This window comes from Conger conger, chromosome 8 (genome assembly GCF_963514075.1).
Source record: "Conger conger chromosome 8, fConCon1.1, whole genome shotgun sequence".
NCBI classification, from domain to species: domain Eukaryota; kingdom Metazoa; phylum Chordata; class Actinopteri; order Anguilliformes; family Congridae; genus Conger; species Conger conger.
The window spans coordinates 26,139,816-26,261,711 of NC_083767.1; the positions used below are offsets into that span (position 1 = coordinate 26,139,816).

The 121,896-nt window shown below is 40.8% G+C and overlaps 1 protein-coding gene across 3 annotated transcripts; it reads left to right on the top strand.

The window, feature by feature from the left end:
• The first annotated feature begins 19,894 nt into the window (after positions 1-19,894).
• Positions 19,895-121,542, top strand: slc38a4 (solute carrier family 38 member 4). 3 transcript variants are annotated; one of them, XM_061251194.1, is made up of 16 exons: positions 19,895-19,976; positions 56,570-56,758; positions 58,500-58,593; positions 68,945-69,060; positions 83,871-83,944; positions 91,871-91,963; positions 92,553-92,634; positions 94,463-94,545; positions 94,635-94,693; positions 107,104-107,346; positions 107,441-107,520; positions 107,612-107,712; positions 107,935-108,059; positions 118,401-118,545; positions 118,755-118,852; positions 119,305-121,542. In XM_061251194.1, exons 2-16 carry the CDS (start codon positions 56,646-56,648, stop codon positions 119,404-119,406), a joined length of 1,608 nt encoding a protein of 535 aa, XP_061107178.1. In that variant the 5' UTR covers positions 19,895-19,976; positions 56,570-56,645; the 3' UTR covers positions 119,407-121,542. The 3 variants fall into 3 exon arrangements, with proteins under 3 accessions (XP_061107178.1, XP_061107176.1, XP_061107177.1); XM_061251192.1 differs by lacking the exon at positions 19,895-19,976 and adding an exon at positions 20,517-20,604; XM_061251193.1 differs by lacking the exon at positions 19,895-19,976 and adding an exon at positions 48,095-48,226.
• The last annotated feature ends 354 nt before the right edge of the window (positions 121,543-121,896 follow it).

Consider the following 121,896-nt stretch of genomic DNA (forward strand, 5'->3'; position numbering starts at 1 on the left):
TTATCTCTGCTCATGGCATCTCCTATCATTGTTATGCCGATGACACCCAACTCTTTCTCTCCTTCCCCCCATCAGACACACAGGTCTCTACCCGTATCTCCGCCTGCCAGAGAGACATCCAGAGCTGGATGGGCAACCACCATCTAAAGCTCAACCCAGATAAGATGGAGGTGATCTTCATCCCTGCTTTAACCTCTCCCTTCTCTGATTTCTCCATCTCACTAGGGGATACCACAGTGACCTCATCCCCTAGTGCAAGAAACCTTGGAGTGGTGATGGACAACAGGCTATCCTTCTCCAAGAACATCGCTACGGTGACCCGGGCGTGCAGGTTCTTCCTGTACAACATCCGGAGATCCGACCCTTTCTCACCACCTACTCCACTCAGCTCCTTGTTCAAGCAATGGTCCTGTCCCGCCTGGACTATTGCAATTCTCTGCTGGCTGGCATTCCAGCATCTGCCATCAGACCCCTACAACTCATCCAGAATGCTGCAGCCCGTCTGGTATTCAATGTTCCCAGACATTCACATGTCACCCCCCTGCTCAGCAACCTCCACTGGCTGCCTGTTATGGCTTGCATCAAATTTAAAACTTTGGTGCTCGCATACCAGGCAGTTAAAGGATCAGCCCCTGTGTATATTCAATCCCTTATCAAGACCTATACACCAGCAAGACCCTTCGTTCTGCCACTTTGTGCCGTCTGGCGCCTCCCCCTCGCCACACCTGCTCTTCACGCTCATGGCTGCTGTCTGTCCTGGTCCCACGGTGGTGGAATGACCTCCCGGTGAATGTCAGAACAGCAGAGTCTCTGACCTCCTTCAAGCGCAGACTGAAGACCCATCTCTTCAGGCTACACCTTTCCCTCCCCAACTCACAATCACTGTGATTGGCCTTAAACCGTAATGGCACTTATGTATAGATATTGTTTCTTGTATAGGTATTGTTGTTTTTATTGGCTGTTGTTGTATTCTAGCTGCCAACAGTGGTATGCTAGTTTGAATGTTGATTGTACTCTTCAAGGGTTCTGAATTTCTGTATGTTTACACTAGGACTCGGAACTGTACTGTCCTCTCAGGTCTACTTTTGCACTTGTTCTTGTGATTGATTTGCACTTTGTTGTACGTCGCTCTGGATAAGAGCGTCTGCTAAATACCACGTAATGTAATGTAATGTAATGTAAATGGCTGTACACCTCAGCTGTTATGGTTATGCACTTTGTTGTGCATCGCTCTGAATAAGAACGTCTGCCAAATGCCTGTAATGTAATGCTGAATCATGGCAATGCCAGTCAATAAATTGTTTTCATTAATTATTGTGCCTCAGAGTTGTACTTAATTTGATAAATGGTCCAGCAGATGTAAATGACAAATATTCACTTTCTATGCTGTTTATTTTGCTTGTAATTAAGAAAATAAACATCAGTTAAGTATTTTTACATAAGTTGTTATGGCTGTATTGTTTAAAAAACCCAATATTGTGGGATAACAAAAACATGAACAGCACATGTACAAATGAATTACACTTCGCTGGTGGAAAGCACACAACCAGGTAGGCTACCACTCAGTGAGAAAAATGTAGATGCCTAGAGGGCTGGAAATCTGGGACTGAGTGACGTTTTGAAACAGATTAATTTATCCCCAGTTTAGCCCATGTTTCACCTGAATATAGCCTGGGTATGTCCTATTTGGTTAGAAACCCCACACTTCTCAATGAAATTCACGAGCCTATATGTAAAAGCCGCTCACCTATAATTTCAATTCTCACAAACTGTGATTAATTCAATTATGAGACTAATAAGTATTTCTGAATGAAAGTTTAAATCCAGTTTAAATAGATTATACACCATATACATGACCCATGGGGTCGAGATTTAGGGAATGTATTCTCACAACCGACAAGCCATCAACCACTTTCGACAGTTTTTACATTTGGCAGTTAATGTTAGCTCACAAGCCAAATGCTTATTATCTGAAGTTGCTATCATACTGAACTAGTAAATAAGCTCTTGCTAACGTTAAGCTACTGACGATTGATTGTTGTATGCATGTTGCTACCTAATTATTTGGACAGTAAGTAAAGAAATCAACCGAAAAACCACAGAGAAGGATTATTGTACAGTTGTAAGCAGCGCATACCATAATTAATTTAACACAAATAACATGTTAGCAATGCGAAAATTGGACATCTGCATTCGCTGATTTCACATGAACCGGAACCCACCATACACAGCAGAAAAAAATAGGACTGATCTGCTCCAAGAATACAATGGCCAGGAAGTATTTTCGTATTTTCACCGCAATTGTACCATTGACTTTGCATTGAAAACGGGTCAGAATGACCTATACTGGAGCACAATCTCTCGTGACCAGGAAATGCACCAGGAAATGAGCTTCAAAAAAAGAAGCCTGGTTTTTTGGTCACGTGTGTAACAGACCAACCTTGTTCATGTCATGTTGGCCAGTCAAACAAAAAACTGTGGGCCATGGCAAAAGTTCAGTTTTTCTGTGGCCGTTTCCTTTCCACTTATATTACAGTTCAATTACTTAAACAGTAGCCTATTGCCTTTAGGGCAATAAAAACTCAGGCAAAGGGATGTCTTCAGGAATCTAAATAAATCAGGCTTACTAGGTGTTGCACGGGAGTGAGGAGGGCTAAACGAGTAAACAACAGGTGAGGAACATGAATGGGTAGGAATACAATAACAAGGGGGAAAACAAAAATGCGGACTGGATACACACAGACCGACATATACTACAAACGGCTCCAGATTAGGGAGTAGACAATTGCACAGAGTTAAGAGTAGTGATAGCAGGAGGCAGGTGCGAACACTTCGCTGAATTAAAGCAAGTAATTAGTGATACAACAGAGGCGGAGTTACAGAGCAGAATTGAAACTGAAGATATCGTTAGTATGTTAGTTTACGGGATTAAATCTAATTTACCCAAAACTAGTGACTGTTAGTTAATTAGTTAAACAGACGGTGTGTTAATATAATTAGCACTGTACAATATCTATGTTAGTTGTTAGTAGTAAATTAGTGCTATCTTCAACATGAACTAGCGAAAAAGCAGGAAGTAAGAAAAAGCAAGGCTGAGAAGGAATCGTTGAAACCCGGAAAATTCCGATTTACAGAGCCCTAGTTCCCCAGTGACTAGGGTGACTCAGGCTCAGAAACATACAGACACAGACATAACAGGGGAAAACAAATGCAATGAAGTGTAATGGATGAGAGATAGCCAGATATGCATAATAATAAATAACAAGAAGCGCAAATAAACTATCAGAAACATTACACCATCGCTCATGATAATAAGTACGAGTCTGTGAAAAAAGAGTCTGAAGAGGGTGTAAGGTAAGTAGCCTACTAGAGAGTCTTTCACAGTTTATTGGCGATTATCTAATCAGCCAATTGTGTGGCAGCAGTGCAATGCATACAGTCGTGCTGATACGGGTCAGGAGCTTCAGTTCACATTAACCATCAGAATGGGGAAGAAATGTGATCTAAGTGGCTTTCACTGTGGAATGATTGTTGGTGCCAAACAGGTGGTTTTCACACACTCACTAGTCTCTAGAGTTAGCAAAGAATGGTACAGTACAGCAGTAGAAGTCTAAAAAATAAGTCTAATAAATACCTGATAAAGTGCTCACTGAGTGTATAAGGCCCTTATCATGAAACTTACCCCTTACCTCTCGACTTTAATCACGCTGAAGGCCAATAACTATCCCACAAGATCGGATGATTTGATTTTAGACACACCATGTGTGAAAAACCTGTTTTAAATTCTTATAATTATTTTCAAGATGCACAAGCGCATAAACTAAGATCCCTTGTCCGATTAAAATCATTTCAAGGATTTTTAAACAGATTTTTTACATTCTGTATTGTGGCGCCCCGCCGGACACGTGAGCCTAATAAAGCGCCGTCATACTTACCCTATCCCTTTGTGCTTCCCCCCAGCCCTGACGCGGCCCAAGAGGGAAGGAGGAAGGAGGCCCTGGAGCATACCCCGGCCTGGGAAGAACCTTAGTTTATTTTTGCCTGAAAGGCCCCTTTTATTTCTCCCGTTTTTCCCTACCCTTGCCCTGAGGGGGGGCGCTATGACCAATACCCCGGAGAGAGAAAAAAAAAAAAAAACTCTGAAAACTGCTGACTCCTGTGTCTGGTTTCCAGCTGGGCCCACCCACTGCACCTCAGGATCCCCCCTGAGTTTCTAAAAGCTATTTGCATGTGAACAACTACTCAATCTGGAAAGCAGACTAAAGGGACAGGAAAGCAAAAGGAATAAGAAGAGGAATAACCTGTAAATTGAAAGCTACCCAAACTGCCAAAATTACTTCTCCCAAGGTAGGTATCAAGAGGGCAAACTTAAATCTATACAAAACGGGTGGAAAGACAACCTGTCCTAGCAAATAAACTGAACCCCAATGCACTGATACTGGATCAAAGAAACAGGTGAAAATGAACAAATAAACTAAAAAAGGGTGAGTTCAATTCCAACACTTCTCTCAGAGAACCAGAGATACTGCTTGAGCATAACGAGAATTACGCAGAAGCACCCGAGTGCTGTGAGAGGAGAGTTTGCAGAGAAATGATTGCACCTGTGAGAAAATAGGCTGAAAAGGCTCCACCCTCCATACCACCCTCCAATGTTCCAAACAGGTACTGCATTATGACAATACCCTTAAATTATAGCTGACAGTCTGCACTTAAACCTCATATTCAATGTCTCATTTCAAATTCAATGTGCTGGAGTACAGGGCCAAACCAACAGAAATTGTTTCACTGTCCCCAAACGTGTGCGTGCATGCGTGCGTGCGTGCGTAAATTAATCATTGCATTATTATGTAGCACTTTTCTGGACACTTTTCAAAAGGCTTTACAGTGATGAGGGAGAACCTCGACCCATGGGTGATGCAGTGGCAGCCATTTTACACCAGAATGCTCACCACACATCACAATTTTTTGCCGCTTAAATCAGAGGACCATTGGGTCTCATTTTCCTACTACACACTTTTAATTTCTTATTGAGAATTGTAGCTGGTCCAAATAAAATGGATTTATTAAAATGGAAATTTAAATATTTGATCTCTGTGAGCCAGACATTACATTACATTACATTATTGCCATTTGACAGACGCTCTTATCCAAAGCGATGTACAACAGTGCAAAGTGCATACCAATCACCAGGAACCAGTGGACTGATGGAGGGAAGTACAATTTCAAGGGCTGCGAGTACAACAAAGGGATTTGGGCCTATTTGATTGAAGCGTTATTACATTATACTATTAATGACAATATTTAATCTGACTACAAATTCTCTACAAGAACTTTTGTTTTGTTTCATAATGTTTAGGTCAGCAATCCTGGTGTCATTAATTCCTATCTTCAGGTTTATGCAGCTGCTGACCATGGTTGTAGTTCACTTAGAATTAAAAGTAATACTTAAGAATAAAATATGGGTTTAAGAATACATACATAATAAGTGACAGGTACTCAATTTTTGCAGATATTTTCTATGGATGATACTTGGAATACTATAGGAAAAAAACGCTTATTACTCCATTCCATTATATATACTGTATATCAAGTTCTGTTTTCTTACAGTACATCATCTAGCTCTGGTCCATACATTATGTATCTTTCAGTTTTAGCTTGGATGGATGTACTGTCTGAATTTTACTTGACTTGTGTAGCAACAAAGGAAGTCTGCTGCTGACCAATCCGTAGAAATTAGGACACTGTATAACTTATTTTGTTGGGTAATCTTTTTAACCCTGATATTTGAGAGTATTTTCTTTTTTACATTAATCAGTTGTGCAATACTGTTTTTCCAGCTTTTTATTTAAAAAAAGTTTTATGTAGCCCCTTTGAACACTGTCCTACTCCAATGTTATTTATATAGCAAATATTTTATTCTGCTGTTAACCCATTACGGACTAATGCACCCTATAGAAAACCCATAGGAAGGCCTAGGAATCACAATGCATTTAATGGTCATGTGTCTTGAAAAATGGTGAAATACAACGCTGGCGTTGCATCAATTTGTTAAGGGAGATGTAATGCTCATGTCGCATCCATCTGTTAAGGGAGATGTAACATGCCCGTGTAAAGGATTCCGAGTACAATTTGTATTTGTCACATAAGTACTACATTTTTGTACTTACTCAAGTAATTTTAAGAAGGCTACTTTTTCTTCTACTTGAGTACATTTTCTGAAATTAACAATATTTATACTCAAAGTTTCTTAATATACAGCTGAATACTCTTCCATGTACCCACCTCTGCATGTACCTCTAAATCAAGGTAAGTCATTAATCAGAGTTAAATTTGCTGAAACTCAACAATAAAGTGGCATATGTAGGCTATTTATATTGCTCAGTTTCCTTCCAATTCTTAGACAAGAGTTTAAAAGTTGGGTTCAACATCATCATCATCATCATCAGTTATTCTGTTTAAAGTAGGCTATTGTTCAAAAGTGAAGAGACAAGCATTTATCTCATAGCGTAGTTTACAGAGGCTAAGTATTTTCAATAATATACTAGGGCAGGGGTTCCCAAACATTTTTCTGATGTGACTGCAAATTAATGTCCACAAATTTACGTGACCCCAACATCCCACCCACACACATGCCTCTTGCCAAACAACACCCTTTACCCTTGACTGTATCATTGCTGCTTGCTCTGCATGTAATGTGGCTTGAAAGAATCTTGCCAGCTCAAAGGAGTGTATGAAATGGCAATATGACTGTAAGGCTGTGTGTGGGGGATTAGGAGCTGCAAAATTAGGTACTCGGTTCAGGGGTCCATACCCCATCTTTAAGAAGGTAGAAGGGTTCTGTTTTTTCAGTGTACCACTACAGCAATACACATACACTCGGGTGCCACAAGGATATTGTGAAAGTCTCTCAGTGTTCAATAGAGTGCTGGCACAGGATTTGCAACATTTAGACCTATCTAGCACTCTGATTCAGTCTGCGGATGATTTGCTAATTTGCAGCTACAGGAAGGAACAGTGTGAAGACTCAGTCGCTGTATTGACAGCTCTGGCGAAGGGAGGTAATAAAGTTAGCAGAGACAAATTACAGTTCTGCCAACAAACAGTTGAGTACCTTTGTAGGCAAGAGACATATTGCACCATCACATGTTGAAGCTATCACTAAGGCACCCAAGCCATAGACAGTTGAACAGATGCTTTCCTTTTTGGGAATGGCAGGGTACAGTAGACCGTGGATTTGTGATTATGCTGTTATTACATAACCGTTACAAGCACTGATTAGAGCGACAGGGCAAAGCCATAGTGCAGCCCAATTAATTTGCAATGAAGAGACAGAAGGGGCTTTCCAAGCCCTAAAACATCATGACATGCATTGTTAACCAGCCCACGTTTTGTCCTAACACAAGCTAGAAAAACAATGTAAGAACAAATTTTATCAACACCACAAATCAACATTCAATGATGCATGACTGTTAACCCGGCAACTAGAATTGTTCTATCGACAAATGGTACCCATCATGACTGTATTAAAAAAAAAAAACACAGATGTTTTTCTCAAAGCTCATGAAGACCTATATAACCTTATAGAACTTTGTTGATTTCAGAAATGACCTAGGTAATCATGCCGGCTTTAGTGTAGTGCAGTTAAATGATGACAATACAACTTTCTCTCTCTGAAGTGCAGGCTGTAGAAGTAACACAACCATGTCCGGCTCAGTTAGTAGAAATTAAGGCCCTAACAGCAGCATGCCAATTGGAAGCTGTGACAACATTTATACAGATTCAGCTTATGCTCATGGTGTTTGTCATGTGTATGGTACTATTTGGAAGCAACGTGGTTTTCATAGGGCAGATGGCACACCTATTACCCACTGAGAGGCAATCTCTGACTTATTAGAGGCCATGAAGTTACCTGCAGCACTGGCCGTTATAAAATGGCCAGCCCACCAGAAGACAAACACGTTGGTTGCCAAGGGCAACAATTTAGCGGACAGAGCAGCGCGCTGTACTGCACTTGGCACAAAAGAAAGCAAGCGTGTATGAATGGAGCATTTGGCTAGAAAGGGGGGCAGTGAAAACAGAGGAGGCTCCCCCCAGAGGGTTGTGGAGAGGACCAAAAGGACACTTTGTAGCACCTATATTGGTACTTCACACTCTAATTAAGGATGTGCATGGTCAGAACCATTAGACCAGGGGGGGTAAGTGATAAAACGCATTCAGAATGCATGGTGGTTACTCTATTTGACAGCTATCTGGGATCAGGCACTGAAGGAATTTGAAGTCTGTGTGACATATGACAACAGAAAGGCAATTTCAGTGCCAATAGGCCACATTCCACCACCTGATGGGCCATTTAGACACCTCATGATAGATTATGTGGACATGATCAAGTGGATTCAGAGGAAAAGGTACATGCTAGTACCCACAATTAGTCCAGATGCCAAATCAGTGAAAAAATTTTGTGCAAAGAAGTGTTTCTCAGGCACTCAGAACAGGGGATCCAGAAGCGAGACGACGACAGGAATTTCTTTGTAAATAAAGTTTTTATTTTCTGGTAGCAGGTGAAACATGCGAGGGTCAAAAGCCAGCAAAGGATCAAGCAGTTTGTTATCAAAAGTTCAAGCAGTAGGTTGGAATTACAGCGAACGGATGTATCAGAGGTAATTGAGTCAAAGTCACAGGCGGAGGGTCGAAAGCAAATAGGCTAATCAGACAAATACAAAATCCAGAAACAAAAGTCGAGGTACAGAAAAGGGTTGAAAAGCTACGGTTCAAAATAAGATAAGCGGGATAAACAAAACTCGGAGGTCGGGGGCAAAACAGGTCGTAACAGATATCAAGCCAAAAACGCTGGAAGGTATAGAATAAACACATAACAACCTGGCAATGGGACATACAAACTGAGGGGTTTAAATAATACAGTAAACGAGAGGGAATAGCAATCAGGTGAAACACATGTGAAACAAATGAATGGATTATGAACTGACAGGGTGGCTATGGTGTGCGCGGAGGTAACAAAAACATGGAAACGCTAATGACATAGACAGAATGCAATACATGAACACACAAATTACACAAAACCTAACAGGTTTTGATCAACAGATAAGATCAGCTCTGATAATGGACCACATTTTGTTGCTGAAATGAACATTTTGTAACAAAACACTGCAGTGTAGTGCTTTTTCTTGTTGAAAATATTTGACATTTTATGTGACATTTTAACTTGGCACATTTAAAGTGGGGACACCAGCTTCTGGAATAAAGGTTTAGAAACAAAACTGTCTCATCATTTATACTGGGGGGAAAAAAGTGGGTAATGTTAAGAATGATCAAGAAGAAGTTAATTGAAAAGTATTAGACAAGAAAATAATTAATTGCCGGCATTTTTATTTTTATTTCTCGTATTTAGATACAAATAAATTATCAATTATAAATTAATTGTTTACTATTATGAAAACATGTAATTGACATGGGAATTTTAAAATAACAAATATTGCTAGAGGTAAGTGATTAAATATTGTTGGGCTGAAGTGATTGAACTGTGTTAAGCTGGTTGGCTGATTCGTTGAATTTAAATACTCTAAATAGCCTGTTAGTACTGTTTAGTAGTTTGGTAGTCCACATCCATAACAAAAACAAAGACACGTGGGATTGTGTTATGATATTTATGTTTTAAGACCCTGTTGCATGTTACAAAAGAAGGGATGTTATATATTACATGGAATTAAATTCTCCTATATATACAGTGCATCCGGAAAGTATTCACAGCGCTTCACTTTTCCCACATTTTGTTATGTTACAGCCTTATTCCAAAATGGAATAAATTCATTTTTTTCCTCATAATTCTACACACAACACCCCATAACGACAACATGAAAGAAGTTTTTTATTTTTATTTTTGCAAATGTATTAAAATTAAAAAAACTAAGAAATCACATGTACATAAGTATTCACAGCCTTTGCTCAATACTTTGTTGATGCACCTTTGGCAGCAATTACAGCCTCAAGTCTTTTTGAATATGATGCCACAAGCTTGGCACACCTATCTTTGGGCAGTTTCGCCCATTCTTTGCAGCACCTCCCAAGCTTCATCAGGTTGGATGGGGAGCGTCGGTGCACAGCCATTTTCAGATCTCTCCAGAGACGTTCAAACGGATTCAAGTCTGGGCTCTGGCTGGGCCACTCAAGGACATTCACAGAGTTGCCCTGAAGCCACTCCTTTGATATCTTGGCTGTGTGCTTAGGGTCATTTTCCTGCTGAAAGATGAACCGTCGCCCCAGTCTGAGGTCAAGAGCGCTCTGGAGCAGGTTTTCATCCAGGATGTCTCTGTACATTGCTGCATTCATCTTTCCCTCAATCCTGACTAGTCTCCCAGTTCCTGCCGCTGAAAAACATCCCCACAGCATGATGCTGCCACCACCATGCTTCACTGTAGGGATGGTATTGGCCAGGTGATGGTACCTGGTTTCCTCCAAACATGACGCCTGGCATTCACACCAAAGAGTTCAATCTTTGTCTCATCAGACCAGAGAATTTTGTTTCTCATGGTCCTTCAGGTGCCTTTTGGCAAACTCCAGGCGGGCTGCCATGTGCCTTTTACTAAGGAGTGGCTTCCGTCTGGCCACTCTACCATAGAGGCCTGATTGGTGGATTGCTGCAGAGATGGTTGTCCTTCTGGAAGGTTCTCCTCTCTCCACAGAGGAATGCTGGAGCTCTGACAGAGTGACCATCAGGTTCTTGGTCACCTCCCTGACTAAGGCCCTTCTCCCCCGATTGCTCAGTTTAGACAGGCGGCCAGCTCTAGGAAGAGTCCTGGTGGTTCCGATCTTCGTCCATTTACGGATGATGGAGGCCACTGTGCTCATTGGGACCTTCAAAGCAGCAGAAATTTTTCTGTACCCTTCCCCAGATTTGTGCCTCGAGACAATCCTGTCTCGGAGGTCTACAGACAATTCCTTTGACTTCATGCTTGGTTTGTGCTCCGACATGCACTGTCAACTGTAGGACCTTATATAGACAGGTGTGTGCCTTTCCAAATCATGTCCAATCAACTGAATTTACCACAGGTGGACTCCAATTAAACTGTAGAAACATCTCAAGGTTGATCAGTGGAAACAGGATGCACCTGAGCTCAATTTTGAGCTTCATGGCAAAGGCTGTGAATACTTATGTACATGTGATTTCTTAGTTTTTTATTTTTAATAAATTTGCTAAAATTTCATGTTGTCATTATGGGGTGTTGTGTGTAGAATTTTGAGGAAAAATATTAATTTATTCCATTTTGGAATAAGGCTGTAACATAACAAAATGTGGGAAAAGTGAATGTGAATATTTTCCGGATGCACTGTACTATCATTTTAGGGGGAATGTAGCAAAGTTATCAAATTATCTTGACTTGGCCAGGGAGTGGTTGTTGTGTTTTATCTTTTATTTATTTATTTTGCGAAAATATTTTTTTGGGGAAAAAACGGACATACACCAGAAATCCGGCACCGTGCCTGAGAACTTTAAGCCCTGTGTGTTGGAGTTAAATTATCAATTCAATTAAATTTCATTAACTTTGTATCAATAACACAACTTGTGTTGATTGAACATAAATAGTTGCTAAAAAGTTACTAAAAGGTTACTGGCAAGAAAAATTTTTCCACAGCATTACACCACCGCCATCAGCCTGGACTGTTGGGTTGGGTCCATGGATTCATGCTGTTGGCGCCAAATCCTACCCTATCCTACCGTCTGTAAAATAATACTTTTTCTACTATATATGGCATTGGGGATATGAACGCCGATATCTCGAACAGGAACTCATTATTTACCAATTACATGGCCCCGGTTCCGTCAAGATAATAATTTTATTCTGTCAAGTAAAATGTTTTTGCCTGCAGATAGTTATACATACATTAGTGAGGCCAGGCACACTACGTCATGGTTGGACCATTGTATTAGTACAGCTGATGCACATGCTTCATTGGGGTGCATGAGTATTTTGTATCGGGCAGCATTGACTGATCATATTCCTTTTGCTTTGTCAATAAATGTTGAACATCGACCTGTACTATCTAGAAATGGAAATCGTGTCAGCACAGAAAACTGGACTGGCCAACCCTTACAAAGTAAGTAATATTCATTGACCTAGAGATGCAATTATGTGTAGTGTGAGAATGTGGAGCATAGGAGAGATCTCTGCTCCATGTATAATAATATAGTCAGTGCTTTGTATGAAGGCAGTAAGCCCTACTACAAGCACAAAAATAAGATGCATAACATCAGACCTGGTTGGAATGAGTATGTAGATAAGTACATGCTGAAACCTGTGAAGCCTTTAAATCATGGGCTATGGCAGGCAGACCCAGACAAGGGCATGTGCTTGAGTACAAGAAGCTCACTAATGCAAGGTATAAGTGTGCCATTCGCTTCCTTTGTAAAATTGAACAAGCCATGAGGACTGATTCCATGGCTAAGAAGCTGCTAAGTAACAATGTTGTTATTTTTTGGAAAGAAGTGAGAGTTCTTAACAACTGTAAAGCATCTTTACCAGGGCTCAGTCCTGGGCCCACTTCTTTTCTCCCTTTACACTAGATCCCTTGGCCGCCCTGTTATTACTGCTCATGGTCTGTCCTACCACTGCTACCAAACTTTTCGTCTCTTTCCCACCATCTGACACACAGGTTTGAAGCCTGCATCTCTGCTTGCCTGAGTGATATCCAGAGCTGGTTGGACAACTACCATGTAAAGCTCAACCCAGGTAAGACTGAAATTATCTTAACCTCTCCCCATCTGGATCTCTCCCATTTCCCTGGGGGATTCCTCAGTGAGACGACAGCATCACCCTGTGCAAGGAACCTCAGCATGATGATGGATGAGAACATTGCGGCGGTGACCCGGTCATGCAGATTCCTCCTATACAACATCCGGAGAATCCGCCCCTTTCACACCCCCTACTCAACCCAGCTCCTGGTCCAAGCAATGGTTTTGACCCGCCTGGACTACTGCAACTCTCTCCTGGCTGGCCTTCCAGAATCCGGCATCAGACCCCTCCAACTCATCCAGAATGCAACAGCTTGTCTGGTCTTCAACCTTCCATCACCCCTCTGATTACTTCTGTCCACTGGCTGCCTGTCATGGCTCACATCAAATTCAAAACATTGGTGCTAGCCTTCCAAGCAATATAGTACCTTATTTAACTGTGTCAAAATTGATTTGTATAAGGCAGACAATATTAAGAGTTATGATTCAATGGTGAGTATGCCACATGAGGTGTACCAAGCTATGAACAAGATATCTGATAACAAAACAAGTGGATTAGATCAGATTACACCGTAAACATGCCAGTCTGCAGAATACCTCCTCTTCTTGCTATTTGTTTTACTGGCTTTATGATTCATGGTTTGTTTCCAGATTCAATGCTGTCTGTTTTATTAGTGCCAGTCATTAAGGAAAAAGCTGGTAAAGTACATAGCCTAGACAACTACAGGTCCATAGCTTTAGCCCATTTATTAACTCCACAGATAACCAGTTTGGGTTTAAAGCTAAACATGGCACTGACTTGCGTATATATGCCTTAAAGGAAATTCTAAATAAATATAGAGGTCAAAACTCATCAGTTCTTATGTGTTTTATTGATGCTTCCAAAACTTTTGACCGTGTTAGTCATAGAAAGTTGTTTGTTAAATTGAGTCAAAGAGGGGTGCCCAATTACATTGTGAGAATTCTGGCTTATTAGTATGCACACCAGACTATGCAAGTAAACTGGGGCAATAGTGTCTCAGCCCCATTTGGGGTTAGCAATGGTGTCAGGGAAGAGGGAATTTTGTCCCCAGTTCTTTTTAATCTATATATGGATGATCTGTCTAAGCAATTGAAAGCCTGTAATACTGGGTGCATGATTGGTAATACTTTAGTTAACCATATTATGTATGCAGATGATCTTGAGGTCTTTAGTCCACGCAGCGCTGGTTTTCAGCAGCTCCTTACTATATTACATTACATTTTATCCATGTAAAATTTTATCACATTTTACAGTTCATTTAGAATAAGCAGTAGACAATCCTCCCCTGGAGCAATGCAGGGTTCAGGGCCTTGCTCAAGGGCCCAATGACTGTGTAGATCTTATTGTGGCTACACTGGTGATGGAACTGCAGTCATGTACCCCATATGTTTTGTGTATTGGGTTCAGTAGGACAATTATTCACAGCAAACAACCCTTGAAGTGATCCATCCATATCTACTCCATATCTGCCGGCAGCATGAGGGTTTGAGGCTCATTTGATACCTTGGACTCTTGATGACTTAAAGCCATTTAGCTAACAAATGTGTTCTATATTGTATCAGCAAAATTTACAGCTGAATCTAGTCCCACCCCACAATTCCCATAGAGATCCATTCAAATGCGAGTTTTAGTATCACTTGTAGAACAACCTGAAAACAAGATATCCAGACTCTGATAATGTTCATAGGTCACGGACATAAGGACGTCATGGCATGCAAAGGAAATGCAGCCAAGTATAAAGAAATATAATTGTAATATATGATAAGGTTAATTTGCCCAATTATTTTTGAGCCCCTAAAATTGGGGAGACTATGTATAAAGAGGGCTGTAATTCCTACACTGTTAGATGTAAATGCCCTCAAATGAAAGCTGAAAGTCTGCAAGTCATATTCATTATTTACTTCCAACTCCAGAATTCTGTGGTAAAATAACAATGACTTTGTCAATGTTCAAATATTTATGGAGCTGAATGTATGTATATAGCTATCTGCCAAAATGGTAGATCTATGGCTGTATGGTTTTGTTTACATAGTTTGCTTTTAAATGCACAATTTGCATTTGACTTTGTTGTCATTCAATTTCTCTAAGAAATTTCACATGGAATTTTTATGTTGGTATATCATCCATCCTGCACCTACCAATTCTATTTCACTCTCATAATGTAGTGTAGGTCATTTATATAGGCACCAGATGGCAGTGTTATACCATATACACATTATACAAAAAAAGACACAATATTAAAATGTTTCAGATGTGCATGACAGATGTGCACAACGTCATTGTGGCAAATTGCCAACTCTGCCAACTCTGTACAAAGTTCAGGGCGTTCTGCCAACTACGAACAAAGTTCAGCACTCGCCCTGTCCTTACTTCACCCCACACCTGCTCTTGGCAAACTACCAGACCTCATAAAGTTCTGGATGCGCCCCCTCTAACACACACGTCATCCATACACGTCACTCTGTATCTTTCGCTTTTATAAGACGAACTAAGCAGCAGTAATCATTGCAAATATACAGACATACTAAACATTTAATTAATTATTCTCTTCTAAGGGAGTAAATGTACGTTGCATTCTTTGCTCTCATTTCAACAGTTTCACTGTGGTTTCTTGAATTTTCATAAGCTCAGCTATAATTAATGTTCTAGGTCAAATAGACCTTCTGGCATAAAACATCGAGAGTCCCAGAGAAATCAGCGGTAAAGTCATATCTCGCTCTGCCCGTGTCCTTGACAGTTCGAGACGCCTCCCCCCCAGCTGGCTGGCTCACTGTGTAATTCTAGCACAATTTAGCAGTTAATCAGTTTGAAACTATACAGTGTACATATCATACTTTAATATGGATATATTGATACACTTTTAGCATACATCGTCGAGAGTTTTGGAGGAACCAGCCTGCTCACTAAGGTGGAGTCTGATTTTGACTGGTTTGGTTATCATGCTTTTAGGAGGGAGATCTTTTGTTCTGTGAATTTTCCCCTACACTACAATTACACACCCCCCCCCCTGATATTCTCACTGCCTTCACTTCCCCAATCTGTGATTTTATAAATTTCAATTTCAAAGTCCATTCATCAGCAATCCAAACTGCTCGAAAAACCATACAAATAAGTTGAAAAGCAAACCTCTCGTCCTGCCTCGTTCCTCTTTCCTTCATTCCAAGCTCCAACTTGTGGCCATCCCGCTGCCATGGTCCGCCATTAAAAAAAAATAATAATAATCAGCGAACGTTGAGGACCACCACATTGCATTATGGGATGCATTATCCAACTAGGAGGAGGTTGTACAATTTATATTTATTTATTTTATTTATTTTAAAACATGGGTAATAGAAGAGTTTGTGGATAGATTTGTGTTAAGAGTACTACAGTGTTTTCTTTTCCCTCCATGAACTGAGGAATGCAATTCAATCGGGACAGAACTCAGCTCCAGGAGGGGATGGAGTAGGATATGAGATGCTGACGCATATTAATGTCATATCACTGGAAGAGATATTGGCACTGACTAGGCGACTCCGCTGAGGCTGGGACAAATTAAGTTGGCTCTGAACGACTGGGCTAAGCTAAAAGGAATATGCCCTGCTCTTTCTACAAACATGCTGTTAGAAGATCACTGGGAGTTTTTGAGGGTGGGGGAAAGGGCTGGGGGGGTGGGGGTAGAGCAGGCGGCTGACAGACGTCAGTCAGTCAGTCAGTCAGCTGGTGGCCCTGCTTTGGGCACTAGAGTGGTTTGGGGAGGGGAGGGAAATTGAGGCTGTTGTCTACTCAGACTCAGCTGCTGTTCTGTCAGCACTAAGGGGGGGGGGGTTGAGGGCTAATGGGGGAAATTATGATCCAACTAAATAGAGTAGTGAAGCAGGGAGGACGGGTGGGGTTCCTTTGGGTACCAGCTCATGTGGGGGTGAAAAGAGGCTGCAGATAGGGCTGCCAAGGCAGCTTTAGGGAGGGAGTCTGTAGATGTCTCTGTGCCCTATAGCCACTCTGAGTGCGGGAGTTTAATCAGAGAGGGGTTGAATAATAAATGGCAGAAGGAATGGAAGGAGGAGAATAGGGGTAGGCATTATTTTGGAATTCAGCCTAGTGTCAGAAGGACGAGGAAAGTAAACCTGAGCAGAAGGAATGAGGTTAAGATGACTACGTTGCAGCTGGGACATTGTAGATTTGGGAGTAGTATGGCTCTCATTAAAAAACAGAGGATGGTAAAATGTGAGGGATGTGGAGAGGTAGAGACAGTGCCACATGTATTGCTGCACAGTAAGACATGCCCCCTTCCTGATTTCTTATTTTTTTGCATGTTTGTCACACTTAAATTTTTCAGATCAAACAAATTTAAATATTAGTCAAAGACAACACAAGTAAACACAAAATGCAGTTCTTAAATGAAGGTTTTTATTATTAAGGGAGAAAAATCCAAACCTACATGGCCCTGTGTGAAAAAGTGATTGCCCCCTAAACCTAATAACTGGTTGGGCCACCCTTAGCAGCAACAACTGCAATCAAGCGTTTGCGATAACTTGCAATGAGTCTCTTACAGCACTGTGGAGGAATTTTGGCCCACTCATCTTTGCAGAATTGTTGTAATTCAGCCACATTGGAGGGTTTTCGAGCATGAACCGCCTTTTTAAGGTCATGCCACAGCATCTCAATAGGATTCAGGTCAGGACTTTGACTAGGCCACTCCAAAGTCAAAGTCCAAAGTTTTTCTTCAGCCATTCAGAGGTGGACTTGCTGGTGTGTTTTGGATCATTGTTCTGCTGCAGAACCCAAGTTTGTTTCAGCTTGAGGTCACGAACAGATGGCCGGACATTCTCCTTCAGGATTTTTTGGTAGACAGCAGAATTCATGGTTCCATTTATCATAGCCTTAGCCATAGCCTATCAAAGTCTTCCAGGTCCTGAAGCAGCAAAACAGCCCCAGACCATCACACTACCACCACCATATTTTACTGTTGGTATGATGTTCTTTTTCTGAAATGCGGTGTTACTTTTACGGCAGATGTAATGGGGGACACACCTTCCAAAAAGTTCAACTTTTGTCTCGTCAGACCACAGAGTATTTTCCCAAAAGTCTTGGGGAACATCAAGATGTTTTCTGGCAAAATTGAGATGAGCCTTAATGTTCTTTTTGCTCAGCAGTGGTTTTCGTCTTGGAACTCTGCCATGCAGGCCATTTTTGCCCAGTCTCTTTCTTATGGTGGAGTCATGAACACTGACCTTAACTGAGGCAAGTGAGTGTCGTGTCTAGGAAACGACAGAGTCCAAATCTTCAATTTGTCGAAAAACATCTTCGCGAGGGAAAAGACGACACCAGGCAGCAAGATCTTCAGGAAAATCAGACTTTATTAGCACACGTGCATAAAGCCGGATCAGCTCTCCAGAACTGAACCCCGACTGGCATTTGTACACCCATTTTATACACAGTTACTCCACCTACAACTCCTCCTAAAACCTCATTCTGGCAAATCACCCACACTTTTCTTATCGTAACTCCTCCCAACGCTCCTCCCACAACGTCATTGTGGCAAATTGCCAACGGTCCTTATGCTCTGCCAACTCTGTACAAAGTTCAGGGCATTCTGCCAACTACGTGTCCTCACTTCACCCCGCACCTGCTCTTGGCAAACTACCAGACCTCAGAAAGTTCTGGATGCCCTCCCTCTAACACGTCATCCATACACGTCACTCTGTATCTTTCGCTTTTATAAGACGAACTAAGCAGCAGGAATCATTGAAAATATACAGACAAACTAAACATTTCATTAATATTCACTTCTAATATACTTTTCTAATCTACAGATATACTAAACATTTCATTAATTATTCTCTTCTAAGGGAGTAAATGTACGTAGCATTCTTTGCTCTCATTTCGACAGTTTTCACTGTGGTTTCTTGCGTTTTCATAAGCTCAGCTATAATTAATGTTCTAGGTCAAATAGATACACTCCTGGCATAAAACATCGAGAGTCCTGGAGAAATCAGCTGTACAGTCATATCTCGCTCTGCCCGTGTCCTTGACAGTTTGGTCTACACAGTTCAAGACGGGGCCCCCCCCTGCCAGCTGGCTGGGCTCACTGTGTAATCCTAGCACAATTTAGCAGTTAATCAGTTTGAAACTATACAGGGTACATATCATACTTTAATACAGATATATTGATAAACTTTTAGCACACATCGTCGAGAGTTTTGGAGGAACCAGCCTGCTCACTAAGGTGGAGTCTGATTTTGACTTGTGATTGGTTATCATGCTTTTAGGAGGGAGATCTTTCGTTCTGTGAATTTTCCCCTACATGAGGCCTGCAGTTCTTTGGATGTTGTTGTGGGGTCTTTTGTGACCTCTTGGATGAGTCGTTGCTGCGCTCTTGGGGTAATTTTGGTCGGTTGGCCGGCCACTCCTGGGAAGGTTCACCACTGTTCCATGTTTTCGCCATTTGCGGATAATGGCTCTCACTGTGGTTCGCTGGAGTCCCAAAGCTTTAGAAATGGCTTTATAACCTTTTCCAGACAGATAGATCTCAATTGCTTTCTTTCTCATTTGTTCCTGAATTTCTTTAGATCTCGGCATGATGTCTAGCTTTTTGAGGATCATTTTGTCTACTTCACTTTGTCAGGCAGGTCCTATTTAAGTGATTTCTTGATTGAGAACAGGTGTGGGAGTAATCAGGCCTGGGTGTGGCTAGAGAAATTGAACTCAGGTTTGATAAACCACAGTTAAGATATGTTTTAACAGGGGGGGGCAATCACTTTTTCACACAGGGCCATGTAGGTTTGGATTTTTTTTCTCCCTTAATAATAAAAACCTTCATTTAAGAACTGCATTTTTTGTTTACTTGTGTTGTCTTTGACTAATATTTAAATTTGTTTGACGATCTGAAACCTTTAACTGTGACAAACATGCAAAAAAATAAGAAATCAGGAAGGAGGCAAACACTTTTTCAAACCACTGTATGAAGAGGAGAGGAAGACCTTATTTAAGGAGCCAGCTGATGTGGAGGTTGATAAATTCAGTATAAGGACCGTACTGGGAGAAGGGGACCAACAGAGTGTGATGGAAGGAAAAGTTATCCAGTTCCTGACTACAACGGGTTTATACCCCAGGGTATAAAACTGGATGGCCCTAAGGAGGAGCAGGGCTCCTCCACACCGGGTGGAGGCAGCAATGCGCTGACCACACCTAGTCTCCCCAACTCAAAGAAGAAGAAAGATTATCAAAGTAAGTGTGCTCTGGCCGCATCCTGGGAATTTTGGTGGATATACTATGTTGTCCGGGTATCTTTGGCCTACTGACAACACAAATACTATGCACACTACACATGATTTTCTTTTAAATTTAGCAAATGGTATTTTGCTAGTATGCAGTTTCAATACTGCCATCGAGTTTAGTGCCTTCTCCCAGCTTCACAACTTCACTCACATGATATTTTCGGAACTAAATAAACGCCATATCCGACCATCTCCAGTTCCTATACATGTTCAGGTTCATACCCCATGTGTCAAGAAAATTAGATAGCTAGATGAAAAATCTTTTGGGCAGTTAAATACTCTTGGTTTGTGTTCAGATTAATTATTAAGTCAAACTGCTCACCATTTTCAAGTGAAATACAGTTAGCTAGTGTCACACTTAATTTTGCCGTCTCAAATGCCATATTGAATGGATTTGCATCCTAATTGGTTGAGTAGGGTAACGATTGGATGAAACGTGATGCGCTGCGAAGGTCGCCGTCACATGGTGGAAAATTCCACTGCTGTTAAATGGGAAGCGTCTATTTATCGCTGCTATTCAGAGCCCCGTCTGCACTCCTTGCTGCTTTCTTTGCGCCCTGTCGAATTGAAGTAATAAGGTGGGTCACCATGTAAGCGTCTTCTGTGAACTCCACTTTGTGCTTTCATGATGTGATAGCGAACACTAGTTCAAATCTCTCTGAATAAGTTGCAGAAAACTCGCGTTCTACTGATACAGTTAAAGGTGACCTCCCACGGCGAGTTCATAAGGTCCATAGCGAAACGGCATTTGTGCTTGGAGTAACCTAGGTTGTTCGTGAGCATGTTTGTTTAAAATAATGACTTTGTTCCATATTTCAGATGGTATTTCGACATTTAATTAATATACTTCGTATATAGGAAGCTAAAGTAGAAAAACTAGTTATCGCATGAGATTATACAATACGGTTTCCTGTAGTTTGCGTACATCTTTGAACATAGTTTTTTCAACCTAGTAAAACTTAAACAGATGTAGATTTGAATACTGAAACAGAATGTCGACTTTTTGGAAACTTGGAAAACCACAGACCACAGTGAAACTTGGAAAGGAGTAGCCTGTTTCTATTTAGCCTACACATTTCAGTGACAATGCAACGAAAAGTATTTTGCTATTGATTCTGATCAAAAATAGATACCACTAGCCTACTCTTTAAAAAAATGTGTTAAAAGAAAACATAGCCACTCAATAAATCGTGGTGATCGTTGCATACCTACGTGTTTCCTATCCATTTTCTCAGCAGAAGCTGGCAAGGCGCCATGTTCTGGGCATCTGCTTTGGGGGGGGGGGGAAGAGAGAATCTTCGAGGTTTAAAATAGTTTATATTGATCAGGAGAGACGGGAGTCATTTCGCAGGGTTTATTTGGTAAAACAAATTTGTCAGTCGAGAATTCCAAGTGCAATTAATTACATTTTGCCATATCCAAGCAAGTGGTCGTTTGGCAACTTTGACAGTGATAATTTCATGCGGTGAAAACATTGTTTTCCTAAAACCGGGGCCAACTCTGTCCTACCGCATGGTTTGCTGTTTTTTTAAATAGACAAGAAGAATTTCAGACATAAGAAACTTGCTGTTGTGAGAACCATGTAATCAACCGCTTTCGTTGATAAATTAAGTGCTGCGAGTTATGCGAAGGATAAGCCTGCGTATATCAATATTTCTATCACTTATAGTGTAGTGTCGTGGTTACGAATTACCACGAATAATCGGAGTTAAGAGTCGTAACAGGCAAATACGAAAATTGCAAAGAATGTCCTTGGATATAAAAATAGGGCTAACCTGAGTCATTGCCTACATGTGTTGTAGGCTACGGGCGTTTTTGTGTGTTTGAACAGCCGCGGTGCATAATAAAAACGAAATCAACAAGCAATGGGAATAATTCATTTGTGACGTGTATTATTTGTAGTTCCACGCAGAGCTAGAATCGTTTTAATTCAGACCAGCACGAAGGGGGCATTTCAGAAACCTCGAAAACGATTAATGACGACCTTTCGACCAGGAAAGATAGTGTATTTACAAGTCAGAAACTATCGTTTCTCCTCTCCCTGTTGTAGAGTAGGAGGAAAACGAAGTCCTTCAGAACGACTGAAATGTCCAAATGCATAAGAACATGTTACAACAGTTTTATGGTTATGGATGTGACATTTGGATGCAAAATGACGAAATCCCTCAGAAAAATGATTTAAAAAATGTAAATGCATATTATCATAGCACCCACGTGGCTGAGGGGAAGGGCCCAAAAAACATTTAATAAACGTTAAGCCAGAAAGACTGTGACATAACTTTTGTTATGGATGTGATGCAAAAAGACAGGTATTTTGGGGAGACTATACACTTTCTAAAAACTAGGAATTTTAAAGTCTAATGCAGAAAGTTTGCTATCCATGCAATATAGGAGGCTTGGTTGAACATAATAGCAATTTTGAAAATATGTATATCTTCGTCTTTATTTTTATGAGGTGATTAAGATGAATGGCAAGGCGAGTATTGCTTGGCTGAATGGCCTGTTCTTGCCATTACCTTTTGTCATGTTATGGATGTAACCCCATTGCGTTATGGATGTGTCACGTCTGAAATGCACATTGTTTGGCAATTTACTTCCTAATCTAATTTTGTCATCTGAAATGGTTTTGACATTGAACTAAAATGGTTTTGAAATTAATCTTACTGTTCCCAATGAAACTAAACTATTAAATCGGAGTCATGGACTACTTACTTGTCACTGAAAAGGTAGGCTAACTACCTTGTGAATTAAGTGAACCACGCATCCAGCTTGTAGGATGCAGCACAGCAAGCCGCACCATATTTGACATATTGGTGCGTAGTGGTGCTCAATAATGAAACTGAAAGACCAGGTATTCCAACTCAATGGTTTTATTGCTCAGGAAACACGTGATCAAGCAGTAGTTTCAACACCGAACAGTATTTTAATGGCGGCTGGGCTGATAGCCCCCAGCCTCCCTCAAACCCCACACAGGGTAACATACACTTTTAACATGCATGCACATGTTTTATTAAACACTAACATTGTTTGTTAGTGAAAAGACACATTGTCAGTGAGTTTTAGTAGAGATGTTCCAATACCATTTTTTCTTTCCCAGTACCGATTATGATACCCGTACGTGCATATCGGCTGATACAGGGTACCGATCCGATACCTGTGAGTTAAATAAATACATGAATTTATTTAATTTTTAAAAAAATCTATATTTATAGCCTAATTGCCGTGTAACGTCATAATTGCAGAAATCTGTACACCCAGGTATACTGTTCGATTGTGTGTCATATAAAAAAAAAAATGCATTTAAAATGATAATTCTTAATGTTTTCATCCTCTTCCCTATGGCTTTTAAATGATGGACTTGATTGACAAGAAATCAGTAAATATGCTGCTGTTAAGAACTTTGTTACAGATGGGGTCGTGCACTCAATTTTGTGGTCACGCAATATTTGCCTGATCTATTACCGGTTCTATTACCATAGGTGACTGGTCTAATGATTTTATGCCAATACAGGTCTCTGTACAATTTGATATATTTTTTTGCAACGGTAAACTTTGGCAATGTATTTTATATGGCGTGGGAAAATCGTGGTGGTGAGATTATCGTGGTCCAGTTTTCGCTGAAGCCAGGGAATATTCGCTTTCAATATCCAATGGATAAATAGCCTTATGATCATGTGTTGCTTTATTTATTTTTATGTAGATGCTACATAGTGGAAAGCAACGTTCAGTTTGCCGGTAGTTAGAATTTGCGTGTCAACGAATAAACACGGCTCTTCTGTGAACCTTAAGAAACGACATAACGTTAAAATAAGCCATAAGTAAACCAACACCTACAGGAATTCTTTGATAACTGTAATACCGTAGCATTCAATTCCCTGTTCTAGAATGCAAACCTCAATAATACACCTAGTGGTGAACGCGCATTTATTTTGATCTGAGCTTACCGTTTCAGCTTCAGAAAAAAATGATTGGTTTTCGGTTAGCATCTGTTTGTAAACGTTTTCAACTCAGTTCCCCTTTGCCTTGATGAACCCATTGTGCTCTTTCGCATGATGCGATGCTTTCATTTTTCTAGCTCTGACTAACATTACACTCTCTGCTAGCACCGCACATTGTTGTTGTTTGCCCGAGTAGCGTAAATGAGCCATCACAATAAATGATGTGGTATTGGGTCAGTGCATAGACTTGCGTACTCGCCGATACCCAATCCAGCGTTTTGGGCTGTATCGGAGGCATTTTCGATGCTGGCATCGGTATCGGAACAACTCAACTAAATTTTAGGCAACGGCGCTTGAATAATTTAACTTATTTCACCAACCCGGCCGGAAGTGGCTGATTTCGTTTGCTTCTTGCTATTGTTCAGCTTTTAATCTCTCTACCAACCTTATCCCTCTCCAAGTCTCCCTCCTCCTCCAATACATTTTACTTTTGGGAGCAGTTGAGGAGTGAGGTGGGCTGGTGAGGCAGTCCAGACCACACCCATACAAAACTTCTAGCCTATCTATACAGTTTCGGTCTTATATTTTCTAAATCAACCAGCTCCTCAGCAAAGATAAGACAGAAACGGTACATTTTCTTGTTTATTCTCTACCAGCTAAAAAGATAAAGCTTATTTTAAGCTGCTTAAATAATGGTTGGATCTGGGGAACACACACACACACACAGTCATATAATCATAAACAGTCATTTTTATGTTTAAATCATGGTGTAAATACCATTTATTTTGGCTACTTGCGGTTGCTGCGCAGGTGTACCGCAATGTGCTGAATGTTGTTAACTTGGGCTAAGAACAAAAAGCAGCAGCCCATGTGGTTCTCCAGTACTGGGGATGCAGACCCCCAGGATATAACCTAGCATGACCGCAGTTGAGCAGGGAATTGCAGGTATATCTGTCTTATTACTGACAGTAACCTGCTGTAGTTAGCAAATAGTCACACAGAAACTTTGCCATTTTGACTTTGAAAACTTGGCTACCTTTTCTGCATGTCTTTTCTCTGGGGATCGATCTTTGTGAAAATGAGCTTAAAAGTAGAAGATGGCTTAATTGGTGTTTGCAATATCTAGCCTACATTCTCTGCACATGTTTCACATGTTTGGAAGCTATTGTTAAAATAACTATTGTAAATTAGCAAAAAGCTAATACATTCCCTGAAATGTGGGGGTGATTTATTTTACCCGGTCCTGAGTAATGAGTCATTAAAGCATTTCATTTTCTGTTCCATTGTCTAGTGGCATAGTAACTGTTTCTGACCACTAGATGCTGTTGGTTCTGCTAGCCGGTGAATAGTTAACACAGAATTTTAATGCCGCTTCTTCTAATAATGATTAATCGCATGGTAAGGGGTTTGCAACATTTATTTCTCAACCCTTAATTCAGTCATTAAATTAACCCTTAATTCCATAATATTTGTATTTTGTGCATTTTTCCATCAGGGTAGATCCAGATCGGGTTTTCTCATTTGAGAGCCTGTTGCTTTTAAGAGCAGCTTTATGGCAATCTCCAATAAGTTTGTCCGTGAGTTTTTAAAGTGGCTGGGTCAGAACCGTATTTTGGCTTTTAACCTTGTATCAGTCCTTAAACTTCCGAAACTCGGACAATATTTCGGTGGATTCCGCTTTTGTAAATTTTTTGGGAATGCACCTGATTGATTAACTTTTGAGCCTTTTGGCCATCAAAGCTTTCCATGATGATGGAAGTCTTTTTAAACTTTTTTAAATTTACCCGGCCGGTTTTTGTTTTTGGAAAATGAGCTATGGCAATTCTGTTCTAAAATTCGTCGTCTTTCCAAGAAAAACAGGAAGGCAGAATTAATTTCAAAGGCGAGAGGAAGACTTTGTATATTTGGTTGTATCTTATTTGGATTTAAAGAATTTTTCAGAATTATTAAAATACATTAACGAATATGAGAATCGGTCTCAAAAAGAATACCGACACAAACAATAATTTCTATGGCAGAAATTAGCATAAACAAATGACCACTTTGGGCCGATTTGGGGGTGGAAGATGGCTAATAATAAAATGCCTAAATAAACGTAACTGCACTTAACAAAACAAATGCAGCACAAATGCGGCAAACAAACAAGACTAGTTTGGCGGGATTTGGTGGGGTGGAAAATGACGATGGGATGGATAAATCCTTTTCTATAAAGAATGACCAACTTCTTGGGTTCATTGCTCATTCCTGATATATCCATCTATTATATGGACAAATTATTTCCCTCACAAAGGAATGCGATTCAAATTGTTAGCCATAGATACCATATCATGGGTATGTATGTGTATATGTACTGTCCCTTTCAAAAGTATTGGAACCGCAAGGTCAATTACTTTGTTGTTGATATACAGTACTGTGCAAATGTTTTAGGCAGGTGTGAAAAAAAGCTGTAAAATAAGAATGCCTTCAAAAATAGGAATGTTAATAGTTAATAGTTTTATCAATTAACAAAATGCATGAACAGAAAAAGTGAATGAACAGAAAGTAAAATCTAAATCAAATCAATATTTGGTGTGACTTGCCTACCACTGTCAGAACAGCAGAATACCTCCCCCTATTTCGACGCAGACTCAAAACCAACCTTTTCAAACTCTACCTTAGTCCTCCCTCCTGATTTCCCCCGCCCCTCTTTTCTGATATCCCTATCCTTGTCTAGTATTTTCCTAGTTCTGGATGTGATGCTTTGACTTATGGTAGAACCTATGCACTTGTAAGTTGCTTTGGATTAAAAGCGTCTGCCAAATGACAAAAATATAAAAATGTAATGTAAAATGGTGTGACCACCCAAACCAGCATCAAGTCTTCTAGGTATGCTTGCACACAGTTTTTGAAGGAACTCGGCAGGTAGGTTGTTCCAAACATGTTGGAGAACTAGCCACAGTTCTTCTGTGTATTTAGGCTTCTGTCTCTTCGTGTAATCCCAGACAGACTCGATGATGTTGAGATCAGGGCTCTATGGGGGCAAGGCACGGGTCGTAAACATAATGACCGCTCACCTCTGTCAACGTTTTTTGTGCCTCTGATTCACGTCTTCATGTCACTCCGCAAGTAGTCCATTAATTTGTCACGACGGAACTTCAGTCTGTGAAAGCAGAGCTCCACCAAAGATTGTACGTTTTGCTCCACCTACGTAGCCTGCAATCAATGGTTATCTGATGTGTTCTTTGAATTTTGGACGTGTGGGGCGAACAATTTTTTGGCTGAAGCCGACAACGGGACAAAATAAATGTAAAGGCAGACATAGTGGAGTTCCTATTTTCGTTTTGACAAGTATAATTGCAGTTGAAATTGTACTTCCCTCTAGGGTCTTTCAGCGAACTTATCCCTGGTTATGGGTATGCACTTTGTTGTAAGTCGCTCTGTTTAGTTTAGTCTAACTGTTTTTGTGAATCTGTGTTTCCATATTTGCCGCCTTATCATTGGAATGTATTTTGTTAGCTATATATGTACGTGAATTGCGCATATATAGAGTAAACTACGCACAGCTAACAATAACTAACACACCCACTTTACTTTCCTTTGTTCAAGTGACGCGCGCTTGCGCGCGCCCACACACGCGCACGCTCACATACCCAACTAAATTTCCTTACTAACTTGCCGTTAGTTTATCTGTTCTGTGTTTTACGTTTGTTTAATAAATATATTTTATTAAACCCGGGTGTCCGTTTTGGAATCGCATAGACATGAGAGCCGAGTTAAAGCAGTCTTTCGAAGAACTTCCAACCTTCAGGTTATCGGTATGTTTAATTATTAATTAAAATACTAAATTTGTGGTTAGATATTTCTGATAACAGTAATTTTATGAGACTGATTACTTTTTGCAGTTATACTGCGACATAACATTAACTGGCGCCCCGGTTTCGTAGAGAGTAAAATCCCTACGTTATTTGGTGGCCCGTGCGAGGACCCTACATAATCTGGAGCCCCGTGCGAGGACCCCTACAGCATACTATGCATTTATTTTGTTCATTGCTAGCTAATTGGTGAGATTGTATATTTTGGCTCAATCTCAATCTCACAATAATTCCAGTTATGTGCTAGCCAGTTGTCTAGTTACTGAGTTAGCTTGGCAAAATCGGGTGTGTCGAACTGGTCACGTCAGATAACGAACTGCCATTGTTAGACACATATATTAAAATTGCAAGCAAGATACCTAGTACTAAGGTCTTATTTAAGCGCCCTAGCCATCTGAGCAAAGGGACCATGGAGAAGACGTGGTGAATTGTGACCGATACACAGCTTGCCACATTTGTGCATCAATGACTATTTGTGCGTGGAGTGCACAGGAACTGTGGAAAGAATGTCTCAAAATAAAAATGTGTATGAAAGAAACCTACAACTCACATCATTGATTGCACGTGTGTCGTTTGATTTGCAAATGCCGATTTTTATATTTGTCACTGGGGTATTGGGGGGGAAAAAAAAATTTTAATAAATATTTTTGCTCTTCATATTCAGAAGACCCAAATTGAGAGATTTGTGTGCGGATGTCCTATATAAAACACATTTGTGAATGTGTTTTATGTAGAAAAGATTAGGAGCAGAACCTCCACGGTAGTCTTCTCTGGAATTCTACCTGTACCACTTGCAAGCAGAGGGAAGCAGCACTTTATCTGGAGGTTTAACACGTGGCTATGAAATTTGTCAGAGAGAGGCGGTACAGGTTTATGGGGCTTTGGGACTCTTTTTGGGACAGGGGTGAGCTGTAGAAGCATGACAGGCTTCACCTGAACCGGAGGGGAACCTTTGCATTGGGTCAGCGTATACTTAGGGTAGCGCAGGATTATTTAAACTTGGGGGGACAGGGAGGATGGAGAGTGAAATGGGCAGGGAGGTACAGATTGCCCAGACTGAAACGGCAAAGGCGACATGTAATGGTTTTTCAGGGCAAAAATCAAGTAATGGTGGCTAGAGACCGCAGGGAGTGAGGGAACAGGAAATGATGTGTAGAAGCAACAAACTGAAATGTCTTTGTTTAAATGCTAGAAGCATAAAAATATGTTTTTGGAACTTGAGGCCGTTATTAGTGGGGGCTATGGCATTGTAGGGATTACAGAGACATTGCTTGAGGATGAATATAATATAGAGGGGTATAAACTTATTAGGAAGGACAGAATCTAGTAAGGGAGGTGGGGGTGTTGCTATTTATGTAACAGAAAATCTTAGTGTGCAAGAGATTCCAGGAATTGATCAACACATGCCTAGTGAGGATATTTGGATTAAGCTTATTGGGGAGGAAGATGCAGGTCTTAACATTGGACCGACCACCAGCTTCCGATAGTAGTGTAAATACAATGCTCTTTAAAAATATAAAAGAAGCTTTCCAGGGAGGCGAGACTATTATGGGAGACTTCAATTACCCAAATATTAACTGGAATTTAGTGACTGGAATCTATAATTCGGGACAAACTGGAATTATTTCTTGAAAAGAATAACATTCTAAGGGATAGCCAGCATGGTTTCCGAAAGGGTAGGTCATGCCTTTTGGCATTCTTTGAGGAAGCTACCAAGTGTTTTGATGATAGCAGGGCTTATGATATTGTATACCTAGATTTCCAAAAAGCATTCAGTAAGGCACCACATGACAAACTCATTATCAAAATGAGGACGGTAATTTTGAAGTTGGTTCGGAATTGGCTATGGGAAAGGACACAAAGTGTAGTAGTAGGAGGGGCCTTATCCGAGCAGGGTATTGTGTGGAGTCCCACAGGGATCAGTCCTGGGGCAACTGCTCTTCATTTACATAAATGTCCGGCATTAAAAGTAATTTGGTTAAATTTGCAGATCATACAAAACTTGGAGGTTAGTATAGACTATTTACTAAAGTAATCCAGGAAGACTTGAACAGAATCCAGATGTGGGCGGAAACCTGGCAAATGAAATTCAATACAACTAAATGTAAAGTTCTGCATGTGGGAAATAAAAATATAAAGCAGGACTACTTCTTGGGGGGGACAAAATTGGATAGTGCTCAAGTGGAAAAAGACTTGGGGGTCATAGTTGACCAAAGCCTTTTGTGTTCTAGTCAATGTGCAGTAGCAGTAAAGAAGGCCAATAGGATGTTATAAACAATACTCCTGGCTATGTATCCTAAGTCCAAGGAAGTTATGCTCACTTTATACAATACTGTTGTTAGACCACACTAAGTACTGTGTGCAGTTCTTGGGACCACACCATAAGGAGGACATAGAAGCACTAGAAATGGTTTAGAGAAGGGCAACCTGATTGATTCCAGCTATAAAAGATAAGAGTTACGAGGATAGACTTAAGATGCTTAATCTCTTCAAGCTTAGTAAACAGAGGCTAAAGGGGGATTTGATTGAGGCTTTTAAGTTCGTTAAAGGGATTAACAAAGTGAAGTATAGGGGATTCTTCAGGTTGAGTTCGGTTAGCAGAACGAGAGGACACAAATGGAAATTGGCAAAGGAGAAATTCCGTACAGATATTCTGAAGTATTTTTTCCCACAGCGAGTGGTCAATGTGTGAAATAGCTTGCCATCGCATGTAGTGGAGGCAGAAACACTGGGGGTTTTAAAGACCAGGCTTGATGCGGTGTTAGATTTTATTTAGCTTTTAGGCAATTTAGGTAGTAGGTACACTTAGGGATAGGAAATGGCAAGCATTGCTGGGCTGAATGGCCTGTTCTCGCCGTTACCTTATGTTATGTTATGAATAGTCTCTTATTTGTGGATCATGTTGAGAATGATCTCTCTCCATACTGACAGGCTCATCAAAGACCCTTGCAATGTAGGCCTACCAATACAAACTTTTGGTTTTCCCTCCTCTGTCACATTCTCACTTATCAACACCTATTGTCAAAGTAATGTTTTCAACATCTTGTGGAATCCATGCCATGAAGAATTGAGGCCGTTTTGAGAGCAAAGGGAAGCCCTACCCAGTATTAGTATAGTGTTCCTAATACAGTGCTCAGTGAGTGTGTCTGTTGTATCTGTTGTCATGGTCAATATCTGTTCAATGGAAAATATTTTGGAAATGCTGTCGTGTCTAGGAAACGACAGAATTCTAGGTCCAATCTCTAATTTGTCGAAAAACAACTTCACAAGGGAAAAGACTGACTATTAGCACAAGTGCACAAAGCCGGATCGATTCTGCAGAATTGAACCTCGATTGTTGATTTCACACACATTCATCATTCATCATTGTGGCAATCGCCCAAATTATCATTTCGCTTTGTATGCTATTTGTATGCTATTAAACGTGACGTTTGTTCTGTCAGCTGTTCTTAAATGTTCTCTTGTCCAAAATAATTGACATTTTGAATCATAAATAAATAAATGTTCTTATTTATTATGGATTCCCCCAACTGGCACCTGGCTCCTGCGTTATTCACCTTATATGACACCAAGTGGATACCTATAGCACTGTTGAGAGAAGATCTGAAGAGCGCGAGAATACAAGATAGCACCACTAGTACCACTATCAGTGTTATCCCTACTACAAGTCCTATCTTTGCCAGCCAACTTCCCCATCGTCCAATCGCCTGCTCCAGCCAGTCGCCCACACCATGGCCGTATCCGGCGTTCTCAGTCACTTCATGTCTCAGGGCCTTCAGCCTGTCCATTGCGTGTGTAAAAGTTCCTTCTGGGGAGGTGTTATTTGGGATAAACGTACAGCAGTACTTTCCAAACATTACACAGACACCCCCCCCCCCTTTTCGGCCAACATCCAGTCCACAACATCTAGCCATTTTACTAGTTGCCGCTAACTGTTCTCCTAGGGCTGACAATGCCTCGTCTGTGTGGTTGATAAACCTTTGCTGATTATAGTGTATATATAGTTTATCCATTCCACGTTTTTGTTCACGGTTATCCATGGAATGATGGATTCAAAGCTAATATCTCATTTCTGGCTTTATATTGATTAGGGATCCCCCTTGGTTGGCCAATTACATCTATAGTTACCTCGGAGTCAGAATCATAGCTTCTCCTCTGACACTGAGTTATCAGCCTCCACCTGAGCAACTGCGTGTGGATATATGTTGCCGGTGGTTCATCACCAGGTCGTGATGTCTGGTTGTGCAGGATACAGGGCTCGCAGAGCAGTCCAAATGGCCCCACACACGTTATCAAATGGCCCACCGTCCACTGCTGGAGTTTGTGCCTGGTTTCTGACAAAGCCAGCCTGCTCGAATATGTCCAGCATTGTTTCCATCCCCACAACCTTTCCCAGGAGAGCCTTCAGGTCCCCCACAGCCAAGATCCGGCCTGTCGTCTCTTCCTCCAGCAGCCTGATCCAGTGGCTCGTACTACTGCCCCGCAGTTTCGCGTTTTTCACATGTTTCCCCTTCCCTTTTTGACCCCACCTGTTCGAGCTGCATCCTTTATTTCATTCACCTTTTTTACTAACTTACTATGGTAGTTATCATATTGTTCATATTTTTCCTTTATCAACCTTTCCAACCCCTCCACCTTTCCATATTCTTCCCTTAGCCCAGTTATCCTCCATTCCATCTCCTCTTTTTTTCCCTCGAGACGCTCTTTTTCTATCCCCACCTGTTCTTCCTCTCCCTTATGTTCTACCCACCCACTTATTTCAACCTGCCCTTTTACTACTGGACATACCGTCGTTGCAAGGGGCGCTTCGGATTTTACTGGGTATATTGGATACAAACCCCCCTCCTTTTCCTCCACACGTCCTGACGACTGCAGGGCATACAGAGGAGGAGTCATTATTTCACTGTGGTCTCTACCCACCCCCATTCCCTTTCCTAGGGAAAAGGACCTGAACCACCCTAGGATCGCTTTTTCCTGTTGCCGTTTTTGCTTTCTTAATTGTGTTTTATCTCCTAATTTGCGTTACCCCTCCCATCTGGTCGCATATTTCTCTATCAAATGTACCACCTTTTGGCCATTTTGTGGCCATTTTCTTAGTCCATTTTGTCCATTTATCTGAGAGTTTCTATCTCCTGTTCACATTTAGGACATACTTCTGCGATTTATATCAACCGGCGTTTTCTCTCCCCTTTCCATTATTTTATGCTTCCCTTAATATATTTATTATTTCGTTTTTATTTCATTATCTATAATTATATATTTTAACTTTACATTTTCCTATTTTCTATATTATTATATCTTTAACCTTTAGGTTTCTTATCTATATTATTATATCTTTAACCTTTAGGTTTCTTATCTATATTATTATATCTTTTAACCTTTATTTTTCCTATTCTCTATTTTCTCCCGTTAATACTTTATTCTCCCTTTACGTTTCTTAACTTAATTTAGTTTATTGTTTTTCACCCTTCTCTTTTATGGTTGTACACATGCATAAATAACGATTCTTACGATTTTTACCTCCGTTGCCTCAATACAACCTTATATCCATTCAAGCACAAGCATCTGAGCATAAGCACAGCATTAACAGCATTTTTCTTACCAACAATTTTTCTCTTAATTCACACCTTAGAGAGGACAGTGTTTTACCCAACAGGTTTCTACCAGAGTTCTTGCAAGCGGCCCTTCTTGGGTATCTCTCCTTCCAAGTCTCTGGCACCTCTACAACATCAACAACTTAAAGCATCAGCAGCCATGATAGAATATAAGCTCCGCAACAACTTAAAGCGTTGTTGTGACGTCACGCCACACTCAATTATTTTCTGGAGAGCTTGCTGCTTTCTTCCCCTCAATTTGTAGCGTTATTTGCCGGGTTAGTTATATGAGAGGATGTCGCCTCTGGCGTCAGGGAGAGGAGGTCAGAGGGAACAGTGCCCTAATCCAAATCAATTTTTGATAGGCTGCGCACCCTCTGCCCTCGTCCCCAGGAGCTTCAACAATCCCTCTATCGTATCCCGGACGAGCCCCCAAATGTCGTGTCTAGGAAACGACAGAAGTCCAATCTCTAATTTGTCGAAAAACAACTTCACGAGGGAAAAGACACCACGGCAGCAAGCTCTTCAGGAAAATCTGACTTTTAGCACAAGTGCACAAAGCCGGATTAATTGAACCGGCTTTGTGCACTTGTGCTAATAAGTCTGCTATTTTTGCTCTAAGTGTGTTTGCCAGTCTCGCATTGAAAAGCAAGGACGGTGACATATACTAATCTGGCATCCGCCTTTTCTCTGTCTAGCTAATGTATACATTCAAGTTGCTTCATTCACAATTCATTCCTACCAAAAAATCTTCCCAGCGCATATACTGCAATAGGCTAGTAAGCTTGTGTGTAATTCAATTCAAAGGCATACTTTGCTATCGTGATAGGCTACAGCCACGCTAGACCTGGTCCGTACTGCAGTGTACTTGGAACTAGCCTTATAGTGACGTGCATATTATTAGTTAAAATTATCTTATCAGTACAAACATTAGCGTAACATTAAAGTAAACAAATATTTGTTATACGACTAGCTGATTAGCTGTTCCTGGTGTAAAATCCAATCCGTTACAAAACATAATTTGAGCAGGTCAAACCATGTTGCATATGGAGCTGGTCAAACTGGTGATCCAGCTGTCAAAACCTAGCTAGGGGTTGATATTCGTTTGCAAAGCTGGACAGGGATGTAACATTACAAGCGACCAGAAAATAATGATATTGTTAGTTTTTGGCTCTGGGTTTATTGTCTTGGGAACTTGAGGGATAAAGTGAAGTTTCAGATGAGTTTTCTTTATTGTACCACCCCTGCGAGACTCAGAGAATGTGCTAATGTGTGTAGCTATGGCCTGCTATTCATCTGAATGACTAGAATTCAATGCTTTTGTTAAAGGTACAATAGGAATTGCAGCAACAAGCACACTCAAACCATAACACTGTCCATCCATCCCCCGCTTCTCTGTGAATGCGCTGATGTTGAAACACCATTGGCTGTGGAACCTATTTTCAACCAATGAGTTTGAATTATTGTACAGCTACACAATGTTTTGGTACAAAGTGGTGGCCCATCAACTGCATATTTTTAAACTAGAATTTAAGGACTATTAACACAGGCAGATGGTGAGTCAAAATGTAAGTGAGCCTTTTTCGATGATAGGAAGGGATTTACAATGGTCTTGTAACAATGTTTTAACAATAATCTTACTTGCTGTACCTTGACATGTCCCTTGTTCAAGAAAAAGACCATACCCTGACTTCTTCTAAGATGAAGAAAAAAAGAACATTGCAGATGCAGTTAACAAGCTACATGCTGGTTAGCCAAGGGATGTGTCAAAAAGGCCGCCATTTACACCAATCAAAGGTATTCTTTTTACTATATTGAAATTCAGCCTCACTCTACTACATAAATGTGAACTACGAATCTGGCATTGAATCATCGTGGATAACTGCACAATTTTTTTAACTTTGGGGGTTCGATACGAAATAATGTATTTGAAAATCATAATGTAACCCATGTTATCATTTACTCACAAATCAAATATAGCCTGATTGGCCAAATGAGAGAGGCAGGTATTTACAGATAAATTATATTCATAATATTACTTTGATCTAGTTACTTTCTAATAATGGCAGCACAATTAATGAAATTCAATTCTATACTTTTTCATGACTTTCCCTTCAATGTTTCCGTGTGGTGGCATTATATAAAAGTGAGTGCTAAATCGGACGGAATGAATACATGGTCTACTTGGCATATACAATGTTACATTAAAAGTTATTGTGGCTGATGCATTTCTGACAGGCGGGGGGCTTGTTGGAATATTTTTATACAGTCTATGCTTAGAACACAGCGTTCTAATGTGCCCCAATGGGCTCACAGTTTCTGCTTGCTCGTGACGTGTTGAACCTATACGGTCTTATAACCCACAAGACATTTATTTAAATGACTGCGGCAGTCATATATCATCAGTTATTCTAATACTTTGAAAAAATTGTCATGGTGCTAAAACACAGATTTGTTATTAACTTCTTCAAATTGTCCAGCCACTCTCACACAGGCCAACACCAGTGAATACAAACCCATAATTCTTGCGCAAATGCAACTTTGCAAAACCCCCATGTTTCAACATGCACCGTGTGCCCAGGTCTCCCCTAAATCAAAGTATACTTATGAATAAAATTGTGAATTCATAACTAATTGCTTGTACACCGTAAAGTGCAAGTGGTTACCCTCACAGTACATGGCAATGCGATGCTAAGATTTGTTTGTGATTATGCATTGTAGCCTATGTTGCATTTATGTATGAAACGAGAGGACAAATAAAGTTTATTGTATTAATCGCTGGAGGTAACCGATTCCCTTGCCACTAAATTGGAAGCACTCAGGATGACATTAAAAGGTCTTGTCATTCAGAAAAAAACACATTCCCTTCTAAATGCTCTTTTTACAAAAATGGCTCATTCGTCAGCTGAGCTAATTTCTGCTGTCTGAGTGTGATTTCTCCAAGTGGTTTAAACCTAGATTCTTGCAGGCTTGTGCTTTTCCACCAGGGTTGACTGCATTCTGTGAGAGAGAAATTGCACCCCTTACAAAAACATCCATGTTTAAAACTTTTTTTTTATTGGAGTATATAAATAGAAATTAAACCTAACCATCATTAAAATTTTGGTTTTCCTTTGGCAAATATTTTGGTACTGTTGGTTACTTCGTCACAGCAAGGAGGTCCTGGATTCTAGGCTGATTGGAGAGTCTAAATTGCCCATAGGTGTGAGTGTGGTGTAGTGAATGGTGTGTGTGTGTGCCCTGCGATGGACTGGCAACCTGTCCAGGGTGTATTCCTGCCTTTCACCCAATGTATGCTGGGATAGGCTCCAGCCCCCCTGCAACCCTGTTCAGGATAAGCGGGTTAGGATAATGAATGAATGAATGAATGAATGAATGAATGAATGAATGGTTACTTCCAGAAACACTTCAGATCTTTCATGATAATGAATGCTTCTTGTGATGAAAGGCCCTGCTGCCCTCCTGCTGTCAGAACCTGCAAGGATGTCAGACTGCTTTGGATTAACATATGCCGACTGGTGGTGGTTGTGCAAACAATAAGTAATTACTGTGGTGGGAAAATAACAAAATATCTCACAATGCTCGGCAGATCTGAGGCAGAAGCACCTAATGAAACACGAAACCACTATTATTTCTAGGGATGGGCATTTTCAGTATTTTCATGGTTTGGTTAAATGCTGAAATTGAATACATTTTTATTGAAGCCAATCTATTTTTAGAACCCTGCTCCAGGAGACTGGATCACAGCCAAAACAATACAATTTTATATAAGCATGTTAATTAGATATATTAATGCTCAACGGGCATCATTTCAGGAAAAAATAGATTTATGTCTATAGCGGTGTATCACTGTTAATATTTCCAAACTCCCAACAGCACAGTTCCAAGGCAGCACACTGACAATGGGTGACAAATTTTCAGCAATGTTCATACTCTGAACAACCGATTGACTGTAGAACACTACCTTGAGCTCGGAAAAGGCTCCCAGTAGACAGCGGTGCCTGCTAATAGAGCTCTGGATGTCATGTGACTAGATTTATTTACATCAGGCAAAATTGAAAACTAATGGCGCCAATATCACTTTCAAACCCTATGAGTTCCCAATACACTTTGATTGAAAAAAATATATTTTTCCATTAAAGAATTATATCGCAACTTGAGAAAGTTATTGCGACAATGTTTAGAGTAGATTCTAATTTGATTTTGTGCAATGGAAAGAAGTTATGATATAAGGGCGGTGGTGGAAATTGTGAAGCTTTCCAAAAGCATTGAAACTAGGGATGTGACAAATCATCAGATTTAGTAATCGGTTACCCGATACTGCTTATGACCGCTAGGGTTTATTTATTTATTTTTATTTATGTATTTATTTATTTTGTCTCTCTCCCCTGTAGTTTATGTACAATCATTGCTGGTCGATCGTGTGTAATTTTTAAAAATGCATCGGTTAATTGTAGTTCTTCATGTTTTTATCCCTCTTCTATTGCTTCTGCCTGAGACTTGATTGGCATGAAATCTGTGAATATGCTGCTGTTCACAACTTTGTTACAGATGGGGTTGTGCACTCAAAGTTCCGTGGTCACGCAATATTTTCCTGATATGTTATTAACACTGGGTCTGTTTCACCATAGACGGCTGGTCTAATGATTTTACTTTCACTGTCGCTGTAAGATTTGATATATTCTTATGTAACAGTAAACTTATTTATTTTTATGTAGCCTCGATAGCGAATAGTGGAAAGCAAAGTTCTGTTTGCCGGTCGTGTCAATTTGCGTGTCAACGAATATTCACGGATGAAGAAACACCATAGAATAAGCCATAAGTGAACTAACAGCTACGGAATTAAAGCACAAATTATTTGACAACTAATAGTACTGCTGCAATTCCATGCGGTGTTTGTATTCTTAACCCTCTGAAATGGCCGCAGATTGCTTGCTTGTATGACTGTAGCTTGTGGATTGAATGTGTATTGTATTATTTTGTGCAACATTTGTGCAATGATGTATTGCTTTGTTTATTTTTATGTAGATACAGCATAGTGGAAAGCTACGTTCAGTTTGTTGGTAGTTTGAATTGACATGCCAACAAATAAACAAGGATCTTCTGTGAACCTTAAGAAACGACACAACGTTACAATAAGCCATAAGTACAGAAATTACAAATACAGTCGGGTCCCCACCCTTACCTGTTTTATTACATTAATGGCATTTGGCAGACGCTCTTATCCAGAACGACATACAACAAAGTGCGAAGTGCAAACCCATAACCAAGGATAAGTGCGCTGAAAGACCCTAGAGGGAAGTCCAATTTCAACTGCTACCTGCACAACAAAGATAAGGACCAGGGGCCTTTTATGCTCATTAGTTTTTTATGCTCCATGGTCCTGGAATCAGCTCCAGAAAGATAATAAACTCACCATCTTTAAAAAAGGTCTGCAGCTGATTTACTTGAGATTGTATAGATGTCTAATTTGTTGGGCTTTTGTATTGTATTGAATTTTATGTTGTAATCTCTGCTTGCTCCTCCCTTGGCCAGGGCTCCCTTGTAAAACATCCCAATGGGACTCACCTGGTTAAATAAAGAAGAAATACATAAAATTATCTGCACTGAATAATGCTGCCTGTAGATTCAATTCATCTTTGCTAGGTTACCATTAAGAAAAGGTTGACTCCCACATCAACTCTGAACATTTGACTCTGAAAGTTGGACTATTTGCTGTGTACTGTACTGATTTTCTTTCATAGTGCTATTGGTTTTTGATGTAGGAACTTTTGCTTTTCATGTCAATCTGCCTTATGGTTCATGAGAAGATTTGTTTTTTTCTATGAAAAAAGGAGAAGATTTTTGTGATTAATGGCAAATGGTTCAAATGTTATGGCCTCTCAAAGTTTTTAATTGACTGCTTGTAATCATGGCCCCTTCACGATTTAAGAGTTTTTGCACAGTGCCCAAGCCAAATTAATGTACAAAAAAATGTTTTTTTTTAGCTTGAGCGCTACATAGTAACAATCTACCTCATAAAAGCTGTATCTGTTCTAGTGTTTGACAGTCTGTCAATGTGCAGCCTTCTAGGCAGTAGATGGCTACTGTGTAACAGTGTTTCCTTACCAGGCACAAACTTCGTATCCCTGAAGCAGCAAGTCTAAATTGCGTCCTAGGCTCAATTGTCTCGAGTTGAGCCAGAGTGCCATTTTTCTAAAATCAACTCCTAGTTAACATAGCGTGTAAATAATATCTGCTGAGTTTCTCATCACAAATTATGTAATGAAATACAGTACTGTGCAAAAGTCTTCGGCACCTGTATAACATTGTGTCAAAAATGATTCAATGAAAGGTTCTAAATAAACGTACTATACTTCTTACATTACATTTTAGTAATTTGGCTGAATAGTTAAAAACTGAATCAAATCCTTTTTTTTTTCTGACCACCCTTCGGCGTTAAAACTGCATCACTTCTCTGAGATAGCCAACGCTGTCCTGCAGTTCTATAAGACAATCAGCAGGGAGGTTGTTCCAAGCAGAACTTGCCACAGTTCTTATGCAGACTTTGGTTGGCTCCTTGCTTCTGATCCAGGCAGCCTTGATCAAGTTATGTAAAAAGTAGTCAATTGCTTACAGTAATATGTTACTTTTTCAAATTAAATACAAAAATGTCTCTGTTAAAATAAATCTTTTGGAAATTTGGAAATCTCAAATGTGTTCTTTTATGCTAACACACGAAATAAAAAACATATGTATGGTAAGACTTATGCCCAGTAGTTTATGCCTGGCTCAACGCACCCTTACAACGAGTTTGGTAGCGCACTCTCTGTTAGCATTTAGCTTAGTTAGCCAAATTACATTGATTTAACAGGGGCTAAAAAAACACCCATCTGCCAGCTATCCTTAAACGAAACTCAAATAAACCTGTTGCAATATGTTTGTTTGCTTGAATGAACACATATCCTGTAATCAGAATGTGCCAATATAGCCAAAAACTTTATTCTGAGTTGGTTTTGGACCACTTGCCTTACCAGCAGAAAAAATGCATTGCTTAGCTACTCTTGCTGAACACACTTACGGCAATCAATCTGGGAGGTTTTACAGGGCCAACAGAAATGGGAGGGTCAGTTGCTCAAAAGAAGCCTGCGACATCTACCAATAAGCTGTTCATGTTATAGGCTACTTGCATTTCATTAAATAAATCATATTGCTATCAAAGTCTGTCCTTTTGCCATAAATATGGTAATGATAATGGTCCAAAATGATGTGAAAAATGCATAATTTTACAAGTAACGTACATTATTTGATAAATAAGCAAACCCCCCTCCCTCCCCCATTTCCCAGATCCACATCACCTAAGTGCTCTAAAATGTCAGGGAAAAAAACCCTGTGTTAGCAATTGGAGTATTGAAGCACATGTACACATGTAACAGTTGCTGCCAGAAACTAGCATATTTGAAAATTAAACTTTTAACAGTTAAACAAATGGCATTTACGTTCCAATGCCAAGTCAATGGACTACCATTGAACTGACCAAACATCCACCATACTGCAGTATTCTAAGAGGACAGAATGGTCTCTTCTCATTTCATTGGCTGATTGCTCAGCACCTCTTATGTCAAACACAGCTGCAAACATCACCCTGCCCCCATCCCACGCCAGCAAGCCCCACATCTGGCCCTTGTTCCCCTCCAACCCACTTTCACTGTCAAGGCCAAAGTCTTTATTTTCCTTGACTGTCCTCATCAGATATGATTCCATGTAACCCTCTCCACTTCCATCAGCTAAGTGTGGGAACAACAAGCTCACAGATCAATACCTGCTGATAAGCCCAGGGGAGCAAGGGGCCCAGGGGATCAGGTTTGGCCAGCTCACACATGGCCACAGCAACCCTTGTCCCCTTACTGTCCTGCTGTTGCAAGGAATTTTAAAGACTAAAGAAAAAAAACTTTGAAGTAATACATTTGTTTCTTCTAACAACGTTCTGTTGAAAGCAAAACGGCATGCTCTTTCCTTTTGTGATGGACTGAATTAGGCCATTAAATGCAGCATTACTCTTATCAATGTATTTTTCTCGTATGCTTTTTGTTCCCAGCAGCTGGTTACTGCCTGGTGATTTAAAAAAAACAAAAAAAAAACAAAAAACATTTTACTTGCAAACTTCCAAGCACTTGTTACTGTTGCTACAGTTGCACATGTCATTCCAGTCCTTTCCCAGATCTATTACTTTTTCTGGTTGTCTGTGATTCTCAACAACTTTGACATGACTGCCCGGTGACTTGAGTCAATATTTTCTGTGACAAATACCCAGCCTTAATGATAAGTTATGTAGTGAGCTGGCAAGAAGCCATCTGACTTACCCAGTTATTTTTAGCTGTTTTGGATTTAGTGTTCATGTTTGTTTTGTGGAAAGTTGCTAGTTAGACTTTATGGAAAGGTGCTGTTTTCTACTGTAAGGATATCTACACTGAGTGATCACTTTATTAGGTTAACCTATACACCAGCTTGTTAATGCCAATATTTAGTCAGCCAGTTGTGTGGCAGCAACTCGATGCATGTAGACGTGGTCAAGTGGTTCAGCTGTTCCTGGGGCCAAATGTCTGGATGGGGAAGAAATGTGACCTAAGTGACTTTGACTGTGGAACGATTGTTGGTGCCACACAGGGTGGTTTGTGGATCTCAGAAACTGCTGATCTCCTGGGGTTTTCATGCACAAGTTTAGGGAGTTCACAAGTCCAGAGTTTGCAGCAGTTCTGCAGGTAAAAACATGTTGTTAATGAGAGAGGGCCAGACTGGTTGAAGCTGACCGAAATGTAACCGTAACGCAAGTAAATGTGCATTACAGTGGTATGCAGTAGTGCATCTCTGAACACACAATGCATCAAACTTCTAAGTGGATAGGCTATGTCAGCAGAAGACCAATAAGTCTAATAAATAAGTCTCATAAATACCTAAAAGTGCTCACTGAGTGTATTCTATCTGTAGTTAGGAGTTAATGCACAACGGCAACCAAAATAACAATTTTGTTTTTGCATTTGATTGAATATCACCTGGATGGAACATGGATGGAATATCACCTTTGGATGGAGGGGATATCCTCCTAAGGATATTTGGTGTTTTGATGATTTTGTTGGAGAGCGCTGTCTAATTAAAATCTCACATAGGTGTTCAGTTGGGTTCATATCTGGTAATTGAAGGCCAAAGCATGTGATTCACATAATTACTCCTCAAACCATTCATTGAGACCCCTCATGCCCTATGGATGCAGGCATTGTCATTCTGGAAGTGACCACTCCCATCAGGTGATCACTCAAAAACTTTGTATTGATTTGCTGTGACCCTTCCCTCTGAGGGGACAAGTGGACCCTAACCATGCCAGAAAAATGCCCCCACAGCATAAGAGCCACCAGACCCCCTTGCTGTTGGGGTCAAGCATTCAGGCCTGTACCATTTTCTTGGTGTAAGCCAGACATGCACTTGCCCTCTTGGAATATAGTGAAGGATGACATTTCTGACCATATCACTCTTTTCTACATCTCTGTAGACCAGTGCCTATGGCTTTTGCACCACTGAGCTCTCATGTGGGTTCATCTCTGTAATGAGGATCTTATGACTGCACTGTATGTTTCTGTACTCTTTTATTAAAATTTTTACTTTAATTTGTCACCCATCTGTATTTTTTGCGAGATGGGAGCTGGACAGTTGAATCATGTGGATTAACCAGGGTCCACAGGTGGAAATTAGTTGTGTGTATATATATATATATATATAGGACTGTGGAAAAGTTTTAGGCAGATGTGAAAAAAATGCTGTAAAATAACAATGCGTTAAAAAATAGAAATGTTAATAGTTTATTTGTATCAATTAACAAAATGCATGAACAGAAGAAGTGAATGAACAGAAGAAAAGTCTAAATCAAATCAATATTTGGGGTGACCACCCTTTGCCTTCAAAACAGTATCAATTCTTCTACGCATACTTGCACACAGTTTTTGAAGGAACTCAGCAGGGAGGTTGTTCCAAACATGTTGGAGAGTTGGAGAACTAGCCACAGTTCTTCTGTGGATTAGGCAGCTTCAAATACTTCTGTGTCTTCATGTAATCCCAGACAGACTCGATGATATTGAGACCAGGGCTCTGGGGGCCATACATCAATTCCAGGACTCCTTGTTCTTCTTTACACTGAAGATAGTTGTTAACGACTGGCTGTAAGTTTGATGTCGTTGTCCTGCTACAGATTAGATTTGGGGCCAATCAGATGCCTTCAGCAACCTGACCTTGGAAGCAGAGTTTTGCTGTTCCTCACCCAGTTTTAACGCTGCTACACGTCTGTTTCTGTTTCAGTTAATGATTGCGTTTCAACCTACTTATTAAATTGATCATTAGCTCCTGTTTGGTATAATTGGTTAATCACACACCTATGCCTACAAATTCCCTGACTGCAAGTGTACCTCGTATAATTGATGCTGGTTTAAAGGCAAAGGGTGGTCACACCAAATATTGATTTGATTTAGATTTTTCTTCTGTTCACTCACGTTGCATTTTGTTCATTGATAAAAATAAACTGTTAACATTTCTATTTTTGAAAGCATTCATTCTTACTTTACAGCATTTTTTCACACCTGCCTAAAACTTTTGCACAGCACTGTATATACGTGTGTGTGTATGTATATGTATATATATATATATATATATATATATATATATACACTTTATATGTATCACTTTTTAAATAAATATTTTGCCCAGAAGTATAATAACATGTGGTTGATTAATATGGTTAGAGTGGTTAAGGTACATGACTGGGACCTGCAAGGTTGGTGGTTCGATCGCCGGTGTAACCACAATAAGATCCTAGTCCTAGAACATAGTCATGGTTCTACCGGAGCAGCTAAACTAACAGGGGAGGTCTGCATGTGGAGGATGATTACACTAGTATCATTTAGTAGAAATGTTTGCTCATTGAGGATCCAGGAGTGAGATCACAAGCAGAGACCGAAGGGAATGTGCTTCTCAGGACTCACCTTCCTGCTATATTCACCCCAGACTCGGTTGGACCATCTATGCTGATGCCACAGCCTCACTGACCAAACATGGCTTGCCACATTTGTACCTAACATATCATGGATGCAGCAGATCTATGGGAAATGGGTGTGAGAGCAGAGGTATGTGGAATGTCTCACTTCTGTGGGATGTCGTTGCAAAGCAATCCATTTTCTGGGACATTCCCTCTCCTGTGTACCCAAGTGGACCTCATAATTCTTTCTCACAGGTTTGGCTATCCAGGCAAGTTTTTATTTAACAGGCTGGCTTAAACATCACAGCTAGTCTCGCAATCCAAGCCACAGTTGGCATGTGTCAGCTAGTTGTTGTTAGTTTCCTCTACTACAACAAAGAATGGTCATCTATGTTTTCCAACCATGTCCACACACCTGGCCTTGCCTTCCAAGGCTGTAAGGCTTCCATAAAAGGATGATTAAACAAATGTGTTTTTTGTGGCACTGGAATGAAAATGTGTATATGGGCTACTAATCAATCCATGGCTCAGATTTAGGGAGTTCTATTAAATTCCACCCTTTGAGTTGAAGAGTAATTTTACTGAATTAACTTTTCAGTGGTTTGTTCATTTATATTGTACTGCTGTTTGTAGAAATAATGGTTTTAAACAGAAAACTAGATTAATAAAAGTACATAAATGTCCAATTATAAAGTTGAAGCAGAGGTGAGGTTGAGCGATGGCAGGAACACCAATGGGTGGCACTGTCAGGTAAGGGGCCGGCTTGGTGCTACAGCTGAATCGGCAGTGGCAGGAGGGAGTTGTACGGCTGGTCTTGGGCTGGAGCTCCGGGCCAGGAGGGGGTGTGCAGGAAAAGTTGGGCTAGCGCTTCGGGCAGGTGCCCAGAGCAGGGAGAAGAGGAAAGTGCACATTGTCAGGTTGTAATTAAGGGCATTTTAATATATTTTGGTTTCACCGTGTATAAATGACAGAAGTGTTCATACATTCACCATGTCAGGGCACCATAATGTTTGGTACAAAGCAATTTTATGTAAATGAAAGTAGTCATGTTGCATATCCTTTGCATGCAATGACTGCTTGAAGTCTGTGATTTATGGCCGTCACCATTTTTTTCGTGTCTTCTCTGGTGATGCTCTGCCAAGCCTATATTGCAGCCATCTTTAGCTCATGCTTGTTTTGGGGGCTAGTCCCCTTAAGTTCTCTTCATCATATGAAAGGCATGCTCCGTTGGGTTCAGATCGGGTGATTGACCACTTGGCTAAAAATGGTGAATTGACTAGCCTTAAAAAACTCCTTTGTTGCTTAAGCAGTATGTTTGGGATCATTGTCTTGCTGTAGAATGAGCCTCTGGCCAATTCGTTTTGAGCCATTCTCCTTGAACTTGAGCAGCTGGGATGTGTCTATACACTTCAGAATTCATTTTTCTACTACCATCAGTAGTTATATCATCAATGAAGATGAATTATGGTATAACTGCTCCCCCAAAATCCAAATTTACTCCAAATTCCAATAGGATTTCATTCACAGCCGTCAGCAGTGAGAGCTGAGTAGAGAGATAGTAGCACATCATTAATACATTTTGATATTAAAAATAGGAAGATCAACTGTTAAGTCACGGAATAAAGAAGGGACATGCAAATTTGTTTTCCTGTGCATTGTTCACCATTTATTATTGGCAATGACACTATTATGATAACAAAAACAAATGAGCACAGATAGCATACTAATATACTAAAAGCCTATTCCAGTGTGGGATGACTGATATGCTCTGAAATTAACGTCTACATTCCAGTTGGTCCACTGTGCAAATCCACAACTCGGCCAGAGGCTCGGTATGAAGCAATGTATTTCAACTCTCATAGTGTAACCCATGTTGTCTTTTACTCGCAAATCAAACATGGCCTGAGTGGCCAATGTTTGATTTGCAGATAAATAAAATTCATAATAATACTTGCGTTCTAATAATGCCAGCACAATGAAACATTAAATTATGTATTTTTTCATGACTGCTCATTTAATTCAATATTTAATTGTGGTGGCATTATAGAAAAAGCAAGTAAAGTATACTTATGAATAAAATCCTAAATTCTGTAACAGGCAGGTGCTTAACCTCTTTGTGTGAAAGGAGAGGACAAATTCATTGTATTAATCCCTGGAGGTGACTGACTTTCTCACAACTAAATCAGAGGCACTCATAAAGATAACAGAGAAAAGATCCTGACATTCTGAAAAAAAAAAACACATTCCCTTCTAAATGCTCTTCTTACAAAGATGGCCTGTTTGTCGACAAGAAGCTGGCTTACTGAGCTATTTTGTCAATTAACCTTAAATCTATGAGGTTTGTGCTTAAGCCGCACTCATGTCCCAGCAACAAGCCTGTCTATCTTTCACCAGGATTGTCCGCATTCTGTGAGACAGAAATCGCACCCCTTACAAAAAAAAAAATCCATGTTTAAAAGTTATTATCTTGATTTGTATTCATAGAAACAAAACATAACCATGATTCAAATGTCTGTTTCCCTTTTCCCGTATTTTGATACTGTGGGTTACTTCCGGAAGCAGATTTTTCAGGTCTTTTATGATAATGAATGCTTCTCGTGAAGTTAGACCACTGTGAATCATATGCCAGTCAGAGCACAGATAGCATACGATCTGAATGCAGTCAGATCCTTTTGAAATCATTAAAAATCTCCTGGCCTTCTTGATACGGTATTTAGTGGCACAGATGAGCGTTCTGGTGTATGAGGGTTGGCTTGCTTTCTCTGTCCATTGCGGATTTTTGACCTGGTCCTGGGTGCCCTTGGGAATGGTTTGTGATTGGTTCAATGACACAGACACATTTGTGTGTTGTTTTTCCATGTATGCTCAGAACAAGATGATTTTCAGCCTTAAGGAGACCCCTGAAATCTTATTTTACAGGAAATAACTGAAAATAACTCATGTCTGATATTGTAATATCTTTATGTAAAGAAAATGATCAGCTTGGTCATTTGTAGTCAAGGATTTACTTTCATATTTATAGATACTTTCCAGGGATTAACTTTTTATTTAAATGCACTGTATGGTTTGCTACATGCCATGTAGTTTTGAGGATCCAGATTTGTGTTTTCTTGCTCTGTGGTTGTCTTGCCTCAGTTTCTATTTGAACAATACCATTTTCGCTTGCTGCTGTTCATCTTGTTGTTTTGGTGAAGGGAATTAGATTTACCTTCTGTGTGTTTTTTGTGAGGCTTTGCACTGAGATGAGGTGATGAATGCATGTCCCTACCACCCTTCTTTTTAAAGCAGGGGTATGCTGTCACTGGTATCCTGGTCTCGTTTGGTGAAAAACAGTCCAGTGGAAGAACATCATTGAGAGAGGCGATTGGCCCCTACCATCTCAGCCCTCACTGAAATGGGCCAGTTGTAATTGGCAGAACGCGGTGTACACAAGAACATTTATAAGGGCCAGGCTGAGTCACCCTGGGCTGAGCCAGCCAATGGCATTGACGTTGTTGGCTGTGACCCCAGGTCAGAACAAACAGGTCATGATGCAATGGCATTTTGTGTGTGTGTGTGTGTGTGTGTGTGTGTGTGTGTGTGTGTGTGTGTGTTGGCAGGATTTCAGAACTCGTCATGCTCCTTTCTTCTTGCATAATGCAATAGGATATGGTAGGTTGCAGGCAACACTGCAATTGGCTGAGAGGGTGCCCTCTGACCCCTCCCCCTCAACCTTAAATCCATCCCCCCTTCAGTGTCAGAGGAAAAGAAGCAGCCATCCCTCCCTCTCAATCACTTCCACTTCTGTCTCCATTTAGCAGCCTTCACCACCACAGGAGGTAATATAATTTCTCACTTGTTTTAAACAATTGGTTAACTAGAAGAATTTGCAAGAGCATTGTGTACCAGATTAGGAAGTTGGGGGCTGTTGTTTGAGACTATCATGTGTGGAATTCAAAAATTACTTTAGCTGATTCTTTTTTTTATGCAATGTGATTGCTTGGGCCGTCAGTTTGCAGAAGTAATTGTTTCCTGACAAACAAATGTGCTCTTCAAATCTGTTGCAGGAAATCAGTGTTGCACAGCTTTTGAGTGTCATGAGTATTTTACATTCAAAACTATTTGCTTTACATTTCTTGGAAATATGATTGATATACAATGGTCCTGATTGATATACCTTGATAAATAATGAAGAAAAAATATTTAGTAAACAACACCAATAATAATCTATATGCTATGTATAGGAAAACTATATACATTCAATTTTGTGTTGTATGTTTTTTCTTCTCTGAAACCCATAAGTGCCAAAATGATTGATACCCCTGCTTTAATACTTTGTGAAACACATCTGGCAATGATGACATTTTTCTATAATGTGAACTGGTGGGATTTTTGACCATTCTCCCATTTCACAATCATTGATATTCATGGGGTTGTGTTTATGGACCACCCCTCTTAAATTCAGACCATAGGTTTTTAGACTGAGGTGGCCATTGCAGAACATAGTTGTTGTTTTTACTTAACCATTTCTGTGTGGATTTTTATGTATGTTTTGAGTCATTGTCCTTCTGAACAATCTACCTATGTCCAAGTCTCCAAGCTTTCTAGCAGAAACAACCAGTTTTTCTGCCAAAATGTCCTGGTACTTCATTGTGCCATTGATCTTCAATGGTGCCCTTGGAACACTTGGTAGCTATACCTTTCCAAAACATTGACCCACCTCCATATTTGACCATAGTATGAGGTGCTTCTCCATGTATGCATTCCATTTTGCTGCCAAACATGTCAATAGTGTGTATGGTCAAATGTAAAATTTTGGTCTCAATACTCACTTCCAATCATAATTCCAATGAGGTTTAGCAAACACCAGATGATTGGTTTTGTTACTTGTACTCAGGCTGTCTTTATATGCCACCCTTCAAAAGAGTTTGTTGGTATGGAGGTGCCATTTTATGGTTCTTTTTGAGACTATGTGGCCGGGGCCAGAAACCCACTGATTAAGTGCAGGTACTCACTCACTCGCACCTGTTATGGATTCAGCATGTCCATGGGGATGGGCGAGGGTCACGGAATTACAACATGGTAGAATAACCAAAAACTGATTTGTACGTATTCATGATGTATAAGCATATAGTGTCCATATGCATGTCGCACTGCATGTCAGGACAAACACCAAGCCATGAAATCTGTAGACGTCCACGATAAAATTGTGGTGAGGCATTGATCAGGGCAAAGGTATACAATAGTTTCTAAAGCTTTGAGTGTTCCAAGGGGGACACAGTGACCTCAATAATTGTGAAACGGAAGACATTTGGAACCACCAGGACTCTTTCTAGAGTTGGCTGTGGTCAGGGAGGTGACGAAGAACATTACAGTCACTCGAGTAACAGCTTTGGAAATCCTCTGCAGAAATGGGGGAATCCACTGGAAGGACCATCTTAGAAGCACTCCATCAGTCAGGCCTTTGTGGTTTTGTGGCCAGACAGCCTGCTTGGATTTTGCCAAAAAGAGGAAAAAGATCCTTAGGCCTGAAAATGGGAGTCTTTTGGCTGAACTTCAACCACTATGTCTGGCATACACCAGGCACTGCTCATCAACTGGCGAAAACCATCCCGACGGTGAAGCATGGTGGTGGCAGCATCATGCTATAGGGGTGCTTCTCTGTGGCAGGGATAGGGAGACTGGTCAGAATTGAGGGTAGGATTAATGCAGCCAAATACCGAGGGGTCCTTGAAGAAAACCAGCTCCTGAGACTGAGGCAACAGTTGACCTTTCTGCATGAAATTGACATGAAGCATACAGCCATGGCAATGCTTGGAGTGTCTTTGGGACAAGTCTCTGACTGGCCCAGCCAAAGCCCAGATCCCATAGAACATCTGTGGAGAGACCTGAAGATGGTAGCTCAGAGGCTTCCCATTCAATCTGCTTGAAAGGATCTGCCTAGAAGAATTGTATGAACTGCCCAAATCCAGGTGTGCAAAGCTTGTAGAGACTTGCCCAAAAAGACTGGAAGCTGTAATTGCTGCCAAGAGGACTACTACAATGTACTGAATTGGGTCTGAATAGTTATATAAATGAGATTTCAGTGATTGAATAAATTGGAAAAAATGTTTTCACTTCATCATTATGGATTGAGTGATGGGAAAAAATGCTTTTTATCAATTTAAAATTAAATCTACAAGACAAAGTGTGCAAAAAGTGAATGGCTCTGAATAGTTTCTGAAGCCACTGTACATCTAGTCTATGACATTTTTGTGACATTACATGACAAATTGAGTTCAACTAGATTAAATGTTTTTCTTGCTCATTGAGGAGATCAGCTAATGAAAGGTATGAACGCTTATTTGGAGTCTTAACATACTTTAACAGAATGACTAGGGGACTGGGGATCTGCAATCATGTTTTCCAGGATGCAGTAGACTATACAATATTACAGACGTGTTATTTCTGACTGAAGAAAAGCCAGGTTAGGAAGAATAATTTCAGTTTAACCCTTTAAGGTTTTTTTTGCATTCATTCATTTATTCAGGGTGCAATTTTCATTCACTATGGTAACGGTATATACTATTTGAAAGTGTTAAAATGCGCAGTTATATCTGTATAACCTATTTTAAGATGCCATTGCTTTAGCGACAACTGTTATTTTGTAATGTGGGTGGTAGAACAAGTGTGGGGGAACCTCCCCTTCTCTGCATTTTGGAAATCCACATACTACAAGAAATAAGATAATGTCTGTGTCCTTTTCACGCTGTCCAAGTGTCCAGCGGACCAAATGCAAAATAGTTTCTCAGTCTAAAAATGTGCTAACTCAGAGAAACATTGATAGAATGTCCATTGTTACAAAGGTACAATAGGTAAAATTTTGGTGTTAAAACATTGTTACAAGACCATTGTATCCCTTCCTATCATTGAAAAAGGCTCGCTGACATGTTGACTCACTCTCTGCCTGTGTTTATAGTCCATAAATTTGGGTTTCAAAGTGTACATTTGTATCGGGCTGTCACTCTGTATCAAAAGATTGTACAGCTATACAACATTCAAGCTCATTGGTTGAAAATTGGTTCTAACTGCCACAGCCAATGGCATAGGGGCTTATGATTGTTCGTGTAGCCGCCCAAATTGCTCTCCAGACAAGCAATCACTGAAACTCTATACCATTGCTTATTATCCGAGCGAAAACTACATATCTAATTCTAAAACCATACCAGTTTGTAATTGGTAGCAACAAGCAAACTAGCTGTAGTTAGACAAATTGACAAATATCCACTTACGATGGAATATAGGCAATACAAACGTAGTAGCGATTGCACAAGCGTTGTGCTTCAGGTGGATATTTGTAAATTTGGGAAGCTAACTAGTAATAGCTAATTTGCTTGTTACTGATAGCGAACTGGTATTGTTTTCGAACTAGATAAGCAATAGTATACAGAGTTTGTGATCGCTTGTCTGGAATGCAATTTGGGCAGCTGCACGTTCCTTTTATCTCTTTACGTGTTCAATCATCCATGTTTAGCTAAACCTTTATTTCTCTGAAACTGTAAGTTACAGTTGCATCATTTGTGGTGGACTATCATATCTTAGTTATATTGCCAGCTAGTTACATAGCCAAATAACTTGCTTGCTCACAATATAGTTGGTTAGCTAAAGTGAAAACTTCAAAAAGACAAAAAATATAGATAGTGTTGTGTAGTAAAAATTTCAGAAAGTCACCTGTTCGGCCAACATTTTCTATGAAACACTATGAAAAGACGGCAGGCTCTGTTGCATTTGTCATTTGTCCAAAACCGTGAAGGTGAGCACTGAACTGTATAATAACGCTTTATATTACGTGTTGTATTCATAGACTGTGGGAAGCTTAAACAGTGTTGTGGTCTGAGGTTGTTTTTGTTGCAATTCCACTCTTGACTGTTAGGCGTCCAAAATGACTTATTGTACCTTTAAGAGTCACTGGCCCTATGGACTACTGATATGTGGCAGGGTTTTCTTATACAAGGAAGATTTAAGTGGTCGGGGAGATGTCTGGAAAGGTGGTGTTAATAAGCAGATAGCATGGTGTAAGACTCATAGAGACCCTAAGAGAGGAGAGTGTGTATTAATGGCTTTGATCTGGTTCTATTGCCCTGAGAGTAGGTAGCAGTGAAATCAGGCAGAAAGCAGAGTAAAGGAACAGAGAGAGGAATACAATTGGTATTCCAGTAATTGATAACTGTTTTATAACATACCTGGTGTGTTTGATATGATTGTATTATATTACACACAAACATAATGGTAAACGCATTGACCATATACACTCAAACACCAACAGTTCAGTTAGTCTATGAAAGGTATAATAGCAGTACTATCCTGTATGGAAGTCAAAGTATTAAAACTTGTCTAACATTACATTATTTCAATTGCCCAGAACATTTTAGATTTAATATTAGTGACCACTCCGGCAGAATTAATGTTCATTCATGTTCAGCAATTCAGGTAGATATGTGCATAAAATTGTAAAACCATAAAAAACATACACAAAACCTTCATTAGAATATTTAGTTCTAAAACTGTTTTCAGCCAATCTAATTTATACATTTTAATTTGGAATCATATGATGACAAATCATGTGTCAAATGTCATACTGGATAAGAGATTACATTTCAAAATATGTATTTATTACCAGCCAATGCCTACTAAATATTCAAGGTGAGATCTCAGCAAGTATGTAGTGTTCTGGAAATGAAACATTTATTAGTGATACTATTTATTTTATAAATATTGCACTTGCTGAAGGTTATGGGTCAATGTGTTCATGTCTTTTACCCACAACTTGTGCTGAGAGAATGCGGAGAAGTGATCTGGAAATCTCTGAAAATGCTTTCAAGTCCATGAGACCACACTGATGCCGTGTTCTCAATTCAAGCAATTTAACTTCAACTATTAAATAAACAAATTTGCATGAAAATATCCAGTATGACTGATTTAACAGTGTACCATTGAGTAAAAATGGTAAATTTTAGTTTTTTATCAGCGACTTACTAACCTTTCACCTCAGCTTGGGGGTCCTTCAGAAGCTTCTCTATGATGCCACTTCCTGTTTAATTACTTAAAATAAATAATTGACTTCAAAATAAAATGTTTTACAAATTTGCTCCAGATTGCCTGTTATCCAGGATTACATTGGTTGACATTCCAGAGCTGGGACAAAGTGCTTTGAAGCTGATCATTTCTGTAATATTTTAATATGTTGATAGAAAGACCCATATCATTATGCTGAAGAGAGATGTTTTTTACATTACATTATTGGCATTTGGCAGACGCTCTTATCCAGAGCGACGTACAACAAAGTGCATACCCATAACCAGGGATAAGTTCGCTGAAAGACCCTAGAGGTAAGTACAATTTCAACTGCTACCTGTACAACAAAGATAAGGACAAGGGCCAATGTTTTTTTTTTTTTTTTTTTTTTTTTTTTAAACAAACAAACAGAGCAAAAGTCACCAAAGTTAACTATCCAAACACTGCTTACCTAGCCAACTAAAAATACCGATACACAAAGCAAGTCACAGAGACAACAATTAAGGTTCACAGGGAGGTAGGGAGGGATGGGGAGAGGTGCTGCTTGAAGAGGTGTGTCTTCAGCTTGCGCTTGAAGGTGGGGAGAGATTCTATAGTTCTGACCTCAATGGGGAGTTCGTTCCACCACCGTGGAGCCAGAACAGACAGTAGTCGTGAGCGTGAGGTGGAGGTTCTGAGAGGGGGAGGTGCCAAGCGGCCTGTGGAGGCTGAACGAAGAGGTCTGGCAGGGGTGTAGGGTCTGATGATTTTTTGCAGATAAGCTGGGGAACACCCTTTAACTGCTTGGAAGGCTAGCACCAATGTTTTGAATTTGATGCGAGCCATGACAGGCAGCCAGTGGAGGGAAGTAAGCAGGGGGGTGACGTGAGTATTTGGGAAGGTTGAAGACCAGACGAGCTGCTGCATTCTGGATGAGTTGGAGGGGTCTGATGGCGGACGCTGGGAGGCCAGCCAAGAGGGAATTGCAGTAGTCCAGGCGGGACAGAACCATCGCTTGGACCGGGAGCTGGGTCGAGTAGGGGGTGAGAAAGGGGCGGATTCTCCGTATGTTGTATAGGAAGAACCTGCAAGACCGGGTCACCGCCGCAATGTTCTCGGAAAGGGACAGTCTGCTGTCCATCACCACGCCGAGGTTCCTTGCACTGCGTGACGGCGTGAGTGTGGTATCCCCGAGGGAAATGGAGAGATCCAGATGGGGAGAGGTATTAGCAGGGATGAATATCATTTCAGTTTTACCTGGGTTGAGCTTTAGATGGTGGTTGTCCATCCAGCTCTGGATGTCCCTCAGGCAAGCAGAGATACGGGCTGAAACCTGCGTATCAGACGGCGGGAACGAGACGAAGAGTTGGGTATCGTCCGCATAGCAGTGGTAGGATAGCCCATGTGCAGTGATCACAGGGCCAAGGGAGCGAGTGTAGAGAGAAAAAAGGAGTGGGCCAAGGACTGAGCCCTGGGGAACTCCTGTGGCGAGGGGCCGAGGTGTCGATACCGAACCAGCCCGGGCAACCTGGAAGGAGCGACCAGAGAGGTAGGACTCAATCCAGTCCAGGGCTGTGCTACAGATGCCCGTTGCTGACAGGGCAGACGGGAGGATGGAGTGATCCACAGTGTCGAAGGCAGCAGAGAGATCTAGAAGAATGAGGACAGAGGAGAGGGAGGCTGCTCGTGCGGCATGAAGTGACTCACTGACGGAGAGGAGCGCAGTCTCTGTCGAGTGGCCCGATCTGAAGCCAGACTGATGGGGGTCTAGCAGGTTGTTGTTAGAAAAGAAGGAAGAAAGTTGAGTAGAAGCGGCTCGTTCTATAGTTTTAGAAAGGAAAGGAAGAAGAGATATCGGGCGGTAGTTCTGGATGATGGAGGGATCCAGGGTAGGCTTTTTTAGCAGCGGAGTGATGTGGGCCCTCTTGGAGGATGCCGGAAAACAGCCGGAAGACAGGGAGGAGTTGACAAGGGAGGTGACAAATGGGAGAATGTCAGGTGTGATAGTTTGGAGAAGAGAAGAGGGGATAGGGTCAAGGGCACAGGTTGTAGGGCGGTGGCAGAGCAGGAGTTGAGAAACATCAGAGTCTGTAAGGGGGGAGAAAGTGGAAAAGGAAGGGATGGGCCTAGAGGGTTGGGGAAGGGCACAGTGAGGGGGGCGGTGGTTGTAAAGGATCTGCGGATGACTGTGACCTTCTCATCGAAGAAATCAGCAAAGTCATCAGCAGCGAAGGAGGACTGAGGAGGAGGAGGCGGTGCGTTGGAGAGAGGAGAAAATGGAGAAAAGTTTCCGGGGGTTAGAAGCAGAGTTCTGAATTTTTTCTGAGTTCTGAGTTTTGATTTGGTTATTTTATTTTTAACCTTTCATGTAGCATTTTTGCATTGCATTCTGTATGACATTTTGGCAATTTTAACTGTAATCATTCTTTATGTAATAGTTCTTTAAAATATTTTAAAAATTATTCAAATAATTTTTCTAATATTTTAACTCATGAACGATAGTATTGTGCAGTAAGTTCCACAAGTTTTGTGGGAGCAAAATGTGTGGCAACTAGCCGCCCAACACAACTCAACATCAGCACATTCACAGAGAAGGGGGAGGGATAAACAGTGTTGTGGTTTGAGGGTGTTTGTTGCAGCTATTCCTCTCTTGAAATCACTTATTGTACCTTTAATGTACGTGTAGACTTTACCAAAAATATTTGTGTCAAATAGTGATTTCACGTCAATAGGCTAATTAACACACACATCACTAAATCCACAATACCTAAATGGCCCCAGGGATTTGTGTTGATAACATTTAGAATTAAAATACATTAATAATGAATGAATAAACAACAATTGGTCAAATGAAAACAACATGGCTTAAAACCTGCCAAACCTTACAAACCTTACAAATGATAGAAAAAGCACTGAATATTTATAATGTTTTTGGACACCGGTCAGAATTTTATGGAGGTGACAAAAAAATTTGATGCAGGTGGCCGCCTCAGAATTGTCTATGTAGGAAAAATCTTTTTGTGGAGCATCCCAGAGGGCTTAATCACCTGTTTCCACTATCAGCCATCTACCCAGATAATGATGATAAATAATAAAACGATAGTAGAGCGTAGTCTATTAACCAAGTATTTACTGTGCTCTGTTTACAGAACTGTCTTCCCCTGAGGAAGAATACAGGTAGAAGGAGACTGCCATTGTCCCCGGGACTAACCCACACACACAGAAATGAATCGCATGGAGCTCCAGAGGGTCAGCACTCAGGCAGATGATGACAGTACAGACAGCCTGGATGAACAGTTCGCTGAGCACCTTGACTTGGAGAAAGTGACAATCAACAGGTGAGGACCAGGAATGGCTTGTTGGCCTGGGTTATGTTCCACCAACCTTGGCCTCTATTCGAATGCAATTGTGACTTCATTTTCCTGCTGCTGAACATGCATAAAGGCCTGGATTTACTCAGCATTTGTCCATACATTTGATTGGTATTTAAATGACCGTGATCTGTTTCTTCATAAACACATTTATATATATATATATAGTATAGCTGCACAGCAGTGATACTTGGCTGTATGCATCGCTGAGATTAAGTATAATTTTTTCCAGGCTAACCATGCTAAATTATTAATTTGTTAATAGTGGCCATGTTTTTCAAGCTATTGACTAAGTTTTGTCTTGTTCAGAACGTCATGGCTTTCAATGTAGAACATGAAGGCCAATTGCAATGTCTGGAATTAGTTGCTTCAATGGAGATGCCTAGATGGGTGAAATTCATTGGCTCGCCATTTAACCAATTTTTAATGTATCAATTAGTGCCTTCCTAAATTGCAGTTTTCACTCAACCTTCTGGGAGATATAAGTGTTCAAACTGGAGGAGAAATTATAATAATTATTATTATTTTTGAAATGGACACTCAACCGAAATGTCTTGAAAGGTTAAGGTGTTTATTTATTCTGCAGTTCTGCTATTTAAATTCTGCATTAGCCGATAGTGTTTTTATTTTTATTTATTGAAATTGTGGGTAGCCTACCCCAGTGGGGTCAGAGAATTTTATGGTGGCAAAATTAACATAACTGCCGCACCACTAACTTGTACGCAGCCGAGTAGGCTATGTGACATTTCAAAGAGGTTAGTCCACGAAAAAGCCTATGTTGCATCCATTAGCCTACAGTATAGCAGTTCAACAGTTATGTGATATAATGCGCAACAAAAGAACCGTGACCAATATTGAGTTAAAGGAAAAAAATATACAGTACTGTGCAAGTCTTAGGCACCTGTATAACATTCTGTGCAGATAAGATTCTTTCAAAAATAATTCAATGAAAGGTCCTAAATAAACATACAATACATTGTACATTACATTTTCGTAATTTGGCAGAATAGTTAAAAACTGAATCAAATCAATATTTTTTGTGACCACCCTTCTTTGGTGTTAAAATTGCATCAGTTCTCTGAGATAGCCAACGCTGTCCTGCAGTTCTATAAGATAATCAGCAGGGAGGTTGTTCCAAGCATGTTGGAGAACTCATCTGCAGACTTTGGTTGGCTCCTTGCTTCTGATCTCAGACAGCCTTGATCAAGTTTTTATGTAAAAAGTAGTCAATTGCATACAGTAATATGTTACTTTTTTTTTAATTAAATCTTTTGGAAAATGAATATTTGGAAATCTCAAATGTGTTCTTTTATACTAACACACACAAAAAAATAAACATGTATATAATAAAGTCTAGGGTGCCTAAGACTTCTGCACACTACTGTGTGCGTGCGTGCGTTTTCTTGATTCCCTGGAACTGTTAGCCATTTCAGTGCAGGTCGAGAAGGAACAGGCTACCACGACAAAGTTGTGAAGATAAATATCCTTCCTGTCATGTCAGTAACGTTGCTTTTTCAATTCAAAATGTGTTTGTTTTTGCGGTTTTTTGCTGTGCTAGTCCAATGAGCAAATGCCAATTGAATGCAAGCAAGTGACAAATACAGTCTCTCATACAAGTTCTCCCACAGTCTCATTAACTGTGATAAATGCAGCCATTGCAGATGTTTATTTATGCTTGTTTGACACTTCATTTATTGTACCTTTTCAGTCAATTCTGTGATGAAGATGATGCTGAGAGCCAGAAATTTCTTACTAATGGAATTCTGAAAAAGAAAAACTTTGAAGAATATCATGAGGAATATGTAAGTTTTATTAAGTATGTGACTGTTATAATGGTGTGTGTGCCCTGCGATGGACTGGCGACCTGTCCAGGGTGTATTCCTGCCTTTTGCCCAATGTATGCTGGGATAGGCTCCAGCCCCCCATGACCCTGTTCAGGATAAGCGGGTTAGGATAATGAATGAATGAATGAATGTGACTGTCATATTCTAAATAATGATTTTGTGGGAAATAGTGCATGATGTTACTGTCATTCAGCTGGGAAAATTTTTGTAATTTTCCGGAAGTGTGAAAGTCAGGGGCAGGTCAAGATTTGCAGGAGTTAAAACGTCTTCACGTTCTAACTGTGGTGGAGATATCAGGGAGGGGGGATACACATGAGCTAAATGGATCCCTCATCGAAAATTTAAAAATTCAGGCTGGGTTTAAAGGGGGTGTGGTCAAATATATTTTCATATTTTCTTTAAGAATTTTTGGATGAAGGATGTGTTTTTCAGGACTGTTGCAGGGAAGCCATCTGAAGATTCCTGTCATAGACAGATAGTTAGATTTATATATAGTATATTATACATACCCAAAGCACTTTTCAGTTATGAGAGGGAAACTTGCCTCAGCCACCACCAATGTGTTGAACTCACATGAGGGATGCAAAGGCAGCCATTTTGCACCAGAATGCTGAGGTGGAGTGGGAGAAACCTTTTTTTATTTTCTATTATTATTTATATTATTACAGTGCATCCGGAAAGTATTCACAGCGCTTCACTCTTCCCACATTTTGTTATGTTACAGCCTTATTCCAAAATGGAATAAAAAATTTTTTTTCCTCAAAATTCTACACACACAACACCCCATAATGACAACATGAAAGAAGTTTTTTTGAATTTTTTGCAAATGTACATAAGTATTCACAGCCTTTGCTCAATACTTTGTTGATGCACTTTTGGCAGCAATTACAGCCTCAAGTCTTTTTGAATATGATGCCACAAGCTTGGCACACCTATCTTTGGGCAGTTTCGCCGATTCCTCTTTGCAGCACCTCTCAAGCGCCATCAGGTTGGATGGAGAGCGTCGGTGCACAGCCATTTTCATATCTCTCCAGAGATGTTCAATCGGATTCAAGTCTGGACTCTGGCTGGGCCACTCAAGGACATTCACAGAGTTGTCCTGAAGCCACTCCTTTGATATCTTGGCTGTGTGCTTAGGGTCGTTGTCTTGTCTTGCCGTCGCCCCAGTCTGAGGTCAAGAGCGCTCTGGAGCAGGTTTTCATCCAGGATGTCTCTGTACATTGCTGCATTCATCTTTCCCTCAATCCTGACTAGTCTCCCAGTTCCTGCCGCTGAAAAACATCCCCACAGCATGATGCCGCCACCACCATGCTTCACTGTAGGGATGGTATTGGTCAGGTGATGAGCGGTGCCTGGTTTCCTCCAAACATGACGCCTGGCATTCACGCCAAAGAGTTAAATCTTTGTCTCATCACACCAGAGAATTTTGTTTCTCATGGTCTGAGAGTCCTTCAGGTGCCTTTTGGCAAACTCCAGGCGGGCTGTGTTACGACCCAGGTTCGCGATCCACTCTGGGTTTTTCTCTTTGCTCGTGTTCTCTGGTTGCAGGAACGGAAAGGTGGGCGGAGCTAAGGAGAACTGAGCCAGCGCTGATTGTTGGATTGGACGCACCTGGAAGCTGGGGGTTTAAAAGCACAGCTTCACCATTCTGGAGACAGCTCACGTTAGCTCATGGCTGCACGGCGAATGCTCCTTCCTCGCGCTGGCATTGTGTTTTGTGTTTGGTTGTTGGCTTTTACACTTGTCCAAAAGGCCTGTATTTGGTTGTGTGCTTTGACACTTGTTTAAAAGGCTTAAAAGTCTTCATAAAAGAAGGTCATTAATAAATATTTGTAAATTCCTTCACGTTGTTGTTGCTGTCCATTTGAAGTTACGGCCAAATTGAGCCTTAGGTCGTAACAGGCTGCCATGTGCCTTTTACTAAGGAGTGGCTTCCGTCTGGCCACTCTACCATACAGGCCTGATTGGTGGATTGCTGCAGAGATGGTTGTCCTTCTGGAAGGTTCTCCTCTCTCCAAAGAGGAATGCTGGAGCTCTGACAGAGTGACCATCCGGTTCTTGGTCACCTCCCTGACTAAGGCCCTTCTCCCCTGATTGCTCAGTTTAGACGGGCGGCCAGCTCTAGGAAGAGTCCTGGTGGTTCCGAACTTCTTCCATTTATGGATGATGGAGGCCACTGTGCTCATTGGGACCTTCAAAGCAGCAGAAATTTTTCTGTACCCTTCCCCAGATTTGTGCCTCGAGACAATCCTGTCTCGGAGGTCTACAGATAATTCCTTTGACTTCATGCTTGGTTTGTGCCCCGACATGCACTGTCAACTGTGGGACCTTATATAGACAGGTGTGTGCCTTTCCAAATCATGTCCAATCAACTGAATTTACTACAGGTGACACTCCAGTTAAGCTGTACAAACATCTCAAAGTTGATCAGTGGAAACAGGATGCAATTTTGAGCTTCATGGCAAAGGCTGACTTATGTACATGTGATTTCTTAGTTTTTTATTTTTAATAAATTATTAATAAAACATTTTTCACGTTGTCATTATGGGGTAGAATTTTGAGGAAAAAATTGAATTTAATCAATTTTGGAATAAGGCTGTAACATAACAAAATGTGGAAAAAGTGAAGCGCTGTGAATACTTTCCGGATGCACTGTAAATCAGGGGATTATTAGGTGGCAGGTGGTTGAAAGTGCTAGTTTGGGAATTAATCAGGACACCACTGAACAATGTGCAGTAGCAGTAAATAAGGCCAACAGGATGCTAGGACACATAGCCAACAATATTGAGTATAAATCAAGTTCTACCCACCTTACCATACACTTGTCAGACTGCACTGTCAGTACTGTGTGCAGTTGTGGGGAGTGCACTATGAGAAACATATAGAAGTGCTGGAAAAGGTTCAGAGAAGGGCAACTAGATTGATTCCATGTATATAGTGGTTTTGTACTAAATAAATACAATTTAGAAAAATCTATTTGAGTGGTGGAGACTTCCCCTGATTTTCCTTGACTATCAATACACCAATTAATTCATAATACTCATTACCATCAGATATAGCCAGCTCCCAATTAGGCAGTTAGGCAAGTATATGTGCTTTATGTATTTATTTTTATTTGCATTATTATTATATGAAAACATTTGCAGACATGTAGACTTTTTTCTCCGCACCCACACTTGGAAATTTGACTTGAATGGAAAAGATCTGCAATGTGGAGATTGTAGCGTAAACAATCTTGAAGCGCAGGTTCTTATTGCTGATTATTCTGAAAGCTAACGTGATTGATAATAGTGGTGTATCTTTTGTGTTATGTGTAGGCTAGGCTACTTGGTGATTAAAGCAGATTAACGGATAAATTAAATTTATGATTTTCATTGCATCTCTGCTTCCGAGCCTGAGCTAAAACTCCGGAAGTAGAGTACGCTTCCTACAGGAGTGGCTTAACCAAAAAACTTACTGGATTTGCTGTTCACAACATCACAATAAGCAGTTTCTGAGATACCCAAACCACCCTGTCTGCCACCAACAATCATTCCACCGTCAAAGACACTTGGATCACATTTTTTTCCCCATTTTGATGGTTGATAAGAACATTAATTGAAGCTCCTGATCTGTATCTACATGATTATATGCATTGCCCTGCTGCCACATAATTGGCTGATCAGATAATCACATTAATATGTAGGTGTAATGATGTGCTTACGAGTGTATAATTGCACAAAACATGTCCACAGTTTGGAAATATTTCATGATTTGTGACAGAGACCCAAAAATAACCATTTGCCAACTGTGTTCAGCTGAAATATCTTGAGGCGGTATATCTGCAGAAAAGTTTAATTTACCTCTTGAAATCATGACACCCCAAACAGCATGTACCAAAAGGAAAGACAAAGTTCCTCCTAGTCATGGGCGGTTCTAACGGGGTGGCCGGTGCCACCCCACAGGTTGTCAGTCTGCTTTTACAAAGACAGTCTTTTCCGTTTTGCTGCCACTATATAAAAGCTTCCAAATGTGCATCAAAAGCCCTCCTGTCAGTAGTGCCAATCCGATTGGCCACCCCATTGGCACGTCATTGGCTGTTTTGCCTGTCAATCTGTTTTTATAAAAGCACCATTTTTCCCGTTTGCAAGGCTGGAAAATGTTCTGCAAAAATCGTGACAGGACAGCTTGTATGGTGAATTTATTTCTAAGTGAAATTTGTAAGCCTTTAAGCTTTATTTTGCTCTTGTCAGGGTGATAGGTTAAACATTTTGAATGTTAAGGTTGAAGTATCATTGAAATATCATCATAAAATAACATCAAACTAGCTAGCTAGCTGACGTTAGCTAGCGTTAGCTGACAAAATTGAAGACAAGTGACTAGCTAGCTAGTTAGCAAGCTAACGACCGTTAGTCCCAACAAGAAATAAATTACTTGAAATCTGTGTGTTTCATATAATATGGCCCCCTTGTGTACTAGCTAATTGGTCAACTAAATCTTTATAGCCAAATTGCTAATTTGTCTAGTTAGTTAGGTGACATAGCGTTAGTGTTAAATTAGCTAGTAGAATGCCAGCACGTATTAATGTTTTGCTGTTTATCGCACGTAGCAGGACAATATAAGGTATTTACAATTGCTTTTCCACAAAAGAAAACTGTCATGCCTATAAACAAAACAGCCATTAGGAAAGTTAGCTAGGTTGCAAACCATGAAGCCTTATTGTCGTGCCTAATTAATTGTCGTGATTATGGAATTCCAGGATTTCAGTGTTCTATGTGTAATGTTGATATTGTAGATGTTGTCTTAAAGGATGTATTAATATTAGGAAATGTATATTACATTTGTGGGTATGAGTGTGTGAGTGGTATGTGTGCCCTGCAACGGACTGGTGACCTGTCCAGGGTGTATTCCTGCCTTTCGCCCGAGTTAGTTACAGGTCAGAGCATTATTTATTTTAATAAATCTCTAAAAGATGATCATACACATTCTTGCTTTGTTCAGAATCACATTCTCACTAATGCATGTGTTACTTATCCAGTCACTTCATGTTATTCTTCTTCTCCATTTGAAACAAGCCTGTAAAATGGTATTATGTAGGTGTACCATGGCAGGGATTGCTCTACACTATGCTCTGTGACTTTAATGGCCTTCAAGATATTTGTTTTTATTCTTAATCCATAAACATCTAATTGTCTTAGATTACATCATATATTGTTACCATATGATATACTACGTAATTCAGTTTAGTCATTGGTGCAATTCTGAGGCTCTTCAGTTCACTGTCCTCAGGCAGTGTGGCATGGAATATGGAATAGAGTGCTCCGAGTCCCAGAGCATTCTATTCCTTATTCCATGCCACACTGCCTGTTTTTGCACATAGCGCACCAAAGAAAAAGGCTGTATGAAATAAACAACGCCGATAATGAGCTATATTTTATGTCCAAACATATGGGAAACCTGTATACTTTTATCCTAATACAATTATTCGAATTTCTTTTCTTTTTATTGAGTAATACAATTTTTTATGAAAAATGTATGTGTCAAAATTATTGGCACCCTTATAGATCATTTTAAATAAAACCAAAGAAAGTTATCTGCAGTAAAATTCTACTTATTTAAGTTAATCTCAGGCTAAAAGAACTGTATTATGGCCTTCCATCACTTCCTGTTTCCCTAGGGTATAAAAATGAGGTAACGCACATGTGAAATCCCTTTGTCATCCATCACCATGGGGAAAGTCAAAGAACTGTCAAATCAAAAGCGACAGATGGTTGTTGACCTACACAAGTCAGGTAATGGGTAAAAAAAAAAAATACATCAATGGTTAAACAAACTGCTGCTAGGGCAATACTCAAAAAGTTTCAAACATCTGGAACAGTTGCAAACTTGCCAGGAAGAGGGCGCAAGTGCATGTTGCCCTCCCGCATTGTGAGGAAGCTAATTGGGAGGCAAAGAAGAACCCAGGGACCACGAACTACAGACTTTAGTTGTGTCTTGGGGTCTCAAAATCAACCACAAGATGCCACCTCCATACCAACAGGCTCTTTGGAAGGGTCTGGAGTTTGCGAAACGTCATTGGAACTATGACTGGAACAGGGTGCTATGGTCAAATGAGACCAAAACTTTTTGGCCATGTACACAGTCAGCATGTTTGGTGTCAAAAAAGGGATGCATACAAGGAAAAGCACCTCATACCTACCGTCAAATATGTTGGTGGATCATTGATGCTTCGGGGCTGTTTTGCTGCCAGTGGTTCAGGGGCTCTTGTTAAGATCAATGGCATAATGAATTCCACGAAGTACCAGGACTTTTTAGCCAAAAAGCTGGTTGCCTCTGCCAGGAAGCTAAGACTCGGCCGTAGGTGGACCTTCCTACAAGACGATGACCCCAAACATACTTCAAAATCAACAAAGAAATAATTCGATGAAATTGCAATGGCCATCTCAGTCTCCAGACTTAAACCCTATCGAATTTCGATAGAAGAAATTCAGTCGATAGAAGAAAGGGCAGTCCATCAGCGCAAACCTAAGGATATGAAGGATCTTGAAAAGTTCTAGATGGAGGAATGGTCCAAGATCCCTCCAAATGTGTTCTCTCCAACCTTATTAAATATTATAGAAATGGACTCAGTACCGTTATCCTTGCCAAGGGAGGCTGCGCCAAGTACTAAAAACAGGGGTGCCATTCATTGTGAAACCTTTTTTTAAATTTTTATTAATTAATTTTTTTTTTTTTTTTTAATTTGATAAATGTGTCATTTTGGTCGATTCCATTGAATCATTAATAAAGTAAAATATTTTCCACATGTGAATTGATCCATTTTTGCTTGCAGTGATGAATTGGGGAAGAGTTAGCCTATGTCATGACCTGCTGCTAGCAGTAATCTAGTTTTAGGATAAACTACCTCTTACATTTAATAGTATTCTTGTAAGTTACTGAAACACTTGTATTTGAGAATTACCAGGCTAAATGGGTTTCTTTGCCTGTGCCAGTGTATATCTGACCACTCCTTCATCTCTTTTTCTCTTCCACTCTCCTCCAACACCCGTCTGTCCCTCCCACCATCCACTGTCACCTGTCGCCGCAACCTGCTATCCTCACCTCCCTACCATCCACAGAGTCTTTCGCTCGACTGTCTCCCGACGAGAGTTTAAATTCTCGCTTTTGGAATTTTTCCCAATTTTTCCTGGCAGAACACCTCTAGCTCAGAAATATACTTCTGCCTCTTTGCAAGTACGGCAATCTTTTCACAGATTTTCGATAACATTCAAGTCTGGGGACTGTGGTGGCCATTCCAAAACAAACATTCCATTCATCCGTATTTCCTGGAGCTACTTCATGGTTGATTTTGAGGTATGCTTGGGATCAGTGTCTTGATGGAATACCCAACCTCTCTTCAACTTCAATGTCTGGACTGACCTTCGAACATTAGCTTCTAGAATTTCTTGATATTTTGGTGGAATCCATTCTTCTTTCCAATCGCATTTCCTGTGCCCTCAGCTGCCACGCAACCCGAAAGCATAATGGATCCATCTCCATGCTTAACAGTTGTTCTTTCTGGCAGCTCTGCCATATAGGTCTTTGTTGTTTAAAGTTGTATTATTGTCTGCTACTCTTTTTTGCAACTGTTTTGCAGTAATTTTTCCATTACATTACATTATTGGCATTTGGCAGACACTCTTATCCAGAGCGACGTACGACAAAGTGCATACCCATAACCAGGGATAAGTTCGCTGAAAGACCCTAGAGGGAAGTACAATTTCAACTGCTACCTGTACAACAAAGATAAGGACGAGGGCCCTTTTTTTTTTTTTTTTTTTTTTTTTTTTTTTTTTGAGAACAAAGAAACAAACAAACAGAGCAAAAGTGACCAAAGTTAACTATCCAAACACTGCTTACCTAGCCAACTAAAAATACTTAATTTGTAATTTGTGGGTTCTTCTGAGCATTTCTCACCAGGTCTCGGGCCATTCTATCTGAAATCTTTTTTGGTCTTGCAGACCTTGCCTTGACTTCAATTGTTCCATTATCTTCTATTTTCTAATAATGTTTCTGACAGTGTAAATAGACTTGAAGACTTGAGAGTTTTGTAGCCTTCTCCTTCTTGGTGGAAATGAACCATCTTCATCCTTGGACTGTTTAGTGCAACCTATGGTTGTTAACACCAGAAAGAACGGCCACTGCAGTTGGATACTTTAGAAGGCATGGAGTTACTTCTGAATAAAAAGTCCAGCCCTGGAATTATACTCAGCTGACTCATTGAAGTGAGTAAGTCACCTTGGTCTTCTTAAAAAGTAACACAGAGCCGTTTTCTCTGTTTGTTTTAATTTATAAAGAGTAAATAATGAAAATAAAAAACAATTACTTGCTTTAAGATTTGCAGAGATGTCTCATGTTTAACCATCAGTTCAGGTTTGCTTTTGATCACATACAGATTCATTGCAACAGATATTTAAACCAGGGTGCCCAAATTTTTGCATCCCACTGTAACTGTTTTTATATTTACACCATTTCCATCGGTTTCCCTGTCTAAAATAGCCCAGATTTATTGTGTTGCCACCACGAGACGATGTTATGTTACTGTATTTCACACAAATGCTGGACATTAACCTGTCCACGGAATTTTGAGTGCACAACATTGTCTGTAACAAAGTTCTCAATAGCAGCAGATTGGGCACATTTCATGTCAATCAAGTATATTAGGCAGAAGCCATAGAGAAAGGGAAGAAAACATGTAGAATTGTAATTTTAACCAATGCATTTAAAAAAATATATCTACCAGCCTGCTTGCCAGCATGACTACAGACTGCTGGACATTTAAATGGTTGGCATTTTATATAGCGCCTTTATCGCATGTTACTGAATGTTACGCTCATGTTACTGAATATTCAAACGAAGCTGGATAAGTTGCAGTACACACATGGGGCGACATGGCTCAGTAAGAGCAGTCGTCTGGCAGTTGGAGGGTTGCCGGTTCGATCCCCCGCCTGGGCTGTGTCGAAGTGTCCCTGAGCAAGACACCTAACCCCCAAATGCTCCTGACGAGCTGGTCTTGCCTTGCATGGCAGCCAATCACCGTCGGTGTGTGAGTGTGTGAGTGTGTGTATGAATGGGTGAATGGGTGAATGAGAAGCATCAATTGTACAGAGCTTTGGATAAAGGTGCTAAGTGAATGAAGTTGTTGAAAGTGAGTGAAATGAGTGAGTGAAATTCAGTGATCTTATCCATCTAATTTTAAAGATTTGAAACAATTAATATTACTTGTCAGTATGTACATTGGTAAGTCAAGATTCTAAGGTTTCTGTCAATATGTTTGTTGCATCTGTATGATAAAATCTCACAAAGTTAATCATCCAGATATAAAGGAAAGTTGACACCGCCAACCCCAGAGGGTTCACAGGCTGAAAAAGACTTGAGGGTAATAGTTGACCAAAGCCTTTCAGGGTCTAGTCAATGTGTGGTAGCAGTAAATTCCAACAGGATGCTAGGGTACATAGTCAAGAGTGTTCAATAAGTCTAAGGAAGTTATACTCACCGTATACCTCTTGTTAGACCACACTTGGAGTACTGTGCAGTTCTGGTGACTATAGGAAAGATATAGAGGCACTGGCAAAGGTTCAGAGAAGGGCAACCAGATTGATTCCATGTGTTAAAGATAAGAGCTATGAGGATGGACTTAAGATGCTTAGTCTCTTCAAGCTTAGTAAAAGGAGACTTTTGGATTTGATTTAGGCTTTTAAATTCATTAAAGGTGAATTATAGGCAAGTCTTCAGGGTGAGTTCGTTGGCAGTATGAGAGGGCACAAATGGAAATTGGCAAAGGAGAAATTCCGTACAGATATTAGGAAGTATTTTTTCACACAGCGAGTGGTCAATGTGTGGAATAGCTTGCCAGGACTTGTAGGCAGAGACACTGGGGGTTTTCAAGACCAGGCTTGATACGGTGCTAGCTTTTAGGAAAACTAAGCAGCATGTACACTTAGGGGTAGGAAAAGGCAAGCATTCCTGGGCTGAATGGCCTGTTATTGCCATTACCTTATGTTTTGTTATGTTAATATGGCGGCCAGCTGTCTTGACATCACATGAAATTTTATACATTTGATTGCACATGCAGGATTTATCATATCATAATGAGGTTTTGACTTAAACTCATGACATGGGTAGATATTCAACCATGAAGAATGTTTTTTCACATCCCTAGTGAGTGGATGTGTGAATTCATGCTCCTTTGCGTGTGTGTTTGTACTTTTTTGTGTGTTCTTGCGTGTGCGTGTGCGTGTGTGTGTATTTGTGTGTAACTATTGTCCTGCTTTTGTGTCCCTGTGAGTAGCACCCTGGACACACCTCTTTTGGGATGTCTGTCTTCAATCTTAGCAATGCCATCATGGGCAGTGGGATCCTGGGCCTGTCCTACGCCATGTCCAACACAGGGATCCTTCTGTTTGTGTAAGTGTAACTCAATCTTACCTTTGTGCAGATACACTGTTTAACCATTTTCTGTATAACTAGCTCCACCCATCTCCCCCTGTGCTGCTGCTTCTGTAGGTATAGTACCCTAGCACAGTAAAATACCTGCTCTTTTCTTCCAGGGTTAGGACAAAGACCATAACAAAGTAACATGCATTCCAGTGTGGTTAGGAGTCTATTTCAGACCACATTACTTTCTGCAAGGCTCTGCCTCAGATTGGAGCAGTGTCTTAAGTCTACTGGCTCCCCAATATGATGAAATAGTTGAGCCTATGGCCTCATCTTGCAAGTGGGAAGAGTCCTTAGTGCACTCACCAAAGAAAAATAAATCCACAGATTCATGAAATCCACCAGTATCTGGTGAAGTCACACAAAGGGTGGCTTATGAGAGATGCTGTTCTTCTTGCATCTATGGAAACTGAGTTTATGAGGGTGATATGCAGAACTATTAGAGATCTATTAAGAAAAATGTAAGCGGTGTACTCTGGTGTGCCTTATTGTTTCCAAATGAATGGCTAAATTGCCAAACTCGTGTTTGCATCTTTCAAGTGGGAACTACCATTCTTCATTGCCATAGGGTCTAAGATATCTCAGGGGCCAAATACCTGTGCAGAACCTCTCAGAAAATGCATAAACTGTCCATGATGCTTTAAAATGAAACATTGGTACCACATTGTAATCTGATTTCGGATACATACTGCACCTTACAAAATCAAGTAACTGAACTGAACCAAAAGAAAAAGAGTATTATCAGCGCAGAATAAAAGGGGTTCAATACCATGGAAAAAAACTATGGAAAGTGTTGAAGTGTGTACCCATAATGGGTAGACAGTCTATTACAGAACGTTTATAACTAAACCATTGGCAAATTATTTTAACAATTATTTTGTATAAAAAGTTAATAAACTAAGGTGTAATATGGGAATGGAAGAATGTCATAAATCGTGTACACTCATTGAGAATCATATTATGAGAGGTAAAAAGTATAAGTTCGAGTTCAAACAGATTGATACTGACAAGTTTGTTATGCTTCATTTCTGATGATAACTGATGGTAAATTACGAACATTAGCTATTTACATACAGTCTCCTTCAAAAGTATTGGAATAGCAAGGTCCAATGAACAGTTTTTGCTATACGCTGAAGACAGTTGAATTTGAGGTCAAAAGACGTACGTTTTTTCTAGCTTTGTTAAACAACTTGGAGCATATGGCCTTTTGTATCAGAGCAAAAGTATTGGAACATATGACTGAAAGGTGTTTCTTACCCAGTTGTGTCCTGTTAGATTGATTGGTTAAACAATAAATAGTTCTGAATGGTTTCAGTCATGGGTTTTTTGGAAGAAAAGCAGGCCCTTTTGAAGGGATAGCTTGTACAACAACTTGGAATGTCCTAAAAAAAAAAAAAAAGTGGTATACTGAGCAACAGACATCAAACAGGTTGACCAAGGAAAACAACAGCAGTTGATGACAGAAACATTGTGAGAGCTAGAAAGAAAAACCCCAAAACATTAGACAATGACATCAAAAACACCTTCCCTTCTGCCTTGTGGAGATTATCTCAATCAACTGTTCGAAGAAGACTATATAGAGGCTATACCACAAGATGCAAACCACTCATCAGTAGTAAGAATTGGCAGGCGTCTTCACTTCCGGTTATGGTGGAGCAGGCAGCTTGAGTGAGCTCCCCTCCTCTCGCCCCATGAATGAATTAAATCCCGACTAATCGATGCACCATAGATCTGGATAATAACACAGAACTGGTGGACGACATGGACATTTGAACATTGCATTTGAACATTTAGTGGACGAGTATGTGAATAGTGTGAGCTCTAACGATGCCAAGCATGCTTAGTGAGGGACCAAAAAAATGATGATTTCCTCAATAATGAGCACCTTCGAATGCAACACAATGTCTTGCAAGAAGTCCTGAAGGGCATCAGGAGTTATTGGACCTCAAATGCAGGAGAATGCGAGAAATGTCATATTCGTGGGGATAAAGGAGGGCGAGAATGAAAATGACGAAGCAACTGAGGAAGTGGTCGAACGCTTCATGAAGGACTTGCTGAAGATGAACGACCAACAGGTCAGTGAAAACTGTTTCATAAGAGTGCATAAATTTGGCCATAAGACCTAACCCCTTGTTGCACGACTGTGGTGGCACAGAGCAAAGTGGGCTCTGTTGGAGAGAGGCTGGGAGCTTAAAAAAACATTATCCATGAGTGAGCAATATCCAACAGAGATTTTGGACAAGACTATCCAATAATGCAATAAAATGAAGCGTAGGTCCAACTGACGGTGACTGCTGTGATTGGACTGGACTACATGCTGAGACCTTTTGGACATTTTTTCAGGTTTTTACCATACTTTAAAAGATGTTTTTGTGAATTTTTTCCCTTTCTATTGTTTATATGATCATTAATATTGTTATAATTACTACTATAGTATGGTTTTTTTTGTAGTATTATAGATTTGTGGTCAGCACTTGTGATTTGCTACATCACTTCTATTATAATCATGACTGTTGATAGAAGGGAGGGGGAGAAGGAAGGGTAAGGGAAGGAAAAAAGAAGGAAGGAAGGAAAGAAGGGTAAAGGAAAAAAGGAGAAAGGAAGAAGAGGAAAGGTGAGAAAGGGGGGGAGAGATATGGGTATCCAAGTAGGTAATGACTCCCTTAAAGTCAACAATAAGTAAATTACTCAGCATATCATACTGAATTTAAATAAAAGTTTTTTTTGTTTTTTTTTCCTTCCAATTCCTTATCTCTAGTTCAGTTTTTTCTTTCCTCTGGAGGCGTTTGAGGTGCGATCCCAAAAGGAGGGTTCCAGGATGGGGGTCTGGAATGGGGAATGGGGAAGCTCTTTTTTTGGGTAGGAAATGGGAGAACAGTTATCAATTTACTAGGTCGCTGGCAGCCAAATTATTCTATCTACATAGCGAAATATGATCTTAAATATCTAGCTGTATATGGTATCTGGGGTAATAAGCTTAGCAAGCTATAACTGCAATGGATTGGCAGATCACAAGAAACAACAAAGAAATATTTACATGGCTAAGAGAAAAAGAACACCCATTCAGTACCATTTGATGAGGTTTCGTGGAAAGAAGAGTGGGATGGGCCAATTCAGCCTAAAAGATACTAAATAGATGTCTAGAAAAAATATAGAATATGTATTACTTTCCTCACAACCTGATTTGCAGGGTAGATTTATCATTTTAAACGTACAAATAGATGGAAAAAAAAGGATATGCCTTATAAACTTACACTCACCGAGCACTTTATTAGGAACATTTTTACTTTATTACACCTACTTATTCATGCGATTATCAAATCCGCCAATTGTGTGGCAGCAGTGCAATGCATACAGTCATGTAGATAGAGTTCAGGAGCTTCAGTTAATGTTTACATCAACAATCAGAATGGGGAAAATAATTGATGCAAGTGACTTTGACCGTGAATGATTGTTGGTGGCAGTTTCTCAGAAACTGCTGATCTCCTGGGATTTTCACGCACACTAGTCTCTCGAATTTGCAAAGAATGGTGCAAAAAACAAAAAGAATACAGCGAGCAGCAGTTGTGCAGACCGAGACGCATTGGTAATGAGAGGTCAGAGGAGAATGGCCGGACTGGTCAAAGCTGACAGGAAGGTGGCAGTAACGCAAATAACCACACATTACAACAGTGGTATGCAGGAGAGCATTTCTGTACACACAACACATCATAACTCTTTAGTGGATAGGCTATAGTAGTAGAAGTCTAAAAAAATAAGTCTAAGAAATACCTGATGAAGTGCTCTCTGAGTGTATATGGACCAAATACTAATTAACTGCATTTCTTGAAACAAGTGATAATGTACAGAATCTGCAAGACACATTAAAAATAATATTATTATGGTATTTTTTTATTATTTGGGTTTTAATACGCTGTTAAATTGGAAGATAAACAAAAAGAGCTGAAACTATTATTGCAAGAAAATGCCTTTGAGCATAAAGCAAAGTGGATGGAGAAGGGACATAAATGTACACATTTCTTTTTTGACTTGCATTTCTACAGGAGTTTCTATGTTGAATCAAAATTGATGTCAAGTAATGGAGTAACAATGATTACCAATTGATATTTTGAAGGAAGAAGTTAATTATTTCTCAAATATATTCTAATTTTCATCACTAATTACACCACTTAAAGCTTTTCCCTGAGAATTGTGGGGAAAAAACTTACTAATATGGAAAAAAAACACTTAATTCTTCCCTCTAGGGTCTTTCAGCGCACTTATCCCTGGTTATGGGTATGCACTTTGTTGTATGTCGCTCTGGATAAGAGCGTCTACCAAATGCCATTAATGTAATGTAATGTAATGTAATGAACTCCTTTCTGGAATTAAATCCTTTAAGCCTGGTAAAACCCCAGGGCTGGATGGTATTCCAATTGAGGTATGCCAAATGTTCTATGAGTATATTAAAGAACCGTTACTTAAATTATTTAATTTGACATATTACACTGGTAGTCTATCCAATGCCCTACAAGAAGGTGTAATCTCTTCACTGTACTTTACAAGAACTGAATGGTCAATATAAGGACGCATAAAGCTTCAGTGTTGTGTAGGGGTCCTCGCACGGGACTCCAAATTATGTAGGGTCCTCGCACGGGCCGCCAAATAACGCAGGGATTTTACTCTCTACGAAACTGGGGCGCCAGTTAAACGTTGTGTAGCAGTATAACTGCAAAAAGTAATCAGTCTCATAAAATTACTATTATCAGAAATATCTAACCACAAATTTAGTATTTTAATTAATAATTAAAATAACCAATATTAATGATTAAACATACCGATAACCTGAAGGTTGGAAGTTCTTCGAAAGACTGCTTTAACTCGGCTCTCATGTCTATGTGATTCCAAAACGGACACCGGGGTTTAATAAAATATATTTATTTATTTATTAAACACAGAACAGATAAACTAACGGGAAGTTAGTAAGGAAATTTGTAGGTTAAGTTAGGGCGTGGTATGTATGTATGTATGTATGTATGTATGTGTGTGTGTGTGTGGGCGCGTGCGAGCGCGCGTGTCGCTTGAACAAAGGAAAGGTGGGAGTAGCTAGCTTGAGTAAGCTAGAGTTCTGGGTAAGGTAATGAGTTAGAGTTAGCTGTGAGATGGGACTACTTGAGTAGTTTTACTCTATGCGCAAAAGACGGCGAATCAATTCACGTACATATATATGTAGCTAACCTAACACATTACAATAGTAGGATGGTAAATATTGAAACACAGATTCACAAAAACAGTTAAGACTAAACTAAACACTGGCTATGCCTGAATGTTTGTTCTCTTACTGAGTCCATACGCATTGGATCCAAAAGACGTGCTGTCCTTATAGGAGCCGCGATGGTGCTGTGAATGCGTGTCCTGGAGAGATGCGCAGGCTGGGGCGTCTTAGCCGCGCGCTGTCGTCTGGTCCACTCGGTTGCTGGAAGGATGTTCGCTTGTCCTTTTTCCGGGTGGAAAAGTTTGTTGCTGTTGTTCGATGGTGAGCTTTGCAGGAGTAAACTGATGTAGCGTTCCGCGTACACCAGTTTCCACTCGCTATAGGCCACGAAGTTACCGCGAGGTAACTGGGTGTGTCCGTAGGCCTGGTAGTGCGCTGTGCAGCATTCAGCCTCTGTCCGAGTCTCGGAGCAGATGAGCTGAAGCGAATGGCCAAAAAGGGTGCGTCGAAGAGAAGAAGCAGAAGAGGCAGAAAAAGCAGAAGAAGGATCCCAAGAACGTGTCTTGCTCTTATACGGGACCGTTTATTGCTCCCGCCATTACGGGATTGGCTGAACCAAGTTAGACGTCATTCGTGGTGGACGTCGCGGAATTTTCCTGTGGGAATGTGGAAGTTGTAGTCCCTACATCCCCCCTGCGGTCTCAGGATGCGGCTGAAGCCAGTGTTCCTTGAGAGCACAAAAGTCAGTTCACAGTCCACAGGTCAAGTACATTGGGTCGGTAACACAGTTCACAACTGACTGACAAACATCCAGGCATTTATCAACAATTAACTAAACTGGTCTAAAACACATGATACAAACAATGTGAAACACTAAGGTCAAACAGTGAATACATTGTCACAAAACATAAGAAACCTTGGTGAAAGGGTTAGTCGTTTTGTTAGTTCAGGTGTTTTGTTAGTTATTGGATGGTGTCCAGAAGGTGGAGCACCAACAGGAATGACCCAGCCATGAAAATGTTCAGATGATGTAGGGGTCTAGGATGGAGAGGCTGTAGCCTTTTTGGAAGTCTTGTTCAGACTGACCAATTGTTCTAGTCCCTACAGTCAGGTTGCTGACGAGGGTTGTCATCTGAAATATGTGGGGACATTTTCAAATTAGGGCAGCTTTCTGTATCCAAGCTTAACCTTATGGCTGTGTCATCAGGAAGGAAATGGAGAGGTGGTCTCATTTCTAAATGATGTGGTAAGCTCACAAGTGGTCTTGTCTTGCTTGGGGAAGAGGTGGAGTAAGGCAATATACTTGTAAAGATTACACTAGTTTCTACATGCAATACTTTACGATGGTTCAGTAGGTGTAGAAAGAAGCAATGAACGTTTACGAGTTATGACAGGTGTCGGATTTGACTCTACAGCACCTACTTACGATCTGCGTTTGCTGCTGCTACATGCAAATGTAAGTGGCTGCTATAAACTACCAGTTTATTTTGCCACCCCCCTTTGGTAGGAAAGGTGTGCAAAAGAAAGTGGTCAAAGCTTCAGCTGGGAGTCTGCCTGTGAGGAGACCACGGCTATAGATCAGTCTTATTCAGTCTTTTGATGGAGGTTGAACAAGACCAGATAGCTCTTTGGAGTGGTTACTCAAGGCATACACACTACTGAACAGGTTAGAGGCAGGTTAGAGGCTTTAGTTGTCCTCAGAGGAACTGAAGAAGCTCTCTTCAGACAAGGTATCTTCCCTATCAGAGTCATGCTGGTGACTCTGAGGCTTGGGCCTACCAGGTCGGTCTTCTCTCCAATTCCGGCTGGAATCAGAGTGTGAGAAGCGACCACGGTGGCTCTTAACCGGGAACTTACTCACATGCCGTTGTTTTGAGCCATTAGCCTTTAATGAGGCAACTTGGGAAGTGCTGGCGGGCTTGGTTGGAACAACGTGCTTAGCTGTTTCCAATATCTCATTCCTGGGCACAATCCTTAAAGTGTCCCAGACCATTTGGGCTTCATTTCTTAATTCAAGGGCTGAGTGTTGGCCCCTTGAAAACAATGAAACATGAGTTCGGACACAGGGGTGCAGGTTGTGCACAAAAAGGGATTTGAAGGCTTGATCTTCATCTAAGCCTGGTCCGTTTCTGCCCTGGAAAAAAGCATGTTTAAGCCGTTGGTAAAAGTCTTTTGGTCGTTCTGTACGGCTATGTTTAACCTCCACAGATTTGATCATGGCCGTGGCCTGATCAAACCGTGGCAGGTACTCCGCTACCAACGCTTCACAAACCTTGGGATAGCTGGAACGAACCTGTGGTGGAAGTTGTTCCATAAATGTATGGATCTCTCTGGTAGAGGTTTTCCATACAAGTCGTACCTTTTCTCGATCGGTTGCCCTGGGCAGATCCGAGAGACAGTGTTCAACTTCTCTCAAGTAACTGAATGTTAAATTCGGAGTCCTTGGGGTCAAATGTGTGGACATACTTCGCCATGGCCTCTAGCTCCTCAAAGCGAAGACTATGTGAAGTTGCACTAGTCTGCCTGTTTGGAGAAGGAGAGACTGAAATCACATTTGAATGTGAATGCGTTTCATGCGGAGCTCGACGTCCTCGGTTTGGTTTAGGGAGCGGAGCTACAAAACAGTCATTCTCACAATGGTTGGCAGAAGATGAATTGTCGCTGTCAGTGTACTGTACAGAGCTGTCACCTATCCTCTCAGTTATAAAGGGAAAGCTAGCGGGATTAGCGTTGCTTTTTGTGTGCCCAATTAATAACGCTAGATCTCCTCTACCGTGTCCACGGGAGGGTTCCCTGACCTCCTCACGAGAGGGGTGGGCATGGAAGGTGCAGTCCTGTACTTGCCTGACTGTTTCTCCCTTGCGGAGATGGACCACCGTTGGGATGGAGTCCCCCCTTTCCCTCTCCAGGGAAGAGGTGGGCAAACCATTGCATGGGTGGTCAACAGCACTGCAATCTGAGGAGACTGACGAGTCTCCATCAGAGCAAGCTGTGGAACCGGGATCTGACAAACCCGAATCAATTTGTGACCCCCCTTCCCCCGCCTTGTGGTGTAAGGAGGAAGCAGGAGAAGCTGGAGTTGGGCAAGCCTGAGAAAGCAGGCTTACAGAAGAGAGTGGATGTGGTAGCTTGTGGCATCCACTCTTCAACTGAAATAATTCCTCTCTGTAGGAACAAAGATCTGATTTGGCTGAATGCAGATCACGCAAGTATTGTACTGCTTTCTTGCCAACAGTTTGAAGCTCAAGTAAAACACTGGTGTGTTGTCCTTTGAGGTATGCCATCTCTGATTCTAAGTTTTTGTTGCTCTGAAGAGCAAGACTAATCTGTCTGGCAAAATTCAGGACCAGACAACTTAGAATTGGGTCTTTTGACTGGGTGGGGGAGTGACCTTTCTCGTTGATTTAAGGAGAACATTTCTTTCCTACAATCAGTGAGGTTCATCTGATTCAGGAAAGCTATGTAGCCAGGTGCTAAACCTTGGGCTAAAAAGGAAAGGTACTCATCAATAGATATGGGTTCCATATCTCAAGCCAAATAAAGCTAAAAGCTAAAATCAGTAACTTAAGAGGGTACTCTTGAAGTGAACAATTTGACAAGGGCCTTGAGCTCCTAACAGTTGGTAATGAATTGTTCCCCAATATCACAATCCAACATACAAGTTGTGATGAAGGATAAAGAATTTAAAACGCTCTTTGATTATTCTCTAACTATAGTACAAGGTAGCTGTAGCATCACACAGGGACTCGAGTTGCACTAGCGGTACTGCAATGCAACAACCGCAAAATGACCGAACATATGGCGGATATTCAGACCGTAAAATAGGAACTGTGATGCTCATCACATTAATCCTAAATACCAGAATGTGATTGGTTGAAATTACAATTAAATTTGGATTTAAATGTAAAATTCGATTAATTATTAAAATTAATTTGACAAAGTAATTATAATTAATAATACAGTGCGGCTAATAATACTATTATTGATAATACGTATTATACCGGAAGGTAAATGCCAATCAACAAACTGCCGTGTAAGATTACGAATGTAATGCCACAATGTTACACGAGGGGGCAGTATATTGAGAAAGCGGCTCATGCAGGCTTTCAAAAATGGTACAAGGGTGACATCTAGTGGTCTTTTCAGAAAATTGCACTTGTGGCTATTTAGCTGAGAACCAAAGAATGCCGAGAATTCGTTCTGGAGTCACGTGACGTGATATGAGCCAAAGCTCGTCTTTCTCACGCAGAGCTCCAAATTAGGATGGGGAATTCGTTATGAAGTCACAAGACATGAAATTTGAGCCAAAGCTAGTCTGCCTCACACGGGGCACCAAAATATGTTGGGGTCCTCGCACGGGACTCCAAATTATGTAGGGTCCTCGCACGGGCCGCGAAAATATGTAGGGGTCCTCGCACGGGACTCCAAATTATGTTGGGTCCTCGCACGGGCCGCCAAATAATGCAGGGATTTTACTCTCTACGAAACCGGGGCGCCAGTTAAACGTTGTGTAGCAGTATAACTGCAAAAAGTAATCAGTCTCATAAAATTACTATTATCAGAAATATCTAACCACAAATTTAGTATTTTAATTAATAATTAAAATAACCAATATTAATGATTAAACATACCGATAACCTGAAGGTTGGAAGTTCTTTGAAAGACTGCTTTAACTCGGCTCTCATGTCTATGTGATTCCAAAACGGACACCGGGGTTTAATAAAATATATTTATTTATTTATTAAACACAGAACAGATAAACTATCGGGAAGTTAGTAAGGAAATTTGTAGGTTAAGTTAGGGTGTGCACGCACGCACGTCGCTTGAACAAAGGAAAGGTGGGAGTAGCTAGCTTGAGTAAGCTAGAGTTCTGGGTAAGGTAATGAGTTAGAGTTAGCTGTGAGATGGGACTACTTGAGTAGTTTTACTCTATATATGCGCAAAAGACGGTGAATCAATTCACGTACATATATATGTAGCTAACCAAACGCATTACAATAGTAGGATGGTAAATATTGAAACACAGATTCACAAAAACAGTTAAGACTAAACTAAACACTGGCTATGCCTGAATGTTTGTTCTCTTACTGAGTCCATACGTATTGGATCCAAAAGACGTGCTGTCCTTATAGGAGCCGCGATGGTGCTGTGAATGCGTGTCCTGGAGAGATGCGCAGGCTGGGGCGTCTTAGCCGCGCGCTGTCGTCTGGTCCACTCGGTTGCTGGAAGGATGTTCGCTTGTCCTTTTTCCGGGTGGAAAAGTTTGTTGCTGTTGTTCGATGGTGAGCTTTGCAGGAGTAAACTGATGTAGCGTTCCGCGTACACCAGTTTCCACTCGCTATAGGCCACGAAGTTACAGCGAGGTAACTGGGTGTGTCCGTAGGCCTGGTAGTGCGCTGTGCAGCATTCAGCCTCTGTCCGAGTCTCGGAGCAGATGAGCTGAAGCGAATGGCCAAAAAGGGTGCGTCGAAGAGAAGAAGCAGAAGAGGCAGAAAAAGCAGAAGAAGGATCCCAAGAACGTGTCTTGCTCTTATATGGGACCGTTTATTGCTCCCGCCATTACGGGATTGGCTGAACCAAGTTAGACGTCATTCGTGGTGGACGTCGCGGAATTTTCCTGTGGGAATGTGGAAGTTGTAGTCCCTACAGTTGTGATGCCAAAATATTAGCAAAGTGTATAGCTCTCCATATAAAAAGGGTATTACCCAGTATAATTCGATACAAGAATTATGATCATTCTGGAATTTTACACCGGTGATATATTGGTGACAATATATGACAGTTATTTGAGATTATTTGGCATTATGAAACATCAAATAAAGCAGGCCTGATATCCATTGCTGACTTTTTCAATTTTGATGACTCATTAATTAAATGGGTAAACGTTACAGTGCAAGATGTAAAATGATAAATAATGGTAATTTCTCAGCAAATATAACACTGTTAACTAGGGTCAAACAAGGCTGTCCCTTATCACCTTATCTGTTTATAATAGCGATATACTGTCAATTATGATCAGAGCAAACTGTAATATCAAAGGTTTAGAAATCCACAGTCTGAATACAAAGGTCTCAATGTATGCAGATGACACATCTTCCCTTAGAACCACAGTTGTCATGTTGACAAGCGCTTACTGAACTTGGATTATTTCTCTAACCATTCTGGCATGAAGCCCAATTATGATAAATGTACCATTTTTAGGATTAGGTCTCTTCAAGGGAAAAATTTCACTTTGCCCTGTAATCTTCCAATAAACTGGACTGATGGACCTGTTGATATACTGAGTATACATATACTTATAAATAGGAACAAATTGATGGAATAATAATGAGTTCATAATAAATGTAATAAAATGGAGTACTGCAACCATGGAAAGGAATGCCTTTTACTTTATATGGTAAAATCACATTGATAAATTATCTTGTGCTATCTTAGTTCACATATTATTATATGTCCTTACCAACTCCTGCTAAATCCCTTTTCAAATTATATGGTTAAATTCAAATGTTCTATTTGGCGGTAAACCTTTCTTTTGAAAGAAAATGTTTGATAATGGGGTAGTATTTATCAGTAATATTGTAAATAAAGCAGCTTAGTTGAGTATTTGGTTATATATGCTCTCTGCAAAATTTCAACCAAAGGATGTCTGCCCTGCCATTAAAATGGAAAAGGAAAATGAATAATGGTAATACCCCGTTATTAGTTTGTCGTCCAAGTATTACACATTTGAACTGGTTAAAAAGATAAACAAAATGATTTATACCTTCTACCTTAAGTCTAAATCATTGATAGCAACCTCATATATACTTCATATATACCAAATGAATTGCCCAATTCCATGAGACCTAGTTTTTAAGCTCATACAGTACTGTGCAAAAGTTTTAGGCAGGTGTGAAAAACAGCTGTAAAGTAGAAATTGTTAACTGATAAAAAATAAAGTATGTGAACAGAAGAAAAATTGAAATCATATCAATATTTGGTGTGACCACCGTTTGCCTTCAATCCAGTATCAATTCTTCTTGGTACACTTGCACAAAGATTTTGTAGGCATATAGTCAGGTGTGTGACCAAACAGGAGCTAATGATAATCAATTTAATATGTAGGTTGAAACACAATCATTAACTGAAACCGAAGCAGTTGTGTTAGAGGGTTAAAACTGGGTGAGGAACAGCAAAACTCTGCTTCCAAACTGAAGACAGTTTAATGTCAGAAGTCATAAACCATGGCAAGACTGAGCACAGCAACAAGACGCAAGGTAGTTATACTGCATCAGCAAGGTCTCTCCCAGGCAGAAATTTCAAGGTTTCCAGATGTGCTGTCCAAGCTCCATTGAAGAAGCACAAAGAAATGGACAACGTTGAGGATTGTAGACACAGTCGACACAGGTCGGCCAAGGAAGCTTAGTGCAGCAGATGAGACGCATCATGCTTACTTCCTTCACAATCGGAAGATGTCCAGCAGTGCCATAAGCTCAGAATTGGCAGAAACCAGTGGGACCCAAGTACATCCATCTACTGTGTGGAGACGTCTGGTCAGAAGTGGTGTTCATGGAAGAATTGCAGCCAAAAAGCCATACTTCCGACGTGGAAACAAGGCTAAGCGACTCAACTATGCACAGAAACACAGGAACTGGGGTGCAAAAAAAATGGCAGCAGGTTCTCTGGACCGATGAGACAAAATGTGAAATATTTGGCTGTAGCAGAAGGCAGTTTGTTCGCTGAAGGGCTGGGGAGCGGTACAAGACCTACCTGCCGAGTTCCTTCAAAAACTGTGTTCTTCTGTTCATTCACTACTTCTGTTCATGCATTTTGTTCATTGATAAAAATAAACTATTAACATTTCTATTTTATATTATATTATATTCATATTAGCGTTCTTATTTTGCAGCATTTTTTCACACCTGCCTAAAACGTTTGCACAGTACTGTATATAAAACCACAATCGACTCGTCAGTAAGATACAATTTAAATTAATTCATAAATTTAAAACAAAAACAGATGCTAAGCCTGTGGGGTATTGAACAGTCTAACCAGTGTAGATCCTGCCAGGAAGAAACCGAAGAACAACATTAAAGAATTTATCCATCGAACACGATCAGTAGAATCAATACAAATAAATTAATTTGAATATTTCTTTAAACGTCAGATTAGTGTGGAGGGCTATATTGCAAGAAGAAATTACGAACTTGCGGAACATTTCACAAGATGGGAAGCTGTCGGAAAAGAGGGCTGGGCATTGCCTAGAATAAATATCAGAAATCTTAAGTATGAGTATATGTATATGTCTGAATAATATAAGATGGTCTGCCTAGATATTTCAAGAAATACTATATCAAGAAATGGTATTCAAAAATATCTAAATACTGTTGACTTGTACATGACAATAATGTTAGGAAATGCTTTTGGTGACACTGCCTATTTATGTTCTCAATAACTAATGGAAAAAAGAGTTATCCTCTGAAGGGGGGTGGCGGTCGGGCAAAAAAAAGAATCGAAGGCCCGATAAAAATTTGCAAAGCAGTACAGAAATGAGCCACAATAGTTCTATGGACTGATGAGACCAAGATTAACCTATACCCAAGTGATGGAAAGGCCAAAGTGTGGAGAAACATGGGATCTGCTCATGATCCAAAACATACAAGCTCATCTGTGAAGCACGGTGGAGAGAGTATTATGGCTTGGGCTTGCATGGCTGTAGGAGACATGAGGGAAATTTGATTGAGGCTTTTTAGCAGAAGGAGGAAGCATACATTAGCAAAGGATAAATTCTGCAGAGACATTAGAAAGTATTTTTTCACACAGAGAATGGGTCAATGTGTAGAATTGCTTGCCAGGACATGTAGTGCAGTCAGAAACACTGGGGGTTTTCAAGACAAGGCTTGATATGGTTTTCATGTAGCTTTTAGGCAAACTAAGCTGTAGGTACACTTTAGTGGTAGGAAAAGGTTGTTGTTCAGACCAAATATCAGAATGGGAAATAAGTATGATTGAAGCGACTTTGACCGTGGATGATTGATGTTGCCAGTTGGGGTTGTTTGATTATCTCAGATACGGATGATTTCCTGGGATTTTCAAGTATAACAGTATTTAGAGTTTACAGAGAACTGTGTGAAAAACTAAAAACATTCCATGAGCTGCAGTTCTGTGGGGGGAAATGCCTTGAATAATGAGAGGCCAGAAGAGAATGGCCACACTGGTTCAAGCTGACAGGGAGGCAACCGTAAATGAAATAACCACATGTTACGGTTATGGTATGCAGAAGGGCATCTCTGAACACACAACATGTCAGACCTTGAAATGGATGGGCTACAGCAGCAGGAGACCAATAAGTTAAAACAAAAAGGTCCAGTAAATGGCTGAAAGTAGTCGCTGAGTGTATTTACTCAACAACACACCTTAGACCTTTTGACATATTGTTATGGTCATCGCTTCTGCACCAATTGTTCAATGTTCATATCAGTACATTTGTACAGTATGGGTTTCTTCCGCACAACCCGTGTTGACAAAAATAATTAATTTATTACTTCTAATCCCATGGTACACTTGCACCGTTGGCACCAAAATAGGCCTCTCTTCTGTGTTGCAGGTTCCTTCTCTTGGGTGTGGCCATACTTTCCCTGTATTCGATCCATCTTCTCCTAGTGACTGCAAAGGAGGGAGGTAAGTACCTAACAATATGTTATCTTAGTTTTAACATAGTCCTTTCAGTTAACCTTCTTTAGAAAATTATCTTTATATATTTATATCAGGGTTTTTCCTGGCTAAAAATAAGGCTGAGGTGATACTTTAGCCTTTTGGCATTTCCAATCCTTTTACCTTCTGCGGCACACTTACAAAGTTTACAGAATCTCACAGCACATCACTCTCAGAAGCGAGTGACATACATTGATGTAACACTTCTGGCATTTATATAGCACCTTTATCCAAAGCACTGTACAACTGATGCTTGTCATTCACCCATTCATACACACATTCACACTCCAACGGTGATTGGCTGCCATTCAAGGCACCAACCAGCTCACCAGGAGCATTTAGGGGTTGGGTGTCTTGCTCAGGGACACTTTGACGAACCCAGGGTGGAATCATACCGGCAACCCTCTGACTGCCAGATGACTGCTCTTACCGCCTGAGCCAATGTCGCCCCGGGGTTTGAATTCTGCTGTAATGTATTGTATTTTCAATTGTGCCATATTTTAACAGTCAAATACAGCAATCTCATGCACAGAATTCTCTATGCAGGAAAAACCCTGTATATCATGACTTCCTTAAGTACTCAATTCTGATTGGTTAACATCCATGCAATATATTTGTGTATTGGCACAGTAATTTGGGTTCTTTGCCTCATTACAGTTCAAAAATACTGCGCAAAAGCTTTCAAATTGTTGGCTTAGAAATCGAACCACATGTTATAATAGATGATTAACAAAAGTAATAACTCCGGTTAATGATGTGGATAAAAAGTGTTTTTATCCAGTCGATATCTTGTGGTCAAGGGTGCAGTATTCTGTTATTTTGGCAATATTAATGTATGCTCGTTATGTGGATTACAGTAAATGACACTTCTGACCAGCTGCTCCTAATACGGGTAGCTAAATGCATCCATCCATCCATCCATTGTCTTTCACTTATCTGGAGTCAGGTCGTGGTGGCAGTAGGCTGAGCAGGGGATTCCAGACGTCCCTCTCCCCAGCAACACTTTCCAGCTCCTCCGGGGGGATCCCGAGGCCAGTTGGACATGCCCAGAAAACCTCCAAAGGGAGGCACCTGGGAGGCATCCTAATCAGGTGCCTGAACCACCTCAGCGGGCTCCTTTCAATCCGAGCTCTACTCCGGATGTCCGAAGTCCTCACCCTATCCCTAAGGCTGAGCCCAGCCACCCTACGGAGGAAGCTCATTTCAGCCGCTTGTATCCACGATCTTGTTCTTTCGGTCACTACCCAGAGCTCATGACCATAGGTGAGGGTTGGGACATAGATCGACCAGTAAATCAAGAGCTTCGCCTTCCGGCTTAGCTCCCTCTTCACCACAACGGCCAGCATTACTGCTGATGCTGCACCGATCCGCCTGTCGATCTCACGCTCCATTTTACCCTCACTTACGAACAAGACCCCGACTTGGGGTCTCCTTCGCTTGGGGCAGTGGCTCATTCCCAACCCGGAGGGAGTGATCCACTGTTTTCTGGCAGAGAACCATGGCCTCGGACTTGGAGATGCTGACTCTCATCCCGGCCACTTCACACTTGGCTGTAAACTGCCTCAGCACGTGCTTTTTGTTTTGTACTCGATTTTACATTTTTAGAATATGTTTTTATCTATTTATTTATTTTCATACATTTCAGTTGTTGCCATGGTAAGAGATACAGTGCACTCTATGTACTTGGACCAAGGGTATTGTATTTGGTGAGCTTCCTGAATTGTGCAAAGAGGGGTCTGAATACTTTCTGAAGCCACTGTATATGCTAAAAATAACTATATTTATATACAGTGGTTTTGTTTCATTTGGTGGTTCTACCTAGGAAGATCTGTCGGGTGTTTCTGTTCTGCGCGATAACTTCTCATTTCACAAATAATGACATTAATGACCAGCTTAGCATTATATTGTAAGCTACGATGCTTAAAGTTTGAATTGGGGTTGGGAAATATGATGCTAGATCCACACGTACTTCACCCTGGAGCTGTGTCTCACAAATCACACCAAAAGTATTTTTTGTTCAATGCATTTAATATTGCTTCTGCCAAGAGCTAGAACAGTGCTTTTCAAACCATGTGCTGTGTGGCAAGGTGAAGTGTGCCTTGGAATTTTGAAGGACCGAATGCATTTTTATATAGCCTCATAAGAAAATGTTTTATATACACTGTTATATGCATTGTTTCTTAACAAAGAAAAATGTTTGGCCATAATCACTCATTTACAGTCAGGTCCATAAATATTGGGACATCGACACAATTCTTCTTTTTGGCTCTATACACCACCACAATGAAACAAACAAGATGTGCTTTAACTGCAGACTTTCAGCTTTAATTTGAGGGTATTCATCGCTGGTGATGCTCTGCCAGGCCTCTACTGCAACTGTCTTCAGTTCCTGCTTGTTCTTGGGGCATTTTCCCTTCAGTTTTGTCTTCAGCAAGTGAAATGCATGTTCAATCGGATTCAGGTCAGGTGATTGACTTGGCCATTGCATAACATTCCACTTCTTTGCCTTAAAAAACTCTTTGGTTGCCTTCGCAGTATGCTTCGGGACGTTGTCCATCTGCACTGTGAAGCGCCGTCCAATGAGTTCTGAAGAATAAGCTGAATATGAGCAGATAATATTGCCCGAAACACTTCAGAATTCATCCTGCTGCTTTTGTCAGCAGTCACATCATCAATAAATACAAGGGAACCAGTTCCATTGGCAGCCATACATGCCCACGCCATGACACTACCACCACCATGCTTCACTGATGAGGTGGTATGTTTTGGATCATGAGCAGTTCCTTTCCTTCTCCATACTCTTCTCTTCCCATCATTCTGGTACAAGTTGATCTTTGTCTCATCTGTCCATAGGATGTTGTTCCAGAACTGTAAACTCTAATCTGGTCTTCCTGTTTTTGAGGCTCACCAATGGTTTACATCTTGTGGTGAACCCTCTGTATTCACTCTGGTGAAGTCTTCTCTTGATTGTTGACTGACACACATACACCTACCTCCTGGAGAGTGTTCTTGATCTGGCCAACTGTTGTGAAGGGGTTTTTTTTTTCCAAATGTAAATAGCACACTTGAAATGAACTCTAGACCTTTTATCTGCTGCTTGTAAATGAGATAATGAGGGAATAACACACACCTGGCCATGGAACAGCTGAGCAGCCAATTGTCCCATTACTTTTGGTCCCTTAAAAAGTGGGAGGCACATATAGAAACTGTTGTAATTCCTACACCGTTCACCTGATTTGGATGTAAATACCCTCAAATTAAAGCTGAAAGTCTGCAGTTAAAGCATATCTTGTTCGTTTCATTTCAAATCCATTGTGGTGGTGTATAGAGCCAAAAAGAGGAGAATTGTGTCTATGTCCCAATATTCATGGACCTGACTGGATAACTTCTACTTTGGATTCTTATTTATTCAGTTTGGTTGTTGAAAGAAATGTAGTTCTGGGGGAGAATGTAGTAGTAGTAGACTGCTTTCTCTGTGCCTCTGTTTTTACTGCTTGTTGGATATGATATGGCATTATAATAAAGGCTCTTAAACTAATTTGCCATATCATTAAGTAATTTGTCATGTCATTCAGGGTGCCTTGGTCTTGTCTACTTAGAAGCACAATTACCTTTCATTAGCTTCTGTAAAGTCACTTGTCTTTTTTTATTTGTAGACCGACAGGCTTGGTTTGGAACTCTTTGAAGCCATGTGACCACCTAGCGTTTGTGTGTATGTACACATATGTGTGTGTGTATGTACACATATGTGTGTGTATGTACACATATGTGTGTGTGTATACACATATATGTGTGTATATATATATATATATGTGTGTGTATATATGTGTGTGTATATATACACATATATATGTGTGTGTGTATTGTAGTGACCCGCTGGTAGAGAGAGAGAGAAAAATGGGTGAAAATACTTATTTTTATTTTCCCCACGTGCCTTCAGGGCACTTCACAAGTCCAGCACAGACACGTGCTTTCTTTTCTTGAACAAAACCACAAAAGAAAAAAAAACGGAAAAAAATAAGTGTCCAAAAAATTAGGAATTCCGATGTTGAAAAAACACTAAAGAAACCGGCATTCATGTAGCCACGTTCGTCCGTCTTGAATCCGCCTTTGGTTCGTTCTGTCCCGGCGGTGCCCTGGCCGCTGAAGCCGTCCTTCCTCGCCTAGTCGCCCGTCTTTGGTGCCGTCTAGGCTTGGAGAGAGAGAGAGGTTAGCGAGCGTGTTGTTTTAATGGTTTGCTCACGTGAATCCGAGACTTTTGAGGGTTCGTCCGTGGGGGTTTCCTCCGTGTGCATGGGCTCTCTTGCAGTTTGTTAGCTCCGTCCAGGTTTACGCAGCTCTGTTTAAACAATTTTGTAAATCTGTGCTCACTCTAGTCACGTTGTAGGTTAGCTACTCTTGTGTATAAATTGACAATAATTTCACTGAAACAAAGATATTTCAAGAAAGGGGTTTTAATGGTAGGCACTTTAACAACAAATGCAAAAGGGTGCATGGGATAATAATATGCACTACAAAATTATATTGTTCAGATGTGGTGTAGAGTGCTCACATTTGCAACCTGTTGGGGGTTATGTGAAAACAAACCCTAAACCCCTATGGCGCTTTCCCCATCTCCCGTATTTTGTGCTCTGAAGCACGGACAGCTGGTGACTCTCTGGCATGATCGTAAACTTTAGGATCACTGTCACACTTATTTTTCCCGTTAGATCTTCTTCTTCTGGCAGTAGCTAATTGGTCATGTCTCTTATGAGTAGCTTTTACACAAATCTTTGGTGTTTTGACCATTTTATTTCCGGGTTTCAAACTACCCGCGGCATTCTAACGCGAAAGTGCTGAACACATCACGTGATGCGTTTTAGCGAATCACATCATGACTGGGACCCGCAAGGTCGGTTGTTCGATCCCAGGTTTAGCCACACTAAGATCCACACAGCTGTTGGGCCCTTGAGCAGGCCCTTAACCCTGCATTGTTCCAGGGGAGAATTGTCTCTTGCTTAGTCTAATCAACTGTACGTTGCTCTGGATAAGTGCGTCTGCCAAATGCCATTAATTTAATGTAATGGAAGCTAAATAGCCTAAAATCTCAAGAATTTACCAGTGCATGATAGACCGATGTTTTTGCCTGCCGTGTCTCGCCTTAACCCGTACATAAACTCTATGGTTTATTGTTTATGAAATTGCATATTTTGGGCTAGTGAAAATGTATCTGGGCTAGTATATTTTTTACTCTTCTAGAAATGGATGGATGGGAGGATGCAAGATTTATTTTTCCATTCATATCCCAGGATGTCTACAACAATTGTGAACAAAGCCTTAAAATTGTACATGTTCGGCTCCAAGGGTCCCAAGTGTCCCCAAAACCTCTCCAAATGGCATCCAACAAAACCATACCATTTGTCCAGAAATCTTTGTTTCACATAGCTAACATTGTTAGCTTTCAGGATGAGGTGGCTTTATCAATGGCTATTGAATGCTATCTATCTATCTATCTATCTATCTGTCTATCATCTGTTCTAAGTTTTCTTCTTGAAATTCTGGTTCTCTGTGATTACATAACAGAAAGATATGAGTGTGTAATGATATTTTTAATGATGGCGGTGGAAAAGAACAAAAAAACAGCCGATCCAAAGCTTCTGGCTGGTGGGTTCCCAGTTCCCAAGCTTTCCTTGGGTTAGTGGGCTCGGTACTACTCCAGGCCGATGGCAAACTGAAGAAAAGATCACAAAAATTCAGCACAGTCACAGAATTCGCCATCACACACTCCCTAGCTTGTGAGGATTCCTATCCTTAAGGCTCTTGGCCTCATCACTCCAATGCAGCCCATCTGTGCTTGAGGGGGTGTGGCCAGGAGCAGTTTACAATCACCAGGTGTGCCTTGTTGGGTCCTGATGAGCTTCAGTTATTCAATTATTGTCCTCACGACTGGTACTGCATTTCTCTCCATGGTCCTAAAGCCCTCCAGCATATCAGATGGAAAATACCTTCCCTCAATCACCTGACCAAGAGGTATCCTCCAGCGGCAGGCCCTTGATGAGGGCCCGGTTGGCCCAGTGGTACCCCGAGGGCACCTCGGCGGGCCACACTCCCTCCCCCTCAATATCAGGCCCCCTCGGGCGGGGAGTGTCCACAAGCATTCCGGTCTTCTGGACAGGGCATCTGCATTCCCATGATGCTTTGTGCTCTGTGCTCCAGCTTAAACTTAAAATTTTGTAAGTTAAGGAACCATCTGGTTATTCGGGAGTTCTTGTCTTTGTTCATTGACATCCATTTTAGTGGTGCATGATCTGTTATCAATGTGAACTCTCTTCCAATCAAATAATATTTTAGGTGGTCTACAGCCCATTTTATTGCTAAGCAGCCCTTTTCTACTGTTGCATAGCTGCGCTCGTGCTTGAGCAACTTACGGCTGATGTAGGTGACCCGGTGTTCCACTCCATCTGTTACCTGCGACAGAACGGCGCCCAAGCCAATCTCTGAAGCGTCGGTCTGGAGGACAAGGGGTAGGGAGAAATTCACTGTGGCCAGTACAGGTTCATGGCACAGGGCATCCCTCAGTCCCTGGAACGCTTCCTCCGTCTCCACCGTCCAGCACACTCTGTGTTTTCCCTCCTTCTTGGTAAGGTCAAATAGGGGTGCTGCTCATAAGGCAAAGTTAGGCACAAACTGTCTGTAGTAACCCACTAGACCCAAGAATGTCCTCACCTGCTTCCTCGTTTCTGGGCGGTGCCACGTGGCATTTGCCTCCACTTTGGATGCTTGAGGTCGTACACAGCCCCTTCCAACTGTGTAGCCAAAGTAATTGGTTTCCTCTAAGCCCAGGCGACACTTGGACGCTTTGGCCGTCAACCCCGCTGTCCGTAATGCCCCCAGGACTGCTTCCAGACATTCCAGGTGTGTCCTCCAATCCGGGCTTTGGACCACAATGTCATGCAGGTATGATGCTCCCGGTGTGGCCTGAGAACTCAGTCCATTAGGCGCTGGAAGGTAGCAGGGGCTCCATGGATGCCGAATGGTAGAACCTTGTAGTGGAAGAGGCCGTCCGGGGTTGAAAACGCTGTCTTCTCCTTAGCTCTGTCGGTAAGGGGCACCTGCCAATACCCCCGAGTGAGGTCCAAAGTGCTAATGAACCTCTCCGAAAGTCATTACAGAACCTTAATGAGCCATCGGGCTTCGGAACCACGACAATGGGGCTGCTCCATGCACTTTGCGATTCTTCAATCACTCCTAACTCTAGCATTGAGCGTACCTCGTCACAAATTGCTTCCCTCCTGGCTTCAGGGATCCGGTAGGGTCTCAGCCTCACCATCTTTCCTGGCTCAGTGATGATGTCATGTGCAATGACCGTGGTCCGTCCCGGTTGGTCAGAGAACAACTTAGCAGCTCCTTCAGCTCCTGGACCTGGTGAGGGGAAGGCTGTTTGCCCATGGGCACTTCAGGAGTGCTCTGGGATGGCAGGTTAGCCGACAACGCCTGTACTGGAACCTGACTAGGTTCATACCACCTTTTCAGCAAATTTATGTGGTACATTTTGGTGCTTTGTCGTCGCCCCACCTGCCTCACCTTGTGAGATCCTTGGCCACACCCCTGGCCAGTAGAACCTCCTAGTCACCTTCTCAAGGACAAAAAAACAGCCAATCCAAAGCTTCCGGCTGGTGGGTTCCCGGTTCCCAAGCTTTCCTTGGGTTAGTGGGCTCGGTACTACACCGGGCCTGTGGCAAACTGAAGAAAAGATCACACCTCGGGGGGCCACAACGTGTATGTATACAGACCTATGCACTACCAAGTTCAAGCCTGTGATTCTCATTTTAATGATATAGGAGCATTTCTCCATGCAAGCATTGTACTTGGAACAGTGTGTTCATGCCATAACACAGTGAAATGTCTCTGCAGGGTCTCTGATCTACGAGAAGCTGGGTGAGAGAGCTTTTGGCTGGCCTGGAAAAATGGCTGCATTTGGGTCCATAAGTCTGCAGAACATAGGAGGTAATGCCCAATATAATAATTATATTAACTGAAGAAAATTATAGATTACCTTAACTTAAGGTAAGTTTAATATCATAACTGTGCCTTCCTCACTCATTAGTTGGGTTGTAAAGTTCTGTGTAAATGTCCCTTTTTGAGGATTTTGGAAACATATACTGTTAATAATATTTTTAATATTATTATCATAAATGTGTTTTTGTTTTTTTATGTATTTGACCTATTTGAAGAATCACTGAAAATACTTAACATGCATTGTTATGGAGAAAACCATAACACCACTCTGCCCTCACTTGGGCCGTTGTGCAACGGAAATAATAATAATAATAATAATACATTTTGTCTAAAGATCTGAAACCATTCAGACAAATATGCAATCAGGGGGCGAATACTTATTCACAGTACATATTAAATATAACTGAGCAGTTGCTCTCACTGAATTATTGAGGTTTTATCTTTAAAGTAGTTATCAACTGTATCATCCATTGCAATAAGTTAAAGTAATTGACATGCAAAGAACAGTGTGTATAATGGACAGAGATACCCTGGACTGAGGTGAAGTGTTATAATATGGCAGCCATTTTTTCTACAGCCATGTCAAGCTATCTCTTCATTGTGAAGTATGAACTTCCTGAAGTTATCCGTGCATTTCTGGGTCTGGAGGAGATATCTGGGTGAGTCTTCAGCTTACATTCATATTTTGTCTGCGCTTATCTTTTTGTTTTGAACTGGACTTTAATGTTGACACTGACAGTGGTCAGTTCTTTTGCAGTTTTCAAGTGTAGATATAGGGTAAATGCTTAATATTTTGGGGCGGGGGGGATGCATACATTTTACTTGCTCAAGTTATTTCTATATTTTTATACTTTTTATATATTTTATGCATCACGCCTGTAGTTTGTACAAGGGACCTCTACGAATGGCCTTTGAGATGGGCAATATATATCAGATGGGCCGTGTTTAACCCTCTGCTTGTGCATCCTGCATATTCTGCGAAATATCCCTAGGAATACTTAACAACAAAAAAAATAATAGCCTATGCGGTATATTAAAGAATTAAATCTAAAATAGCTCCAATTCACATTGTAATAGTGGCCGCATCACTAGGTGTGTATTTTTATTTTTTCACAATAGCATGAGAAAACAGTTACCTTACTCGCTAGCAAAAAGACAGGTTATGCTGGTATTTTATGGAGTTAAGATTATTAATTCATTCTTACCTCGATGTTGGTCCCATTTGACAACGATTTAATGACATACTGCGCAATGTTATTTTCAACCAGCAGATGCCGCTGTTTTTCGTCACCTTTCAACACAGTCAGATTTTTATGTATTTTTCGAATTAATTTTCTTTTTTTTAATCCAATGTTAGTCAAGGTGGGGCCGTTTTTTATTTAGGTGGCCCGCCTTAACTATAAACCATTGTGGGGAAACACAAAAATTGGAATTTTGAGGACCTACAGATACACTTAACTCATTATGGACTAAGACCCTATAGAGAACCCATAGAAAGGCTTAGGAATGCATTTCAACGGTCATGTGTCTTGAAAAATGGTCATATGATCAAATACGATGCTGGTGTCACATCCGTCTGTTAGGGGAGATGTAACGCGCAGGTCGCATCCACCCATAAGGGGTGGATTCTTGTTTCAGTTGAGATTATTTGGATTAAATGCTTAAATTCTGTGTGTAGGCCTTTTTAAAATCACCGTCAGTGTAGCCATTTCCTAAATATGGGGCAAAACTTCTCAGGGCAAACAAGTTCAGTGACATCACTGGACGTGTTTGCCTTGAATCTCCAGCCTATGTTTTCCAGAAGGTAACAGGTGTTCAAACTCCACCCTTGAATACAGAGACTAGTTTCTGGGCAGCCACTCATCCAGGCGATCACATGACATTAGCATGCAAATCACGGAACCTAACTTGCGTAGCCTGAGCGATATGGCATCTGACTTTGACAAGCTTTTCGACTTTGACGAAGAGAGTCAAAGAGTTAGAGTTTTGAGTGCTCCTTTAACTGGATTCACACTTGCTGCCGTCTCCCTCACTGTTTTCAAGTGTTAAATCAGAAAGCAAAAAAAAACAAATCCCAACAGCATGGAGCTCATTTTGCCTATCCTCTGGAATCATTCAAACCAAATTGGATTTAATTATTGCCTCCTGATACGGCAGTAAACATGCAAACTCCAGAGGCCATATGAAATGCTGAGTGATTGACTATCATTTCAAAATCCATTGTTACACTCAGCAGCAAGGTCATACAGCTTCTGTGTGATCATGTTGTGCGTTTTGGCTATCTATCGTAATCTAAGTGATGTGTGTGCAGCATTGTATTCAGATTTTTTATATAAAAACTGAAGCAAGTGAAACTGCAAAGGAAAATGAATGTTTCCATCCCACTGGTTACTTTAAGCATGGTTAACCAATTATGCAAATTTTGTTACTGGTGCACCTGTTACCTTCTAAACTTCCTAACCCTTTTCCCTTTTTTTTTTTGGTCAGTGAGTGGTACCTAAATGGAAACTACTTGGTGGTTTTGGTTTCAATTTGCATCATCCTGCCGCTCTCTTTCCTCAAAAACCTTGGTAAGGCCCATGACAACTTCACCTTCCTATGAAAAAAAAACTGGGGGTCAGCGGCCTTGTTAGTTCTAATACTAAATCTCTGTATGCAGGTTACCTTGGATATACCAGTGGGTTCTCATTATCCTGTATGGTCTTCTTCTTGGGAGTGGTAAGTCCTGTTTGTACATTTGCCTACTCCACACCCTGGTTTCTCATCTTGCTGCAGTTTGCTTTTTCTGCTACAACAAAAGCTATTAATCAGAGTGAAAGACTGGGCCATTTTGTCCAGATTGGACTCTCTACTGGTTGCTGCACAGGCAATTCTGGCTGGCCTTCCAGCATCTGCTGTCAGACCCCTACAATTGATCCAAAATGCTGTGGGTTGTCTGGTGTTCATAGTCCCCAGACATTCTCACGTCACCCCCCTCCCCCCTCACCGACCTCCTCTGGCTGCATGTTATGCCTCGCATCTAATTCAAAACTTTGGTGCTCACATACCAGGCAGTTAAGGGGTCAGCCCCTGCATACTTCCAAACACTAATCAGACCCTATACACCGGCCAGACCTCTCCGTTCCGCTACTTCTGGACGCCTGGCACCTCCCCCTCATCACACCTGCACTTCTCAGTCACGATTGCTGTCTGTTCTGGCCCTATGGTGGTGGAATGACCTCCCTATGGATGTCAGAACAGCAGAATCTTTGGCCACTTTCAAGCGCAGACCGAAAACTGCCCTCTTCAGGCTGCACCTTTCCCTCCCTACTCCACTACTATAACACATAGATTACAACTGCATTTATGTACAATTATTTTGGGTTTCCAACCGTTATATGCTAAGTGGGGGGAGGGGGGTGTTTCCCTTCAATCTCCTCTTCCGGACATGAAACCTTCCAACTTTTTCCTCCTTAATGAAGTCCTTGGCAGTGTGTTTTGGGTCATTTTCTTGCTGCACGATGAACTTCCTCCCAATTAGTTTGGACACATTTGTCCATAAGTTGGCAGACAGAATGTTGTTTTTGTAGACTGTTGGTTTTTTTTTGCTACCATCATGAGCTGCATCATCAATAAACATTTTGACGCAACGCCATAAATAGCGTAACATTGCGCAGATCTCCTTTTTCTTTTCTTCAATTTGATGCAAAACTAGAATATCAGAGCTACAAAATGAGGTACGACTTGGTATTGGCCAATCCATTTTGTTAAAATATGTGTGTCTGACAGAAGTGGTTACGTGAAATCAGCCTTTTTTACAAGCGGTTATCACAGTTTAACACCTAGAAGTGATTTAGGTGTAAAAACAGGGCTATCCGCCACTGCTTTAGAAGGTCTGGAGAGATTGGGGGCAGGACATAGGTCTGGCGGTATCAATGAGCTGCATGATCAGCATCGATCAGGAAACTACAGTCTGAGACGGCGGCCATTTTGTTTTTCTGTGCTGCAGCAGTCAGCCGTGGTGTTCAGGCCGTATTCCAGTAGAGTGTCGCAGGCTACAGTTTGAACGAGTTGAACTCGGATTTACTGTGGCTAAACAGTGTCTGGATTTTACCAACCAGACCACCAATTCTTAGTGTCCTCAACATTATTATGACATTAATCCACAACACATGGAGACACTTGACCCCGGATCTCTAAGAGCTACGGGAACGTACATGGTCGCAGTCCTTTCATCGAATCACCGATGGCAGTTTAGAGGCTCCATTTTGTCAACCGGATAGAGCTCGCATTTGGAAGCGACTAGCGACTAGACTAGACCTATCGACAGCAGCTCCTGGCTACAGGTCAGTGTTTCTCCTGACTTTATGATTCACACAATCACAAGGATTACAAAGTAAATTCGTAAGGGGCAACACAACATCGGAGAAGTTCCGGCAGAAACTACCAGCAGAAGAGCACGGGCACACAAGTTTATTTTACACCAACCTTCTTGCTCCAAAAAGGCCTTCGGTACTCCAATCCGAGGCTCGGACTCGGCGAGAGACGTATTACCGTATTACAGAATAATAAAATGTCAATCCTGACCTCTTTACACTGCGAAAGTTGTAAAAGTTTAAATGAGAGGATTGCAGTTCTGGAAGGACGGATCTCCATCTTGCACTCCATTAAAGATGATGAGCTGTTCCTCGATTCATTTATGGAACCCCGTGGAACTGATGCTGCTGTTTCGCTGCTTCGCCCCGAGGCTGAGCTCCCCGTGGCGGGGGCGGCTTCGAAGGATTGGTCACAGCTAGGGGCTAAGCCAAAGAACTGCAGCACTCCAGCTTCCACAGCTAATGCTGCTTGGATTACTGTCCCGACGGGCAGCCGACAAGGAAGGCGCACCTCCTTACCCCCAGTCCCAGAAGAGTTGCGGCTGACGAACACCTTCCAAGTGTTGGATGGACTCACTCAGCCCTGGGAAGACCCCCATGAAAACAATACTTCGGACCTACATGTTGCTCGCGGTTTGAGCGAGCCTGGCTCCACTCGAGTGACACTCCCCTCCACTCAGAAACCAGACCGGCGGTCTTCACACCGGGCAGCGACCTCTGCTTCCCGACGAAGGATCCTCAGGGAGGCGGTGATCAGCCGCTCTGGTGGTTCTCCTGACCCTGGTCCAATGCGGAGTCCTCCCAGGTCTGATGTCGCGGCCCTCAACCTCGCAACCTCTGCCTGCCCAGACACGCTCCCCGGGGTCGCCGACTCGATCGCGTAGATCCCTCGCCCCTTCATCTCGTCAGTGCCCCTCTCCTGGGGAGATGATCTCTACTTCCTATTGCAGGCCTATAAAGGAGCCTGTCCCTTCTCAACCTCGTCCCCTTTTCTCTCCAACAACCCTTATAGTGGGTGATTCGATTTACCTGGAAACTTCGGTTTGCGAATGCAGCTACAACTGCTACCAGGCCTGATGCTATCGCTCCCGTCATCTATTAGCCGGATTATTGTACACGTTGGGACAAATGACACCGCTCGTCAACAGTCAGAGCTAACGAAAAAAGATTTCAAGGACCCTTTTAAGTTTTTAAATGACTGTGGAAAGTCCGTCTTTATATCTGGTCCTTTGCCTATGCTGGGGGGGGAGAGCAGAATGTTTCAGCCGAATCCCCGGTCTTAATACCTGACTCCAGTCCACTTGCAGAACAAATAACATCGGTTTTATCAACAATTTTAACCTATTTTGGAATCGGTTCTCCTTTTTTACGGCGGACGGAATCCATCCAAACAAGCTGGGCTCACGTGTGCTTGCTGCAAACATTCTACATGCTGTGCGCTGTGCCAATGATTATGCCCCACGTGACTGACAACCAAATCGGGACAATCCTTTCCCTTCCAGGGTCAAAACACAGCCTATTGATGTGATCCCCCCCCTTCTGTTCTAATGTGTTTACTGCAGGTATCCCTATTCCTGTTCGTGTGACCAATGCCTAGATTGTCTGACCCCTACCGTCGTGATAGTCAGGCTTGCCGTGGTATGTGAGTGCTCTGTCCAGTTGCACATATCTTAAATTCTCCCTCCCCCAGTGTCGATTCGGCTGTTACTCAACAGGTAAACCTTCGCATGGCTCTAATGAATGCAAGGTCAATAGTAAATAAAACATTTTTATTAAATGACTATCTCCCGGGAATTGGATTTTGTGTTCATTACGGAAACGTGGCTCCATGCTGACGAATATGCACCTTTCTCTGAACTCCTTCCCCCTGACTGTTCATTCCTCAGCTCCCCTCGCACCACTGGTAACGGTGGAGGCATAGCCTCAGTGTTTAGATCTAATCCCATGTGCCGACTGTGTCATTCCACACCTAGTTACTCTAGTTTTGAGTTGCAGCTCTTTGAAATGAACCTGTCCTCCCCGGTGCTCTGCGCTGTTGCTTATCGTCCGCCAAAATGTAACACGGACTTCATTAATGATTTTGCTGACTTTGTCGGGGATCATGGTTAAATATGACCATATTTTAATTTTAGGTGATTTTAATGTCCATGTGTGCTGTGAATCAAGACCTTTAACCAGGGAATTTCTGCACTTAATTGATTCTTTTAATCTCATCCAATCTGTATCTGGCCCGACACATGAAAAGGGACACACATTGGATCTTGTCTTATCGTTTGGTCTATCTGTTTCTGTAAATGAAATCTGTACAACAGCATGTATCTCAGACCATTTACCTGTCCTGTTTACATCTTCTATCCCTTGCTCGGGAATCAAATCACGCGCCTCTGCACGCAGTTTGCGCTCGATCAACCAGTCCACCGCATCACAGTTCTCTGATATTTTCAGCGTCTCCTCGATTTGTACCTACCTTGTTCTACCTTAGTCTCCAAAAACACCCACAAGCCTCGGGTTCTTTTTAATGTTTTTAATTCCCTTATTAACCCCCGTGATGTATCCCCCATCATATCTTCACCCACACTCTGTGAAAATGTTCTTAAATTTTTCATTGAGAAGGTCTCTACTCTTAGGCTAGCCCACACGAGTGTTAACACATTGAGTGTTACCATTGACCCTGCTCCATCTCTGTGCTCTGCCATTTTTGACCAGTTTGAGCCTATATCCCTCCCTTGGCTCTCAGATATTATTAAGCATCTGTGGCCTACATATTGCCCCTCAGACAGCATCCCCTCTCGTCTTCTCAAAGAAGTTTTTGATTCAGTTGGTGCTAGCGTATTATTGCTAATCAATACCTGTCTCAGTTCAGGATGTGTCCCAGCTGCATTCAGACATGCTGTAGTGCAACCACTGCTCAAAAAGAAAAATCTTGACCCCTCGGTTCTCTCTAACTTTAGGCCTATCTCCAAGTTACCTTTTTTGTCTAAAGTATTGGAGAAAGCAGTTTTTATTCAGTTACAATCATTTTTAGATAATGACATCTGTGAAAGGTTTCAGTCTGGTTTTAATCCTCGGCACAGTACTGAAACTGCCCTTTTATGAGTTTTTAATGATCTGATAATAACTACAGACTCTGGTGAGCCTGCTATCCTGGTGCTCTTAGACTTGACAGCAGCATTTGACACCGTGAATCATGAGATTCTTTTATCTCGCCTTGAACACTGTGTGGGTATTAAGGGGGCTGCCTTGGAGTGGTTTCGGTCGTACCTATTGGACAGGAGTTTCTCTGTCCATGTGGGAGATTACTCCTCAGATACAGCCCCACTCACTTGTGGAGTCCCTCAGGGCTCTATTCTAGGTCCTATTTTATTTTCTTTATATATGCTGCCCCTGGGGTCAATTTTCAGGAAGCATAACCTTTCTTTCCATTGCTATGCTGATGATGCAGATTTACTTACCTGTAAAATCTCAATGCAAGAAGTCACTGCAGCTTTTACTTGCATGTCTTAAAGACTTAAAAAACTGGATGGATTCTAACTTCCTGCATTTGAATGAAAATAAGACCGAGGTCATTATGTTTGGACATCCAGCTCAATTGGAGGACATTGTTGGTGCTTTGGGCCCCCTGGCCCCCAAAAATGTTCCTGCTGCGAAAAGCCTTGGTTTCACCTTTGACAGTGCCTTTGAACTTGAGAAGCAAATTAGTGCTGTTGTCAAAGCTGCCTTTTTTCAGTTAAGACAAATAGCCAAGGTCAAGGCCTATCTTTCTCAAAAGGATTTGGAAAGAGTGGTCCATGCTTTTATAACATCTCGGCTGGACTACTGCAATTCTCTATATATAGGCTTAGACCAGTCCTCTCTCTGCCGTCTGCAGCTAGTGCAGAACGCTGCTGCCCGCCTTCTGACTGGCAAAAAGAAACGGGAGCATATTACACCAGCACTGTCATCCCTACATTGGCTTCCTGTCCGTTACAGGATAAATTTTACATTTTTATTATTTGTTTTTAAGGCAATGAATGGTCTAGCACCTACGTACTTGTCTGAACTCCTCAATATATATACCCCAGCTAGATCATGCAATCAGCAACTTTTGGATGTCCCTATGTCGAGGAGAGCTAGGAGGGGTGACCGGGCCTTTGAGGTAGCTCGCCCCAAGTTGTGGAACAGCCTGCCGCCACATATTAAATCTGCCCAAAACATAGATGTTTTTAAATCCTTGTTAAAAACCCACCTTTTTAGTGAGGCCTTTATGTCAGACATAAATGGGAAATCAAGATAATGTACATGTATTTCATTGTATTTCATTTTATTTCATTTTATCTCATTTCATTTTATCTTTAATTTTATTGCCTGGTTTTGTACAGCACTTGGTTGTTTTAAATGTGCTTTATAAATAAATTTTATTATTATTATTATTATTATAATGTATACATGATCTTTAGTTTGGAGGTGGAATTTGCGGGGTGCTGCGGGTTATTTGTATGAGTATAACGTAAACTCACTGTGTTCCTAATGGAACAAGGGGAAGTGACCACTTCCACCAGAAGTTAACATCAATCAATCATTTTTTATTTGTATAGCGCTTTTTACAAAGGGCCTTGGTCACAAAGCAGCTTTACAGAGAAACCGGGCCCCAAGAGTATGCCTAGGGCAACAGTGGCAAGGAAAAACTCCCTGGCTAACAGGACGAAACCTCACTCAGTAGGGGAACCCATCTGCCTCTGGTTGACTTTGTCGAAAGAATGGTTTTAAACAGAAAACCAGATGAATAAAAGTACATAAATGTCCAATTAAAAAGTTGAAGCAGAGATGAGGTAGAGGGATGGCAGGAACACCACTGTCAGGCAAGGGGACAGGCTTGGTGCTACAGCTGAATCAGCAGTGGCAGGAGGGAGTTGTACGGCTGGTCTTGGGCTTGAGCTGCAGGCCAAGAGGGGGTGCGCAGAAAAAGTTGGGCTAGTTCTCTGGCACAGGTGCCCGAAGCGGGGAGAAGAGTAAAGTAACATTGTTAGGGGATCCAGATGGTAATTGGTCAATTACAGCAGGAGAGAGAGAGGTGCCTGCGTGCATTTAAGGGGAACCCCGGCAGAATAAGGCTATAGCAGCATAGCTAAGGGAAATGGAGGCAGTGGCCAACACAGCCATGAGCAGGCTTGAGACAGTCACCACCAGACCATGACTGGTTATGCTTAACAAAGCACTACCAACACTGACAGCACTGACCGCCAAGTCCACCAGAGACTCTATAGCTTATGCCAGCCTCCCACTCCTGCCCCTCAACTATAGGACAGACTAAAGAGATATGTTTTTAGCCTAGCTTTGAATAAGATGATAGTGTCTGCACCCCGAACATGAGCAGGCAATTTGTTCCACAGGAAAGGAGCACAATAGGAAAAGGCTCTGCCACCTATGCTATGGAACGTTTAGTTATTCTAGGAATAACAAGGAGGCCTGCACCCTGCGAACGGATACAGAGGGGCAAGCCCACGTAAGGCTTTAAAAGTCAGAAGTAGTATTTTGTGATCTAATTGGAATTTAACAGGCAGCCAGTGAAGTGAAGCGAACACTGGACTGATGTGCTCAAATCTCGACCTGCTGCATTTTGAATTAGCTGGTTGAATTAGCTGGAGCCCTTTCAAAGAGGAATTTGCACATCCAGACAAAAGAGCATTGCACTAATCTAATCTTGAGGTAAGAAAAGCATGGACTAGATTTTCTGCATCATTTAGGCACAGTATCTTTCGAATTTGAGATATTCCTCAAGTGATAAAAAACAACCCGAGAGATGTTTTTAATATGTGCATCAAATGCAAGATCTGGACCAAAAGTAACACCAAGGTCTTTGTTGACAGCACTTGAAGTGATGGAAATTCCATCAATGTTTGGCATATCGTCAGATAATTTACATCTCAAGGACTTTGGCCCCACTACCATTATCTCGGTCTTATCTGAGTTTAGCAAAAGAAAGTTATGGTTCATCAATTTCTTTATGTCTAAGACAAGCTTCCATTTTTGACAGCTGGACCTCAGGTTTGACTGATAGATACAACTGTGTGTCGTCAGCATAGCAGTGGAAGTTAATGCCATGCTTGCGAATAACTTCCCAGGGGAAGCATATATAGAGAGAAAAGCAAGGGCCCAAGCACAGATCCTTGTGGTACTCCATATCTATCCTTGATAAGAGGAGTAGGTCATTGAGTTACTTTGACCAGGGCTGTGGAAGGGTCTAAAACCAGATTGAAAAACTTCCAATACATGATTGGGGTGCAGAAATGAACAAAGCTGTTTTGAAATGACCTTTTCTAGTACTTTATACAGGAACGGGAGGTTCAAAATGGGCCTGTAGTTGGACAAATCATTCACATCTAAGTTTGGCTTCTTGAGAAGTGGTTTGATGACTGCAAGTTTAAGAGTCTGAGTTATATTCAGCGTAACATGAATATGACAAAGTGAAAGAATAATAAGATATTTCTGACCATTGGAAAAGTTAGTATTACATTTCTGCATTTTCCGCGTTGAGCAGAACACTACTGTGAACAGTGAGCTAGTAGTAGCTAACATTAGACCTAAACTTAAAACGGAAGGTGTTGGTGTCTGGAGTGAGCGTTGTCCAACGCATGCATCGTCCTATAAGTTAATAAATGTTACTGTAACTGTGTGGTGGGGAAGTTGTCACTAACGAGAGACGACAAACCGGGCAGGCTAATACAACTCAGCCAAAAGTATTCCTTGTAAAATTGTTCACACACCTAATCACATTGTTTTATATAGACGGTATCAGTTTTTAACTCATGTTAGATTAACTACTACGTATCAGTTTTTGTTGAAGGCCATAATGGTCGATCAACCGGTTTATTCGAGTGTCTGTCAAATAACGAGCACAATATCTAACGTGCATAAGTATAAAACTTTTTAAGAGGCTTAAAAAAAATTGCAATGCTGTGAGACTATTTTGATATCAAGTTAAAAGAAAGTGAATAAACAAGCTCTGTTTGTTGGTTTGGTATTCAATTCTGATCTGACCAACTCTGCCATTCACATGTTAGAATTGGACGGATTATTCTGGTTGGTCCAGCAGGCCTAATCTGGGTGAAAAAATACATTTTTGGAAAAGGAGATGTAACTATCTTTTCGATTATTGATTATTGTAGTCATTTAGGTAAATTTATATGCAACACTGGTTTTATGTTTCAATAATTAGTTTTATAAAATCTGTGTGACAATTTTATACCTTAGATTGATTGTCACTTATATAGGCTCTTTGGTACACAATGAGTCCATGTACAAGCTTATCTGGACAGTAATGCAGTTGCACAGTGTAGGCCTTCTGCTCTTCTGCTCAGCATAGAGCCGCCTGAGGAGTATGGTATTGAAGTGACAACTGAGAAGCATTTTAACTAATGACATTGTTTCAAATAGTGTATAGTTTGATAGGTTTGCATAAAACAACACCTCTTTCTTTTCTTTTTTTTTCCTGCTTAACAAAACCGTAACATTTTCAGTACACATGCTGTTACACATCGGCAAAATCCGTTCTTGAGGTTTTATGCCAAAAATAGTTGATGTTTTACAATAAAAGGAAGGAAGGAAGGAAGACAGTGAAAATAACTTTGACTCTGTGGACCTCAATGAATATATTAGTATACAAGGTTATTATGTTATTATGATTATTGTACTTATTTCTAAGAATCATCTCAACCTGTTTCTGTCTGAGGAGAGCACAAGAAGAGGGAGGAAGCTTCTGTAACATTGTGTGATGAAAATGTGCGATACCCGTTGGTTAACCTCATAGCGATTGTTTTAGATTTGATTTCAACTGTCCGTTTGGTGGAGTACAGAGCAAAAACAAGCAAAAAGGTGTCACTTACACTTTTTTTGTCTTCAGGTGTGTTTGCAATACAAAATGGAAATGTCATTAAAAGTTTGCACTTTCTTCAACATCAACTTGACAATACACAAATTTAGGATACTGAGGTAGTCTGAATATCCTTTATAATCAACAAAAGTTGAACTTGCAGAAGCAGTAGAACATGATCACTTTCCCGAAACTGCTATTGTCTGAAAAACACAGGCTGGGGGACACACAGTCTACTTTCATTTGATCAAGATATTCTGAGTGGACTCCAGTCTAATCAAATTTATTTGTAAAGCACATTTTAAAAACAACCCACATTGACCCACAAGTGCTGTACAATCAGCATAGTTAAAAATGACAATAAAACAAAAAATACTAAAAGCAAAAACACCAACATAAGCTGCAATACAAACAGCACACAGTACAGAATGTACATGGAATGTGGCCTGCCCATACTGGGCTTTGAAAACAAACAGGAGAACCTTAAGATCAATTCTGAACCGCACTGGAAGCCAGTGGAGAGAGGCCAGAATAGGGCTAATATGGTCTCTCTTCCGGGTTCCCGTCAAGAGCCTGGCAGCAGCGTTCTGAACCAATTGCAGACGGGAGAGGGACAACTGACTAATCCCGCTATACAGGGAATTACAATAGTCTAAGCGGAAAGATATGAAGGCGTAAATGACTTTTCAAGAGAAAAGTCTTGATTTTTGCAATGGTACGAAGCTGGAAAAAACTGGCTTTTACTACTGGGGGCGGCCTGTAGCGTATTGGTTAAGGTAAATGACTGGGACCCACAAGGTCGGTGGTTCAATTCCCAGTGTAGCCACCATAAGGTCGACACAGCCGATGGGCCCTTGAGCAAGGCCCTTAACCCTGCATTGTTCCAGGGGAGGATTGTCTCCTGCTGAGTCTAACCAACGTCGCTCTGGATAAGAGCGTGTGCCAAATGTTGATTATGTAAATGTGATGTACTGCATTTACCTGTTTGTCAAACTTGAAGGCAGAGTCAAATATCACACAAAGGTTTCTTATGTAGGGTTTGACAAGAGTGGACAGGCTGTTGGAAATTGATTTGATGGAGTCAGGGGGGCCGAATAGGACAATTTCGGTCTTGCTTTCATTCAGCTGTAGGAAGTTTTGTGTCAACACTTGATTTCCTCAAGGCAGTCCATGAGACTGTTTAGATTGAATTGGTCATTTGGTTTCAGGGGGTGATAAAGCTGTGTGTCATCTGCATAGCAATGGAAGGAAATGTTGTACTTTTTAATAATTTTACCAAGGGGAAGCATGTAAATGGTAAATGGTTGGCATTTATATTGCACCTTTATCCAAAGCGCTGTACAATTGATGCTTCTCATTCACCCATTCATACACACACTCACACACCAACGGTGATTGGCTGCCATGCAAGGCAAGACCAGCTCGTCAGGAGCATTTGGGGGTTAGGTGTCTTGCTCAGGGACACTTCGACACAGCCCGGCCGGGTGATCGAACCGGCAACCCTCCGACTGCCAGACGACTGCTCTTACTGCCTGAGCCATGTCGCCCCCGTAATGTTAATAGAGAACAGAATGGGACCAAGGATGGAACCCTGTGGGACCCCGCAGGAGAGACTAGCTGGGGGAGAGGAGAAATTTTGACAACAATTTTGCCAAAGTTGACAGAGAGAAACTTCTATCACTAAGGTAGGATGTGAACCAGGTCAAGGCAGTACCACCAACAGCACAGAAAAAAAACACAGCAAAAAATTAAATGGAAGACTTTTGAAATCGTGAGATTTTTGTCTAGGGCTTAGTCCAGAAATTCAGTTTAACAAAACAATACAAATAAATACAAAATACAAATAAATGTGAAGCCAATTCTATCTTGTGTACTGCACTTACGGTCATGGCCTAACAACCAATACTATATGAATTGTACCTCATCTGGCGTGTTCGCTTGTTTGTTGTGTGACCATGGTATGCACAGTTTTGTACGTTGCTTTGGATAAAAGTGTCTGCCAAATGAAATGTAATGTAACATGCAGTAATTTCTAAATGGTTTATTCAATATGGATGAAAATTCCCTCAAATTTAAGCTGACAGTCTGCACTTCAACCTCATTGTCATTGTATCCAGTGCTAGAATACTGATCCAAAATAACAAATGTGTCACTGTCCAATGAATTATGGTTCTTATTGTAGAGCGAAATCTCAGATTTTAGTTGAATTGAATATTTCAGTCTGAATTCACTGAAAGTCACTGCATTTCCACCTTTCACTCTCCACTGAAGCCGATGCTCCATTCACACTTGAAAAGAGCTTTCAACCATCTACTTTTTAGTAAGAAAGTGTTACTTTCCTTTCTTAGTTTGATCTGGGAATACTACACCCTCTGTAACAATGGGGGTAAGATTGTATTGCTAGGATTACTATTCCTAGCTACTTTACTAATGAACAAGTAATCAATGACAGTAAATCGAGCCAATCTTGAGCCAGCATTGTAAAGGGATTCTGATTAAAGGGAGCTTTCGATTTCAGATTTTCTGGCCTCGGATGTGTAAAAACAGTATCGTCTGCATACAATTGAACATGAGTCGGAGCAAATTTGTAGAAGGACAACCCTTATGGTGCACCCTTTTCCACAACTTTTGTGAACTGACACATTGACGTATATTGTGAAGTATGAATTAAACCAAAGTAAAGCATAATGGGAGACACTAATGGCATATAGGGCATCGAGAAGAAGGTATTGGTCAACAATATTGAAGGCTTTGGTCAAATCTAAGAACTGCACTAGTCAGTTTACCACTGTCAGAGGCTGAAAACACATCATTAGTAAAGCTGAAAACATAATTTTGTTTGATGGACCCCCCTGTTGCTGCCAGTTGTCTGACAGCGGTGTTAGTTCTTTGGGTTTAACCCATGCTTTCCTTCTGTTTTGCAGTTGATTTATAAGAAGACACAGCTTCCTTGCCCTCTTCCTTTTTTCTATCACCACTCTCCCAACCTGACCATGAACAGTTCCATGCTCCACAATGGTACTGGCATTCTGAAGTTTTCCCAGACTGAAACTACTATCCACCTGGACCTGCCAGTCACTGCTCACACCACCGACATCTATTCCGAGCCTCACAGCCATGATGATGAGGACATGTGTCGGCCCAAGTACTTTATTTTCAACTCACAGGTATGGGGTCTTGTGAAGTGTGCAAGTAAAGAGCACCCCCATGATCCAAATCCCACCCCCTTTTTTACATTATGATTTTTCTCATTCTGCTCAGACGGCATATACTGTACCCATCCTGGCATTTGCATTTGTGTGCCACCCTGAGGTCCTGCCCATCTACAGCGAGTTGAAAGAGTAAGAGCAAACACTCTGTACTTGACTGTGTGGCCATGGATTTGACCAGGGTGTGCAGTTTGTCTCTGACAGTGTGTCTCCCATTCCTCAGCCGTTCCCAGAGGAAGATGCAGAATGTCTCCAACCTGTCCATCTTAGCCATGCTGATCATGTACATGCTGTCAGCACTGTTTGGATACCTCATGTTCTATGGTAAGTCCTTTGAACTATGCAGTCAGATACCTCACCATCTACTACTGCCATACAATTGGATTCTGATTCTATTATTTGATATGTCATTATATTGAGTACTATTAATTAAATAGTTTGAAATAATTCCATAATTGATCGTAAAATATTAGTTATTGCTTGTTTTGAAAAATCTTGGCATTCTGAAGAATTAGGAATTATGTCATTCTTCCTCTGTTCTCTCAGATAATGTGGAGGCAGAGCTACTGCATACCTTCACCAAGGTATACAAGTTTGACACTCTTCTTCTTCTGGTGCGCCTGGCTGTGCTGACTGCTGTCACACTAACTGTTCCTATTGTCCTATTCCCTGTGAGTACCCACCGCTCACAAATATGTGCACATGCAGACTATGGATGTAAAGTTTCAGGAACATTTTGGAGGAATTTTGGGAATTTATGCTTTTTAAAAAAAAAAGCAAAACTTGTCTCATCAGAAAAGCATCACCACTTACATTGCCAACGCTTCAGTACCGGGCTTTCGGTTCGGCACACACTGTATCGCTTTAACACACATGCATAACCTTTTATTTTTTTGTGTGAAATTTAAATTATTGTGCCAAAAGTGTTTTGTGATTAGTTTCAGATGCAAATATGATGCAATCTGCCCCAGAAACCAAAAAGGTACACAGGGCTGAAGCAGAGTATGCATGCCATCTACTCAGGCTATTGCAACATGCACTTTTCTCTTTAATGCACATGCATTTAAGGGAGAATTGCTTAAATAAGAGATAAGTGTGGCTGTTTATGTATTCTGTTGAATTAATCATTTAAAGAACATCGGCCGGTGGCCATGGCCTATTATCAAAAAGTCATCTGCAGATGGAGCAGTTGGAATTATCGGTCATATGCAGACAGAACAGTTGGAAATTTGCTGCCAATGCTGGATGAGCTGGAGAAACTTCCAATCTTTCAAAGCTTAATGTATTTAATTGGCCATTCTTAGTATCATAGCTAAGCTATAAAATACTTATGATTCTATGTATAGTTTGAATGATTCCGGTATTTTAGTGAGAATGCGATTCCTGGTTGGAAATTAACGTTACCCAAAGTTACCCGAGCTAATATAGCATAACTTGCAAAGCAGCTAAAATATAAGCTTTTGCTCAGCATAATTATGGTTGATTATTCAAATAGTGTATTTTTAGCGTTGATGTTTTGCGTCTTCGTTTGCTTTGCAATGTAACGTTAGCTGTTATTGTGACTGAGATTCCCCTCAATTAACACACTATTGATCCTCTGAAGTCCGCTGGATTCCTAACAGTTCATGTGGTTAGCTAATGCTATTGAAGGCAAGATGGAGCTTTAGAATGTAGACTGCCAACGATTCCTCAGTCACCATCGACCACCACGTTTTTACATTGTAATTCTAATGGTCATAGAATAGTGCTGTTGTATGATATTGATTTATTTTTCTATACTAAATGGTAAATGGTTGGCTTTAAATAGTTCCTTTATCCAAAGCGCTGTACAATTGATCCTTCTCATTCACCCATTCATACACACACTCACACACTGACGGCGATTGGCTGCCATGCAAGGCACTGACCTCCTCGTCAGGAGCATTTGGGGGTTAGGTGTCTTGCTCAAGGACACTTCGACGCAGCCCGGGCAGGGGATTGAACCGGCAACCCTCCGACTGCCAGACGACTGCTCTTACTGCCTGAGTCATTTCGCCCTAAAATACTGAGCCCCGCTCCTTTAAAAGATCAACGCGCACTCTTCCAACTGCCATATTTAGCATTCAACCATTCGTTTCAGTTGTGCGCCAAAGTAATTTAATACAACTCACACACATGTTCATTTTACTGACTAAAGCAACAGTAGCCTATCTGACTTTAAAAATGTTTTTGATCAACAAAGGAGTTCTACGACTTACGTTATGTCGATATTGGCTTAGTGGAAAACAATATTGTTATTGCCACATGGGTTTAAACGCCGGTGCTGTTTTAAAAGCTACAGCCTGTTATGTTATATTAATCAAGACTAATATGTAGCCTGTAGCCTATCGATTAAGAAATGATAATGACAAAGAAATAGCCTAACTCCAGCGTGAAATGAAATTGTTCAACAGTAATGATGGCAAATCTCCCATTGTAGCATTACATCTCTTTACAGAATGTAATTAGATTTGAGATTTCTGGATCTGTATAAACTATTTAAGTTGTGTGCAATTTATAAAAATTGTTTCACACTGGTGCAAAACGGCTTTAATTCACTGATTTAATTTACTGAGCGAATCAATTGTTTGATGGTTAATCAGGCAAGGCATACCCAAGTTCTATTGCATGGTATGCCACTGCCATCCAATACAGCCGGTTACTGGATACGATGTGGAGGGAATTATACACAACATTTCGTAGTTTTTAACCCAAATACAGACTGTGATATGCATGTTTCTTTTCTCAGTTTATGAAAATGTCATCTAATACAAGCTATTACTGGATAAGATAACAATTTATATTAGATTGTAATGTACATGGAATAGTAGAATTACTCATGAAATTCCTTAGTTTTTAATCAGCCTGCTCTGGAAACCCCCCTCGACAGGGCCCCATGTTATTAGCAGACACACACGTTTGTTTGAATTGCGGTTCTCAAAAGAAAAAGGAAGGAGAATAAGATAAGAGGAAGCAGGAAAATGGTGGAGAAAATAATGATATACAAATGAAAATGACTACAGTCCATTTAGTTAACTTAGACTACTTAACTAAGCTAGCTAGATAACCAGCTAGTAGCTACCTATCCATCTTCTCTAGCTAACGGTGTGAATGCACAATTGCACATTACAATTGCACATTACCCTCCTGGAACAGCAAGGTCAATTCCATTGTTTTTTTCCAAGACAATTGAGTTGTCGTCCATCCATCCATCCCTCCATCCATTTTCACCCGCTTATCCGGAGTCAGGTCGTGGTGGCAGTAGGCTAAGCTGGGTATTCCAGGCATCCCTCTCGCCAGCAAGGCATTCCAGCTCCTCCTGGGGATCCCGAGGCGTTCCCACGCCAGGAGAGATGTACAATCTCTCCAGCAGGTTCTGGGTGTACCTCAGGGTCTCCGCCCAGTTGGACGTGCCCGGAAAACCTCAGGGAGGTGCCCAGGAGGCATCCTTTTCCGATGCCCGAACCACCTCAATTGGCTCCTTTCGACACGAAGGAGCAGCGGCTCTACTCCGAGCTCCCTCCGGATGTCCGAGCTCCTCACCCTATCTCTAAGGCTGAGCCCAGCCACCCTACGGAGGAAGCTCATTTCGGCCGCTTGTATCCGCAATCTCGTTCTTTCGGTCATGACCCAAAGCTTGTGTTACCATAGGTGAGGGCTGGGACATAGATTGACCGGTAAATCGAGAGCTTCGCCTTCCGGCTCAGCTCCTTCTTCACCACGACTGTCCAGTGCAACGCTCCCATTACTGCTGACCCTGCACCGATCCGCCTGTCGATCTCACGCTCCCTTCTACCCTCACTCGTGAGAAAGACCCCAAGATACTTGAACTCCTTCGCTTGGGGCAGTGGCTCATTCCCAACCCGGAGGGAGCAATCCACCATTTTCCGGCAGAGAACCATGGCCTTGGACTTGGAGGTGCTGACTCTCATCCCGAGCAGAACCACGTCGTCCGCAAAAAGCAGTGACGCAATTCTGAGGTCACCAAACAGGACACTATCCTCACCTCGGCTGTGCCTTGAGATCCTGTCCGTGAATATCACAAACAGGACCGGTGACAAGGGGCAAGTGACGTGACGTGAGGAGAATTATTTTGCATGGATGTTGAAACCACCAACCAATTAGGAATGTTGTTTATTTTTATTTTATTTTGGGATAGGATGAGTTTTTATTCTGTGAACAAGAGACAAAAACTGCACCCATTACCAATAAATCTGTGGTCAGAATGATTTATCAGTTCTGTATAAATAGAAACACAAGATAATCATGATTTAAATGTCCATGTTCGTTTGTTTTAAAATCAGCTGCAAGCTAGCACATCTGCTATTCACTAAAATATGTTTCAGTAGCCAGTATATGCTAACATATTGTACAGGGAATAATCCCATGAGGCACGATTGTAACACATAACTGTGCCTCATGTGGATAGACTTGCTGTTTCATTGCTGTTCAATTTATGCGAGTATGCAATGAAAGCCAAAGCTGGGGGATAAATGATTGAAATAGTATAGTTTTGGTTTAATCAGCAGAAACATCAAACAAAACCCCCAAAAAGTGGGTGATTCATGCAGTTATTCTTGGTTGTTACAATTGTTCCAGACCTCTGTTACAAAGTCCCACTCATACTGTATGCCTACTCCACAATTGTTAAATCGGACAGTGTTTAAATTGTACACAAACGGTTTGTGGTCACCTCAAACATAATGTGACTTATTGTAGGAGACAAGTGTATGCTCTCTGAAGTCACTTTTCACAGCTTTTAATCGCATTACCTTTCAGTAATAGAGTAAGTCAAATGCATATTCTCTCCTGCCCTATTTAATTGAGGGAAGGAAGCATCTGAATTAATCCAAGTGGCATCTAAAGGGCTACAGTAATAAGGCCTGTAAAAAATGTTTGTTTGTCTGCTCGGTGTTATACAGTAAAATAGGCCTAATTTTATAAATTACAAAATTACAAATTTATAAATAAATTTGATTTGATTTAATTGTGAAACTATTATTCTTATTTGTTAACCAATTGTAAGATATGGAAAATATTGGTTAAATCTCATTTTATGTCTTACATTTGTCTGTTTGGTGGAGATTGTGAGTGCAACAACCAACATAGGCCTATTTTTGAAACAATTATTCGTATTTATTAACCAATTATTTTGCCAGTTTAGGAAAATTAGCCTTGTTAAGTCATTCAATTATTTGCAAAAAATTGCCAGTAGCCTATTAGATCGACTTTCAAAACTGCTGACATGAACGACTACTTTCTACCATTTAATTCAAATTGAAACGAGATGATAATTATTCTCTGGCAGGGGAGGGGTGATGCCGAGAAGGGCAACTGTAAACCACAATAAAATGACATACAATAGCATAGGCTATTCCCTTCTTTTGAGGTAAATGAATGTGATGTCCCCTTGTGCTTGCAGCTAAACACAAAACTTGGAAGTGTTTGTGAATGGCATCTTCATTGTATGTCGGTTGTGTGGTGATTTCAATAAATTCCTGAATCAAAACATTTTATTTGTTTCTGTCTTCTAAATGGTTAATTCTAAAAGTATTTCTCTGTCTTAGAGGTGGAGAAGGGTCAGGCTAGGTGTGAAAAGCCTACTTGGGGCGACATGGCTCAGGCAGTAAGAGCAGTCGTCTGGCATTTGGAGGGTTGCCGGTTCGATCCCCCGCCCGGGCTGTGTCGAAGTATCCCTGACCAAGACACCTAACCCCCAAATGCTCCTGACGAGCTGGTTGGTGCCTTGCATGGCAGCTAATCGCCGTTGGTGTGTGAGCGTGTGTATGAATGGGTGAATGAGAAGCATCAATTGTACAGTGCTTTGGATAAAGGCGCTATATAAATGCCAACCATTTACCATTTTACTTACCTGGCAGGACCACAAACCACAAATATTAATTGAAGAAAGGCCATTTGCCCTCCCATTGTCAACTGGTGCTGAAAAATAGTAGTGACAACACTTGGTTTTTGTAATTTATTTAATATTTCTAATTGGATTTGCTACAATATTCATCTTTTGATACCCAAGACCAAGATGAACAAATTTCAGTGACCCAGAAAATCTGTTACAATTCATTAGTGTGTGTTTTTACAGCATTCGTGTACGTTTTCAAAACTACTATTGTAATTCCAGAGCAATTTACAACCAACATATGATTCTGACCTACTTTCTGTTGCCATATTATTGTAGCTGAGTTTGTGCTGAAAACGAAGACATGAAACACTTTGGAATCACTGTATGTAACTTTAAGTAAAATGACACAAATATCATGGCACAGTCACCATTCTTCCTAGTTTTGACCCCAGAGGGTTAATAGTTAAATCCCTGTAGTTTACAGGCATGCTGGTCGATTGTGTGTCGATTTTTTTTAATAAAAAAAAATACTGGTGGGATTTTCCAGTGTAAAATATTGTCAAATTGCTAACATTTTGCTAATATCACGTGGTGTTGTTTGCCTGAGTAGCATAAATCAGCCATCATCACATGATGTTGTATTGGATCGTTGCATAGACTTGTGTACTCGCCGGACCCGATCCAGCATTTTGGACTGTATCGGAGGCATTTCCGATACTGGCTGTTGGGATAATTGATGGCACACATGTCTTTGTTTGCATTTGAGATGAGTATCGGTCAAGTCCTGTGGCTTCGGCTACCATTATGAATCAAAATCTTCCATTTTTGGGATGTAGAAAGTAGGCTGCATTGTATCATGTCTCCTCACATTTGTCTGGAGTTTGTTTAGTGGAAGGGAGGGAGAAATGAATAGTTTCTTGCCATGCTTTTTTGTCTTAGTGGATTTTTCTGTTTCAATTCTCCGATTGAAGTAATTTACGATTTCTTGCTGCATCCAGTTTTCGCCTTGTTGAATCCATTATTAGGCCTAAGTCAACATATTGTTTGTATCATATTAGTCCAGGGGTCACCAACCTTTTTGAAACTGAGCTACTTCATGGGTACTAAGTCATACTAAGGGCTACCAGTTTGTTTTGTCACGTGCACAATACTGGCCTTTGAACTAGAGTAGGTCAGAGTTCACCTAAACTTATCTAAACTTCATGTATAATAAACATATTTTTAAGATATTGTCATTTTTAAATCTATATAAATGCAAGTGTGATTAAAAAAAAATAGCAACAGAATAAAATTAAATTTTAGATGCAGCTCACTAGTGAGTTGTGCTATTTTTAGAATAGGCCTGCGGGCGACTCATGTGGTCCTTGGGGGTGACCTGGTGCCCGCAGGCACCGTGTTGGTGACCCCTGTATTAGTCTATGCTACAGCTCCTGACAATTAGTTGTGACATGATTAGCAGACATTCATTTGAAATCATGAATTTAAACATGGATCAAAATCAATTTTTTGCCTCAAAGTCTTTAATATAAATTGAATGCAGGCATGAACACATTGCTAATTGTTCCTGTTTACTGTTGAAAGGTGGGACAACATTTTCTGAAAAAAAAGAAGCAGTCCCTTGTATTTGTCAACATATCGTCCTTTTTAATATAAACTGAATGCTGGCACGAGCACATTGCTGGTCATTCCAGTTAATGCAACAGGCTGTTCTATGAAAGCTTGCTATTGGCTGATTCCTGCTGGGTGCCATCATTGTATTTCTCTTTACGGCGCAAGGTGCTGATCTCAGGTGCTGTAAAAACACTCTTTGTGACTCATGTGACATAATGTAAGCATATTTGTCAATAACAAAATAGGGACCGGTTACATGAACACAGATTAATCCTGGACTAAATGCAGTTTTGTATGGATAATCTCCAATAAAATGTAATCTAGGACTAGGCTTAATCTGCATCTGCGACTCAAGAATCAGTGTTGAAATTTGTAGTATTGGTTTATTAATATGCTCTTACTTTTTCATTCTTAAATGAAAGGTAACTTTAAGCATTTACTTTAATCATTCAAAAAATGGAATCCTAAGAATTGCATAGTAAAATTATAAATAATTTCAAAACCGCATGCAACTACAGTAAATGCCGAACTCGAGTTCTACAGTAGCTTTTAATCTTAACGTTAATTACAAACGAGCTCTCTTAAATACAGTTCATAGTTGTATGACACAACTAGTACATAATGTCACCTAAGAAGACATGCAGTATCACTTCCTGTCCTGCTTGCATATCGAGCTTAAAGACCATCCTGAAAGGTTTTTAAAATAGTGCAACCTTTGATCAGGCTCCAGATCAAAATCCCATTACATGGCCGTTTTACTGAAAACACCGCTGATTGTATGAACAGTGTTGACAGTGAAAATATATGGGGCTTTTCAAGCCAACCTGAAGATGTTTGTTTTAACGTTACTGTAACGGTACCTTAGGTTCGTGGTTCTCTAACTTACATAGCTTTTCAACCATTTGAAATGCAAGCCAACATCGCTACAACTTGGCAGTCAACAAAATAAGAAAATATGGGTTTCTGTTATGCTGATTAAACGGTGACACCAACATTATACTGAGTCTGAAACGCGTCACTTGGCCAAGTTACGTTAACGCAACAGTGAACAGCGGTGGGATCAAAAATCTCAGCTCTGGTGCTGATAAACTGACATACCTTTCCCTAGTTTTCAAATGTCTGTTGAAATTTGACGTGGTTGCTCCGGCATCTTTTAATTCTCCACATTTTGCGAGTTGCAATAATTTTGTTTCAACCTGAATTATTTATACTCAAAAGCCACAACATGCAGAACTGTAATCTTAGTGAGCTCTGCTGCAAGAAGTACATTGTTGGGTGTTGCGATGGTTGCTACTAAGGCGCACGGTGTTGCGCGTAAAACGACGTTGGGTGTGTTAACTAGGGAATATCTTTCATTCAAATAATTGAAAAATAATAATTGGCTGTGACATTATTCACTTTGTGATTTTCACAATGCTATTTGGCAGACTCTTATTGTCCATGTGCGGCTCGAGTCCCCATCTCTGGTCAGCAGTGTGTTTTGGGTCATTGTCTTGCTGCATGATGAAGTTCCTCCCAATTAGTTTTGATGCATGTAAGTTGGCAGACAGAATGTTTTTGTACTACTGAATTCATCCTGCTACTACTGAATTCATCCTGCTGCTATTATCATGAATTTCATCATCAATAAAGATTAGTGAGCCCACTGCAGAAGCAGCCATGCAAGCCTAAGCCATGACACTTCCTCCATCGTGCGTCACAGATGTTTTGCAGATCATTAGCAGATCCCTTCTTCCTCCACACGTTGGCCTTTCCATCACTTTGGTAGAGGTAATCTTGGCCTCATCAGACCATAAAACTTGTTCAAGTACTTCTTTGCTAATTATAATCTCACCTTCCTTAATACTGATGTGTGGTTTGCATCTTGTGTTATAGCCTCTCTATTGCTGATCTCTAATTCTTCTAACTGTTGATTGAGATGTCTTCACCCCTGCCCTGTGGAGATTATTTGTGATGTCGCTGACTGATGTTTTGGGTTTTTACTTTAAAGCTCTCACAATGTTTCTGTCATCAACTGCTGTTGTTTTCCTTGGTTGACCTGTCCGATGTCTGTTGCTCAAGTACACCAGTGGTTTCTTTCTTTTTTCGGACATTCCAAGTTGTTGTACACGCGATCTCCAATGCTTATGAAATGATTATGATTGATCTGATCTATTCTAATCTTCAAAATGGCTTTCTTTTCTCCCAAAGACAGCTCTCTGGTCTTCATTTTGGTTAATTGTTTCTAACAAAAATGTGGTCTTCACAGGCAAAATTCAAGGTTAAAACCGAGAGTAGACATTCAGAACTATTTATTGTTCTGTAACCAGTCAATCTAACAGGACACATCTGGGCAACAAGAAACACCTGTCATGTCACATGTTCCAATACTTTCGCTCACCTAAAATTGGCTGGTCTGATACAAAAGGTAATATGCTGTAAGTTGTGTAACAAATCTAGATAACAATACTAGGAAATTAAAGCTCAAAAACAAAGGAATTGACCTTTCTGTTCTACTCACAAATTATTGGGGCATACTGAGTGAGAATGAGAGGGAGGAAACAAATAGTAATAAATAAAATAATGATCACCATAATAATAAATAAAAGTATAACATATTATAATTAATAATTAATGGAAAATGAATGTCATTTAGAATGCTCTTTGACCTCTACTTGATCTGATATAGTCCTGATATGTATATCATTATGTCCATCCATTCCATCCATTATCCTAACCCGCTTATCCTGAACAGGGTTGCAGGGGGGCTGGAGCCTATCCCAGCATACATTGGGCGAAAGGCAGGAATACACCCTGAACAGGTTGCCAGTCCATCGCAGGGCACACACACCATTCACTCACACACTCATACCTATGGGCAATTTAGACTCTCTAATCAGCCTAACCTGCATGTCTTTGGACTGTGGGAGGAAACCCACGCAAACACAGGGAGAACATGCAAACTCCACACAGAGAGGCCCCGGCCGACAGGGATTCGAACCCAGGACCTCCTTGCTGTGAGGCGGCAGTGCTACCTACTGCACCATCCGTGCCGCCATGACCAGTCATTTTTGTGTGGTGGAAAAAATTAAACTTGCAGCATCAAAGGATAGCAAGCTACCTAGCTAACATTGTCACATTACAATAATTTTGTGTTTGTGTGTTTATTACAATTCACTCTGGATAAGAATGTCAGTATATGCCAAAACTGTAAAAATAATTTCTGCCTCGCTGTCATTTCCATGCTTAAATCAATGTACCTACCTCAAACTTGCACCTTATTTAAAATTTGTGTGGTCAAATGCAATATGATGGTTATGACTAACAAAAATGTTGTCTAAATGAGTCTAAATCCCAAGCAAGGCACTTTGTTTGTATGCTTGAGAAAAGTACATACTGTAATTTGCCATTAATGTCCAGCTGTGCAAATGGGTAATATATATTTTTTAAATTCCATTGACATGGGCATTCAGAAACCAATAATGTTATGTACTTCTCATTGAAAGTTTGAGTAAAACCAATTGATGAAATGCTTTTTATCTTTCAGATTCGATCGTCCATTATAACTCTGGCATTTGGAAATCAAGAGTTTAGCTGGATTCGGCATATCCTCATTGCTGCCGCAATCCTGGTTTTCAACAACATGCTTGTGATATTTGTGCCAACCATCCGAGATATATTTGGTTTCATTGGTGAGATTTTCCTTAATAGTGGTATTCTTCTACTTGTCTGATGTAATATGTGAAATCATAATAGTGACATCATAATTGTGTCATAATATGCAATATTAAAATTTGTGATAATTGTGTGATCTTTTTCTTTTTTTAATCATGTCATAGTGAATGAAGATTAATTATAGCCATTTTTGGTCACAGGACCCTAAAATCTCTTCTTTCACTAGGCTCCTCTGCTGCCACTATGCTGATATTCATCCTACCAGCCGCCTTCTACCTCCGACTTGTTGACACTGTTCCCTTGCGTTCACCTCAGAAGATATCAGTACGTATGCATCTATAGCTATCTATAGTTATTGCTAATGGTTTTCTGTCTAGCTCTTCAGATGAGAATATAAAAGTCCTGACTCCATTACCGATCTCATGGCAATTTTGCTGAGAGTAGAGTAGGTTTGGACATTTTGTCAGAACCCTGTAATTAACAGTCTGGCACTCTAAAAGCTGCACATTTGAGTGAGGAAATGAATCTTCAGTTGATCTTTCTGGCCAAATGTAAAACGTAGCACTGCCCATTTGTTGCTATGAAAAGTTTTACATGACTTCATGTCTTAGCTCAAAAAAAAGCCTGTGCCTTACTAGCCTGTATCTCTGCATCTTTTCTATGTATACAGCTGACTTGACGTGGGCACTTTGTTCAGGGGTGCAATCGCTGTGACCAGTATGGTCACAGACTACCAGCCGTCAAACCAGCTGCCATTACTATTCCCTTTTTTGTAGGCGGCCATTTTTCTGGCTGTGGGCGTGGTTTTCATGATTGTAAGCCTTTCACTGATTGTCCTGGACTGGATCCATAACCCACCTGGCTCTGGAGGTCACTAGAGTCCTCGGAGCAGAAGGCAGCCTGCATTCACAGACCCAAAGACAGAGGTTTGGTTGCAGCCATTCAAAATCAAGGTCCTTCTAGAGCACCCATTGGCCGAACTCAACACATCCCCACAATTTCTGCATTTGTGAACAGTAGAAGGATGTTCAGAAGAACTCCCTGTCAAAGCTTATTAAGGAGGAATTTTATTCATTTTTCATCATAAACTTGCACTCACAGGGTCAACTGGTTTTTGGATGTTTGTATGATTTAGTTTTAATCTACCCTGCAATGTAGTCAAGTGAGGACAGCTAGAGATTGTGTGTTGACCAGTCAGATGGCTATTGTCATTTCCTGGAGAAAAGTGTATCTAGCATTACTGCACATGCTTTTACATTAATCTCTTCCTCCAGGCCCTCAAAATGATCACGTCCAAATTAGTGTTGTTAGGAAAGGAACATTTTTAGCCCTCACCTATCCCAACATACACGCATGCGCACACACGCTCGCACGCACACACAAATTTAAATGAAAACACAATTCAAGGGGCTGTCTTGTCCTGCATCATGCGTTTTTCCCCAATTATCTAGAAAACGATGAGAATTTTCTTCAATTTAAAAGAGAACTGCAGATTTAATCAGGCCCTGCAATATGAAACTGCCAACATACTCACCGTGTGTAAGAATCTCTGAAAAGAATACGGTTGTCTTTTCTCCTGATGGTGAAGGCCACGTTCAATGTTCAGCTAGCTAGTGTTCAAAATTTTACCTGGAAATGAATGACATTTTATTGTTTGTATTTAAAGTTAAGAATGACCTTCACATTCGTAACTGTCATTCAATCTTATGGCCGGCTTTGTGGGAGTTTCACTGAATTTGTGCCCAGAAACACAAGGACACACTGCATGACAGTCCAGACAAAGAAACAAATGACATCGCAAGATGTATAAAAGTGCATATTCATATCTTGGTTCACAGTAATGAAAGGTCATTTAGTACTGGAGACAAGGATTTTAGTCAGTATTTCTTGAAAATATTCATTTTGAATGTTCTTAAGAAAATATGAAGGACTACTGGAGGAAATATTATATATTGCTACTATTGTGCATTACTTCTTATACAGGTGAAACTCGAAAAATTTGAATATCATGCAAAAGTTCATTTATTTCAGTAATTCAACTAAAAAGGTGCAACTAATATATCATATAGACTCATTACATGCAAAATGAGATATTCCAAGCCTTTATTTCTTATATTTTTAATGATTATGGCTTAAAGCTCAAGAAAACCCCAAATTCAAAATCTCAGAAAATTAGAATATTATGGAAAGGTTCAATAGGCTCAAAGTGTCACACTCTAATCAGCTAATTAATCCAAAACACCTGCAAAGGGTTCCTGAGCCTTTAAATTGTCTCAGTATGGTTCAGTAGAATTCACAATCATGGGGAAGACTGCTGACCTGACTGTTGTGCAGAAAACCATCATCGACACCCTCCACAAGGAGGGAAAGCCTCAAAAGGTAATTGCAAGAGAAGTTGGATGTTCTCAAAGCACATTAATAGAAAGTTAAGTGGAAGGAAAAAGTGTGGAAGAAAAAGCACAAGCAGCAGGGATGACCGCATCCTGGAGAGGATTGTCAGGGAAAAGGCCATTCAAAAGTGTGGGAGAGCTTCACAAGGAGTGGACTGGGGCTGGAGTTGATGTCAGATGTCGTATTCCTCTTGTGAAGCCGCTCCTGAATAACAAACAATGCCAGAAGCGTCTTACCTGGGCTACAGAAAAAAAGAACTGGTCTGTTGCTCAGTGGTCCAAAGTCCTCTTCTCTGATGAGAGCAAATTTTGTATCTCATTTGGAAACCAAGGTCCCAGAGTCTGGAGGAGGAATGGAGATGCACACAATCCAAGCAGTGCCACAGGCTGATTGCATCCATGCCACGCCGCATTGAGGCAGTAATTCATGCAAAAGGGGCCCAAACCAAGTACTGAGTACATATGCATGATTATACTTTTCAGAGGGCCGACATTTCTGTATTTAAAATCCTTTTTTGATTGATTTCATGTAATATTCTAATTTTCTGAGATTTTGAATTTGAGGTTTTCATAAGCTGTAAGCCATAATCATCAAAATTATAACAAATAAAGGCTTTGAAATATCTTGCTTTGCATGTAATTTGTCTATGTAATATATTAGTTTCACCTTTAAAGTTGAGTTATTGAAATAAATTAACTTTTGCACAATATTCTAATTTTTCGAGTTTCACTTGTATAATCAGTTTTATTATGTACATTTGAATATTTTTTATCACAGCAAGGTTCCCCTCTTTAAATAATTGTATTGGTTTTATAAAATAATGTTACCAAACTTAAAGACCAGCCTTTCTTCTAGCAGGGACAAGGCATTACATCATACCTGCGTGCCTTGAACAGTAAATGCTCAGGGTTTGCTTGGTAGCCTGTTATTTGTCTCATATGGGTCTGTTTCACTTTTTCCATTGGTGTATTAAAAGG

Coding starts and splice junctions, on each gene's coding strand:
- slc38a4 (XM_061251194.1), top strand. CDS start 56,646: ATGAATCGCATGGAGCTCCAGAGGGTCAGCACTCAGGCAGATGATGAC. Junction 83,945..91,870: donor AGTGACTGCAAAGGAGGGAG/GTAAGTACCTAA, acceptor ATGTCTCTGCAG/GGTCTCTGATCTACGAGAAG. Junction 94,546..94,634: donor CTCTTTCCTCAAAAACCTTG/GTAAGGCCCATG, acceptor CTCTGTATGCAG/GTTACCTTGGATATACCAGT.